Raw genomic sequence first — 111,504 nt, 5'->3', positions numbered from 1 at the left:
TTTTTACGTAAAATTGTTAAGATTTTATAAATCTGTAGAGAAAATTGTAAAAAAATTGAAATTAAAAAAATTACGGGCCGAAAACCCCCTTCACCAACCTAAATGGGACGCATATGATTTGCATGTCGAAAAACGGAGTAGTTCATGTTTTTTAACGTAAAAAGTTATGTAAGACCCATACATATTTTTCTATTTATTTGCGACCGTTTTGTCAATAACAGAAAAAAAACAGTTTAGTTTGAGCCCTTTTAAGGGCATATAACTTCCTAAGGGTGCGTTTCAGGGCACATGTTAATAGAAACTTTTTGGCTTATTTTAATGAGTTGTAAACGCAGCAGAAGTTTGGAACCCTATTTTAGAAACACCCTGTATATTAGTCACAAAAATGAAAGGACCCCAAATTTTTGGGTGATTTCCAAAAAGCTAACTGGTAGGGAAATGGTTGTAGAGAGAATGAAAAAAAGGAAAATTTTTTAGTGTCGACGGTTTTTGAGGAATCATAAGAAAACCAACGAAAAAAATGTTATAAAATTTTGCTTGTCTTTTGGTTACTCAAAAACCGCTGACACTAAAAAATTTTAAACTCCAGATCCGAAAGCTGGGAATGTAAAGCTTCAATTTCTTTTTTTCTTTATTCTCTCTACGACCATTTCCCTCTAAGTACTACCTGGAAACAAAAAATATGGTGATATAGGAAAAAAAAATTCTAAGAAAGATGGTGTTTTTTCTTGTGGCGCATAAACGGGTAAGTTAACCTAAAAAATTCATAAGTGAAAAAAACTTTTTTCACTAATAAAAAAAACTTGAACTCTAATCTAAAAAAGTTAAATGAGAAAGATTCGTATTTTTAAATATCGTCGAGCCATCCCAGATTAAGTACAAAATAATTTTTGTACGTGGGCCAGAAGTCGAGATAATGAAGATTTTGAAAGTAAGAGCGCTTTTGAACGCGCGAATTCAGTTTTCGGAGCGGCCGAATGCTTCGGTTTGACGCACAATTAAAAATGCAGAAGTGGCTAAAATGAACCACGGTATTTTTTTATTGAAAATATAAGTCTTCAACTTCAATCTCTGTAAGAATGGACGCTGTAGCACTTAAATAGCGGCCTGTGGAATTTTTTGAAAAAAAAAAAAAATTATCGGCTCCAGAAGGTTGTAGACCAACATTTAAAAAAAAAATCGCGTAAAAATGCCAGCAATCGATTCCTGTAATAGACATTATCGAGATATGGAAATTAAAAAAGATAGTCAAGAAAAACGCGACCAAAATTTTTTACTTTTTGTAAAGTAATTTTTGGACACTTGAAATGAATAAAATCGTTATTTTTTTTAACATGAAAGTAGGTACAACTCTTAAGGAAAATAATGAGCCCTAATTCGTTTTTCTACAACTATTCGTCGAGCAAGAATAACTTCAAAAATTTTTAATAATTTTTAATTTAAAAAAGGCACTTCTTTTGCTTGCCGAGGGCTACATTTACAGCAAGTAATAAGTTTCAAAACATTAATTTACAAGAGATACAGCAAAAACAAAAAAGTCGATTTTTGACAGTTTTTTCGATATGTCTCGAAAAGTAATAAACCAATCGATATATTTAAAAATACGAATCGATAGTTTTTTTTTTAATAGCTACAACTTTCTCATTTAACTTGTTTCGATTGGAGTTCAAGTTTTTTTAATTATTAGCGAAAAAACGATTTTTTTGACTTTTATGAATTTTTTAGATTAACTTCGCTGTTTATGCTCCACAGGAAAAAATTTTTCCTAGCATTTTTTTTCTATATCACCATATTTTTGTTTCCAGTTGGTGTTTTTTGTAAGTTCTATGTATTGATTGGACTAATACGAACAGCGTTGCCAAACGTCCCGATTTTGGCGGGACGTCCCGCTTTTTAACCCAAAATTGAATGTCACGGGGCACACTCAGTCCCGCTTTTCGCGCTCTTGTTTTGTTTTTTCTTTAGGCATCAATTATTTTTTCCAGGTCTGTTATTAAATATATATTTCCTGATTACGTCCCCCTTTTTTTTTTGAAGACAATTTGTTTCCCCTTTTTTTTAGGCACCAATTACAAACCCGCAGTATGTCCCGTTTTTGGACGTAAGAATCCCGCTTTTTTATTCAAAAAGTTTCAAAATCCCGCTTTGCCCGAAAACAAATCTGGCAACGCTGTGTACGAACGATATCCTCCAATATGTCCTCTTGACAGATTCTTGATTTTAGACGTCTTTGGCTTTCAACAAATAGACTTTTCTTCATACATGTTTTTAGTTTGAAAACTCAATGTCCTGTAAAACGTAAAACGTGGCGAAAAACTATATTTTCTTGTCGGACGTAAAAAAATGTTATTTTAAATTTTTACCTAAATATTTAAAATGTGACCTTAAACATAGCTTTTTGTTTTCGTTACAAAAAGGGCGTTACAAAAAAGTAGGTCTTTTTAGATGCCTCTATTTCAGGGAGGTATCAGAATTACAATAAAAAAATCACTTTTATTAATTAATTCGTTGCTTCTAAAGATATTTAATTCACATTTTGTATATACCTTTATCTTGTAAGGGGGCATAATTCTGATAAAACTACTAATCTACATTTTTGTAACACCCCGTACATGGAATTGTACGAAGATGAAAAACGTCGAGGAACTTCGCTTTCTCAAACTGGTGAACATTAATCATACGTTTTTTTTCGCTTAAAATGAGATTTTAATCAAGGTAAACGGGTTGCCCCGACATGAGATCGCCTTGAACAACCTATACAGCTCATTTGGAAGCCAACATTTTGAAGCAACCGTAACAAAATCCATATTTTCAGTTCAGTATCAAATCCTTATTCACGCCGACAAAATGTAAACTATTTGTCTCCCAATTTAGCACAGAATAGAGTTCGTTGCGCTTTTAGTTTTAAAATGTTGCTCGTATATTTACAGTTCGCGTCTGGTTAAAAGTAGAGACGGCTGAGCCAAAGATTTTATTAGTTATTATGCCGTGTTTAAGAACGACGGTCAAAATGTCTCTAATAATTGGCATAATTAGCAAAATATACACGCCATACATATATTTTACATATTATGTTCAGCATATTATTTACTAAATTAAAAAAGTATAATTGTTGGTATACTCTTTCCGAAGTCAGTTGAACATGTAAAAAAACGCCTGGCAATAAAATTTAATGACTTTCATAGGCGTCCCTAATAAAGTTTTCTGCTAAAGGTAAAAAATTATAATAATTTGTATATAATGTGCAGAAGATTTCTATTATATGTTCATTTGGCCAACAATATATTTTAATTATTTATCTCCTCAAACAATTTTATTATATTGATGGTAAATTTCGTTTTGTTCCGTTTCAAAAGGTTTTCAAAATGTCATGTTATAATATTATTTCTCCCTTTCGCAATTACAATAACAATGGTTAATAGAAGGTGCCTATAATAAATTAAAACTACCTGAATCACACCAAATTCCGCATTGATGCACTGCACTGCTGGGTAATTTGTCAACCACTTGTCAACCGCTGAGATTTATTGTCCAGTGGCCCAATGCAGCTGTGTTTGTATTTCGTTTGCCCGCGCTCGCATTCTTCAACTGGGCGTATTTCTACCACCTTCACGTTTAGTTCCACCATACTTGTCTGTATATGGGTATGACTAAATAAATATGGGAACAAGTTTTTCAAATATCTCAATGCCGAGTTGCTGCGTCAGCGACCGAACCTGGTACATACTGTCAACCTCTTAGTTCTTCAATTGATATCGGAAGACTATACATACGAGTATTTTTTAAAATGTATTTCAAATATCAGTAAAATGTTTTTATTTCCATGTATACTCAAAACTTTTTTATACAGGGTGTTTCAGAAAGACCTCCCATAAATACAGGGGCTGATAGTACGACAAAAATAAGAATTTTTTGTCTTACGAACTATACGTCTATATCCTCTTGTTTTCGAGATAAAATGACAAAGTACAATTTTTTAAATAGTTTTTACGAAAATTTCCAAACGGTGCGAACTATTTTTATGAAATTTGGTATTCCGAGGTTTTTAAGAATGCCAAATACCTACGCTGGTCTAATTATTTTTTGGATATTTCATAAAGGGCGCTAGTTATGCTACATTCCTATTACATTTTAAGTTTTAATTTTTTTAAGGCTAGGTTTTTTAAAATTCGGGCTCCAATTTCTACTGTACAATTATATTTTCTAAAAATATGTACTCTTGTTACAACTTTCTAATGTGGACGGTTTTCGACAAAAAAGGTAGTTAGTAGTGACTAATTACAGTCACTAAAATTTTGATATAAAGTTAATTAAACCCACAATACGCGATAAACTTTTTAAAATTTTCTTAATTAACAATCCTGTCAATCGAAAATCACGCGATCGATCGTTGCAAAATTTTTAGGGTAGAATTGACATATGTTTTACTATTTGTTTACAAAGTTTTATCAATATTTATATTTAAGTACGTATTTTAAAAATTGCTCCAAATATGCATAATTATGTTTTTCTACTATTTTTCGCCCATTGTTAATGCAAAATTCAACTTTTTTTATTCACAGTTGTAACCTTATAGAAAATCGTCAAATAAACAAAAAATAAAGAATGACATTTTTTTATTTAGGGCTTACTTTCAATGTTACAGGGAAAAATATGTCGAAAAACGAATAATTTTTCGTTCTTTCTGTATGTTTGTTATTTCCCTGAATTTAGCAATGGTTTTTTGGAATAGGCAAACTCGGATACTTATTCTGGATTCGGGATTTTTCTGTAGAACCAAATAAATGATTTCAAACACAAACGCCAAAGCCTACTTTTATTGCTCTGTCGCCTGGACTACTAGTGCGAATGCATACATTATAAAACATGGAAAGGGGCTATTTTGCAAAATTTCTGGATGCGTTGGAGGTGATCCAAGTTTAATTTTTCAGCCGGATTTTAAAAGTATAATATGTACTACAAAACATATATTCTAATTTTCCGCTAAAATGTTGCGGAATAGGTGAAAAATTGCACCAAACATGCCAAAAACGGCCGAGCGCGCATACGCAGCCGAGTAATGGGGGAAGATCAGGAGATGAGGGTCATCGAATACATCTAGATAGACTTTTTTACTATGCATTCTAAAAAAAAATTTTTGAAATTGGCAAAAAATAAAGAAATTACAGGCTTGTAACACATTTAAGCGCGACACCCTGTATATTGTAGATATACCGTTTAGATTGAACGTAATCCTTAAGCCGAAAATTTGTTATTCCTGTGTTATAAAAAGAATAAAATAAAACAAGTATTTAATTTTTTTTAAATCATACTACATACTACTATTTTACTTGAATACGACGATTTATTGCTTCCACATGAAACAATTACATCAAATCAATGTCCAGTAGCGTCAAGTAGAAGACCATTATTTGCAGACCACTCGTGGCGATGTAAATCAGTTTCACAAACATATGGGCATAAAAAGTTAGGCGCATTTGTACCACAATGAAGTTACGTAATGCCCTAATTGACTCGTCAAAAGCCTCTGTTATTCATTGAAGAGTTACTTCGAATTTTGTAAACAACGATACAATGTAGGAATTTCGACCTGACTGGCTTTCGAGTCATACAGGGTGATGCAAAAAAAAATAAGAAAATATTTAAAATTATTTTTTTTTGCGAGATTATTTCAAATATATAAGAAATACAGGATGGTTTAAACGTGCCCTGAATGGAATATTAAAGGGCAACAAACTTATTTCTATTAAACATTCAAGATATATCGACCCAAACTCGTAAATTTTACTATTTACGAGGCGTACGTCTCCTTTAGTTATTTTTGTCCGAGAACCTTTGCTATTCACTGCGGTTAAACAGTTGTAACCGTTTTAGTTATTTCGAATATAAACCGGCTTTTTCCAGATCGCAAAAAGCTTAGCGACCCGGATTAAAAAAATCCGCGAAACGGAATACCTGTATTATAAATAAATTCACCGAGGGACCACTAAATCGTGGTTTACCACAATTACCGTCCAAGCTTAATAGCGCAGTGTTAAATCTATAAATACATTGTATCTGTCGGGTTTTTACACCTTTATTCGCTTAAGGCGACCGCGCACGTCGCAGTTCGATCGAGCGTTTTGACGTTAGCAGCTGCCAAAGATGGCTAGAATAGTGCGGCTTTACATACGATTAAAACAGTGTATAATTAAACAAAAACATTTCTGGTATTAGAGCAATAATAATCAAAATACATCATATTTTTAATTTAGTTATATACGGGGTGTCTCTGAAATAAATGCATTCCTTGAAAAGGGTGATAGAGGACACGAAAATAAGCAACTTTTATTGAGTAAGTAATGATCTAAATCATTACATTTTAAATTGAAAAGAAATTCAGAAGGTTTAAACAAAAGCCGGTCCTGGTGCGGCAGTGATATCGAAGTCGCCGCGCGGCTCAGTGCTACAGCGACAGCGCATTGACGGTTTCAATTTTGTGTTCGAAATGATGAAATTTATTCAAATCTCGTTTAAAAGTAACACAAAAAATTGTTTCAAAGTTGTTTCCATGTGCTAATAAACATACTTCCAAACGCCGGTCAAAATTAGTCTGCAAATACTTCCGGCACTTGCTTGTAAAATCTGGATCTTGTGCTATTTGATGTCGAAACCACTGGCAAAATTCCACACGGGGTTGAAAATCATTGTTATTTAATACCTGAACCCTTTGTACACAATAGGGGTGTAATAGTTGTACTCGTAATACCACGCCACATGGTACTGTTAGATACACCCACCTCTTGGCCAATGTCGCGAGTACTGCGCCTCGGACCTTCCTCAACGAGGTTTATGTTTTCTTCGTTGTCGAAAACATGTTGCGGTCTTTCTCGTCTACTACCGACCGATGACATGCTGACCTACCAACAGATTTGTATGACTGTGGAAGTCACGTGGAACGTCAGCCAATTAGAGAAGCGCTTGATGCATGTAGCGAGTCCGAAGCATTCTGTCTGTGCACGAGCACAAGATGCACAGGGTCGTCTGACGTTTATGGTTAATGTTCTTAATTAATTTTCTCGATTACAGAAGTTGCTTAATAAAAGTTGTTCATTTTCGTGCCCTCTACTACCCTTTTCAAGGAACGCACTTATTTCAGAAACACCCTGTATACTTATTTTGTATTGAAAAACAAGTATTTCTTCCCCTAACCCACGTAATAGTGGTTATTACAAAACTTAGTTTAATATTAATAAAATAATGTTTATTATTATTTCGGTACCCGCAGCATTTTGTCTACATTCGCCGTGTATCAATAGCTTATCCACCAATTCGTGACTATTCTAATTATACGCCATTATAATAAAATCTAATCGATAACAATCAATAATTTGAATCAGTACCTATCTTCCATTCAAAATAAGTCTCAAGTTTTGAAACACCTTGTAGTGTTTGACTGTGTTCAAAACAGTGTTAGACTTACATGTGAAGAGCACGAAAATCTAGGAATAGTGAGGAAATAATAGTTTTGTACAGTAATTATCAAATGTATAGACCTACCTTCTCAGTAACCATTTTTTGCAATTTCACTCCCCACTTTAGTGTAATTTTTTCGTTTTTTGTCGTTGAAGAGCCTTCACCATCTACAAAACGCATTTTCCATCATTTCTATGCGAATAATTTGAACTGTATGTGTTCAGTGAATTTTTGACGGAAAATCGTACCGCGATTTTGGAACGTAAGTGGACGGTATGCCTTATATTACGTGAGAGCTACGTTAGCACTAATTCTGTTTTGCGTTACAGCTAAATACGAGAATTTCTACGCTTATATAGGGTGTTACTATGAAACTGTTCCTTTTAAATAAATATTACGATTGTACTGAGAAATAGGAACCTAATTGTAATATCTTTTATAATCTCTGTGTGGCGCCCCAATTTTTTTTACCCAGCTTACCATATCGGCTTAGGAGTGATTTACCGTTTCGGTATCTGGTCTTCATGGAAAGATTAACAACCAATTTTTTTTATCGCGATGTCTAGAGAATAATCTCGATAAAATTTCGTCTCATTTTTATAGACGGCAATAATTTTTAATGTACAGTAATGAGCATTTATCTATAATATAAGTGATGCTTTTACAGATAAGATTACACGGTGTTCCACTTTGCAATTTAACACAATAATCTCCAGTGGCGTGCGGGGTAAAGCAATTAAATTGTCAAAAGGAATATAATGTTATAATTATTTCTGTAACGTAATTTTTTTTAATGTATGTTATTTTTAAAATGCCTCGAATAGTACAAAACACGTACAGAAACCGAGACGACCGCTATACTTGGCAGGCTATGAATTGTTACTGTTGCTACAGGTAAATATTAGTTTTTTTGAAATAGCTATTTATACAGTGTAGGCTTCAAACCGAGTTACTTTTTTTTAACGTCAGATCTGAGTCACTCCGCACAACCGCTGCCAAACGAATCGAGGAAAGCACGTCTAAAGTCCAGTTATTATTATCTATCAAACGTCAAAGAATGCAAAGTACGAAATTTATGCTCTATTTGCAGCTTTAAGGAGGCTGAGTTTGGGGTTCGGAATTTTTGAATTCCTTAATTCTGAATTAAGTATTACCTACTTTTTGCTGTTTGAACTGTTATTAATTATTGTTATATTTAAAATATTTATAAAATTAAATCGAAGTATAATTTATTTGAATTACATAAAATAATATTAAAGATAGGGGATTGAAGAATCTTTACTGAAAGCTTAGGTATTCTTACTACAGGTTTTCCAGGTTGCTGTGTTGGCGGTGCCAACAACAATACCCAATAGTAGGGTTACTCCCTTAAATGGCTACAACATACGCAGCTTTAAAGCTCTGTTGACAAATATTGGAGTAAAGGTAGCTTAAAAATATGCATTATTTCTGAATAATTAGCAGAGCCTTGGATTTTCATAAAACCTTTTGCAATCGCCTTGAAATGGCTTATAAAATAAAGTTATAAACTTATATTTGTACGCTAATTATTATTTAATTGTTTAAACAATAAAAAATTGTTTTTCAAAGATTATTTTAAATAAATCAAGAAATTTCAAACCAATTTTAATCAAATTGATACTATAGGGGTTTTCGAAGTTGCTGAACAAGAATATTATATAAGAAAATAAAAATTCAAAATGGCTGACTTTAAAAAAAAATTATTTAAAAATTACATTTTCAAAGCAATTTTACTCATATTGATATTTTTAGGATTTTTCAGATCATTGAACAAATATAAAATTAAATCAACTCGTTAAATTTTAAAGAAATTTGGGTACGATGACTTCCGCAAAAAGTCAATATAATAACAAATTTATTAAATATGAAAAAGTATTTGCATATTAAAAATAGAAATATTCAATTTTCATTATCTTGAATCATTGTAAGTTCTGGCAATTGATCTGATTGTCGTTCTTCTTCGAAAAATGCTTGGCAATTGAGACAGTCTGTTAGGGAACAATTAGAGCATGCTATGGTACAAAGGGTAAAAAAGGGTAGACCCGCCTTCTCGCAACCGCAATTACTAGCAGAGCCATTTTTGCATCTGCAAAAAATTATTTTGAGAAGTTCACTTGATGCTGGATCTTGTCATAAAAGTTGGAGTCATACCCGAATCCTCTCGCGCCAGGTGAGCTCCATTCACCAAGCAGATGTTCTCTCTATTTTTTCTTGATATTCAAAAATATAATTCTCGAATTACGAGAATGAATTACATTACCAGATAAACTTCTACTACATAATTTCATGATGGAAAAATATAGGTAAAACTGAATCTCGCGACAATTTATTGAAAAACCGTATTTTTTGTTTTTCTTTAAATTTTATTATAAATTTAACGTTTTAAATAAAACAAAATGGACCATCTTAAAGTACAGTTTTCAAGCTTCAAAAAATGCTGCTGTAAACCTGCAATATCATATTTTGAACTAAAGTTGTTGGATTTTGAAACGTGACCCAAAAAATCAAATTTGCCTTTTTTTAAATTTTTGAATATTTAGAGCGTTATATTTTTCGAATTCAAATTTTAAGATTTTTTTATATCACTCACTATTTCAAATGCTATTTCAAGAGTAATTTCTGAAAGTTTTAGATTTTTATCTTAAAAATTAAAAAAATGGCAGATCTTTAATTAATTTTGTAGAAAATTTTACCGTTACGTAACTTTATTTACACACTATTCCTGTAAATATTACTTTTCGATTTTAAAATCATGATAGTTTGTTAGCTACAAGATTCCTCTTTCATTTAAATATTTGTTTACTTAATTTGATCAAATAGATCAAAAGTTATAACAAATTTAGTGGATAGCGCGCGAGGCCGCACGCTTCTCGAGTCCTGCGCGCAAGTGCCGACGCTTTACATTTTCGTATGATTTTAAAAAAAATTCTGCAACCTACAGTTTTCATTTTTGAAAATAAGTTTAAAAAAATTCTTCATGTAAAATTTCCCGTTCTTTCGATTGGTGCAATTAGTTTCTTTTTAATTGAATTTGCTAAGATATACAATAAACAATGGGATTTTGCAACCAATTTGTTAAATAAATAACCAAGCGTACACTCTACGGTTGGTAACTTTTTATTTGTTGTTCCTAACACCCTCACAAGTGTGTCCTCAAAAGTTACCCGATCTGCTAATTTTTCCAAAGTCAAAATCTTATTTTACTCCACTATTATTGCAATGACAGAAAATCAATTTGCTCCTTTTTTTAACAAAACTATCCAAATTTTACTTTATTGTAAAGATACTAAGCTAATTCAAACAAATTAATATTTTTTTTAATATCAAATGAAGTCAAATAATACTAGAAATCTTATAGGTATGTATCAAACCCTACCACATATTTACGAACAAGATTTGTAATTGTTATGTAGCGAAAAAATTTACATTAACCATACGAGGCCTGTTAAGAAAAAAACCGAATTTTTTTAATCACGCGCTAATGAAGATATTGTGATATGCGGTTCAAAATATAATTTTTTTTTCGTGTTTTTTGTATTTACATAATTTTGTCCTAATAATATTAATTTCATTTCCAAGGAGGTGACCTGATGAAATAATCCCAAGTAAAATGTGGAAACAAAAAGATCTTTTTGTAGTAGCTGTTTTGTAGGTGATTAGCCTTCGTCTTGGTCGATAATAAAACAGCAAGAAAGATACACAAAAAAGTATCAAAAATTCATTGCTAAATATTTTACACAAATATTTTGAAGAACCCAAAAAAAAATGGGAAGCGACCCTGATATTTTTTTCGACTATCTTTCCACAAGAAAATGTTTGCATTCATATTTTATCACCTTGGTTATTGGTAGTTACGAAATCATAAAATTTTGTCAATGACTGTTTTGATGTGATGATATTAGAAAACCGCAGGGTTTTCCGTTTAGATTATGAGAATATATTGTTTATATTTTCATTAAATCTAGGTTGATAAAGCACTGTAAATTTTAACTACGCACACTCTACAGTTTAGAAAAATCAAAGAACAAACTATTTTTTCGAATACGAGCTAGAGTTAGTTGGCCAGCACAATGTCATCTAGCAAATACATAATATAAGTCAATTAATGTAATTTGTAGTCATTCTGCAGTAATCTTAGTGGTTATACCTTTGTAACCTAACTGTTGATCCAGAACGTAATTACAATTTTAAGTGGGCTCGACTTTGTCGAAGAAAAAAATGGCGTGATATGGACGTTCACGCGTGACTCACGTATTCGATTTATTTCTCAAGTTTTCGTGACTTGACTCATCGTGACAAAATACAACGCGATGTAAAACATACCAGAAAAAAATTAGACCTAAACTGGTATAAACTTATTTTATTTTATTTAATACACTGTTCAACAGGTACTACCCAATTTTACAGACAATTAATGTGATACATCAAAGAAATATTTAAAAAAAAATCACCATTACAAATTTTTGACAAATCACTTGTACGCCACTGGAAAATTGGTCTAATTTACTCATATCCACGTGTTAAAAAAAATTTAACGAAGTGTGGCAATTCGTATTATCTAAATTTAATATGCAAAAAATTTTCGAAATAATCCAATTGTTTTTTTATTCTGATACCCGATATTTTACAAACAACATTAGAACTAGTACATATACAGGGTGTTCATTGAAGAATGGGCCAAACTTTACCACTAGATTCTACGACAAAAATTAATGGGGAAATGTCAAATACCATGTTGCTCATAAACGCTTAGGTTTCAAGATACAGGGTGTTGAAGTTGGAAAAATAAAAAAAAAATTCAGGCATATCTGTGAGATACGTTAAGGGATTTTTTTCTAATTTGATATGAGGAGTTCTAACGGGGACTTATCATTTGCTGCGATTTCACGTCAATACAAAAAAACAGTGGCGTGCAAATTATATTTTCGAGACCCTTCTCTAAAAAATAAATGTTATGCCACTGCGTAAAGCGGAAATAAATAACATTGTTCAAATTTTCAATGATTTTTCAGCATAAAAGGTATACAAAAGTGCAAGTTCGTAGAACGTAATTTCGAAAATAATCTTAAACCTAATTAATGTTTTTCGTAGTTCTTCCCGAGATATTTTATGAATTAATTAGGTATTTATGTTATAGTGTTTACGAAGATAGTTGAAACGGTATAAAAACTAAAAGTCGGCATCTCTTTATTGTGAAAGTCTTTATTAGAAATAAATGGACAAAAAATTGAAAGAATACGTTTCCTATGGAAAGATGTACATACAATTTTATAACATCTAATTTATGTTTTAATATGTAATTTTTTTCTCGGAAACTATAAGGATTTTACAAACAATTTTTTTAGCGATATTGACTCCATTTTTCATGGCATATCTATTCCCAAATTTGTGAATCACCCTGTATATTTTTGACTTCAGATACTGTTCAGAAATATGATTTTCTTTCAAGACAAATTTTGTGAATTTTCTGTAACGACAATAACTTAAAAAAAAATAAAACACCTACACGAACTGACTGACTAAGAAGTCGAAAACATCGGCACACAAGATAAAATGCTACATACTATACTTTAGGGTGGCCCAAAAAAAACGATTATTTTTTTTTTCGTGTCTCTTGGAAAATACGATAGTTTATCATGTTTTAAGAGCCCCAAAAAAATTTTTTTAGAGGTCGCTCAAGATTTTTAAAAATTTCCAGAACCATCAAAAATTTGATTTTTTTTTAAATTTTTTTCTCGTTATTTTATCATTACCTAGGTTGAAAAATATCTCGATTCTGAACATTTTAAATCGATATTTTAATTTCTAGAGGTCACTCATAATTATTTTAATTTTCAAAGTAGTGTACCTGTCGAGCGACCTCTAAAAAATAAATATCAACGAACTACATTTTTTTTTTATTAAATTCGATGAAGAAAATAATATAAATAAATTACACTTAAATTTTAAAAAATTAAAAAATTATAAATATTTGATACTGTGCGGTAGAAATGCTTCGAAAATTTTTTTTAAGTGTCTCGTGATTTATTTTTATTCTTTTGTTCATTAAATTCAATAAAAAAATTATTCGACTTGATATTTATATTTAGAGGTCGCTCGAAAACATTTTAGGTACACTACTTTTAAAGATAAAATAATTATGAGTGATCTATAGAACTTAAAATATCGATTTGAAATTTTCAGAATCGAGATTTATTTCAACCTAGAAAATGATAGAATAACGAGAAAAAAATTTTTTAAAAATTCAATTTTTGACAATTTTGAAAATTTCTAAAAATGTTGAGCGACCTCTAAAAAAATTTTTGAGGGGACTCTTTAAACATGATAAACTAACATATTTTCACAAGACACGAAAAAAAATCGTATTATTTGGGCCACCCTACTATACTTATTTATTATTTTTTTTATAAAGAATCATATCCCGCAAATTTTGTATTTAAATTGAAATAACGTCTTTTTTTATAAAGTTGCCCCCTTCGAGCCTACGCCGCTGGCGCCCGCTCGTTAAAAGAGCAGCCCAGCGCGTTATCTGGTTTATCAATTTACCGCGTAAAGAGCAATTCATTTACCTCGCTCGACGTCGCGCGCTGTGACGTCAAAAGGCGTAGCGCTCCGGCCCCCCCGACACACCGCCGCGGCGGGCGGCGGCTGCTATTATTAGAAAAACCGTAAAAGCATTTCCACCGGGAAAAGTGCGAGTCACCGACCCTGTGGCGCGGATGACTCTGCCTTCGATTACGCAAAGCGTTACGCGGTTTTCTCCATGACCACACATACCTTTGTGGAAGCGTTTCGGTTTTTTGGGGACTCGTCAGAAAAAACGGAAAATTTCACACGCAAACCGTCACATTTTCCGTGAAAAATGATAAATTATCTACATTTCGACATAAAACTTTGTATTTGTACAATTTTTTTTGTTACTGTTTTAATTTAATTTAATGTATTCATAAAACGCGCAGGGTTGCCGATCTGGATAATCTGAAATTATCGGAAAATTTCACCCATCTGGAAATGTCAGGGAAATATCAGAAATTTGCATGAGATGATCAATAAGAAACGATTAAAACTTTAGGTACCGAAAAAAATAGCACGAACGTTACTTAAATATTTTAATTAAAAAGTTAACAGATATGAAACGAATGGTCATAGAAGGCCAACAAAAACTAATACGTGTTCAATCATCACATAATAGTAACATATTAAGATGATAGAGCAAAGTTAATTTGTTCGAAAGATCTAATTTTCAAATTAAATAGAATTCGAAAAAATGTATTATTAGATTTATCAATACGTAGAAGATTTATTCATAAAACATTTCAAAATATTGTAAACGAAAATATGTATTTCTAGGCGTGAGTAGTCGTGGACATGCTGGCATAAACTTTAGACTTCAAAAAATGTCCAACGTCCTTCAACGGCATGATCTGGATTGCCAATTCTGATCACCAAAATGGGAAATTAAACGACCAGGAAATGACTCGTGCAGTAATTGAATTGTTTCTCGGGCTGTATGGCATGTGGGACCGTCTTGGTAAAATCACATGTCTTCTATAGTAGGATCATATTCGGTGCAAAGTAATAAATCATTGCCTGTCAAGGAATCCAGTGCAATGCGGTTTTAAGGGGTTCAGAAATTTAATAATTTCTTTATACATTATGAAGGGATCGGTTCACGTCTGGCACCCCTGTTCCTATAAAAATTCCTTTAATCTCATAAACTATTTATTTTAAATGTAATTTATTATAAATCCAATTTGTTTCAAAATTCCATATATGTACTACATTTTACCTCTTTGTTTTTTGGAGGCTGTTTCTGATTTACGACCAAGCTAGCCAGGTTAGTATTTGACATATAACCGACGACTTCGTACACTTGATGGACCTGGGCGACTACAGCTACTACCACAATGGGTATAATGCAGTATTTCAGATTTTACATTCAATTTCATTTTAATTATCTTACGAGTCCTAAAAATGAGGACACGATTTTCCTTTGATAAAAGACCGACAACTTTTTGCTCTACTTTGCATTGAATACGATCCTACTATACATCCATATCTTGCAATTTAGGCTCAAAAAACTGGATTATCATGTTGCGATGGCGATTAACTGGTATTGTCTGATCACCCGCATTTTCAAAGAAGAATGGTCCGATAATGCTAATGCCTCCAGCCCAAAATCCGCACCAAACAGTGACACGATCTGGATGCATTTGTTTCTCCACGATTTCATCAATTTTCTAAATCCAAGTGCGACAATATTGTCGATTTAACGAAGATGAAAGCCTCACTACTGAAGATGATTTTGTCCCAAAAATCAGCATCCACTTGTTCCATAACCCTTCACTCTACGTTGTCTTGAGTTAATTGAACTTTGTAAGTATGAAGATGCAAAACTTTCGTGAGAATACGCTGTAGAGAGCCTCTCGAAATTTTTTGCCACGGTGGACTCTCAGCAACACTCTCACGAATTGCTTCGATGTTTTGTGTTGAACGACTTGTTCAAGAGCGGCCAGAGTGTTTAAGGTCACTAATTGATCTAGTCCCCCTTAATTTTTCAATTATACACTTCACAGTTGATGAAATTAAATCACTATTCCGACCACATTTTGTAAAATTTCCGAACTGTAGCTGCCAAATCTTCATCATTTTTTAAAATATTGCTCAACAATGAAAACGTGATATTCTTTCGTGTAGCGCTCCATTTTTAATAACCCTGAACTGTTAGCAACTGCTGTCACGCTGTCTTTTTATTTGGCAACACTTTACTGCACAAATGGCGGCAAATTCAAATCTTGCGTGAACTTTGGGCTACTGAATAGAAAACAGAATTATGTAGCGCTATACTTCGCACTGATGTGTCAGGTTAAAAATAAAACCGTAAAGAAAAACAACACGAACTTGCGTATAATATTACTGGTTTAGCTGTTTTTTACGAGCAATTAGTCCGCTTTTGATAGATAATGTATGTGGGTGGGCTATTTAAAGGACTCTACAACCTGACATTTCTGGATCGAAAACAACGGACTATATCTTACAAATAGCACTGAAGGCGAAAAATAAAGTACATATACATCTGTTGTTACAAACTGATAAAATCAATACTGTCTAATTTTTTCCCTAATTTGCGGGGAAGTTTGTTTTTTTTGCTGCACAGGAGACCTGTACCTGTTAAAGGAATACGACAGGGTTTTTCCAAAATTCTATTATTATCGAATCACAAGCGTGTTCTTAATGTTTACGATATTTTATGTCTACGTCGCTTTTTCAATTAGTTTAGGAAAACGAAGTCTATATATAGATTTAAAAACACGTTTGTTTGCAAGTGTTTGGGAATGAAAACAGATTATTTTCGAAGACCTTTACCAGGCTTAAATCTCTTTTAAATTACGAATAAAATAGTGGTGTTTCACAGTGTCGTCACGGACATCCTTTCATATCTTTTGTCTATACGTAGGTTGTTACATGATAAACATACAGGACCTTCATAAATAATTACAGCCGCGTGACCGGTAATTTTGTTTGGGACAGTAATTTTATTTCCTTCGTGTCGGAAATTAAATTTCGGTATAATTAAAACAATAAGATCAAGGTTACATTAAAACATAACATTCTATTTCACCGGTTGTGATTGGTGTACTTAATTTTTTATTTCAACCAATCAGCGATCGCAATATCTAGAGCGTAGACGTAAAGGTTTGTCATTGTTCATTGAAAACGTATCGTTAATATCGGTGATTTAGTACCAGCCGGGCAATGTTGGTTGCCTAAGCTGAGAAATGAGAAATTAACTCATTATATTACTAATTTTCGTCATATTTTGAAAATAATTGTGGTTTAAACAATTTCAGAATATTTAAATAAATTTGTTTTTGATCTTTTATAAACAGTATATAAGTCTATGCACTTACCTTTGACACAATAGAAAAATAAAGTTGATAAGTAAAGGAAGTTTAAAGATAAATAATTATCGGACTGTTGAAAGACCAATAATTATTAATGTTAGGCACTTGAAAATACGCAAAAATTAAAAAAAAAATCATCAAAATCGGACCTCTAGAATATGATATATTAAAAATTTTTAAGCGCATCGCGGTTTTGAACTCGCCGATTCAATTTCGAGCAGGCCGAAGCGGCCGCGCTCTCTGCTTCCCCCACCACCACCACCTGTACGATTTTCTTGAATTTCTCGCTTACATAAATAACTTTAAACACGTTTTAAATAGGTTGCCAATGAAGAAAAGTATTGTAATTTTAGACCTGGTAAGTACTCGGAATACCAAAGGTATTTTTCGAAAAATTAGCCCGGATGTCCCAGTACATTTAGTGTAAATGACGGTTAACTTTGATCGGCTATAACTACGTAACTAATTGATCAATCGATCTGTTTTTTTTTAAAGAAGCGTCTTTCCAAGAACTTTTAAAACCTGCTTTAAAAAATTTGATTTGATTGAATATTCACAAAGTTCTAATTGTTTATAAGTACAAAAATTCGACCAATGTTTAAACAAGCGCCAGAGCTCTCCTAATTGACGGATTCGAATTTTTCAAAAAAAGTTTGAAAGCTTGAGAGCCCTTCTATATGTGATTAAATTTTCAAGTATCTAAGGGCCTTGGTTTTTGCTGTGCAAAATTTTGAAAATTTGCAATTTTTTTTTCAAAATCTGGATTGCAAAATTATTATGCAAAATCTATCGAACCGATTTTGATGAAATTTGGTGTGATGATTCTACATAACATGAAGTTTTCTTGAGCCAAGTATAAAGGTCCTACACCCAATTTAAATACACCAAAAAAATTCCCTAAAAAGTATTGTTTTTTAACCCCATTTTTGTGATTTTTTCGATTTTTACCATAATAATCATGATTCATTCGATTTGTAACTAGTCATGTTTTGTAAAAAATTTAATTACAAACATTTTTTTCCTCTTCCATTTTCGCCTAAAATCAACTCTTGAAAAGATACATAATTAAATAGGAAGAAAAATATGACATTTTTCGAATTTTTTTAACATATTGTGCCGCCAAAAGTTAAGCCCACGTTTTTTTATGCGCATAGAAAATTTTTCATTTCTAGTGATATTTGAGAGCCAAAAAGCCAAAAATCTCCGTGGATATACGATTCACCCAAACCAAAACAGATACCGCCTAGTCTAATATTGTTTCTCGTAAAACGATATAATTAATTATGATTTATAAGTACAGTACATTATCTATATTTATTTTCTTTTATACAATAACGAAAGCAAGAGACACACAACTTCAAAAAATCCTGTTCATGTCAGTCGATTTCTTGACAAAATAAATGTTGTCATATATACAAGGTGTTTCTTAAGTAGAGGTAAAAAATCCAGGGGTGTAAAAATAAGGGTTTTTTTGTTAATAAATGTGGGGTCTTAGGACAGCTACAAACATTAAAAAAAAAACAAAATTAGGTGTGCATATTTACAATGGCAGTAGGTACAAAACAGAAAATTACCAGCTTTAGAAACTTACCAGTGGCGGATGTGTGGGTGTGTCATGGATCATTATTTGCCAAAAAAATATATCGCCCTGTATAATATTACAAATAAAATATGTATATGCGTCTTTGTTTTATCTTCACTTTTTATTTTTTTACATTTTCCAAACCAATTAACAAAAAAATTGGTTTATTTGATCAAGTGCATTTTTAAATTAAAAAAGCCCCCAGATTACAGAAGCCCCCCCTTGCCCCCACGGGGGGCTCCAGGGGCTTCGGGCATACTTATCAGTGTCTGAATTGAAATCCCCGACCCCAAAAAACCCCGAGTGGAAATTTAGAAGGCAATTACTCAGCTATTCGGTGTTTTACAGAAGGCCCTCCTTGCCCCCTGGGGGACCCCAGGGGCGTTGGACATACGTTTCACTGTCAGATTCGGAATCCCCGACCCCGAAAACCTCCGAGTAGAAATTTAGAAGGCAATTACTCAGCTATTCGGAGTTTTACAGAAGGCCCCCCTTGCCCCTTGGGGGGGGGGGCTGGAGCGTCGGACATATGTTTCAGTGTCAGAATCGAAATCCCCGACCCCAAAAACCCCCGGGTGGGGATTTAGAAGGCAATTACTCAGCTATTCGATGTTTTACAGAAGACCTCCCGCTTGCCCCCCTAGGGGGCCCCAGGGCCGTTGGGTATATTTTTTAGGTTCAAAAAACCCGTGCACACAAATTTCTACAACTTTTAGTCAATTTTTACCATTTTTAGAAAATTTGGAAAAATTGATGCACTCTATGATGCACTTTATGCATCCGCAATGCAGTTTCGATCCAGCCCCAAAGTGTAATATATAGACTTTTTTCCTGATATTTTTCCGAAGACAATGCCGAAAACCGCAACTCAATCGGTTCATCAGAAAAAAATTACCGTATTCTGGGTGATTTTGGTCTAACTTGCCTGGACTATATGGTTTACATTTATGGCCTTGCAAATGGAAATGGACTGGGGCTAGACCTCCACCACTGGTAAGTTTCTAAAGCTGGTAATTTTTTGTTTCATACCTACTGTCATACTAAATATGCACACCGAATTTGGTTAAATTATCTCAGTTTAGAAATCAAAAATTAAAAACTGATTTTTTTTTTAAATTTTTGACACGCTGTAGGTGGACAATGGTTGTCTTAAGACACAACATTTATATAACAAGACACCTATTTTTACGCCCCTAAAATATCAGTTATATTTAAATCTAACTCCCTGACAAAAGCGTACAAACAGAATAATCTAATTGAAATTGGCGGAACTTGTTAATAAAATAAATTNCAAAAAATCCTGTTCATGTCAGTCGATTTCTTGACAAAATAAATGTTGTCATATATACAAGGTGTTTCTTAAGTAGAGGTAAAAAATCCAGGGGTGTAAAAATAAGGGTTTTTTGTAAATAAATGTGGGGTCTTAGGACAGCTACAAACATTAAAAAACAAAATTAGGTGTGCATATTTACAATGACAGTAGGTACAAAACAAAAAATTACCAGCTTTAGAAACTTACTAGTGACGGAAGTGTGGGTGTGTCATGGATCATTATTTGCCAAAAAAATATATCGCCCTGTATATTACAAATAAAATAGAGCATATGCGTCGTTTTATCTTCACTTTTTATTTTTTTACATTTTCCAAACCGATTAACAACAAAATTGGTTTATTTGATCAAGTGCATTTTTACCTCGATTTTACAGTTACTTAAATTATTTACAATTAAACATATCTTAGAGCCATACAAAACAATAATAATAAGCCATCATCTTATATAATATTGTGTATTGTCAAATTAAGCTCATTTTTTTTAAAAAGATTAAGTTTTATTAATGGCTTACGCATATTCAAATGCTTAATTTGCCAATATGGTTTTCATTTATGGCCTTGCAGATGGAAATGGACTGAGGCTAGACCTCCGCCACTGGTAAGTTTCTAAAGCTGGTAATTTTTTGTTTCATACCTACTGTCATACAAAATATGCACACCGAATTTGGTTAAATTATCTCAGTTTAGAAATCAAAAATTAAACTGATTTTTTTAAAAAAAATTTTGACACGCTGTAGGTGGACAATTGTTGTCTTAAGACACAACATTTATATAACATAAAACTATTTTTACGCCCCTGGATTTTTGACCCCTACTTAAGAAATAAGTACCTTGTATAATTTTGTATAAAAAATATCAGTTATATTTAAATCTAACTCCCTGACAAAAGCGTACAAACAGAATAATCTAATTGAAATTGGCGGAACTTGTTAATAAAATAAATTAAGACAAGATTTGTTTGTTAAAACAGACTACTAGGTACTATTTTTTATAATTACTATCTACTACTAGCCCGTTTATATTTATCTATTGAATCTGGCATTGGATGTATCCAAATCATTCACACTATTATTTGCAAATTCTTAGAACATATTAGTAACAAATTTACAAATATGTAAAAAGGGTAAATAGACACGAACAGTACGAGCACAACTCCAAGTTTTCCCTGATATTTGCGTTTTTTAGAACTACGCGTAGGTTTTAGAAATTCTCGTACACAAAATACATACATTAAAAAAATTCATAAATCACTTTGTGTGATATCTTTTATTTCTCTTATGACATTTCAATCATAGCCGGCCTGATTAGGTCCGCTGATTCAGGAATGGCCAAGTGGCCCGTTTCGAATGGTCTTTACCAGAGGCCTAAACTTTCCCAAAAAATTGTGAGAAAAATCAGAAAAATATGGAAAGTTAGGGTACTTTAGGAATTTTTATTACAATTCAATACAGTAAAGCGTTCTAGCCATTTTGTATGGCAATATACAGGGTGTCACAGGATATGTGGGCAATCTCTGGGATTTATACAGGGGACGTTAAAATAACATGACAAGTTCCTATAAAAAATTTCCCTAGACAGCTCCCCTACGGAGATACACGCCCCTGAAAACTTATTTTTTTTTTAATAACTTAAAATACTTTGTGCAATTTAATTATTTTTAAATACGATGGGCAACAGAGGATCCAACAATTTTCAATTCGCAGAGCTAGGGGATGCATAACATGGAAGGAGCTCATGTTGAATAGACGTACAAAATTATGTAATAAAAATCATATTAAACAAAAATATATATTATTAGTATCAACCAAGACTGCTTTTTTTAGTTTAGGGTTCAAGCTATCTAAAAATATTATTTTGATCTTTTATCGTAATGGGTGTAAAAAAAATTACATTATTGTGCTGCAGCTAGTCCGTCCCTGGTAAATCAAGTAAGACAAATCATGGGTCAATTTTTAAGTAATCTTTTAAACAAGCTTACGGAGATGATGCTCTGGGTCGTACGCAATGTTACGAATGGTTTTCATGATTTAAAAGTGGTCGTCATTCAATCGAAGATAATCCTTGACAGTGCCGATTTTACCATAAGAGCTGCGGAGCTGCAGAACACATACAATTTTATGTATTTAATCACATTAATATCAACAAAATATTTAAAGAATCCAAATGTACTCGCGCTAAAATAAATCTAGGAGCTTATATTATTATTTATTACGACGCGAGCTACGCTCCTTAATATATGCAACCTCATATACAAAATGTGTGCACAGCGAACAATTACGCCTCTTTCACACTGACGTTGTTTTGCCGGTCGGTAGCAGACCGTCAGACCTGACGGCGACGTTTCTGTGTATGAAGCTCTATTTAACTATGTGCAATTTAAAAGTTTAGTCGTTGTTTTGCCGATCGTTTTAAATAACGTCCGTGTGAAAGAGGCGTTAGATGCGTCCTTTTGTTTTTATTGGCTAATCAGGCACGTGACCCAGTACACTTTTATATGGGCTTTTGTGGCTGCAACAACGACAGCCACTGCTGCAGTAATATTTCGTACGTGGTATGTGGTGGTTTATTTCTGCGAGCGGCACGTGTGAATATTTTCGTTTAGGCGTCTACGGATATTATAGTTATTAAAATGAATAGCGTTTCGTTTTAAAAAAAAAATTTGGTTCTCTGCCTTATGAGGATAAACTAAAAATTAAGGAATTAGGTGGGCCAACACCACAATTAAATATTGAAGTTAGTGGAACAAGCCGAAGTAAAAGTTATAAAAGACAATTTAATAATAATGTATACACAAAAGCAGAGTGGGTGTGCGGGTGTGATTTAAAAAATACACTGTTTTGTTTTCCGTGCTTACTTTTCGGTGGGGATAAAGCATGGACAATATACAGTGTGAAAGATTTAAGTAATTTAAGTCATTAGGTAAAATCGAGTGTAAAATAAACATAAGAAGTCAGTTAGATTCTGCATATAGGAATTAATATCCGGAAACACAATGGACCGGTAACGAAAAATCGTTATATATTATCTAAAATCATAGATTGCATAAAATTTTGCGGAGCTTTCGAATTAGCACTTCGCGGACACAAGGACAACCCTGATGTGTTTCGTGGACTCGTAAATTTTAGTGCAGATCTTGACGACATATTAAAAGAACATCTAGCCACATGGGTATGACCGGGATTTTCTGTGATTGTACCGGTAATTAGCTGTATGGCCCCGGATTTCGGATTTGCACGTATGACTCCCGGAATATAATATAATGTACATATATATATATAAAGATAAAGAAAAAATCATAACACGGCGAGGAAAATTAAAATTCGTTGAATCGTTGGTAAATTTCCACAACGAATTTTTTGTTTATAAACAATATTCAATAATTTAATAAAATATATTTAGTTTATTCCAATTTATTTATACCGTCAGTAGGTAATTCGTGAATAGATATTTCAAAAAGGTATAAATTTCGAAAATCGTTCTTGTGAAAATCTGTATTTTTGTATAAATGGATTGTTCCTTGAAGTTCAAAAGTGCCAGGAAAACCCGTGACCTTGAAAATTTTAAAATTTGTCGGCGCCATTTAGAGACTCCGGAACACATTCAATCAATGTTCACGTGCCGCCACTGATCCTTGAGCAGGAAGGCCTTCGACATCAAATTGACGACTCCCACGTTCAGAAAGTCAAAGATCTGGTGCGTGCAAATCGCCGATTGACTGTCAGAGAAATTGCACCTTTAAACGCCTTTATTAACTATCACTACGTACTAATTGTCACTGAAATGTCTCAAGCGGTTTCGAAAATATTAATTTCCTTCTTTTTCCTAAACATCCCGTATTTTCGCTACGGAACATTTTTGTATCATAGTTTATAAAGCAAACTATCATTTATTTTCCATGTAGAATCACACCCTTAAATATTCGCGTATCAATAAGGAACTCCCTGTATATTTTATATACGATTTAACCTAAGGGAGGGGTCTTACTGGTGCATGAATTACAAAGCAGCTTACGGAGTTAAGTCGTTAGCCTTGCCGGCTTGTCCACATCGCAATATCGAATATGTTCGACTATTATCAAATTTCCGTTGATGCGGTTTGTTTTAAAATACAATAAAATATATTGTTATTGATTTTTTCTTCGGTGTCTCAAAAAGGAACCCTTCGCAAAATCAGCGAAGGATCCTAAGCATAGACCGACACTTATTTCAGTTAACTGTTTTGTAAAACAATTGATTTTTAAAATGCTCAGTAAGTACAAAAAAAACATTTTTCGAATATAAACCATAAATTTTGCTTGAGACAACTTTGGAACTTATATTTGTTAATATGCACTCTTCGTAATTTTTTTTGTAGTTACTCTTGGAAGGTACCATAATATTTGTCATAACTGTTTTTCCGTGAAGATAAACATGAAAAACTACAGAATTGGAACATGTTTTTTTTTGACAAGTTGCATCATTTTCCGGAAGATTTCCCAACATTTCTTAATGATACAACGAAATTAGTACGTCATTAGAGAGAATTAAAATTATCAAAACATACACCTAAGTTCCAGCTGATAAGAAATCTTTTTCATTTTTCGACGCAGTATTTGCTTCTGGTAATCTTTCCAGTTAAAAATATTAAAACGATTCCGTACCAATACAAACGCACGTATTTTATCATGCACAAGATGCGATAACGGTATCTTTTTTCAACAGAATACCTAAGCAAACAGTTTTGGGTACAATCTACAACTAACGATAGTTGTTCTTTTGTAAACTTATCGGTATCGGTACTACCTCAGCATTTCACACAACATACTAGACTCGTAGTCTCCATGCTCCTGTGGAATCGACAGCTAAAGCCTGTTAGAACTCAGGTATTGCGCCTGCTCGTTTTTTTCCTTTTCTTATCAATAAACACAGTTTGACGCTTGCGATTACAATGTAGATATCGGTGAAGGTCGCCTTAAAAAAATTTCACAACGCGACAAGTACCTACGTGAAGTGCACATGTATTTTAATATTTTTATGTCGCAAATATAGCTATCGAAAAATCATAAGACACCAAGATTTTAGGTTTTTTAAATTCTATTACAATAAAGTATACAGGATCAGTCAAAAAGTCATGACGAAACAAAGTTGCCTTTTCTTTGCTGGAACACCGTGTATATTATTCCATATTTCAACGAACGACAGAGAGTCCGAAGAAAATAACGATAATATTCATAGTCCTGCTGTTAAATAAGCGAAATTCGCTTGAAAATAATATATTTGACAGTCTGTAACTCCGTTGTTTTTCAATTTTTTGAACTTAAAGATCTTTTCATAAGATTTCCGAATATATAATAATATATAACTATATCACCCTCGTGCGTCGTATATTTGATTTTACAACTAAGGCTCAAAAATAAAAAAAAATTCTAGGTTGCAAATTTGAAATTAAAAACAAATTATAGATTTAATCTACCATGAAAAAAATCAGTGCGATTGTGGAAGATCCTCGGGATTGTCCAGACTAATAATTAGTTAATTTGTTTATAAGGCCATAACTTGTAAACTATTCAACTTACCGATTCCAGATTTCGTGTGAGTTATTAGACAGTGATAAGGAATGAGAGGATGCGATGCCAAAACGTTCTGATAATAATAACGGAGTTTATAAATGTTTAATTCAAGTCATAAATAAACTTCTTCTGTATATAACTTTTGATCTAATCAATATTTTTCGAGGGCTAGTTTTGTAGGTCTTTTGAAGGCGAAAAAAAAGTACTTTACTGTTTTCTCGTGGAACTGAACGGAAAAAAGTTAAAAGCGAAAAACCTGAATTTACGTAAAAATTATACAATTAACCAGCCTGTAAACAATCTTCCCCCTATTTTTATGACTGTGGAAACTAATATGTTGTTGTACATAATATTTAGCATCTATAGCGATAAATTCAGCTTGTCGAAACAAAAACTCGCGTCCAACTCTATATTTCCTGGCCTATTAACCGTTTTCGAGATATCGAACTTTGAAAATCATTTTCTTATAAATAGGTCAATCAATAGAGCATTAAATCGGTGATTTTGTGACAAAAATACTTGTAGCAAACGGACTGGCATATAAAAGACAGTCTGTAGATATATACCTATATGTTTTACCATTAATTTTTTTATAAACATTTTTATGCAAAAAAATCGCATTTTTTTAGTTTTTTTGCTTATAAAACCTAAACTAACTAGTCAATCTATTTGATAGATTTTAAAAAACCCCAACACATTTGTGTCATATGATTTTACGATATCTATCTTCCTTTAGGAGATAATCGACTGTTTCCGTACGTACCAACGACCATATATAAAAAAATACCCCGAACAGTATTAAGTTTTTCCGTTTTGATCGCATACATTTCGCTGCCTGGCCTGCCAGACATCCATATCTGCTGACCAAGAACTGATTTAGCTCATCAGCTCTGCAGAATCAAGTTATCCGGTTTCTTGATAATAACAGTAGCGGGCGATGCACACTAGATTACAGTGTATTCTCAAGGTCGCCCGATTCACTCTCCGTGCAACAAGCGGCAATGAGCCAAGGCACAGACTGATTCAGAAATAGACCAGTTGTATAATGACGAGCCTCAAAATCGACAGCATTGAGTAATATCCTAATTAAAACCCATTGTATCTGGCGCACAAGGTCATTTCTGAGCACGGCCACCAATTTTTTAAAGACGATTTAGAAAAGAAATTTGAACCTCGAATTTCGACGCTTCTTTTGTTTGTTGCCCGAATAGTAACTTTGTCCGGTGCCACCATTAGCAACATAGTAGTAAACGTGGGGAGAAAACAGGTGATTTGATTGGTCTATATTAGATTTCCACCCCTACCCAGGCAGGAAAAAATCGATAGAATTCTGTCCCGGCCCGGAATTTTCTTTGGTATTATACCTTTATTTAATCAAAGAAGCTTTGGAAAGTCTAGTTTTCTTCACCTCAGATACAACAATTTTGTTTGTTTACATATCCACCAATTTCAAACCGAGCTTCATCATCTTCTTCATTCATTCCAAGAGCCCAATTAACAAATCTACAACATAATCCATGATCAGTTGGTAACAATCTTGTGTTAATTGTATTTTGTTAGCCTTTAAGTGAAGATCCTTGTGCAACAGATTGAATAAAGTTGTTTGTTTAATGCCTTATTGCTGTGAACGATGACGAATTGATATGTTTGGTTCTGCAGTGACAATGTCATTGACAGCTGCAATATTTTCTTGTGAACGACCACTACGACTGTAAATTTTACTTCCTTGATGTTGAATTGAGCCAGATTCGTCAAATTTATTCACAATACTTCGAAAGGTGCTGTTTGTTGAACAATCTGTTTTTCCATATTTTGAACGATATTTTCTTCCAACTTCTGCATAACTTTCACCAAATATTTTTTGACAATAAAGACGTGTTGCTCAATCGTATACTTACTTCTCCATACTTATTAACCGTCACGTCTCTACTTAACAGGTGTCAAAAAACTAAAACCATCCTAGTACAAAAAACACAAATTGAGACAAATTTAAAAAGTTAACTCAAATTTGAACACCCTTTATTATTAATAGCTGTTAACTAGATATTGTGGTTCACAATTCAATACTCGTTGCTAAAATAGAGTGAAGAATGTGTGAGAATGTAATAAAATGTTTTTTAAATTAAATTTAATAAAATAGGCAACTATTTTTTAGAAAGAAAAATAATTATAATCGATCTACTTAATCATGTTTCAAAATGCCTATTTTTCTAATCCCAAGTAAAATTTGGAAACAAAAATATGTCTTTGTAGTAGCAGTTTTTTTACGTGATTAGTCATTGTCGGGAGGTGTTAATAGAACAGCAAGAATACAGGATATTTCCTTGAATGATTGTATTATTTGACATCACAATATCCGGTATGTATTTCTGTATTAATTATACAGGGTGTCTCATAATTAGCTGCCGACCCTGAACAGGCCGATTCTATGATCAAAACTAAGTAAAAAAGTTCATATGAACATGGGTCCGGAAATGCTTCCTAAGGGCACAGGGACCCATTGAAGAGGGAGGAACGGAAATCATTTTTTTGCAATATCTCTCAATCGCGTTGTGATAAATGAATGAAATTTGGTATACACAGCTAAATTTTGATGAGCAATTTGATGGACTAATCCATTTATTTCCACAAGGTCCATTGGGGTGGGTACGGGGGGCCCTTGGTACTTTGCGTGTGTAACTTTTTCATCTTTGACTTTTTCACAAACTGGACAGCAAATTCCGTTTTCTCGAACTGTTTTAAAAGGTACTCTTGTTTCAAATCGTTATCTTTAACGGTTTCTGAGAAAATCGCTCTTGAATTAATCCCACTTTGGTCAATTTCATAGTAATTTAAACAAAAAAAAATTTTTTGTTTAAATTTAATCTAATTTTAATAAAAAAATAATAATAAAAAATTAAATCAAATAAAAATTAATCCTTTAAATAGAAAAGAGAGGAAAGGAAAATTATATTATTTTTTGTTTAGGAAAGTTTTCGAGTAAACGACGATTGAATGTTAGAAAACGTAAATTTTATTCATTAAAAAAATAACAATTCCTATGTCAAGCAAATACAATTCATTAAGTTTTCTACCTAAATGAAGTGTTTGAATTGCCACCTACTGACTTCTTGACAATACGCAAGTCTGTGTAGAAATTCTTCTTGCACATTATGAATTATTTCTGGGATAACTCTGTGTATTTCATCTAATATAATTTTGAAGTTCTTCTAAATAATGTGGTCTATTAACGTACACTTTGGATTTTAAGTAGTTCTATAAGAAATAGTCCAGGGGTGTAAGATCTGGGGATCTCGCGGGCCATTCCGTCGGTCCTCGTCTGCCGATCCACCTCCTAGGAAAACAATTGTCCAGAAAACCTCGAACAGAGCGCGCATCGTGCGGAGGTGCACCGTCTTGCTGAAACCATATGGCGTCATCAGGAATATCAGGTCATTATCTTTAGGAAAAATTACTGCAAGCGCTGAAATAAGGTCATTTTGTAAAAACTAAAAATATGTTTCTCCTGTAAGGGTTCCTTCAAAGAAGAAATGCCCTACTATTCTGTTGTCAACTATTCTAGCCCAATGAGGATTTCCCGGACTCCAATACCTGCAAGTTTGACGGTTCACTGTACCATTGAGACAAAACGTGGCCTCGTCTGAAAAAAGTCTTTGCCGGTGTAAATCTCTATTTACTTGACATAAATCCATTATAATTTCACAAAAGTGTAAGCGGCGGTAGGGATCTTCTTCACTGAGTTCCGGCACAAGTTGAATTTTGTAGGGATGATATCTTTCCTTCTTCAGGATGCGTAGCACTGTGGTCTGACTAATTTCATTGTTTAATGCAACCAATCATGAAGTATTATGAGGATTATCTACAATACTTATCAAAATATTCTGTTTGTGATCTTCACTAACGCTTGGACGTCCAGGTTTTGGAATATCTACAACATTTCCAGTTTCTCTAAATTTAGATTATATCTTACTGACTGTTGATTGGCTGATACGGCGATCTGGATGTTTTTCATTAAATAAATCGCAAACTTCCTGCTGCGTTCTAGTCTTATCCCCGCATCTGATAAGAATTTAAATTTCAATTCTTTGTGTGACAGTTAAATGTGCCATAATACTTTAAATTCAACAATAATTTTTATATCGTTTACAATACTTAGAAAGTCGTTATGACAGTGACACTTTGTAAAGATTTACACCTACGTGATCCATAAAAAACTTCAGGTATTTTGAAAAACTAAATTTGATAACGTTTTTGCTTTATTTTAATTGATTTGGGTTTTCTAACATTCAATCGTCATTTACTCGAAAACTTTCCTATGTAAGATGGCAACATTTTAATACTGTCGGATCGACAATGAAACGATCTTTCAGAATCAAAAAAAAAAATATATATTTGATAAGATTATTTTTTTTTATCTATTTGAATTTGCAAATTTCCTTTAAAATAGAGTAAAAAATGCTAGAGCTAATAATACACATGTTAACAAAAGTAGAGTAATCATGTTTAATTTGAACAATAACAATAAAATAACTCAATGATTTGTCGTAATTTTAATAGACATCTTTACGGTCTTTGTGAATTCCCCAAAGTGGTCTACTGATGCCATACAATTGCGTCCTTCGAAATTAAATTATAGGTATTAACTTAACTACCGACGATGTAATAGCCACAATATCCCGCACGAGGAACAAAATTAAGCTTATTTTTGTCAGTATCGCGTTTTATATAAATGATTAATATACAGCGAGTCCTCACAACTCGACTTTAAACTTTTTTTCAGCTAAACAAACAACATTAAAATAAAATTTCAAGTATGTACATCCAAAATACGTAATAGACACACCCGTGATACGAATTTATCAATTGAAACCAATCCTCATTAAGAAATAAGCTATAACTGCAGTAGTCATTGAAGGTAAAATATAACGTTACTTTTCCCAAACAGCACCGATTTGCACCAAAATTTGGATTTAGGTTCTACTTACCCCTTACTTCAAAGTTGACCCTGTGCCGGGGGTTGCTTTTTATTTTTTTAAGAGTAAAAACTACCCCTATTCGAAAATAATTATAGAATTGTAGATTCGAGCGTGTAATAGATTGAAATCATTTTTTAATAAGTATGATGAATTGAAAATTGTCAATCCTTAAAAACCGCCCCCCTAAGACAGTTAAAAAATAATGTTGAAAAATATTATTCAGCAACTTGGAATAATTTAATCATTACAGTGATATTAAATTAAGATTTCTTTACTGTTTTAATTTTTTATTATTTATTTATAAGTTTCAACCCTTATAAAAACAACCCCTTGCAAAAAAAAATCGAACAATTTTAGTTCAAAATATAATACAATCTTTTTATTATTTAAAATGTAATGTATTTATTTTATCAAACCTTAAAAAAAACATACTGATTCAAAATAAATTTGACATCAAAAATAGGGAAAATAAGAATTTTATTTTTATATGAATTTTAATTTTTTTATTTTTATAACAAAATTTTTTTTTATTACAAATAACATAAATAATAAAAAATTCTTTTCACTCTCGTCATCCTTGTCTATTCTATTCCTAAAATTCCTATTTCTATTCCTAAAATATAGCTATAATGTGTAGGTATTCATCAATACTTCAATATACGTGTTTTGATATCTGCAAAAATATGTTATTGGTTCGTTACCTATAACTCGCTTAGTTTTTGTTTTTATGCTGTCAAGCCCTTCAAAAAACCATTTTGTAGGTTTTTTTCAAGGGCTATAAGATCAAATAAGTTAAATTTTCGTTCAGCCATTATTTTTGTAAGGGTTTAAGCTGAAAGGGCTTGAATAAGTTTACGGCCATATCTTAGGTACTTAATTTTTATCCTACAGAAAAAAAAACAAAATTTTCAAAAAAGCAAAACCTACAACTTTGTACTCTACAAAATTTTGCGTATCATTAATAGTTTTTGAGTTATTTGGAAGAAAAGACAATTTTTCCAAATATACAAAAATTCTCTTTTCACTTCAAGCTCTACTTTTTTCAAAACTAAGCACTTTAAACCGGTCAAACTTCAAAGAGCATATTACAATTACATAAATAAAGTAAATCGTAAAGTGGTAAAAAAATACGGACCAACTTTATTTTCGTCACAACTCGCTTAGGTTTGATGCTAGGGACTTTTATAAAAAATAAAAATAAAGGTTCTTTCAAGCACTTTAAAAAAGGTTCTATGAGTATTCCCTGAAAAATGTATTGGTTTTTGGTTATTTCACGTTTAAACTTTCACGTTTTTTTATAAGCTACATTTTTAATAAGAATGATTTTGTTGATAAAATACTTACTTTTTGAGTTATTCGCAAAAAAAATATGTTTTTTTTTTTGGTTAAAAAATTTACACATTCACTCGCGAATAAGTCGAAAAGTATTGACTTTCAGAAAAAACTTTATAGAACAAAAGTTGCTTAGAATTAGTCAATATATCCATTCCCCGAGTTATTTTCAATGAAACATTTTTCACCTCGAGAAGGGGTGGCATCCACCCCCAGGGTAAAAGGTCAACTTTGAAGAAGAGGGTAAGTAGCACCTAAATCCAAATTTTTATGAAAATCGGTGTTGTTTGGCAAAATTATACGGGAAAATGGTCATTCACTGGACTACAGCGCCTTCTTTGATACTGATTACCAGTCACCATGTGTTATCTTCCTTAAAAGATAAAACTGGACCAATCGCCTACGCAACGTCAGTTTATTGGTCTATTGTAAGTTTCATTTCATTAGTCTGCTTTAGTATCGGACCTGGTTCTTTTTTTTATAAGCGTAGGTCACGATGTATTAGCAATGCGACCTTGTATGAATGGACCAAACTCGTAGAACCGCGTCATCAGAGGTCAAAGTCAACTGGTGAACATTGGGATGTCTCAATGAAATTTCAATTAAACTGCGATAGTTTTGTTCCACAGAATGATTTTGTTTGATGATTGTTTGAGAACGCCTTTTTTGTATTTCGATGTAAATTAAAAGATAGACAAAAGCGATAAGCATAATAGGCGAGCGGTTCGCCCCTAAAAAAAAGGCATGGAACCGACTAAATTTTTGAAACAAAAACCTACAGCTTGAAACTTTTGTAATTTTATAAAGTGTATTTTTCCGATAATTTACATATATTTTTTATATTTTTCGGCGTGGTCAGTCAATTACAAACAAAAAAGTTGTAAAAAAAATACTCGCTAAATGGCTTTGAAAACAGTTTTTTTTTTTTTTTGTAAAATGGACCAAAATAACCGCATTTTGTTCTTTGGCAAAAAATCGAAAATGCTTCGTTTCCGAGATATTTACAATAAAGTGACGAAATTGACAAACTTTCGGAATTTTTTTCTCAAAAACTACTGAACAGTTTAATTCTAAAAAAAGCATAATAATCGGCAGATTTTCTACTTTAAGATATATATTTTTTTGGTATGGGTCAATCATTCTATTAAAGGTCTAAAGCGAGTTAAAAAAAATTTAAATTTTCTTTTTACAATATCTTGGATTAGATTATATTTACAATAAACATTATTATGATTTTTTTAAATCGATATATGTTAACAATACAAATGTACAAAAGATCAGTTTGTTTGGTTTTGTAGCCAGAGTAAGGTTTCTGTAAATAATTAGTAAAATTTAAATATTCGATTTTTGGTTTTATAAATGGCTAAAATTGACTTGAAAGTTATACCAAAACTAAACTAAATAAGCTTTTTAAATCGACAAATTAACCTAATAATAATAATTCACCTAGCGGTCTCGAAAAATAAAAAGTTATTGGATAATTTATTGGATAGGATCATTATTTTATTATTATTATTATTATTATTTTATTATTATTATATTTTACAAAAATATTAAGAGCAATAAAAGTATATTAATTTCTTTTTTATTTAATTTTTAAATAATAAGTTTTTCGTTATTTTCGACAAGTTCTAAAGTTGAAATAAGCGTTTCATCATCAATTTCGGATGGATCATTCTGACATTTCATCTGAGCACGCACAGACAGCACAACATTCCAGGTTCGATGACAAAGTTACAATTTTTGTAGAACATTTTCCACTACATGAACAAAAATATTGTTGAAGCATATCTAACGCAGTTTCTCCTTCGAAATAATTAAAATCCAAACAACCATTTTCGATTTTCCATCCATGTGTCAATGGATCAAGAGTTACAATTTCACTATTTGTAGACTGTTTTTTACTCGCTTTAGACCTTCAATAAAATAATTGACCTATACCAAAAAAATATATCTTAAAGTAAAAGATCTGCCGATTATTATGCTTTTTTTAGAATTAAACTGTTCAGTAGTTTCTGAGAAAAAAATTCCGAAAGTTTGTCGATTTCGTCACTTTTTTCACATTAAATTGTAAATATCTTGGAAACGAAGCATTTGTCGAATTTTTGTCAAAGAACAAAAAGTGTTTATTTTGGTTCATTAAAAACTGTTTTCAAAGCCATTCGGCGAGTGATTTTTCTTACAACTTTTTTGTTTAACAATTGACTGACCACACCGAAAAATATAAAAAAAATATGTAAATTATAAAATAAAGTCACGCTGCAGGTTTTTGTTTTAAAAATTTAGTCGGTTACTTCATTTAGAAGCATCTTTTTAGGGGTGAACCACTCGCCTATAAGTTGTTAGAAAAAGGCGAGGAAAAAGGTTTAGTTCATAGCCCACCGCAGGTGCAGGTATGAAGTTCGCGGCAAGGTACGTTTCCTGTCAGGTGATCTTCATGTAGAAATATTAAGGAGGTAGTTGATACAGTGTTTGAAAAACAATAGAAATAGGTACCTTTGAACACTTAAAATTTATTCTAGTACCTGCTACAATACATTCACATTTATTTTTAATAACGCTTTTCAATATGTTAGCACTAAAAAATTAGAAACCAGAAAACTCTAAGCTAGATAGTATATTTGAAATGAGACAGCCTGTACGGTTTTGTAAACAAACACAAATCTCTCGTTTATACAGGAAACACCCTGTATATCAAGTGAAAGCTCATTCTGCTTGGATGGTTCACAGAGTTATTCACTATTCTTTGCAAAGTCTAGTTGGCCGGCTTTTTAGATTCAAGCAATAACGAGACAAAAAAATACCGCATTCCAAGTAGTCTTGCTGACCAAGGTAAACGTGTCGACTGATGCTTAATGTTACATAGACAATTTTAAGCCGCAACTTGAAAAAACTGAAGATTTTTTCAGTGCACGTTAGATAACTCATCATTATTATTTTTCTTGTTCTAGTCTAAAATAAAGCCTCCGTATTAATATTACAAATTTATTTGTGAAAGAAGTGTGAATGGCACATTTTTTTTTTAATTTTATACCTGACGGCAATTGAACAAGAAATAGGGGCTACGGACTTACGGTTAATAAATATTATATTCCATTCCGAACAGTTAGAGATGAATGGGATATATTTTTTATCAAGGCACGCCGAGCTTCCTATTGTCTCTGTGTCAGCTCGAGTGAAATGTACCAGTCACAAAATAATCAACCTTATCTAAATATAACTTTATAGCCGACCAATTCTATATCTGTACCGCCGAATTTTTACAGCCCGGAATATCAATTTCAAGGTTAATTAGTGGTGACATTGCCATGAAAATTGGATTTTAATATAGAGTTTCTACATTATTATACGCATTGGACAAAATTAGAATTGCAAGTTCAAAGTAAATAACCATTTCAATATCGGGCAAATGCAAATTTTTTTTTAAATGGAAAAATTTTACAGCTCATAATTTCGTTTTTCTATAAAAAGTCCTTAAAATTTAGTAGTAGCCCTTTTATACAGGGTGTTCCACCTAAGAGGGATTCTTCTGTAACTCTGCAACTGTAAAATTTATAAAAAAAATGGTTTTAATAAAAGTTGCCTGTAACCTGTAATCATGTTGGGCCATGTAATGAAAATACATGGGCGCTACATAACTTTGTTATATTAAATTAAACACCCTGTATATTATTGTATTTTTGAATTCCTTGGTTAATATTAGGTACAGTTTATTAAATGTACATGGCACTTCAAACTTACGGTTTTCGAGACAATTAGTTGTTTTTGAAAAAAAAATCACGATTTCAGCTCTAACCTAAATGAGGCTAGATAGCGACTAAACCGTAAGAGTTAGAAACCTGCAGTTTTAACAGTTCGTTTTGGCATAAATTACTCTATCTTGTCATCTGTGAGCAAAACGTGTACATTATTAAGACTCGGAAATACTGAGACCTACATTTGATAATTTTTTTTAATGGAATGACCCATATTAATTGTCATAGGTGAATGTCAAATTGAATGCCCTTTCGACTGATATAAGGTTGTCCATACTTATCTTTAACAATTTTCCAGAAAAATCAGGTTCTTTTCTAAAGTCTGAAAAAGTAGCCATGTAATAGCGTCAAGAAGGCCTTGCAAAACCACTTTTCTCTCACATTTCATCAGGCCTGGGACTGACAGTGTCAATATTTACTGGCATGTTCAAAAAGTGGTTTGACATACAAAAGTAAACCACTAACAGCAACTAAAACGAAACAAACTGAACCTCGAAAAACAACAAGGAGAAGAATACTTAGACCGCTGATTTACATCAATTGCTCGAAATGTCCTCCATTTTGATTAATACACAAACGAATTCGGGTTTTAAAAGACTGTTCAACATTGGTCAGCATGTCTGGCGTAATTTTTTGAAATGCTACTGTAATGCGATGCCACATATCTTCCGCGGTTGTTGGTAGTGTAAGGTAAGCTTTACTTTTTATAAATCCCCATAAAAAGAAGTCGCAACTTGTCATATCTGAACACCTTGAAGGCCAACTCACTGGTCCCCCGCGCCCAATCCATCTGTTGGGAAAAATTTCGTGTAAAAACTGACGAACCGCAACGGTATTGTGAGGTGGAGCACCATCATGTTGCATCCACATTAGTCGAAGTGTAACTAAAGGAATGTCGCCTAACAAATCTTCTAGAGTGTTTGTTAAAGTTTAAATAAACTGCTCCAGTTAGATGCTGGTCAAAAAAGAATGGCTCAATGACATGCTGTCCTAAAATTGCTCCCCACCGGGAGTAATTGACCGGAATTGGTGAGGATTTGCCGTGTTATAATAATAATGGTAATTATGACTATTAACAAAACCATTTTTATTAAAAGTAGCCTCATCCGAGAACATGGCCCATTTCATTTAAATAAATCATCATCTTGATATAACATCTCAAGTATCCACTGACAAAACTCCATTCTCCGCTGAAAGTCTACTTTTAGTAACTCTTGGTGTAATTTGGATGCGATAATGATGTGCTGTGCTGTGCTTTTGTAAAATCCTATGTATCGACGTTGTACTAATACAATTGCAAGGCCTTCTTGACGCTGTTACATAGCTACTTTTTCGGATTTTAGAAAAGAACCCGATTTTTCTGGAAAACTGTTAGAGATAAGTATGGACAACCTTATATCAGTCGAAAGGACATTCAGTTTTGCATTCACCTGTAACAATTAATATGGGTCATTCCATGTAAAAAAAGATTTTCAACTCGTAAGATTATTAAATGTAGGTCTCAGTATTTCCGAGCCTGAATAACGTACATGTTTTGCTCATAAATGACAGAATAGAGTAATTCATGCCAAAACGAACTGTGAAAACTGCAGATTTCTAACTCTTACGGTTTAGACGCTATCTAACCTCATTTAAAGAGCTCAAATCGCGATTTTTTTCAAAAGCAACTAATTATCTCGAAAACCGTAAGTTTACACACCATGTACATTTAATAAACTCTACCTAATATTAACCAAGAAATTAAAAAATGCAATAATGTACAGGGTGTCCCATTTAAAATAACAAAGTTATGTAGCGCCCACGCGAAATGGAACACCCTGTAAAACTAAAAATATGGCTCACATGATTCCAGACAACTTTTATTAAAACTATTTTTTTTATAAATTTTACATTTACAGAGTTACAGAAGAATCCCTCTTAGGTGAAACACCCTGTATTGCGAATTCACCAAGAATGCATAATAATGCACCAAATAATTTCATCATAACATTCAGAATTACCAAACTGTGAGGTTAAAATTTAATTCCATATTTGTTTCAAATAAATTCACGTATTTGTAAATCCAAACCATTTATGAATAAATTGACGAATTAATACATGAATTTATTCATGAAAAATGTCAAGGAAAAAAACAGCCACATACAAAATGATTTATTTTATTTTAGTTTTCATAAAACATTTTATCAATTAAATATTAAAGTTGTCGATTAGCAATTAAAAATTCATAATATATTTTACTATTATTTAATAGGTACGTATTTATATAAAAAAAATGCTAAAATATTATTTTACATTACTGAGGACCACGTTAAATCATGTTAAGTAAGGTTATGTCAACAGCCTACGTAGTCACAGCCAACTAGAGAAATAATATTCAACGCGACGTATTTTTTTCAAGCGCGATCCATATCCTGCTGTATAAATTGCCCCAAAACCGAGTTATTCGTGTTGCCAACACTGCCCCTAAAAGCGGCGACCCAATTAGATTAAACCCACCCTGTATCCTATTATGCAACATCAAAGTTGCGCAGTTAGAAACGAAATATTTCAAAAACCAGGGGTTGCAAGCCGGGAACAGCATATTTAACGTTTAAAACATGAAATACACTTAGTAGAAGGTAATAAAGGCAAGTCAGTGTTAACATCTACGGCCTTAAAATCGATACAAGACGTTGCGGCCGCTGCCAACATCAAAAATGAAAAGGCCATTCGGACTAGATCAATTTTTACTGCATTTTTGCGTCCTGCTAGTCATTATACTTGGCTTTGACGATTGTACTGTTGCCTGTGGCCTTTCCAGAAGTTACCAGAGCGTAGAAAATGCATTAAAAATCAACTCCGAGCATTGCAGAACGAAACAACGCCTGTCTGATAAGTTAGGTAATGCGGCGGAGCGGTTTATATATATTTTTTTCAGATTATTTAAATTAATGTACGTACCTTCATATTATTCTGAACCAGGTATTCAAAAGAGCATAGAGCGTAGACCACGTAAGCTCTGATGAGCTCCAGATTGGTCTTGCTCTTAAAAGCCGCTTTGGCATCCTCGAAGGTAATGTCCAGGGGGTCCCTGGGTGGCTGCTGTACTGTCTTGGGGGAGGTTTGGACGATGTTCGCGGACGTAGCTGTCGTAGACTTCAGCAGGGCCCTGCAGACATGGAACTTGCTGGGGTGGTCTTGCAACAATCCGTATTTCTTGTACACACTACATCTGATCACAGTGCGGAGAAAAGCCATCACACACCTTTTAATCCGAGTTGTGTCGCGGGGGCAGCGTTCTACTACACCTTCCTTCTTCCTGGGCAACACTGAGAATGTGAATGTGACGAAATCGGATCGGAGTCGCGCGCACTACTTACGTCTTGCGGCTAGCAGCGGTACTGGGAGGCTCGGTTTTCGCAAGGTCTGTTCACAACACACGCGGTTCGGCTTTCGGCGGGGTCATGACGTCTGCCTCTCGGGAATTTGGCGTTTGACAGACCGGTGGAAGGAGAAAAGTCAGAGCGACGCGCGGTGTTTGTTTTCACAGGTCACTTAAGGTTGTCGTATTCTTAATTAGAAGGTCTACATACCTCAGCTGTGATCAGACAAAGATAGATAAACTGTCTTGGTGCTGATAATGCTGATATCTGGCGGAGAAAACGTACATAAATTGTAAAAATGTAAAACATAGAAGAAATAGAGTAAAGCAAATAAGGGGTGATGTGGCCGAATTGAAAGTCTAGATATTAGTTAGTTACAAGTTATAAGAAAACTCACTTGTGACATTTTGACTCAAGGTCGCTAAAGTACCTACGTGTAAGTTTGCCTACAAACTGCTGTTGCTTTTCGCGCCACTCCTGCCGTTTAACTGACGTTATTGGTAGATATTATAAATCAAATAGCGTCAACATATACAGGCTGTCCCACCACGAACATCATCGATGGATATCTGGGAAACCGCTAGAAGGATTTTTTTGAAATTGTGATGGTGTGATACGGTTCGTGGGACCTACCAAGCTAAAATATTTTTAAGGTCATCGACTTAGGATTGACCGTTTCCGAGATATTTTGATTTTTAAGCGAAAATTGACAGATGCGAACTGTCAGCAAAATTCAGTTTTCCCGGAAACATAGGTATATTTATTTTTTTATGCAAATTGGACATTTTGTATAGGAAGACCTAATTTAACGAATTTGACATGAAAATTTTCCAATCTTTATACAGGGTGGTCAAATTTTTTTTATCGAATATGAAGTTCAGAATATGTGGAAAACTCGAAATTTTTAAATGGAAACCCCTAATTTTTTTAACATATTCGCATTCTGCACTAAAAGTAAGTGTAACTTTGTTAAAGTTTACCTAAAACTAAACCCAGTGGTTTTCATTTTATTTACGAATAAACATTTCCCTTTTCTTAAAATGATGTTTCCATTTGTTTCGCACATTTTAGGTTGGCCATGACAGTTAAGTAACAATCAAAACTGTCACAGGTTTTTAATTGTCAAATTTATTTTAATAAATTAGGTTAAGCGCTGTTGTCACGTTGTGATGAAACTCCTCAATATTAATACTCGCTGTATTTTGAAAACTGTTGCTCTTACGCCCCTGTAATATAAAACTTTTTTATTCATTTATATTACTCTATCTATCCCGCGGCCGATAGACCGTAGAGTAGCTATGCTTGTACGGAGAATTGGCACCCTTTGTGCAGGTATGGTAGGGTGGAAGAATGTTGGCTTGGGTCAATGTGAGAGATTGACTCCGGTTGGCATTTGACCACCCCCTAATTAATGAGGTTTTCCAGGTTTCCCTCATTCCTGCACTGAATGGTGGTTAGGGCCTATCAACATAAGTTGTTCCTGGGCGCAAATGCGGCCTGCGTAATAATAATATGCCGCCTTCTCTCCCGCACAAGTCTCCGACTTCTGGGCTAATTCTCGTAGTTAGAATGAGGAGTAGAGATATNGACGCAAGTTATCACTGCGTGAAAAACTTTTACCACATACACTGCACAAATACATTTTTTTTATCAGTAAAGTCACTCCACCGATCAGAGTTTCAAACTGAAATGAAATCCGTTCTACTTACTCCATCCTTTTTATACATAGAATGGATAGCGCATGTGCAGTTGACTCGAAATGACATTAACATTCATGTACCCTTCAGTTAGAGGTAGTGACAGAGGACATTGAAGGTAATCCTATAGCACTCAATCAGCAGAGGTCAAATAAAAGTCACCAACTGATGTGACCTTCAATATCATTTACCAACTACAAATAATTTTTAACTTTGTATAGAGGACATATAAAGGTGACCAACTTATGTGACCTTCAATGTCGTTCACGGTCACCTCATACGTCACCACATATGTCATTTCAAGGGCGAAAGTGGAGGGGGGAGACTCACAGACGGTTAAAATACCCTACTCTCAGGAAATCCTTAAATACAGGGTTTAGTCAAAAAAGAAGAATAATCACATTTTGCGAATAAGAAGACGTAATTTTATCTATCTTACTTAAAGAAGACAAAAATTGTAAAAAATAAGTACTTAAACTTTTATTTTAAATTTAATATAACATAAAAATAGCTTGGTAGAACACTTTCCGGGTTGGTTGCCACGTCATCGGTTTAGGATTCCTGACAAATTATAACTGGAATTAACAACAACAACGAAGCAAGTCCTATTCAACGTAGCAACCGCTTCCTAAATTTTTTGCTTAAGTAAATCAATGTTATCGTCAAAATCGTTTGAATACACTTTTAGCTTTAAGTGTCCCCATAAGAAATAATTTAATGGGAACAATTCAGGTGCCCATGCAGGCCAAGTTATTGGTCCATCCATAGTGTCCGATCCATTTGTTCGAGAAGTGAACGTCAAGCCAGTTTCTCACTACAAGTGTGGAATGTGCAAGGCATCCGTCTTGTTGAAATATTAATTTCGTAAGATTTTTTTACTAAACCCCATATTAAAGCATTTCTTGAGTTCTCGTACAACTTTGTTAAATACAGTTTTAACGAAAACAGAAATTAAAGACTGCTTAATCACTGCCCATGGCTTGCCAAGATAAGTAAAACTTTTTATCAACAATAATTTTTTCTCGAAAAATCAACTGTAAAAAAGTTTACAAGAGTGCGATAGCTCAATCGGGGACACACTGTATAACTTATTAAACCAGATAAAAAGTTTTAGAAATTTTCTCTCATTTTGAATTCGAACAACGAGGAACTTTCCACTAGAAAATTTATTGAATAGAAAAAAACAAGATTTATTTATTTAGTAAAGTAAGTTTTTGTTACATATTAAATTAATATCAAGTCATTTTCGAATAAGGAAAGCNAATTATTAATATCTCATGCTGAAGTAATGGCAGTCAAACTTCTTACACCCTGTATAGTGTGTCCCCAGATGGAGTACCGCACTCTTGCAAACTTTTTTTATTGTTGATTTTTCGAGAACGTCATTCTTGATAAAATGTTTTGCTTACCTTGGGAGGCCATGGGCAGTAATCAAATATCTAATAAAACATACAGGGCGTCTAAAAAATTTAAAAATGTGAAATTCTCCCTAAGCAAATTGCCTTTAATTTGTGTTTTCGTTAAAAACTGTATTTCATAAAGTTGTTCGAGAATTCAAGAAATCCTTAAATACAGGGATTAGTAAAAAAAAGAAGAATAATCACATTTTGCGAATAAGAAGACGTAATTTTATCTATCTTACTTAAAGAAGACAAAAATTGTCAGAAATAAGTACTTAAACTTTTATTTTAAATTTAATATAACATAAAAATAGCTTAGTAGAACACTTTTCAGGTTGATTGCCACATCATCGGTTTAGGTTTCTTGACGTGTTCTCATGACATGTGTGGAATGTGCAGGGTATCGGTCTTGTTGAAATATTAGTTTTCTTCTGAAATCTAAATTTTCGCTATCTAGTTGTGCCAAAATAAAATTATTGGGAATTTCCAAATACGAATTTTTTTTCTTTCAAAAAGTAAGGACCAATTATTTTGATACATTATGCCACGTCAGACATTTACTTTTTAAAATTTTTGACAATTACGAATCAATGGAAAATTTGGATTATTTTTAGCCCAGTATCTACAATTTTGAGAGGAAACCACGCCATAAGTTGTGAATGTTGATTCGTCAGTAAATAAAATATTGTGATGAAATGATGTTTTCGATCATTTCTCGCTCATTGTTAAACAAAGTCCAAACGACGACCATCACCTCAATTAAGCAATTTATGATTAATGGAATAATAAAAATTATTCGGTGGGCAGTTAATAAAAATAAATATGTTGACTTTGACGTTGATAGGGAATTATCCATGCTAATATGGTACGTAATTTTTTTACTAAACCTCGTATTAAAGCATTTCTTGAGTTCTCGTACAACTTTGTTAAATACAGTTTTAACGAAAACAGAAATTAAAGACACTTCGCTTAGTCACTGCCCATGGCTTCCCAAGATAAGTAAAACTTTTTATCGACAATAATTTTTTCTCGAAAAATCAAAGTTTACAAGAGTGCGGTAGTTCAACCGAGGACACACTGTGTAACTTATTAAACCAGATAAATCGTTTTAGAAATTTTCTCTCATTTTGAATTCGAAAAACGAGGAACTTTCCACTAGAAAATTTATTGAATAGAAAAAAACAAGATTTATTTATTTAGTAAAGTAAGTTTTTGTTACATATTAAATTAATATCAAATCATTTTCGAATAAGGAAAGCAAATAAGGGTTTTGATTTTCTAAACCAACGTTTTGATTTTATTTAAAATCTTCAACGCAATAAATGATAATGAGAAGATAAATATGTAACACATAATTTAAAAAACCATAACTAAATACTAAACTACTAAATAAGGATGCCATAAATAATACACTTTAGGATACTTCATAATTTTATTTTGTCCATAATACGTAGTATACTTAAAACCAGTTTCCAAAATCCGTGACATTTTTCAAAAAATCATCGTCAAAATCTAAAAAAACCGGCAAAACGTTTATTTTATATCGATTACTACTTGGTATGATACTAATCTCCGCCCCTGTCCCTCACAAAAATACACTCGTTTTCAGCGTGTACATTTCACGAAAATACACAATTTCTATTATATTCAAGGAAGTACTCTGCTGTTAAAAAGGTTATCCTCTAGCTAAACACTTTACAAACAACAACAACAAACAATGTTTGATAAAAAACTTTCTCAAAACACTTGTAACATTGGAAGCACGGTTCTGATAATATTTGCACATAATTTGTAAGCAAATCGTTAAGTGTTGGTGCTGCTATAGCCGAGTGAGTGTCTTATTTACAAAACCAGGGAATGTCGTGTCAGGAGTGGGATAGACTAATGATATAGAAATATTATGTCGTTATTTACTGATAAAGCGAAGCTTTATCGTTCTTTTTGTATACATGGTGTTGCGGCAGTGAGTGCAATAAATTTAAAGAGAGAAGAGAATAATGTACTTTTTCCTATGGACGAAGATTTTATTAAATCAAATTTAAGCCACATTTTTCGAAAAAACAATGTATTGCATTGAAATTTGGTACGGGCAAGCTTGTTTAATACGCCAGTGTTGTTAGATTTTGACTATCTGCTAGAGAGCGCTCTTTCAGTTGCATTTTATGACAAAATTGTTTTGAAGTTAGGTTCTTGTAGTGTATGTTTTGTATTATAATGTAAAATTGAGAAATGGACTGTTCTACAGTCAATCGGTTTATATCTTTCATGTACAGTGTCCACAAAAGAGTGGGCGGTGCTTCAAGAGTAGTTTTTTAGATGAAAATGAATTAAAATTAAAAAAAAATGAATAACATTTTTTTATAAAGACATTTTCAGTTATTTTAACAAGAGTACTTTTTACATTATAATATACGAGTACAATATACACTTTAAGAACCCAACTTTAAAAAAATCTATGTTGTAAACTGTCATTGGGAGAAACAGCAACTAGCGACCTCTAGGAGATAGTCAAAAACTAATAATAAGACGTATTTAGTACCTCCAAAACTTTACGTGTACCAAATTTCAGTTTTCCACAACACCCTGTATTTATGCATACAATTCGTCAGTATCTCGTTTACAACTGCACATACGACACCAAAAATATTACTCATTTTATTCAATATATCGTTAAAATAAAATATGAAGCAAAACATTGATATAAATTGTAACTAAAAAGGCACTATCTGTAATTTTGTGTGATAGTTATTGCTTTTCAAATAATATTGACACATCTTCATGTAAAAACTGTCATAAAAATGGTACACTGCATTTAGGTGTTCAAAAATATTTGTCAATGCCTACCCTGTGCACACGTGTAACTAGACTGAGCGATTTTAACTGATTTTCGTTTGTTTTAACCGCGACGTCACGGCTTTAGACAGGACAGGCCTTGGAATTTTTGTGTGTCCGATAAATTAATTCTTTTCAAAATAGTTTTTCATTCTCAATTGTTATAAATCGAAATTAAACAGTTTTTACATGTTAATATGTGTATCCAAAGTCGTTGCTAATATCTTTAAAACAAATCGTAACCTCTTAATTAAGAAACTTCTTCATCTGCTTCCTCTGATGTTCCATACTGTATTGGGCGCTTTCAGCTTTTTCTATCATGCTGTCTAACGTACTTAGATCTTTATCCAGGGCTTTGGCCAGGTCGCTTTTTCTTTGCATTTCATTTTTCTCCGCGTCATTGTCGTTAGTGATGCTTTCAGTCGGGGCGCTCTCATTGGTCGGCACATCAGTGTTTCCAGTGGGTTCGGGTGTGGAATTGTCGGGAGTCGAAGACGAATCGGGCTTGCCTGCAACTTTTATTTTCAGCAGGTTCGTCAGGGAGCCGCAAGATGCCTGAAAAGGAGTTTGAAATGGTGTATAATCTATTCGCGATGTGGTTTTCATTGTATAGTCCTTTAACGAAGGTTAAACTGTCACATAAAGTGTCATTATTATATTATTCAGGAGATTATTTTTTAAATATTACACTTACTTATAATACAACATTTTTCTCATATCTATAGCAACTTGAAAACTGTCAAATTTATTTTTGTAATTAATGCTAAATTGATTTCATCAACCAGTATGGTGGTTTAACAAATATAAATAATACAAAAAACTGTTTCCAAGATAAGTTGCACTAAATCAAATTCTTCACATTTTATAATTATTTAAAATTGTACTAACTTTATTTTATTCAAACTGAACACTGTATATTATTTAATTTTTGAATTTCACGAATTTAAAGATTACGTTTATAGATAGTTAGTTTAAAATGTTTAATTTTAGTGTTATTTGATGTTTTAAAAATGGGCTCTTCTCGAAAATATCAAATATCTCCGATGTGGCATGATAACAAGATGCGGTTTTCACCATTCGTTGAAATATGAAATTGTTTAACGTAAAAGATTTCTAAACAAGTCATCATTTTTACGAAAATTTATCAGAGCATAGCTTTGAAAATTCCGTTTAATAATAAAATATATGAAAAAAACAAAATATACATAAAATTATTACAGAAACACTGATAACATTTACAATAACAATTATGCAAAATGTCGAAAATAAATTAAATTGTCAATCTGTCAAATTTAATATAGGGTTTACTTAAAACAATGTAAATGCTCAATGCTTCTAAATACATGAAATCGAACGAGAATTGAAAATTAAATATATTAATTATAAAAAAAATGAATGTCCATTAGAAATGGGACAATCTTCATAATGGAAAATAATTTTAAAATGTGTAGAAATTGGTTTGGTATAATTTCTATTTGCTGTGGAATAATCTCCGATTATAAATAGCAGACCATCAGAAGCGGGATATTGGTAGTATCAAATGACATCTTACCTTAAATCTATTGATTTTGACTTGTGTCTTTTGCAAAAGACTGTTCAACTCTTCCAGTCCCCCCATAATTCTTTTTTCAGACTCTTCTTGCAGATCAGCCTCCTGAAAAGTGTGTAATTATTTTTTCAAGAAAGACCAATAAGTACATATTTCTCTTTTTACGACAATTTTTCTCGGTAATAATGAAAATTAACTTGCATATAAAGTGAAACTCATAATTTTTTTTCTTGGCAGTTTTCAAAAATTGAGCTTTAAAAATTTTTGGTTTAGACTATTTCGACCCACTTAATTAATTTCAGACAAGGTTAGATTTTCCATGAAAATTATTTCTTAAAAAAATATGAAATATTTCAGGTAGACTATTTCGACCCTTCTAAATTAATTTCTAATACCTGTTTTTTGAACAAAGAGGGCAAAGAGTAAAATTATACAGTGAGTGTCCTATTAGATTTTTTCAGAACCTACTTCGATTTCAATTTTGAAAATTGGCACACTGTGCTCTTTTCAAATATAATAATTTTGTTCCTGTAACACTTTCTGTTATACCGGAAGTTGACGTCAATTTTGTTATTTTAAATGGGTCACCCTAAATATTATTGCATTTTTGGATTCTACGTGAAATTTGAGGGGCACTTTATTAAATATTCCCTATACCTAGGAGTTATAGAACTTGAGATATTAATTGTTAAAGAAAAAATTTGACAGATGCAAGATGCAAGTAACTTTTTTCAGGAGCGTGATATCAAGTGGATTTTTGATACCTGTAAAAGCCATAGGTAACACTAAATCGTGGTATACGAACTAATTAAAACATTTAATACTGGGTGTTTCATTTTTGCTGTTACATTTTGATAACGTCAAACAATGATGACTTTGTTAGCTTAAATGGACCACCCCGTATTTTTTTACTATGTCGATTGTAGATTGAAATTTCCTTTCAAGCCATTGTTAGGGTTGCAGTTACAAATTACTTTTGTGTCTGAATGTGCAAAGCAGCAAATTTTCTACATGTTCTTGAAATTTTGTCACATTTTCGATAAATAATAAACAAATTAAAATAATCCTCATTAGTATAATTTAAACGATCCCCAGGCATTTTTATTTAAATTTTCGGCAAAAACTATCCAGACAGAACAATATCTGACAACTAACTTGACAAATGTCAAGTTATTCTAATTGTTTTTGGATTATCTCTGATCATGGCCAATTTGACAACAGATCTGATACGATAAAAACTGTTCAAAAAATAGAAAATTGCAAATACCTCTAAAAGTAGTAACGATAACCCTAACAATGCTTATATGGCTCGAAAGGAAAATTTCAATCTGCATACGACAGAGTAAAAAATACATGGTGTTCCATTTAAGTTAACAAAGTTATAGCTGTTTGAAGTTATCAAAATGTAACAGCAAAAATGAAACACCTAGTATTAAATGTTTTAATTTGTTGGTATACTACGATTTAGTGTTACCTATGCCCTTTACAAGTATCAAAAATCCACTTGATATCACGCTCTTGAAAAGAGTTACTAGCATCTCCGCGGACCCTTGCATCTGTCAAATTGTTTCTTTAAAAATTAATATCTCAAAATCTATAACTCTATAGATATAGGGAATACTTAATAAAGTGACCCTCAAATTTTACGTAGAATCCGAAAATGCAATAATATATAGGGTGTCCGATTTAAAATAACAAAGTTGACGTCAACTTCCGGTATAACCGGGAGTGTTACAGGAACAAAATTATTATATTTGAAAAGAGCACACCCAAAAACCCTAGTGTGCCAATTTTCAAAATTAAAGTCGAAGTAGGTTCTGAAATAATCTAATAGGACATTCACTGGGAGCCACCCGGTATCTTTGGGCGATTATTCTCCACACCAACAGCAAAGTAAATGTTCCGACAAAGTAATTGTATATTTCGGGGTACCGCACTATTGTCAACTTTTTTTATTGTTGATTTTTCGAGAAAAAGTTATTCTTAATAAAAAGTTTTGATGATCTTAGGAAGCCATGGGTAGTAAGCAAAGTGCCTTTAATTTTTGTATTCGTTAAAAACTGTATTTAACAAAAAAATGCTTACGGAGTTTAGTCAAAAAATAAGAATCCGGGGACACACTGTATATTTGACCACTTTCATTTGAAATTTTTCTATATAAATTTTCCTGTCTAAAAAATTATTTCCATTTTTAATACCAAAATGATTATTCATAATTTTGAACATTAACTAAACAAAGTACAATTTCCTTAAGGTAATATGCATATCTAAACACTCACCTTTAAATTCTCCGTGTCCAAGTTCTCCTCTTCGACAGCCTTTCTCTCACCCTCAATCTTCTTCATGAACTCCTCATAGTCGGGTTTCTCGATTCCCAACAGTTCAGCCCTCATACATTCATATTCATACGTTCCTTCAGCCATACCTACGCTAATATTTTTCACCTACGGTGTCTACCTGTTACCTATTTACAAGGATTTTTGCGTTTCAACACTCAAAACATCACATGGTTGCGGGGTTGGCAGCACTGCTGCCGCATTATAGATTTTTCGTTGCCAACCGCGGGTAAACGTCCAAACTTTAAAATTGCTTTGGATCACAGCTAAATTACTCCGGTGCGAGAACGTAGATCTGGTGATTTCGTTGTCAGTGGTGTAATTGGAATTTTTTTAGTTTCTTTTAGGTGAGCTTAAGTATAAAAATAAAAGAGAATTTTCCTTATTCGGTAAGCCCGAATACTTATTATGTTGTAAGTATTTGAATGTGGCATATTTTTTTTAATACATCACTTTTATTCATGGTGTTTGCACTTCAAAGTTCAAAGCAAGACTGTCGTTCCGTTGATTGAGTCGACCCATACGAGGTCTGTTCAGAAAATAACCGAACTTTTTGATATACGCGCTAGTGGAGATATATATTTAGTGTAACCACATGTTCTTGAATTGTTGATATCTCATTTAGTTTTCGTGATAACTCCTTGAGCTATCTAATGTTGACGAAACAGGCATTCAACGGATTATAACGGGACGAAAACGGAATTTACAGCTACGACATTGGAATAAAAGTTTAATCATCACAATGAATGGGCACAAGTTCTCTACGTCCAAGAAGACACGTCAGTCTCGATCCAATGTCTAAGTGATGATCTCTGTTTTTTCCATATTAATGGAAATGTGCATTTTGAATTCTTGCCTCAAGGTGACACAGTGAACCATGTGTACTATAAAGGCGTTTTACAACGATTACATGAAAAAATCTGCAAAAAGAGACCAGAGTTGTGGCGGGACAGCTCATGGTTCTTGCACCACACACTCAGCTTTGTCTATTCGTCAGTTTTTGTGCCAATCAGATTGCTGTCCTCCTTCATCCTCCTTACTCGCCAGACCTGGCTCCTTGCGATTTTTTCTTATTTCCTAAATTAAAATTAGTGCTGAAAGAACGCCGTTTTCAGACAAAAGAAAATTCATCACAGACTTTAAAGGCCGTATGAAATGGAGCTATCCAGGACTGTTGCGCGAAATGCAATAATCGCTGGGAAAAGCGTGTGAATAGTGGAGGGGAGTACTTTGAAGGAGACAAGGGCCAAAATAATGTATAAGTTTAAAAAATAAAGTTCGGTTATTTTCTGAACAAACCTCGTATCTAATGAACCATGCGCGGTCAGTGTTGCCAACCCTTGGAAATACAATTTCTCACAAAAAACAAAGTATTCCTCGAATTTCCCATTAAATTTTGTTTTTAATTCACTCAAAATTTTCCACAATATATTAGTCATACTTTTTTTTTGGAGGATACTAAAAGATCAATAATAAGTACAAAAATAGGAATTTATTTTATGTTCATTTATTATGAAAAAGTCGTTTCAGGTGTGTAGATTCTAAATGTGAATGTAACCTTAAATATTTAATCACATTTGGAGTTTGAAGGAACGTTACACGTTTTGCATAATAAAATGAGTGATGCGAAGATGGTTAGGCCACAGCCTCCCTGAATTATTAGAAAAACGACAGAAAGTTACATTTACATGCCAATACATGCCATGATTTCGTTAACCTTTCTCTCAAGTGACGTCATCACATGCTCGTAGGCATTCCTTGTTAGAAAACCTTAGAGCACAAAGTTTAAATTATAGAGAGCGGTAATTTGATTACAGTATACGATGTAGAATTTGTTCCCTACACGAACATACTAATAGCGCCGCACAATGGGGGGGGACTCATCCCTACAAGTCTCCCCAATGTCCCAATGTATGACGCTGTTGTTAAAGGGGTAAGGGGATTAGTATTATGCTAATAGTGACTGTTATGAAAATTTAGTATTTCGTCTCCTATTAATAGACCAGGCAATAAAGAACGATTTTCCCCAAAATATCTAGATTTTCGCGGCCCGGTCCGATTTTAATGCGGTTTTTTGTATTTTTTTCAGAAAGACCGTCGGAAAAAAGTCCCGCCTTTTTTATTATCCGGAAGTGGCGGAAATGCATCGCGGGTGCATAAAGTGCATCTAGAAGTGCATCGCATCCNAGACCGTCGGAAAAAAGTCCCGCCTTTTTTATTATCCGGAAGTGGCGGAAATGCATCGCGGGTGTATAAAGTGCATCTAGAAGTGCATCGCATCCGAGAAACTTGCCAAAGTGCACAAAATACCGCAAAAATTGGTACACGGGGGTTTTGGGGGGCGCAGAATTCGATTATGCATATATCCAGTCCACCCGACCCCCCGGGGGGCGACTTTCGGCCGCCTGGGGGGCGCGGGGGACACGTGGATTGCAAGGTTCTCCGAATGACTGGAAAAATAAATCTCGGGGGTTTTCTCGGGTGCTGATTCCGAATTCGAGGGTGAAAAATATCCCCTGGGCTCGTGGAGGTAGGGGGGGGGTATGAAATCTAAAGTTCTCGAAATGACTGAAAAAATGAATCTCGGGGGTTTTTGCCGGTGCTGATTCCGAATTTGACCCTGCCAAATGCGTCCGATGACTATTTCTGATTATTTTGGAGAAGGGCGTTAATCTTCTAAGAAGGATTATATTCATCCTTCATTAATGGAAAATCATGGGGCGAAACTCAATTTAAAAAGTTCGGTTGGTAAAAGAAAGGATAAGCCTGATTATTTTTTTAAATATATTCATTGTTCTAAAGTATAAAAGTATATTTATTGTTTTAAAATATATATTGTCTTTAAATATATTCAATGCATATTCCTTCTGTATTAATTGTCACACGGGCTCATTTATCAAATAACTATAATAAACAACTATAAATACCAATCAAAATTATCTTCCTCATCTTCCTCTTCCTTGTTCTCTTCCTCGTTCTCTTCCTCCTCCTCCTCCTTCTCCTCCTCCTCCCCCTCCTCCTCCCCCTTCTCCTCTTCCTCCTCTTCCTCGAGCTCTTCGGCGTTTTCACTTCACTTACTGCGTATACAATATACATGTATGCGCGCGTCCTCGCTTCATCTGTCTCTTCCACTTTTCTGGGATCCCTCCTCAAAAATTCCACTGTTATATATAGGTACCGCCAGACAGCTGCGCGCATCCGTATACCTGAGATTCGAGAGCGTATACCTACAGCGGGAATTTCGAAAAGCAGCATCTCAGAATATTATCGAATTTCGTGCTCTTCTCATTTTTCCCCCGGAGCCTGATTGTCCTATAATTTATATAATCCTATAATCCGTTATAATTTTCTATCCACAAAATACTCATTATTCCATGTTACCAGTTCATGAATATTATAACCCCCCTCCCCCCATCGCCCTCTCCACGAGCACAGGGGAAATTTTTCACCCTCAGATTCGGAATCAGCACCCGCGAAAACCCCCGAAATACATTTTCCCAGTCATTTCGAGAACTTTAGATTTCATACCCCCCCACCTCCACGAGCACAGGGGATATTTTTCACCCTCGAATTCGGAATCAGCACCCGCGAAAACCCCCGAGATCCATTTTTCCAGTCATTTCGAGAACTTTAGATTTCATAACCCCCCCCACTTCCACGAGCACAGGGGATATTTTTCACCCTTGAATTCGGAATCAGCACCTGCGAAAACCCCCGAGATCCATTTTTCCAGTCATTCGGAGAACCTTACAATCCACGTGCCCCCCGCGCCCCCCAGGCGGCCGGAAGTCGCTCACCGGGGGGTCGGGTACCAATTTTTGCGGTATTTCGTGCACTTTGGCAAGTTTCTCGGATGCGATGCACTTCTAGATGCACTTTATGCACCCACGATGCATTTCCGCCACTTCCGGATAATAAAAAAGGCGGGACTTTTTTCCGACGGTCTTTCTGAACAAAATGCAAAAAACCGCATTAAAATCGGACCGGGCCGCGAAAATCTAGATATTTTTCTCTTTATTGCCTGGTCTATAAGCAGCAATCGTTGTGAAGAGTAGTTTACACAATATTTTACACGCGGCTGAAAATCATAACACACGCCACACAAATATGAAACACTCATTTCATGTGCAATATCGCAAGTACTGCGACTCGGGTTTTCCTCTGCCAAGTATATAATGTCGTCTTCCCTATTTAAGACGTATTGCAATCTTTCTCGTATTAGAAAACAGTTGATCAGTTGATTAAGTGGGCAATGCAGAGTCGGCCTAAGTTTCGCGTAATAATTCTTGATTAATTTTCTGAAATCATGACACTTAAACTGTGAAGAAAGCATGGTAATTGTTTACTCTCACATTCTATTAACTCCCCCTCCCCCCAAAGAAATGCACTTATATCAGAAAAAATTTTCAAAAATGAAAATTTAGATAAAAATGACTGAAATCTATAATAGTATTGGTTTTTCTCAACGTTCCATACGTTTTCATATCCAACACACTGACGTGACGCACTATGTCACGCCGTACGCAGCCTACAGCGTATACGTCACCAACTACTTACGGTTAAATCTTATAGTGTCGCATGATGGTTCTTGCACGTAGAGAAATATGAAACGTCGAATTTCAGACGTCCTGTATACTCATCTTTCTTCTTTCAGGACATCCCTTATTGCTAGTTTTTCCAAGGAGCAACGTTCGAAGATGTATGTTCCTAGCACCCAGGTGTTATATTTGATCGCCTGGGGCTAGGAGTATATTTTTGTCGTTGCTCTCATCAACGCAGAAACGTCTCCTATAAGTAGCCGAATTGTTGTATTTAAATAAAAAAAGTAGAACAATGTGTCATTAATGACTCCGCTTGGCTTGTGTTTTAATCCTAATATTTTATAGAAATGTAGAAAAACGTGTGTAAAATGTAATAAATTTGTCTCTAAAGTTTAAATTTTAAGGCAGCAAACTGTAGTACAAATTTACAGCAACAGATGGCGCCACCACGATTTTCGGGGTATCTCACCGACACATGATGAACAGGAAGTTGTCTTAAGTAAGGTACCCACAAGGGTGGGGAAGGGTTGGTATCTACCGCGCGTCTCCGTACCCAACTAGATTAATGGGAGATAGTTCCATCACAGTTTTAATCACTAATATTTTATAGAAATGTAGAAAAACTTGTGTGAAATGTAATGAATTTCTCCGTAAAGTTTAAATTTGAAAATCTCAAAATGTAGTATAAATTTATAGCAACAGATGGCGCCACCACGATTTTCGGAGTATCTCACCGACACAGGATGAACAGGAAGTTGTCTTAAGTAAGATACCCACAAGGGTGAGGAAGGGTTGGGATCTACCGCGCGTTTCGACTACCCAACTAGATTAATGGGAGACGGTTCCATCCCAGATCTCACAAGAATCATGACATGACTGAGATTGAGTGTCTATATTTCTGTTTGGTTTGTTAGTTTAGATGACAGATATTACTTTTATGTTGGTTGAACAAAATATGAAACATACCCTCCTAATAGCAAAGGAGTTACTGAAGGATAAAATTCTAAATCGTGGGTCCTATGGTTTCAGGTTCAACTAGTACCGACGAGATATATGTGGCGCCACCTGTCGGATAATCGAAAACTAATAACTATTACTGAGAACGAGTGATTTTCTGTGTTTGGGTGTCTGGTTTTGATGACTGATATGGAAAATCAGTAACAAGATTGTTACTTTTAATCCTAATATTTTATAGAAATGTAGAAAAACGTGTGCAAAATGTAATGAATTTGTCCGTAAAGTTTAAATTTCAAAGCAGCAAAATGTAGTCCAAATTTACAGCAACAGATGGCGCCACCACGATTTTTGGAGTATCTCACCGACACAAGATGAACACGAAGTTGTCTTAAGTAAGGTACCCACAAAGGTGAGGAAGGGTTGGGATCTACCGCACGTCTCGACTACCCAACTAGATTAATGGGACACAGTTCCATCCCAGGTCTCACAAGAATCATGACATGACTGAGATAGAGTGTCTATATTTCTGTTTGGTTTGTTAGTATAGACGACAGAAATTACTTTATGTTGGTTGAATAGAATATGAAACATACCCTCTAATAGCAAAGGAGTTACTGAAGGATAAAATTCTAAATCGTGGGTCCTATGGTTTCAGGTTCAACTAGTACCGACGAGATATATGTGGCGCCACCTGTCGGATAATCGAAAACTAATAACTATTACTGAGAACGAGTGATTTTCTGTGTTTGGGTGTCTGGTTTTGATGACTGATATGGAAAATCAGTAACAAGATTGTTACTTTTAATCCTAATATTTTATAGAAATGTAGAAAAACGTGTGCAAAATGTAATGAATTTGTCCGTAAAGTTTAAATTTCAAAGCAGCAAAATGTAGTCCAAATTTACAGCAACAGATGGCGCCACCACGATTTTTGGAGTATCTCACCGACACAAGATGAACACGAAGTTGTCTTAAGTAAGGTACCCACAAAGGTGAGGAAGGGTTGGGATCTACCGCACGTCTCGACTACCCAACTAGATTAATGGGACACAGTTCCATCCCAGGTCTCACAAGAATCATGACATGACTGAGATCGAGTGTCTATATTTCTGTTTGGTTTGTTAGTATAGACGACAGAAATTACTTTATGTTGGTTGAATAGAATATGAAACATACCCTCTAATAGCAAAGGAGTTACTGAAGGATAAAATTCTAAATCGTGGGTCCTATGGTTTCAGGTTCAACTAGTACCGACGAGATATATGTGGCGCCACCTGTCGGATAATCGAAAACTAATAACTATTACTGAGAACGAGTGATTTTCTGTGTTTGTGTGTCTGGTTTTGATGACTGATATGGATAAAGAGTGACAAGATTGTTTATTTTACATTGGTTTAAAATAAAAGAAATCACACCCCCCTCATAGCAAAGAAGTCACTTAAGAAAACTTTTTTAAATCGCAAGTCCTAAAGGTGCATGATAAACTAGTATTCTATATTTAACACAATTTGAGGAATCGTCTTGATTTCATTTATTCACAGCGCATACTTTTTACAGTTTCCTGTAATCATTGACGACATCAGTTGGACCGCTCTCTAATAGATGGCAGCACTCGTGTGTAACCTGCAGCTTGCAGTTCTCACTTTCTGCTTCGTCTTGGGGTCGGGAGGAGGTGAACGGATAAAGGAGACATAATTTATTAAATTAAATACGTTTATTTTCACTAATTAATACTTCTACAATATTGAGGTTACTATCATCTAACATATATTTACATACATTTAAATTATTCTTGTATTAACATTCAATGATGTTTACACTTAACATATATCTTTAAAATTACATTAGCAACATGTTTCATATAAAATATAAATCAAACTTAATATACAAATATGATCCTTATTTTTTTGGCTCAAATCAGCTAGTCAGGATAGCTAGGTCGGCCTTGGGGCGAAACACACACGACGAAAATTCGAGGGTTAAGAGAAATTTGAAAAAAAAAATATTTTTTAAAAAACGCCATCAGACGACGGTGTTGTGTTTCTGAAAAATATACGCCAATGAAGGGAATTGTCTTTATTTTAATAAACTTTCATGTTCCTCCCTTTTATTTTTCGACTGTGTGATTTACCCCGTATGGACATAGCCTTTCGAGGCAGCTTACCGCCATTTTGTAACAACGCAGTTCCCTGTCAATATCTAGCGTAAAATGGCGGCCGCGACTTCCAAGACCGCCCCGCTACCTATGACCTAACCTAACTTTACCATTAAAAGGGGCGCTTTATAAATCCTACGCTTTTCCCATCAAAAATACACCAAACTACGGATAACGGGCTTTTAACTAGACAACTAAACTTAACACGTCCTGCAGCTTGTATAAATTTTGCACACAAAAATAAAATCCTCACCCAAACGAACCCTCAAAAGACTTAGGTACTCGCAAATAACGATACGTTTAAATTCAGGCACTACAGTTATGTTTCTTCCTTATCTTTAGAACTAGGTTTTCTAAACCTCCTCGTCTGGTAGGTTACTTTTCGGAAAAATCTCAAATTTGACAAGTCGAACCACGAATCTGTCAAAAAAACAAGTTGTCACTTTTTGTTGCAAACTTGTTCCTATTTTTGATGACTTGTTTGGAAAGCTCCGTATTCTTCCGAAAACTAACCAAAAACCACCCTTTTATTAAAATCTGAGAAAGTTATAGTACAACAGATATTATTAAAACACCAAATCTTATATTGGCCTCACATTAACAGTATCAACGTTTAACTAATGAGATTTTTCTCAAAATCGTAGCGTCGACGTTCCTAGACGGCCAAAAAAAATGCCAGCGCTTCCCTCTACCGTCGAAATAAGGAAATGTGGTAAAACCAAAAAGGTACAATACATTTTTTTAAAGACGGGTACCAAAAACCAGTTCCTCTTAAGAAGCCAACAAGTTATCAAAATCCCCTTAAGACCCATACGATTTTTTTTTCGTGGATATGTTTCTCTTACGTTCTGAGCCTTAGAAACTGGACGTCGAGCAACGTTAACAATGTACAGCGTGATCGCGAAATTGAGAATTCGTAATTTTTCAAATATTTGGCGATCTAGTTGCATCAAATAAAAAATACAGAATATAACGAAAAAATACAATTTAATGATCACTCAATATCCTTATACAGGGTGTTTTTAATAGGTCCCTACTTCTTTTTTAGGTCGAAATTTCGGTTCTCAGTTTCGCGACTACCCGTTAGAATATGGGATCTACTCTCCGATATGAAGTTACAAGTATACCGAACCTATCGCTATTTTACAAAAAGCACACATAAAAATCTTTGCAAAAACACGTAGATCACAATCCCTTTTCTCCTTAGTGGTAAGTGTGCAATTTTTTCCTTTGCTCACCGCGACGCGTGCGTCCCTCTTTGACCCGCTCGAAAAATTAACTATACAGACAAGGAAAGCGTGTCCCTCGTACAACTTGTAGATATTTTAGACTACAATTATTCAAATAAATAGGTACTAAAATTATTTGTGTGGCCGGTCCCCCAGCTCAAGTACTGTATGTAATTAAAATAAAAAGGAATGGCAATTATGTTGGGAATGCTTAAAATTTCGGTTATTTGGAGAACTGTTTATTCCAAATGCATTTTTTTAAATTACGTTTAACAAGCAACAGGATGATGAGAATAAGTATTTCATTATTTCGGTGAATTATTTAAAAAATTATTGAAGACCATTAAATTTATTTTGGTTAAGGTAACTCTTTTTTGTAGAAAAAAAAAATAGTAACATGTTTTTATAAATAACCTTGTGTATAAAATAAAAAACAACAAAAAAAAATGAAATTTAGTATTATCGGTGGCTAGCATTTGAGGCTTTGTCGTTTCGATGGAAATGTTCCTTTTTTTAAGATACAGGGTGAACAAAAAAAGTACCTGATTATAACCTAATAATTATTATTAAACAAATTTGTTAAGCTAATTTTAAAAGAATTTTAATGAATGCAAATTAATCCTCTACTTTTCTTTGCCATTTTATTAACAAAAAATATTTTAGACCCCCTTATATATAAAATAAGAACTTTAAAAAACTGAAATTTAATATTTAATAATTCATTAGAGGCAATAATTTGAGATTTTATCATTTTGATGGAAATGTTATACATATTTGTTTAAACTACAGGGTGAGCAAAAAAATAATCGTAAAATTTAATTTTGTTTGCTTATTTATTTTAAAAGAATTTTGATAAATGCAAAATATTTTGACCCATCTTGTATATAAAGGAAAGAAGAACTTTAAAAAACTGAAATGTTCCTTTTTTGTAAGATATAGGGTGAACAAAAAAAAATGCCTTAAATAACTTAAAATAAAATAATTAAATTTTGTTGGGCTAATTTTAAAAGAATTTTAATAAATGCAAAATAATCTTCTACTTTTCTTTGTAGGAAAAAAAAATTAATGAAAAATTGTTTTGAATCATCCTGTAATAAACTTTAAAAAACTGAAATTTAATATTTATTAATTGATGGCCGGCTATAAGTTGAGATTTTATCTCTTTGATGAGAATGTTTCCTTTTTAAGATACAGGGTGAGCAAAAAGTAAAGTAATTAAATTAAATTAAATATGTGAAGCTACTTTTTGAAGAATTTTAATAAATTCCAAATAATTTCGTCCTTAATTTTGTTTAAAAAATGCAATAGTCATTTTAATAAAACAATATTTTGCTCCACCTTGTACATGAAGTAATGAACTTAAAACAAAAAACTAAAATTGATTTTAATTGATTGACTATTATTTAAGATTTTATCGTTTCGATAGAAATATTTACTATACAGGGTGAACAAAAAAAGTGCGTCAAACAACCGTAAAAATAATTACATTTTTTTTAAAGCTAATTCTAAAAGAATTTTCATAAATGCAAAATAATGTTCTACTTCTTTCTGTAGAAAAAATATTATATTTTTTTTGATAAAACAATATTTTGATCCACCTTGTATATAAAGTAAAGAACTTTAAAGAACTGAAATTTAATAGCTATTAGTAGATCAGCGGCTCTTATTCAAGATGTTATCGTTTTGATGGAAATATATTTTTTAAGATACAGGGTGAGCAAAAAAGTGCCTCAAATAACCGTAAAAATAAACAAATTTATTTTTTTTTAAGACAAGTTTAAAATAATTTTTACAAATGCAAAATAATTCTGTAGAAAAAATATTACGGATTTTTTTTTGATAAAACAATATTTTGATTCACCCTGTACATAAAGCAAAGAAGAACTTCATGAAAACAGAAATTTAATATTTTTTATTAGTTGATCAGCGACCATCATTTGAGATTTTATCGTTTCCATGGAAACGTTAATTTTCCGAGATACAGGGTGAGCAAAAAAAGTGCCTCAAAAAGCCACGAAAATATTTAAATTTAATTCTGTTCGGCTAATTTTAAAAGAATTTTAATAAAAGCAAAGTAATCTTCCAATTTTGGTTATAGAAAAAACATAATAGAATATTTTAATAAAAAATTATTGTGACCCACCCGGTATATAAGTTAAAGAAGAACGAAAAAGAAATTGAAATTTAATATTTATTAATTGATCAACGGCTATCATTTGAAATTTTATCGTTTCGATGGAAACGTTCATTTTCCGAGATACAGGGTAAGCAAAAAAAGTGCCTCAAAAGCCGCGAAAATAATTAAATTTAATTCTGTTCAACTAATTTTAAAAGAATTTTAATAAAGCAAAATAATCTTCTACTTTTCGTCGTAGAAAAAATATAACAGAATATTTTAATAAAAAATTATTGTGATCCACCCTGTACATAAAGTAAAGAAGAACGAAAAATAAATTGAAATTCAATATTTATTAATTGATCAATGGCTATAATTTGAGATTTTATTGTTTTGATGGAACTGTTCCTTTTTTAAGATACAGGGTGAACAAAAAAAGTGCTTCAAATAACCGTAAAAAAAATCAAAAATTTTGCTCATCTTCCTTGTTCGTGCGCAATTGCCAATACTTTTTTATAATCCTGTAGTTGAACGGGGGGGCCGTTTCTTTTTTTTTTTGTTTGTTAATATGTAATAATGTATTATTTTCACCTTAAGCCTAGTCTAATAATATTCACATATATAATAACAATATTTTAACATTACTAAGGTATCACAAAAAATACTTCTCATTTATAGAGATATTTTCGCAGTTCTTTTTTGAAAATTTTATGGTACTTAGACATTTTTTTTGTATATATAATATTATTTATATAAATCCTTAATTAAACATTTTTTGTGCTCGAAAATACCGATAAACAAAGATATATAGCAACACGATTTGATCCTTTACTAGTTTTAAGAAAATACTTCACTTTATAATTGAAAAATAGATTCTTAAATTAGAAAATATATATGTTATGTATTCACTTTTTTTTAGTTAACATATCGGTAAGATAGAATTCAAAGGAAAACTCAACTACGGGGCGCCTGAAAAAAGGTTTCTGTATGGCAAATTACACACTTAAACACCATGTTTTACTAAATTTGTGACCTTGAAAATAAAGATCTCTGGGTATGTCGAACTATTCCCAGTTATAAGTGTGAATGTCTTGAATAAACAAATTTTTCACAAGAAAATTATAGTTTAAGGCTATGTTAAGGCCAGCGACCTTAAGGACCATCTTTGCGCTGAGAACAGATTTAAAGATGCAGGTGTCAAGAGTAACGAAAAAAAACATTAAAGGTTTATAAATCAAGAAGTTAACGAGAGTGTATAAAGGCTATAGGACTATAAGCAGCACACCAAGTAAGCCTTGAATTAAGGTCACACATATTTAATATATTCTGAAGGCCTTTGATTGGAAAAATAAAGTGGCAAAGGTCAGATTGTAGACCCAAGGCCTTAGAACCATTTTAAAGATGATAAGATGAAATTAGCCTTTATATCCGTGAAGGTCTCTATATTAAGAACAGATTCAAGGATGCAAATGTCAAGATTAAAGAAAAAACACAGATTTTTTAAAAGTTTTTAAATGTTAAAGGCTGGAATAAAGGCCAGCAAGCTAACCAGGCTTGGCTATCAAAGGCTACCACATTTTCAAGAAGGTCGAAAAGTTTAAGGTCTAATATCAGATTGGAGATATATTCGATAATTTTGGTGGGCCTTAAAAAAACTTCAATGTAAAGGACGAAGATGTTCATAAAAGGGCATTTTTATATTGAGAGTCGATGCAAGGTTATAGGTATCAAGATCAACGAAGGAAAAGGGGGGGAACGAAGGAGGTGTTTTTGAATGTTAAAAGACTAGAAAATGATAATCAGAGTATAACTAAAGGCTGTCAGACTTACAAGAAGTACATCAGGTAAATCTGGAATTAAGGCCAGAAAAATTGAAAGTCTCAGATTAAGCCTGACACAAATTCGATATATCTTGGAAATAAAGTGAGAAAACTGTCAGATTCAAGGTTTTAGAACAAGGACGAAGATGACCTTTTCATTGAAACGCTAAGATGGAAGAAAAATAAAGGCTTTTTAAAGGCTCTTGAACATTAAGAGGTTGAAATAAAGGTAGTGAAACTAACCAGAGTCAGCTTAAAGGCTACCAGATTCATAAGAGGCACATCAAGTAAGTTTTAAATTAAGGTCAGTTAAGGTCGGAAAAATTGAAGCTTATATCTTGAAGGCTTCTCAGTGGAAAAATAATGTAGCAAAGGTCAGGATGCGAGACCGAAGTCTTTAAACAACCTTAATGCCAAGAAAGGTTTTGACTACAATTTTCAAGGTCACAGATTAATTGCAAGATCATTTAAAGGCTTTTTGAGGGCCGAAGTGATTTAATTTAAGATTGTGGAACGCAGGGTTTAAAATTGAGACAAATATAAAAGTCAATGGTGGAAACGTTGCTGTGGTGTTTAAATGCATAATTTTGTTGAGTTTTTGTGCGATATTTTCCTAATCAGTTTGAAAGGGAATATTAAAGATTTACTTTATTATAAGCATAGAAAATTGGGAAGCAAACAGCAGCAGTTCTCAGAAAAGTGGAAAATTTTTAGGAAGGTCGGATCCGTCTCCGTTCGCGACATCCGAAATAGAAAAGTTTTTGTGGGCTTAGAACAGACCCTTGTGGGACCCTATTTCGATTGTGCGGACCGGAGACGGACCTGGGCCAAAGCAAATTATTGTCGTTATTTTTTTAAATTTTCAGAAGGATTTTTCGATGATAAATCATACGGTTAGTTACAAAGACGAGAAAACAGTTGAAGGTGTTGTTGTAGTCAAAAGTGCTTTCGAAAAAGACATTACCAGTGTGTGCTACCTCCCCACCTTCTATTCTATTCGGGCTTCAGCCTGTGCCACTGCACTATGGTCTGCCTCGGTTTCGTTATCATGTCCTGCCAGTGCTTGGTCTCAGACGCCCCTGATCCGTTCTTACCTGAAAAATAAAAAAAATTATATGATGAACAAAGGTGGACACTTCTCTGAAGGTTAGGAGAAGTCTAAGTAAAAAAAGAACGAGATATTTGCGTCGTCGATTGAACCCAATGCGTCGTTGGTTTAACTTCAGCGACAAGACGCTACTATTGGCTGTTGTTGGCGCTGCCTCAGCAACATAAGATGACACGAAAGAATTGAGTGATTGTGAGGTTAGGATTGCGATCTGTCAGAATTTACAAGAAACGCAATGGACAACCTGCGTATATTTCCCAGAAATCTCTTAGACGTTAATTAATAATTGATTATTAAAATTTGGCGGGTAAAATAAACGTTTTAAACGAGTGTTTGCTGCCGCACTAATTCGTGACGTCATTTCGTGCGATTTATAATCGAGAAGATGAATGACAGGAATAGGACGACCCAATAGCATGAGCATAGTAAGTAACAATTTTAAAACAGCCGATTCCACTTTGCTTCGAGGCTTTTCTGCGTGCGCGTTTCTTTAGATAAGGTTCCGTCTCGTCAGCATGAGAATTGTAGACTATAAGGTTGAGAAGCAGGCTGTGTTCTCATTCGCACTGAATGACGTCACAATGTGTTCCTGCTCATGCGATAAATTTTTAATTTTTAGATTATCTCAAATATCTATAATTAACATGTAGCATTAAAAAAATAATTTCTAAGGTGGGCGCCGCCCCAGAGCCCCCCACAAATTGAGCCGTCACTGTGTAAAATTCAATTAAGAAGTTTGTGGAAATATTCTTTTCAAATTTGAATAAAGTGGGCGCTTGTGTATCGAGCGCGGCTGTGAACGATAACCCTCGATGGAACCGGGAGAGAGAGGCTAGCCTAGTCGACAGCAAGGAACAAGTAACGAGATGAAAGGACAGTTAGTCCAAGAGAATTAAGCTCAAAACCTTCGAGATATGGCTGTTGTTTGAGCTAGATTAGATATTAGTAAAAAATCGGTCGAAAATAATATACAGGGTGGGCCACCAGTAACGCCTCGGTCGCTAGTGACCAAACGGCAAATGTTACAGAAACCTGTTTAGGTGGGTATGTGTAGGTTGATTACGGCTACATTTTAAAAATATTTTGAAATATACAGGGTGTCCAGGAAAAGCGTACCATATCAAAGTTATGTTTTTTTAAATGGAACACCCTGTATTTTACTGCATTTTTGAAAGCACCGTAAAAAAATAGGTGAACTTTATTAAAGGTTCTGCATACCTAGGACTTACAGTTTGTGAGATATTTCAATTTTAGTGAAAATGCAGGCATAGCGTAGAAATTTAATATTAGCAATAAAAAAATAATTTTAAGGAAGCAGCTTTGGAGGGTCTATTTTAGATCCTTGAAGTTATAAATTGTTATATTTGTCGTCACTTAGTATTATACAGGGTGTTCAAAAAACTGCTGAATACTTCTCTCAACTTTAAACAGCAATAACTTGGTTATTTTAAATGGAACACCCAGTATATTTTTACTTTGGGAGTTGGGAAATTTAAAACTCTTTCAAACTGTGTATAGGTTCCCTATACCTATCTCTAACGGTATTGGAGATATTTGTGCCGTTTCGTTTTTTATCGATTTTTTTTTTGTAAGATGTATCCACGTGTCTTTATCGAGGTCTTTACTGAATTGGTTTGAGTTCTTCTTGATGACGTCTCTTTAAATATAAGGAGAAAAATGTGAATGCAATTAGATGGCGCACCTGCACATTTTTCATATTCAGTGAGGAATTATATAAATCGATAAATAAGTAATAAATGAGTAGGTAAGAATGGTCCATGTCAGTGGCTACCACAGGTGTCCAAACCTCTCGTAATAGACTTCTTTGTTTCGGGCTGTATAAATATATATCTTGTACACAGTGTTCCACCTACTACTTGCGATGATATGAAGAAAAGGATTAGATATATCACCCCAAATAACTATTCTAAGGAATGTGAGAATATCATTTGAAGATAGAATAAGATGCTGTATTCAAGAGAAAGGTTATCAATTCGAACATCTATTAAAATTTTTCTTTGTTTCTTCTAAAAGTAAAATTTTCTTTAATAAATATTTTTCTTGTTCATAAATAATTCAGTTACTTACTACAAACATATTTATACAAAATTAATAACTTTTTATAATCATTCTGCTTATAAAATAATATTTTTTATTAGAAAACTTTTTTGAATATTTTCATGATAATGATAAAAGGAACTTTTACTTTTAGAAAAAACAAAGAAAAATTTTAATTGATGTTCGAATTGATAACCATTCTCCTGAATACAGCATCTTATTCTATCTTCAAATGATATTCTCACGCAAATGCATCTCTAATCCTTCCCTCCAATATCATCGCAAGTAATAGGTGGAACATTGTATACAAGATTTTTTATATAGCTCGCAACAAAGAAGTCCATTACGGTGAGGTCTGGACACCTACGTGGCCACTGACATGCACCATTCCTACTTATCCATTTATTACTAAATTTTCGATTTAAATAATTTCTCACTGAATATGAAAAATTTGCAGGTGCGCCATCTAATTGCATCCTCATTTTTCTCAATATATTTAAAGAGACGTCATCAAGAAGAACCCAAACCAATTCAGTAAAGACCTCGATAAAGACACGTGGATACATCATAAAAAAAAAATCGATAAAAAACGAAACGGCACAAATATCTCCAATACCGTTAGAGATAGGTATAGGGAACCTATACACAGTTTGAAAGAGTTTTAAATTTCCCAACTCCCAAAGTAAAAATATACTGGGTGTTCCATTTAAAATAACCAAGTTATTGCTGTTTAAAGTTGAGAGAAGTATTCAGCAGTTTTTTGAACACCCTGTATAATACTAAGTGACGACAAATATAACAATTTATAACTTCAAGGATCTAAAATAGACCCTCCAAAGCTGCTTCCTTAAAATTATTTTTTTATTGCTAATATTAAATTTCTACGCTATGCCTGCATTTTCACTAAAATTGAAATATCTCACAAACTGTAAGTCCTAGGTATGCAGAACCTTTAATAAAGTTCACCTATTTTTTTACGGTGCTTTCAAAAATGCAGTAAAATACAGGGTGTTCCATTAAAAAAAACATAACTTTGATATGGTACGCTTTTCCTGGACAACCTGTATATTTCAAAATATTTTTAAAATGTAGCCGTAATCAACCTACACATGCCCACCTATACAGGTTTCTCTAACATTTGCCGTTTGGTCACTAGCGACCGAGGCGTTACTGGTGGCCCACCCTGTATACAATTAAAATATAAGTTTGCGCAAAAGAAAAAAAAGTGTGCTATTTGCAGGAAAAATTAAAAACTGCAAAAATACTCAAAAACGAATAACGAACAATTTCATCAGTGGTATTTTTTTCTGTAAACTGCATATTTATAAACTTGTATTGGAAAATGTAAGAAAAAACACGTAATTTTTGAGTATTTTTGCAGTTTATAATTTTTCCTGCAAATAGCACAACTTTTTTCGTGACGCAAACTTATATTTTCATTGTACATATATATTTTCAACCGATTTTTAGCAATATCTAAACTATGTCAAGCCATAGCCATGCCAATATGTAATTCTCCTGGACTAAATCGCTAAAAATAGATTCTGAGAGAAATTGATCTACATATCGTAACTTGTATTACTGAGAATTCTCAATATATCTTGTGAGTTTAGGAGGACTGATATTTCTTTTGAATTCAATTTCGTAATTTATAAGTAAATATTTGCTTTATAACCTTGAGTGCTTAGATATTATTATATGAATGACAACGCCCATTGAAGTTGGGACAGGAAGGCTAGCCTAGTCGACGGCAAGGAGCAGGGGACGAGGTGAAAGGTTTGTCCAAAGCAGACGGTAGTCATTCTGAGAGAAAGTGATCTGCACATTTTACATATCGTGACCTATAATACTGGGAACTCTAAATATGTACATATATGTATATCTCGTGAGTTTACAAGGACTGATATATTCCTTTCGAATTCAATTTCGTAATCTATAAGCAAATGCTTGCTGTTTAATCAATCTTGAGTGCTTAGATGTTATTATATGAACAACAACGCATATTGGAGTTGGGTAAGGGAGGCTAGCCTAGTCGACAGCAAGGAGCGGGAGACAATGTGAAAGGTTCGTCCATGACGGTAATTATAATTTTTTAGAGAAAACGATCTGCAGATTTTATTTGACAGATATTGAGAGCTTTGGATATATAATCTTGTGAGTTTACGGGGACTGATCAGTGGCGCCCTAAATCTAAAGGAGAGATTCATTCATTCTATCCATTTTAAGTATTTGTTAAATTAAAGGTAAGGGATTCTATAGAAAAATTCATTCTGTACTTTATTCCAAATTGACCAAATCCAGTCAGCGGCAAAAGACGGTTTTCCGTTACATGTTACACGGAATACAAACTTTTTCGTCGCACCACTCGAAATCCTCCAACAGCAGTAAATAATCCCTCGACATAATAAGCCCCCTACAACCCTGTCCGTTCACTCTGACCCCAAGGCAAAGACCTAGAACTGAAATTTACTCCGCCAAATCCGATAAGCCTATCAGGTAACCCCGCCCGGAACGCAGAGGGCGTTGGTCGGTGGCTTAAGAACCTAGGGATGCCGATCGCACTCTGATGCGCCCGCCGGGAATGTAAAGGGATCTCTCTTACCGGCCAGGAGGATCCTCCCAATGAGCTCGTTCCTGCCGATGTTGTCGAAGTCCATGACCATGACGTCGAGCGAGCACTCCCTGATCTTCTCCCAGGGCACGTTGAAGGAGAAGGTGTCGTTGAAGACGGGGTTCAGGGTGCACTTGAAGATGGCCGTCTTGCGCTTCTCTATGCGCTTGTCGCCGAACTGAAGCCACACCTTCACATAGGGATCTGAAAACAACAAAATGGAGTCTCAGAAAGAAAACGGGTTTGTGGAACAACAACAAAATTCATCGTGATCCAAAATGCTGAGAATGAACAATGAATAAGTTTCCTGGCATTTAGTGATAAGAATAATTAATCTTTTAATTTATAGCTTAGCGTAGGATGTTTTCAACTGTTTGTTTAATCTGGAAGAGGAAAGAGAGAAGAAAAGAAAACGCAATATTTTATAGAATTAAAAGTCAAGCGATGATCACGTCTGTAATTTGAACTTTTATTAACATTTGGCACTTTAATGTAAGTTAAGGAGAGCTGGGGTTCCAGAACTGATCCTTGTGGCATTCCAAATTCAAATCCAACTAGAAACGGACCTTTTTACGTACAGAGATAAAGGAAACGGTACATAAAAATTCACAGGGCTTGCAAGTTACCAGCGATCGCAACCCACATCCTTCCAACGATTTATCCCACATGTCGAACTGTTTCCTGCCACAATGCGAATTATCATCCAACCATATGCACATGAATCAGACGAATTTGACGGCTACACGTCCGTGTATTATGCGGAGATATTATCGTACCGAGTAATGTCCTGGACATCCTCTACTGGACGTTGTCGGTATTAGCTGGGGTTATTGCAACGAATATAGAGTGGATATCTTTACTACACCAAGTATTTCATTAAGAAAATTATATTGAAGAGCAGTATAAATAAGGTGAAGACCAAGAAATAAACTTCAAAGATTCCTTACAAGTTAAAGACCTATTGAAATTGGTAGCGACAGCATACGTCACTCTATACTTCTTTTAATAATTAATACAAGACTCGAATAAACAATATATTCCAGAATTAAAGAAGAACTGATGATCACATCTGCAATTTAAACTGTTTCAGACGGTTGACAAGACATTCATGTAAGTTAACGGAAGTTGTGGCCCCAGAACTGATCCTTGAGGCATTCCAAATACAAATCCGACTAAAAATAAACTTTTTCACGTACTGAGAAGGAAAGGGTGCAGAAACATTTCGAAAAACTCACCTGATTTGCCGTTGATGTCTTTGGCCTTGAGGTTTCTGGCTTTGAGCAAGGTTAGCGTTAGGATGCTGTTGCTGGGGTGGTAGCAGAGGGAGGTTAGGAGTTCTCCGCACTTGTCCTTCGCCGGCGGCTTCAGGGCCTTCCAGAATGAGGGTTTCTCGCTCAGGTCCACCTAGAGATAAAGAAAATCTGTTCGATAATAGTTACAGTACACATAAAAAAATTGTACATTCCTAAATATTTTCTGAATAAATGAAAATAATGGGACGAAATTTTGTGTGGACGGTATATTGATAAAATTCCGTTCAAAGTGTAAAATCTAGGCCCCTTGTTAAATCAGTGGCGTAGATATGATGTTAATTATTCTTATGACACACCACTGGAGAAGAATGTTTATACAATAAAATATTAATTTGGATGAGGAAATAACTTCTTCATTTTTGGCACGTTTTTATGACACCCTGTATAATTCTAAATTTATCTAAACGCATTATTTTACAAATTGTCAACTTGTATCAAAATGGAACCTATGCAAAAAAATCATTTCAATTTCAAATAAAAAATATTACAAAAAAAATTCTAGTGGAATGCCATAATTTTTGAGGTAAATACAGGGTGATTCAGAAATTATCCAAAAAAAAATTGGATATACAGGGGACTTACAAATACAATTTTGTAAAGAAAAAATCAAAAAGGGCAGTTCGAAAATGATTTAAAAATACACCTCTGCACGGTACTGGAAACTGGTCCACTGTAAAACGTAACCTCGCACAATGCAACCGGCATGGCAGCAAAGTGTGATAAAAACGGACAAAAACTTTCGCAAGGAAAGAAATAAATAGAATTTATAGCACCTATTTTATATCAGCAAATTCAACTGCTTTTGCCGTTATCGTTATTATTAATTAAAAAAAATTAGTTTGTGATTTTAAATAATAAAATAATTTGACATACCTAATGTTACAACAACTGTTCAAAATTTTATCTATAGGCGTGTAAACTCATTTGGGTCCGTCTTACTCAGTTTCTACGAACTAACACAAATGTTGTCTTGCTTTACCATAACACAACTGCTTCATCATAATACAAAATGTTGTCTTAATTAATTAAAATGATATCCATCAACTTCGAGTTGCTATACACGCAAGCCATTTTTGACAATAACTACTAAAAAAACATGCTCTGTGACAGATAACAGGTAAACACTAACGCAACGATGGTTGTAAAATCGGATTTCAGTATTCGTTGTCGCTGAGGCCACGTGGCTCTCCACGCGTATCGAGAATGACGCTAGATACAGTTGGCCAGCTATGTAATGGTTGAATGTACTACAACTTCAATAATTTTTTTCTCGGAAACTATAAGGATTTTACAAATTTTTTTAAGATATTGACTCCATTTCTAATGCCGCATCTATTCCCAAATTTTTTTGGATAAGTTGTGAATCACTCTTTATAATGAGCATCTTTATGTCCTTGTCATTGGTTTGAACTAAGATTTAATGTTCTCACATTGAAATATAGTTATCTTCTTTTAAGAAGATAGGTATTTGAGTTATAATACCTGCTATTTAAAATTTTATAGAAAAGAGTTCAAGGACAAATGTACGAATTGAAGAAATTTCACCTATTTTAGAAGCGTAGAGGGGTAAAATGACCCCCTTCGTCCCACCGGCGGCGGCGCCTATGCTAACAGAGAAATTAAATTAAATGAAAGTAAATACACCTCACAAGTTAAATTAATGTGAAATTAACGCCCCAAACCACAGGTTGATCATATCGCCTCTTAAACAAATTGCTGCCGCGGAGGGGGGTGGGTAGTAAATAATTGATCGCGTGAGTCCTGCTCTTTTTTTCGCTCCTTTTTTACGGCCGACCTTATCGCCAGGTGCGGTGTAATTTGGTGGAACGGCGCGCTTTTATTAAAACAATAGACGCCCCGGTACACACGGGGGATGAGGGTTTATGCGTGCCGAATTCAATTTGAGTCATTGCCGCGTTCAGGGGGCGCAAACGAGGGATCGGTTGTCGGCCTTCCAGGTTCGAAAACCCCCATAAAATAATAGACCAAACCACAATTTCTACCACTTCTTAATATGATAAACTAATTTCCTGTTATTCTCTGTATATAAATTGTAATGTGCTGGTCATTTCGCATAGTATTCCGGTATGTTTAATCTAAGGACTGATTCCTCGAAATAATCCCGTTATGTCAGTTCGCAGCTGATGTGCGTCAGTGCGTGCCATAAGCGTAGAAATGCTAAACTTTTATTGTTTTCACATTTTAGTTATTCCAACAAGTGTATATCAGAAGTGTTTATCGTGTGTTAAACAGTTTTGAAAGTGTAAAAAAATGAAATTGACAATTACACAGGCTGTCTTGCGGTGACGGCACATTTCAGAGATACTGTGATTTCAATTTTGAAAATTCAGGTTAAGGCTTTCCGGGATGCTTTCTTTAAATAAAATTATGCCATTGTTGTAGCGCTTCCGGTAATACCGTAAACATATGAGACGTCACTGCTTTTTCTTAGGTGTCATTTTTTTTTCTAATTATACGATTAAAAATACAACTTTTTTCTCTCTTTACTTTTTTTGATATCTTGCTTTCATATGCACGATTTTAAGGGAAGTACAAAAACAAAAATAGAAATTCAATGTTTTAGTTATTTACTAATCAACTTTAACAATACATTTGGAGGAAAAACAATGTAACAAGGAAGAATAACTCACTAAATAATATTTTTTTTAATAATTAATATTAACAGAAACATAAGAAAAAATATTTTACAAACAATAATAATATGAAATATACTTTACATACACAGACGTTCCAACAGTTGTTGAAAATGTGCACCTTCAACTCAAATACAGGCATCTATCCTACGACACATTGATTGGCGAACCCGTTCAAATATTCCGGCTGTATGTCTAATTGTTTCACAGGATGCGACATTGCGGTTTCTTAATTCGTCTATGGTTTGCACTAAAGTCGTATAAATCAAATGTTTGAGGTCACCCCAAAGGGAAAAATCCAACGAATTTAAGTCGGGAGACCTCGGGGGCCAGGGTTGAGTGCCTCCTCGACTTATCCAGCGATTTGGGTAGATATTGTTCAAATATTCACGTGCAGCTAAACTGAAATGGGGTGGAGCACCATCGTGCATAAAATACATTTGCAACCTTAATGGCAATGGGATGTCTTCCAAAAGTACGGGCAATTCATCCTCAAGAAAACGGCGATAAACATCTCCACTAAGCCTCGGTGGTAAAAAAATGGGCCTATTACGTGGACTCCCACAACTCCGACCTATACATTAAGTCAACACTGGTGTTGATGACGGCCTTCTAATATTGCATTTGGGTTCTCGTCCGCCCATACATGATTATTATGGAAGTTCATTATGGCTTTTCTAGAAAAATTCGCTTTATCTGTGAATAGTACTTCTGCTAAAAATTGAGGATTTTCCCCAATTTTTTGTCGTATCCATCGACATAAATCTAATCTTAACGGAAAATCAGTCGGTAAAAGTAGAGAAGATTATTTTTTTAAATCCTGAAAATTGTAGAACCACTTGCATTTAAGTTTCTAGCAATCTGTCTGGTACTTGTTATTAGAGTGTCTTCAATTTCATGAAGTACCTACATCTTTCTCCAATTATAGGGTTATTGCTGTGCGGGGTTGCCCGTTTCCTGCGATAAGTTTTCGAAAACTTTCAGTTTCACTAAGACGTTGATGAAGACGGGTGAAGATAGTATGATGAGGAATTATACAATTAGAAAATTCAAATTGCACATTTCACTATTTGTATAATTCATTTTGACAAGCAGGAATTGATAACTACACAGTTCAAGTACTTATTAAAATCACATACTTAATCTATTAATTTTTCGCTCGAAAACCAAGCAAGATATCAAAAAAGTAAAGAGACAAAAAAGTTGTATTTTTTATCGCATAATTAGAACATATGACACCTAAGAAACAGCAGAGACTTCTCATATGTTTACCTACTTATTAATATCAACAGGAGTGAGTCCTCGGACGCCGCTGCAATAGATAAATCAAATTACGCCAGAAGACGTCTACCGTTTTTATAAACAAATATATCAAATTTCAAAAAAATCGGAATTAGAATTCTCCCGATATTAGTAAAAACCTTGTATATTCTCTAAATTTCAACACCCTGTATCTTCGAAACGAAGCATTTTCGGACATGGGTTTATAGGAACTTTCTTTCTTATTTTTGGTCAAGGAAACTCCCCTTGGATTTTTTCGCAATATTAATGGGACACCCTGTATATTATTGCAATATCGACAAGATAAATTAATAATAAGTCAAAAGTGTTCCAACTTTCTACCTAAAACTAATCGTTTTCGAAATAATCGACATTTTATAGAAATTTTTGAAGTTTTCAAATCCAGAACGAAGAAACATAATATAAGGAATTTTAGAAACGCTTGCATATGTCAAAACTTTTATAAAATGTCGATTGTCTCGGAACCATCTATCTTGTCGATAATGCAATAATATACATTTAAAATAAGCAGCAATGGCATTATTTTATTTAAAGAGAGCACCCTCGAAAACCCTAACGCCTAAATTTTCAAAATTGAAATCGAAGAAGTCTCTAAAATATACTAATAGACCGTCACGGTAAGACAACCTGTATAAAGTATACTGTACGTATGAAGATTCCCGGATTATATTTTAAAAATGAACTTCCAACACTGTAGAATTATTTATATGTGTTTAAGTCACGACTTACAGGAGATTGCAATGAAGATGTGGACAGTGGGATATTTGAAAAACGGGCCGCTGATAATGCGCCTCACCAATGAACTTCCAACAATGAAGAATAGTTTACATTATTTGTTTGAGTCGCGACGAACAGGAGATTTCCATGAGGATATTAATAGTCAACGAATAGAAAATTTTCCGACATGGAGAAACGGAGATATTACAGAATTGAATCGAAATCACAATATTAAGCGTTAAATCATTAATAATAATTGCACAAAAGGAATTAAATGCGTGAAATATGTAATGGATGAAACGACTAAAGCTTGCGGTGTTACACTTGATGCCACTAGACGGAAATTGATAGTAAAAAAGTAATATTACCTACATGTCATTTATGATTGGAGACTAACTAAACCACTGCTAGTGACGTCATTCACCGATGACGCGTCAGATGTGAGGTTTCATATTACCGGTAATTTTGTTCAGCTTGTAGCTATGAATTTCCACTTTTTAACCCCCTTCCCCCTAGTCCCCGTCGAATAACTAGCGCGTTTCGCCGCAAAGCGAGCGCAAGTCTGACGGACCATTCGAGATGTAAGCCGTTTAATAATTCAAACAAACCGGCCGAACTCCCTCGCGAGCGTTACGTAGCGCTGCCGCAACAAATGGCCGCCAAACATCAACGCGGCCGGGAATTCCCCTTAGCGAACTTTTGTCGGTGTAATTAATTTTCTTTATATGATTAACAGGAGTCCCCGCTCGAATTAATATGCCTCTAATTAAATTCTGTACAGCTGTTGCCGCCTTTGAGTTGGAAGGGGCTTCCGTACGCGTGGCAACAACGTGGCGGTATTACAGTTAAATGCCTTACGAATCGGCGATCACAGGAAGTTATGCAACTACATAATGGTAAGAGGTCGATGATGCAACATCCCTTATTAATACGTGAGCGATGTCGTATATTATATAATAAGGGTGGTAATTAGGTTTTTACCGCACGATATTGAAGACTGCAAAACGAGCCGTAGGCGAACTTTATTAGGTTATACGCATACACTGCAAAGACCTCGTAACCGTGATGACGTATTTCGTCGGTCATTTCCGTTTCGCCGAATAACGTGGCAGTTTGTTTTTTACCCATTTTACCCATCCTGTCATATCATACCAGGTGCGAAGTCAGCTAGCAGTAGCAACTTTTCAGAGGTCGTTATCCTTCATAAGCGTTCAAAACAGGATATGATTCTGCTTAAATTTAAACTGTTCACGGTTTAATGTTGCAATAAATCGAATGCTATAAAATCCCAGTTACCACGGTATTATATACAATAAGTTATCAACAATCGTGCATTTTTTATAATGTTAAATTTTTAAAAAATTATCTATTAAAAACTTTACCCACTGCAGTCTGTTTTGTTGTCCAACATTTAATAGATGTTACATATTCTTCGTTACTACTGTAACATAAACAATACAGCGTGGTTCAAGTCGCCATATTGTTTGTATCTGTTACTGGATCTTACGCTAAATCTTGAAATTAAAAAAAAATGGAATCGAGTAAGAGAAGATTTACTGCCCCGATGGTGTATCGCAAAAAAGGCACAAGTATTCATGAAAATACTCTATTCGCTTATTTGGTTGACAAATTTAAAACCAAAAATCTTTGGCTGTGAAAGAGAACGTGAATATTGAAAAAGATTCTAGACTAATAATAACATTTTTTAAGAAGAAACCAATTGGATCTATTGCTAAAAAAATCATGAAGGATTAGTAGAAAAGGGTGGGTAAATTCTTTATCATCCAACGGCGATTTTTTTATGATGATGATTTGTTTTTTGAGAAGAATTGCAAGCAACTGTTGGTTTAAATGCTCCTGTTTTTGAGAAAATTAATTAAGAAAATTAACCATAAATGTAAGCCGACCCCTGCATCTTGTGCACGTGCGTTGTGTGTTGCAGTATTTTTTTTCAATTTAAGATGTTTTAGTCCGCTATCACACTTTTCAAGGAATTCTTATTTCAGAAACACCCTGTATATAAAGATTAGTGAACGAAAATTATTAATTCAATAATAGTAATATAGTATAGTAATAAGTGATTTGCTGTGCACATGTCAGGGAATACTGCACTGTCAATTTTTTGTTAGCTTTTTAAAGAGTGAAAGAGTGCACCAGGTCTCTCCTGCGCCAGGAAGCTTAGAATTTGAAGACTTTTCTGTGCTCTAACTCTCGCGACATTAAATAAAACTAATATTTTTGTAAATTTCATCTCAATTTTAAGTAATTTCTTTGTTTCTTATTAAAAAAACGTAGCAGGTCATGACACCCAGGAAATTACTGTATGTGTGGACAAATCACTTTTAAGTAATAATCTTCTCTACGTCAACTAAATTGTCGGAAAAAGAAAGGATGGGTACACATCACTTGTTTGTCAGCTTAAAGCTGCTTATAGCTTTGCATCAAGGAAAATCCTGCTCAGTTGTGACAGCCACACAGAAAAAAAAAGTTGGGTATACTTTTTATGCGACATATATTTTTCGTAGTAATTTGGCCTCCTTAACACGAATCTGGGGTCAGAATTGGCCCATCACGTCACAATTTTTTCCTAACCTCAAAAAACTGGTGAAAAATAGTGAAAATTGATGAAAATCTACTGGGAAAATTTGGAAAAAAATTTATTTCCACATCAAATAGTACATTTTTATGTAAAACACTCTGTTGAATTCAAATCCACTGTCAGAATTGAGCTAGAACGTGTGGTTTTTTTTCTAACCTCAAAAAGCCAAGCAGGAATCGCTATTTTCAAATTCTGAGCGGATTTTGACCAGATTTTGTATAAAGGGGTGTTTTGGGTCGCTGATTATGAATATGAATTCACATTGTAAAAATTCAAGACGGCTGATCCAATATGGCGGGTGTACTTTTTTTAAATCCACCGGTTTCAGTAAAATTTGGCATCATAGGGATTGCTGGTTGATCTCACCTTCATTAATCACACATCTGGAGCCAGATTTTCATAAATCAAGGTAAAAGATTCCACTCCGTCTAAAAATGTGACTTCGCTTAAAAAAATTACTTAAGGACTCTACACATGTAATGATGTGTAGTGTGATGTGCTTATTTCCATGGGACAAGACAAAAAAGTTTCTACTTTATTCTTTCATTTATTTAGTCGTGCATGGGCTTATGGTTTTCCAGTCAGATTTTTTTAACTACTATGCAGTTTTCCTATGGCATTTAGATGCTTTTATTTCTTAATAATGTTAAAGTTCAAGGAAAAGGACACATTATTGCCACACAGCACATCACTGCATCTGCTTATGCCTTCAATCTAAAAATGTGACTTTGCCGAAAAAATGCCGCCTACTCGGCCTAAAATTATGACTCTGCCTACAAATTTTACCTTGATTTATGAAAATCTGGTTCCAGATGTGTGATTAATGAAGGTGAGATCAACCAGCAATCTTTATGAAGCCAAATTTTACTGAAATGGGTGGATTTCAAAAAAGTACACCCGCCATATTGGATCAGCCATCTTGAATTTTTACAATGTGAATTCATATTCGTAATCAGCGACCCAAAAGACCCCTTTATACAAAATCTGATCAAAATCCGCTCAGAATTTGAAAATAGCGATTCCTGCTCGGTTTTTTGAGGTTAGAAAAAAAACCACACGTTCTAGCTCAATTCTGACAGTGGATTTGAATTGAGCAGAGTGTTTTACATAAAAGTGTACTATTTGATGTGGAAATAAATTTTTTTCCAAATTTTCCCAGTAAATTTTCATCAATTTTCACTATTTTTCACAAGTTTTTTGAGGTTAGGAAAAAATTGTGAAGTGATGGGCCAATTCTGACCCCAGATTCGTGTTCAGGAGGCCAAATTACTACGAAAAATATATGTCGCATAAAAAGTATACCCAACTTTTTTTTTCTGTGTGGCTGTGATTAAAAGTATGACGGAAAATTGAGAATGTCGCGTCAGATCAAATCATAGTGACCCAGATGAAACATAATAACTGATGACGACTCCATCATGGGGGTAGTATCGTATAAATAGAAGCAACTACCTGTCTTTGACAATAATATTATTTTTTCTTACAAACTTATTAAGGCAAATGAGGTCTCATTTCTTTTCCTGGGGTGATTACATAAATTAAACTATGACTTAGTGATAAATATGTTTCGGTTTGTCACTCACCTGGCACAAGGGCAGGAACACCTCGCCGATGGAATCGTCCCTGCTGAACCTGTCGTAGTCGAAGACGTGCAAGTGCAACACCCTGGACTGCAGCTTCTGTATGGGGAAGCCCTCGAAGTAGAAGGTCTCGTTCCACCGCGGATTCAGCGTCCGTCGCTTGATCTTCGTCTCCAGCCGGTGCTTCTTGTCGGGCAACAAGGTCACGCGGACGTAGGGGTCGCTGGTGCCCGAAAGGTCCTTAGCCGGCAGGTCTTTACCCTGAAAACGCAAACGTGTAGTTTTTGGCGCCCAACGTGGGGAACCGCACAAAATCGGAGTCGGAAAGGTATCGGTAGAACCCTCGGGGACGTATGTTATACATTCTGTTAGGTAAGCGGATCGATTGTGGCGCGGGATGGGGTCCACGGACGCGTCAAATGCGATAAATCGGTCACGTGTGGAAAAAAGCGGCGGGAGGGCACCGCGGCGCCACACCTGATTGCTCGGCGATCGGTTTGCCTGCGACACAGGTCGCCCTTTCTCGGAGAGGGATAGATTATCGTCGGAATGACGTCGATACAAACGAGATTCAATTTCTGGAGATGTTATCGGGGCGATCTACTTAAGGGAAGGGAAATTACCAACGCAAGGGAAACACGTGGCGCATAAAAAGGGGATAGTTTAACGTTTAATTTAAATTTGTTGAATATATTTACGTGAGAGAGTTCTTTGTCGCTTTTTCCGGATAATGTACTGTATAGGAATTTGGATTTTACAATTCTATTATTTTGGAATTTGATTTCCCCCCACGTCGGGCGCCAAAATTTGTACGTGTTGAAGAATTCTTGTTTGCCTTTACTATACGATTAGAATTTTTTTACTTTTAATTTTGATTTTAAATTTTGACTGCCCTCACGTTGGCGCCATAAATTTTGTGCGATGGAATTCTACATGTAAATAAAAAAATTTTACACTGAATCTTTTATTTTGAATTGTTTGGAGACTATCTGTATATCAGAACCAAGTTGTATTCCTGCAGATAAACTATTTTTTTTATTTCCTCTTGAAGTTACTAAAGTAATATTTGTTTTTTTCGTCTTGTTTTCACCATCAGAATTTATAGTTATTATTTTTATTTTCGTAAACCTGTTTCTCAAAAGTATTGTATTTTAATAAAAGAACAATTAGCAAATCTAGAATTTTTCGTTTCATAATGTGGTCTTACTTTTACAAAAATTGATTCCTTAAACTAATTTGCTATATACAGGGTGAGTCAGAAAGAATGGGTCAACAGTAAACTGGAGATACTAGACACCAAAATATTATGTTAGAACTCATAATGCATTATACGAATGTCGCTGGTTTAAGAAATACAGGGTGTTAAAAGTTTAAATTTTATTCTGAAATTTCCCAATAATTCAGAAGATTTTGATAGCATGACTCTGAAAATTGGTAGTGTTGGGTTTTTTGGTGTGAGAATTACGATTTTGAAGCATATTTTGACGTTGCTCCTAGAGGGCGGTAGTTTCACCATTATTATTTAGGTTAATCAGAACATATTTTTTTATCTGTTGAGCTATGCTTAAAAAGAACTAAAAATCTAAAGGAACGTTCAATTCTACATAAAAAATGTACTCTTGTTTAAGTCGTCTAACTTTATCGGTTCCTGAGTTATTTGCATTTAAAAGCTTCAATGTATTTTGTGGTAATTTTTTGTTCTCAAAAGATGAAAATAACAATAACAGTTATTGATAACAGTAATTTCACAAATGATTGGTCTTCCAATTGAAAACTCCTCGTCTAGTAAATGTCGCCTCATAAGTAAATAAAATCTTATTGAGGAAATCTGGTTTTTCCGTTTGCAAATTGTGTATAAACTGAGCAAATTGTAGGCGAGCTGGTAAATCTTGAGGCAATAACTGCTGAACCTGAGTATAATGACATGGATGGAGCATTTATTTTTTCAAAATTCTACAAATGGACGATTGGCTTACCCCCGTTGCCGCACTTAACCGACGAGTACGAGTGCTCTTCTTCATCGACTGTGATAGATTTTGGGAGTACCATGGTTACTTTTTGGTCGAAAAGATCCAGATCCGCCTAAGCGATTGAAACGATTTCTGAATAGTTTATAATTAGGTAATCTGTTTGGGTACAATTTTCGCATGTTCATTAAAATTAGCCTGAGCAAGAACTCAAATCATACCATGCATCTCACTGTTGGAAAAATTATTATGTCATGGCATTTTTAGCTGATAATTTTGCATGAATAATAAATTACACGCACGCAAAATACGTTAATATTTATTAACATGAAAATTTGACACAAGTCTCCTTAGAAAAGAAATAGCAATATCAGCGCCTGAAAGAAAATCACCACAAAATACATTGAAACTTTTAACTGCAAATAACTCAGAAGCCGATAAAGTTAGGCGACCTAAACAAGAGTGCATTTTTTATGCAGAATTGAACGTTCTTTTAGATTTTAACTTTTTTAAAGAATAACTCAACAGATAATAAAAATATGTTCTGATTTACCTAAAAAATACGGTGAAACTAGCGCCCTCTTGGAACAACGTCAAAATAAGCTTCAAATTCGTAATTTTCACACCAAAAAGTCCAATACTACTAAGTTTCAGAGTCATGCTATCAAAACTTTCTTAGTTATTGAGAAATTTCAGAAAAAAATTGAAACCTTGAACACCCTGTATTTCCTAAACCAGCGACGTTCGAATAAGGCATGATGAGCTCAAACATAATATTTTGGTGTCTAGTACCTCCAGTTTAGTGTTGACCCAATCTTTCTGACTCACCCTGTATATTCACTTTTGAGGTCCCCTTCCTTCCTTAAGGTTTTACGACCACTGTGTCCTTAAATTTATTATTAGTTCCTTTTTATGTATTTTTAAGCTTTTTTTAATATAAAGGGTGCTCCAAAAGAACCCGAATCTCCCGATAACGTTTTAGGATTGAGTCGTATCAAAAGAAAGTTTCAGATAAATGTTGTAGGATATCAAGAAGCCAATATGCTGGTGACCTTGCATTTGACCTTGACTTAAGTTTCAAGTTCAAACCAAGATCAACTATCAAATTAAAAAAGGTTGTTCAATTTAATATTTTCAAGTTGATCTCCGTTCTACCTAATCCAATATTGGTTTCTTGATGTCCTATAAGTTTTATCTGAGGCTTTTTTTGATAACTCTCTTCTCTTTTATGTAATTTTATTTAAACAAAAAGTGATAATCGCTGCACTCTGCAGTAAATAATAATGGCTTACTCATAAGAAAAATGATTCTAGAAAATAATTAACAGTCCTAAGTGTTATTGTCTCCGGTGATCGGTAAATACCCATTTCAAAAACGAAAATGACAGTTCAACATTTACCGAGGTCACAATAGCACATCTAAAATAGTCGAAGTTTTTAATAGATGCTATTCTTATTAATGGTGGCGACGCATCAACTACTTCACATCTTAGTAATCTCGCTATTCGCGTCATTATACAATACTTCACATCGATCAATTTATTCGATACGTATCTAGCGGCACCCTAATACCTACTCTGTCGGTCATGCATTTCATTGTCGTTTGTGCGTGTGTGAGTGAATTTGAAGCTTTGCTTGGTCGAGTGTATGGTAAGTGTTTTTATGGCAGACAGTATCATTGTGTGTTGTTAGTATACAGTGGCACACAGTTTGACCACAAATTTAGCCTATTTCTGCTACTACAACACGTATTGCCGCTTACTAGCATACCTAATATAGATTACAACTGTTTATTTATTTGATTGTCACCAGTTTTCGGTGTCTAGATATTTACTGATGTGTCAGTTAAATCTTTTTGACATGTTTATTGTTGTTATATGCTGTTTTGGGAGTTTTGGAAAATTCTAATAACGAGAGTTCAGTGACATGGTTTTTGCTCAAATTCATTTATTTGTTTTTTTATTCAACTTAAGTACGTTTTGTCTATTAATTTAACTGTTGTACGTTCTAATGCGACACAAATTTAACTAACTCCTTAAATCCTCGGGCACAGATTTACTCTTATAAATCCCGACAAAGATAGCAAAATGCCGACTAAGTTGCTCCGGTGAAAACTGCACACATGCACACGGATTTAATTAAATCCCACCCGGATTCCCTAATCTGACGGTTTTACTGGGGCGAAGTGTTGAATAAAGTGAGGACTGTTTACGATGCCGCCGCGATTTTAACTGAGAATTTGAATCATTTAGTTTCTCCGCCTATAAACTATGAAGTCGTAGCGCTGTTTGGGGTCCGTTTATGCGAGTTTTACGCGATAGACGGAGATCCTTCGGCAGTCGGGAGACGATAAAATAATTATTTGCGCGACGGAAAAGCCAGAGCACCACACGAACAATCGACACTGAAAGTTTATACTCCAGCGCCCAAATAGGAGGCAACATAGTCAGGATTTTTACTATTCATTAATCCGATAAAATAACTTTGTATTCTTTCAATGGAAATTGTAATGTGCCATTCATTTCGCATAGTGTTCCGATATGTACAACCTGCGCGCGCACACTTGGAATGTCCTTTTTTTTGTTACCAGCGCCTCTTCTCGATATAGCGTCATGTCTCCGCTTCTAGCTGAGGCGTGTCAGTGCGTGTCTTAGGCGTACAAGTGGGGGTATAAGTGTTAAAATACTAGTGAGATCATTAATCATAATATGCCTGAGAGAAATCGGTGATCATTTTGAACAATTTCTATAACTTATCAATGCAAATTGTATGTTATTTCTGTTTAAGTTGTTTATTTTTCTATTAAATTATTCTCATTGCAACTTTTTCCTGATCGTCACTACTATTTCTACTTCTAGTGGTTGGTCCTAATAGTCCCATAGTACTGCGGCCTGATTAGGCCTATTTTGCGTCCCACTACTAGTCCTATTCAGCAAGTAGATTTGTCCTTTTTACAAAGTCCAAAAGCTTCCTTGCTGACACTTCTATCAGTTCCTTGGGTTCCAAATAGGGTCTCCCAAGGAGCGCCATTCTGCTACGTGCAAATCTCGGGCACTCGCCCAGGATATGCAGAGAAGTTTCATCCGCCAATTCACATCTTCGGCAGACCGGACTGTCTACAAGCTTTAGCTTATGTAGATGTTTCCTAAAGTGACAGTGTCCCGTTATGAGTCCTGTCACTCTCCTGAGCCGGATTCTGTTCAAGCTCAGTAAATCATTCGCTCTTTCCTTCGAAGGATACTCCATGAGCTCCTTAGAATGGCTATGTCCTGGCCTTGAAGTCCAGAATTTCCTATGTTCTGTCTCAGTCCATTTGCCCAGAGCCCGCCTGACCACACTGGGAGATGTGCCACAGAAGGGCTCCGGGCCAATGAACTCTATTTCGGATCCCTTCCTAGCAAGTTCATCCGCTTTCTCATTTCCACAAATGCCTTTATGACCTAGCACCCAACACAGTCTGACTGTATTGTTGGTGGCCAGTTCGGTCAGCATTTGTAAACAATCCCACGCCAGTTTTGAACTTATCTTGTGTGCGCCCAAAGCTTTAATTGCAGCTTGACTATCAGAGAATATATATGAGTTTACGTTTATAACCTCTACGTACATTCTGTGCCAGACACGCCATTATCACTAAAATTTCTGCTTGGAATACGGTAGGGAACTCCCACAGACTGTAGCTTGCAATCCATCTGGGTCTGAATCCATATATTCCTGCACCCGTCCCTCTGGTCATTTTGGAGCCATCTGTATACTAGGCTCCACCTTTCCAGGGTATTAAACCTTTCCTTCCATTTGCTTTGATCCTCTATTCGAGTCTCAAAAGGCCTGTGGAAGTGAAACCTTGGAACCATCTTGTCAGATACCATCGCAAAAGTTGGTTCCGACATAGATGTGTCTATAATCCTGGAATAGGAACTACCCCTCCAATCGTTGTTATTCCTGAGTCGATATGCTGCTAGCCGCACTTCTCTTTCCACCACTATATGCAGCGGTGGTAGATTTAGCATGACTTCTATGCAGCTGTCGGGGTCGATGCCATCGCCCCCGTTATACCTAAACAGGCCAATCTCTGAATTCTATTCAGTTTTTCCCTCGCTGTGGTCTGTTGTGTTTTTTGCCACCATACCACAGCGCCGTAGAGAATCCTAGGTCTTACTATGGATGTATATAACCAGTATGACATCTTTGGTTTCAGTCCCTAGGTGCTCCCAATAAGGCGACGGCATACACACAATGTCTACTTCGCCTTACTCACCACTTTTTCCAAGTGCACATTCCAGGTAAGTTTATCGTCCTGATCGTCAAGTTTGATCTTTAAATTTATAGCCAGCTTCTGAATTTTCGATGATTTTAAATAACACAGCTACTATATGTATTGCTAGTTATTCGTGTTTTTGTTGAAAACGACAAAATTTTTTGAAAACTAACAAGAGTAAAAAAGTTTTATAATTAATTTTTTCTAAGTCCGCCAACGGGTTAAAAAAAGATGTGTATGATAAGATGAGTGTAAATTTGTAAGCATTATCTAGTTTTACCAAAATCGACATATATTGGTTTTGTGCTAAACAATTTTTGTGTCCTCTAAAATGATACGCCCATGGAATTGGATTCCGTATTGAGAATGATTCACTGGCTACTATTTTGGCATTGGAGTGTAAGTACATAGAACGTAAAAATTGTCAGATTTCGAGTCAGTTATGACCATTTTAATGATCTGTAAAACTATTCAGTTCCTTCAAAGCGACCTATTAGCCAAGTAACGTTCGCTCTGGACCATACGCCTTATTAAATTTTTTGTATCCGATTTTCCGGTGCTGCGAACCTCGGATAACCGTACATCAGCGTAATGGCGACATAAAGAGGGCGCTTCAATCTAACTGCCGGCCGTTCCTGTTTTGTATTTAAAATGAGACGGCCCCAAACTCAATAACAGCTATGTAATGCCGTTCGTCCATCCGTAAAATCGAGTTTAAACGTACTTTTATGCGAGATGCACCGTGCGAGTCGCCGGCGTAATGTGGTTATAAGTTTTAAATGGTCCTTCGAGCCGGATGGCGATAATGCATAACGGCTATGGAAGCGAGAATGAATATAGTTTAGCCGAACGGCGCTGTGTTTTATCTCAGCTTGATAAAAAAGAAGGTTCCGAATAGATGAATAGGTCGTTTCGTTGCTACAAAATCGAAAATTATTTCTCATTATTTCCGAATCGTTTAGGCGGTGTCTAGATGAATGGGAAACAAATCGAAACAAACAAAAACGAAAATTAAATCATTTGTTACGACGGGCCAATCTTTTCTCATCCTTAAAAACGACAGAAAGGTTGCACCCTCGTCACTACCGTGAAAGTGGATTATCGGGGTGGATTAGAACGCGAACGCGTGTGGAATAAATGCAAAAAGTGGCGCGTACCCAAAAAAAATCCCTCCGAACTGCGGAGCTATCGAATGGACGCGATTATTTAGAAGCGAGTTGATTTTATTCCCGAAACAAGCCGGACAAAAAGGGGAGTCGATTGGGGGGAAATAATGAATAATTTAAGAGATCGTCGGATACACATTTGCCGGAAAATTACCATGTCGACTGCGGTCTGAGGTTTTTTCGGTTCCACAGAGAGCAGCTACATTTTATGTTAATTAATAGTTATTTATGTATCAAGGGCGTAAAGTAGGTTTCTGTCGGAGGCTATTGCATGCTTAAGGCAGTAGAACGAGATGAATACAAAATTTTATACACGAAATATTTTTGTCCTTAATTACATTAATTTAATTTTAAAACAAACTAACTTTGAGTAGATGACGTCCACAGCGACCGCCAAAGAACGTCACGAATGGCCCAAATTTTGACGCATGTTTAAATTTTTCTGGAAAAACAATCCGAAACCTATGTTGAACGTTGAACCTCGCGAAGTGCAGTTCACCAACTGGACAACGCTCTAGGGCAGGGCTCGGCAAGTAACTTTAGGTGCGGTCCGAATACTTTTAAAAATTTTTAACGAGGTCCAGAAAAAAAATTCATATTACTAATTTTTTATTTTAATTTGCACTCTAATCAGTCACACAATTGTAAAATACTAGAAAAAACTATAAGGGTGGCAGTCAAACGTAAATAAATATTTTTTAAATAATTTATTTGAGTAATTTATACTTTCAAAAAATTTTTGGCAGTCCAGTATTTTACCTTCCGCGGTCCGCCAATTGCCGACCGCTGCTTTAGGAAGCTAAGATTGCGTTTTATGCCTTGTAATCATGTTATTAAATGAACTTTAAACGTCCGATCGCGTATAAAGTTTGTTATTAGCAAACGAAATAAAACTTTACCGACCTAGGGAATTAAAGTCGTATTTTACGCCCCGATAAGGTGTACTTTAACGCCCAGTCATGTATAAAGTAGCAAATATACAATTACTTTTTCGTTCTATGGCGTTAATGTTGTGTTTTGCGCCCGGTAAGTAGGATATCGCAAACATGTAATACCTACATCCTAAATCGCGTAAAATAATAATTTCTTGCAAATGTAATAATATCCTCATTCTTGTCATTTCATACTATAGGGCGATAAAATTATTTTAAAGTCCTAAGGCATTGAAGTTGTATTTTACAACAGGTAAGCAGATTATTAAATACGCTTTATACAATAAGACTTATTTTAAACCCATATGGCGATACGATTACTTTACCGCCTTAGGGCGTTAAAGTGGTGTTTTGTGCCCGGTAGGTATATCATTCAATGTACTTTAACAATCGCGTATAAAATTAATTACTTGCAAACGTAATAACATCTACATTCTTATTATTTCATACAATAAAATTACTTTATCACCCTACGGCGTTAAAGCTGTGTTTTATGTTTGTAAGCAGGTTTTAAATGTACTTTAACGCCCCATAATGCAAAATGAATTATTTGCAAATGTATTAAGACTTACTTTGCCGCCCTAGTGCGAAAAAATTACTTTATCATCCTGGGGCGTTAAAGTTGTGTTTTATGTCCAGTAAGCAGGCCATAAAAAGTCTGCTGACTTATAGATAAAATTATTTGCAAACGCAATAAAATGTACTTTACTGCTTCAGAGCAATAAAATTACTTTACCACCTCGGGGCGTTAAAGTTATGTCAAACGCCCAAATAGGAGATCGTTAAACTGTACTTTAACGCCCGATCGCGTATAAACGCAATAAAATTTACTTTACCGCTCCAGAGCGATAAAATTACTTTACCACACTGGGGCGTTAAAGTCATGTGTTACGCCCAAATAGGAGATCATTAAAGTGTACTTGAACGCTCGATAGCGTATAAAATTAATTATTTGCAAACATAATAAAATTTACTTTATCGTTCCAGAGCGATAAAATTACTTTACCATTCCGGAACATTAAAGTTATGTCTTACGCCCAAATAGAAGATCGTTAAAGTGTTACTTTAACTCCCGATCGCGTATAAAATTAATTAATTGCAAACGCGTTTACTTTATCACTCCAGAGCGATTAAGTTACTTTACCACTCCGGGATGTTAAAGTTATGTCTTACGCCCAAACAGGAGATCGTTAAAGTGTACTTTAACGCCCGATCGCGTATAAAATTAATTATTTGCAAACGCGATAATACCCACACGTTGGTACGTGAGATATTGCGGTCTATTTCCCATAGATTTAGTTTTAATAAAGCAGCGACATTGACTATCCGGGCGGAACGACGAGAAAAACGAACGACGCTCATTAGAATAATAAAATTGCATCCCACACACGAGCGAATCGGGCGCTTTTATTAAAATTAACCGGGCGGCGGTGCTAACTTCGTCACTGACTCCGCAACGCTTTGATGTCTACTCACGGCTTCATATTGAAATTTTATTATGCCCTATTTCCATTTCCGCTGCAGCTAGACTTTATTACATTAGAGAAAATACGGTTTGCGCGGATTTTTATGAAGAAAACTAAAAATAGTTACTGCCCGAGTGGGGGTCCCTCAAGGTTCAAGTTTTGGCCCCCTACAAGTTTTAATAGTATAATAAATACACTGATCCAGCAGAATATCGAAATATGTATGATGGTTTTACACTTACCTGTATGATTCTAAGTATGAGCGTCGTGTTCTGAAAGTCGTACTCCAACGAGAAGTGGATTTGTCCAACGTTTTCCGACGGTTCCGAGTTATCAATGTACATATCCACCAGAGATATTGAGCGGTTTTGCAGGAAAGCCATCTGAAACAACAACAAACGGATGCTAAAAGAATAAAAGCATAATTTCTATTGCCTTTTCAATAATTCATTCCCGGCACGATTGGTTATTCTTTTATTCTTTTATCCATACCCATACAGTAAAATTCTTTCTATTGAAACATTTCCTGACGACCGAACATTACGCTGTAATATTAGTTAATATTATAATGGCATTACCTTTAAATTATTCATAGCGCCTAACGACAACAACTCTATATAATACACGATGGGGTAGGGACACGAAATACTACACGCCACGAAAAAACAAACAGTACTGAGGACAAAATCAAGCTTCTCTCGCAGTTTCGCAACAACCTATTATATATTACTTTGTAATTAGTACCCAGTTCAATTAGTTTACTGAAAATTCTAATTCGAAACGCTTTTCTGCATTCATTAAGAACTGTTCTAAAGGGAAATTGAAAAAGCTAACGGGTCTAATCTCGGGATAAAAATAAAAGAAGCGGCGACCGCTTTGAACTTGTATCGGGTTTCGTTGGTAGTCCTTAATTGACACAGCTCTTTTGAAGGGATTTGCGAGCGGATTTTTCACACTGTACAGGATGGATGTTAAATACTTTCGTATATTTTAACTGTCACTTTCGACATGTCCATGATTCCAGTGTGTCGTTTTTCAAAATCACAATATTTTATGAAGACATTATTGAAAAAACCAATACACATGAAAAGCTATCATTTTTTCTTGCGCAGCAACGAATTGCGAGCCTGCCAAGTCATACGTCAAGAAAATTATTCAGAATAAGATCTTTTAGTGCAAGTTAAATCTAACTCCAATTACTGCAATAAAGTTTAACATTGCACTATTTAAAAAGCAAATATGTTGAATTAATAGTTAATTGTTTAGTCAACATCTGTCAAGTTGAAACGTCATAATCTTCCTATTCACATGTACACAACTCATACTTATAGTGCGCTACAAGTAATTAATTTAAATCAGTAAACTGACGCCTTATTGGACTTCATAATAACAACAACCTCTAAGTGTAGCTTCCAAAATGAATTTAAAAAGTAGATTGCAAAAAGAAATAACGAATATTAAATGTGAATTAAGAAATACTTACTTTCATCTTGCGTTCAATAAAATATGGTGGAGAATGGAGAGAATAAAAGAAAGGAATTTGAAGCTTCAAATGTCTAGTTTTCGGATCTGAAGTTTAGAATTTTTTAGCGTCAGCGGTTTTTGAGTAAAAAATGATGATTTGTCGTCTAGTTATCGTAGAAATCATCATCGAAAGAGAATAAAATTGTGTATCAGAATATAGAAAAACATATAGGGTATTCAATTTAAAAAAAAACCGACTTACGAAGGTTTGAAGATAACTAAACTCGGCATTAAATTTTTAGCACCTTGTATGCAATTAAGCCACTTTGAAAGTATGGATGGGAAGCTTAGGGGTCTAGCTATTCCTCCTATAAATATTGTTGCTTTATCTTTCTTACTATAAAATACACATGGTTTGAAGCTAGTCACTGTTTCTCTCAATTTTTTTGAAAAAAATTAAATATCTCGGAAACGGTTAATTTTAGGAATAGGGAAACTTCATAAAAGTCCACCTAAAATAACACGTAGAATCCAAAATTGCAATAATATATAGGGTGTTCCATTTAAAATAAGCAAGCTGATGACGACTTCCGGTATAACCGGAAGTGGTACCTGGACGCCATATTTTAGTTGAGAAGGGCATGCCCGAAAACCCGGTATCCCAAATTTTCAAAAGACACCCTGTATATTTGCAAACGATTTATCAGGAAAACACATTGGTTATCACCAGGCATGATATTTTGATGAATCAATAAAAAAAAATTGAAACAAACTGAAAACTATATTTTTCCAAACTGAATTAAATTTTGAATAGAGCATAATAGTCTCTTGTACTAAGTACTGCATAATTTTATTAGTATTTTCTCTGGCATGTATTAACGTTGACAAATTGACGTACTTGCGTCGATTTGTTATTTTCACAAACGGTGTTTTCTTGCTTTCAAATGTACGAGTATTTAATTAATATATTTAGTAAATTAGCATATTCAAATATTGAGACATGAATGTAGAATGAAGTGACAAATTACAGATTTACTATATACATGAGGAAAATCTTTTTAACACTGTAGTATTTCAAAATGAAACCACGAATCATCAGACAAAAACAACACTTCTAAGGTATATAATATCCCACAAAATTGATACATATAACATTTAACATTAAGACAACACCCAACAACAACTATTTTATATGTACACAGGTTAATACAACATATATACAGTACGCAGGCAAGTTTTAGTACAATTTTACACATAGAGAAGATGTAACGTTAACATCAATAAAAAAAATGGTACGATTGATAGGCACAACATTCAACTCACATATTATAGCTTTGGTGTCTTAATCGTAATTAATTATAACCCGACAATAAGGGTATGCGTTGTTCTTGTATGCAACCAGTTAAACTACAAATCAGTTACACCCACCTTCCCCTTGTAAATCATAAACAGCTACCGGTTATATTAACATCTATTACCAATTAACCACCATGACACTAACCTATGTTACCAATTTACGAACAATCTGAGGCCATGTACAGACATACGCTTACACGAAGAGTAGAAGGAGCAACAATCGAGCAGTTTAGGTTCAGTTTTACGAGAAGATAGTTTTGTAGAACCTCCAAAATGTCTCTGAAAACTTTAATCTCTTTTGTGTGATATTACGTGAGTATAAACGCGAAAAAAAGAACCGTTATATTTTTCACAAGTATTAGCCCTGAAGCAGAAGATTGTGTGGAAGTAGGGACGGTATATTATTATTCTCAGAGACGTTTTGGCGCCGCCACAGCCTTAAGGTCTATAAAATAGTAATAAACAGATCATGCTTACATCCTGGCTTACCGATGGGTGGTCCCCCTTGACATTCTGCAGCGCCTTGTTGGCAGGAGCAGTCGGAGTCCGTGCTTCTGCGGGGATGTTCCCCTGACTGCTGCCTGCTGGGGACTTCGCCTGGGGGCTCCCGGTCGTCCTGCAAGAGAAACCCTTAATTATTTCCTGCTGAGAACATTTATTGGAATGACATCCGCACCGACGTTTTCGCCTATAGTCACTTATACAGGGTGTTTTTAAGAGAAGTAGCACAAATGGTACCGGTGAATCAACAGCTAAAAATAACGCGTTTTGTATAAAAATGACCTTAGTAAACCAACTTTGAACCTTTACATCCTCTTTGTTTATTAACGAAAACAACGTATTTATATCAAAACTGGGATAAAAATTTCCGAGAAATTGATTGATGTACCTAATTAGATTTGAAAAAAAAATAATAATTTTTTAATAAGAAATGCGATTAAATTCGTATTTTTTTATGAACTTACGTCAAAAATTTAAAGGGGTGAAAAAGGAGCAAAAACTGAGTTAACTGATATCACAAACTTGTATCGAAAGTTTGAGGTCATAGAGAAAAAAGCTAATTAAAAATGTGTATAAAACAGTTTTGGAACTGCTGAAATACATGTATTTTATCGCGGTGAATACTTACAAAAAAATCTGTAACCTCTTTACGAGTTTGTAGGTTTCTTATGAAACAGGACTGTATTCGAAAGTCATTTTGTAATACACTGTTGTAGTGATTGCTGTGCTGTTTTTCGAGAGTCCATATAATAGCTGTATTTCCAAGTTTTCTTTTGAAAATGGCGCAATTTATTTAGCAATCGCGAATATTATGATATGCTCATAATTTATAGCGAAACATACGAAAATGCCCACAGAGCTTGTCAAGTGTAGGTACCGTGCACAATTTTATATCGTCCCATACTTCAAATATAATTATCCCTGAACAGTACGGGTTCATACAAGGACGGTTAACAATTTCAAACTTACCGTGTAAGACATCATTTATACGAATTTTTCTAAAGCGTTCGATAAACTCGATCACTCCAAACTTAGCAAGGTAGGTCTATGTAATGGTTTAATAAAATTATTTCATTCATATCTTCGTAACCGATCCCAATATGTGCAATATCGTGGGTTCAAATCAGATACATTTCTTCAGACATCAGGTGTACCTCAAGAGTCCATACTTGGACCTCTTCTGTTTGATATTTTTATTAATGATATTGCGTAAGATCTAAACATTCATTATTTATTATACACTTATGATGTAAAAATATTTGGTCAGATCAACTCTGTTTTGGACTGTGAGAATCTTCAGAGTAATCTTGCTTTCCGTAATGATTGGTGTATTAAAAACACGTTGACTCTTAATATTAGCAAGTGTAATGTTATGTCTTTTCATAGGAAAAATGTGCCTATTACGTTCGATTATGTATTGCAAGGCAGTGTTCTCAAGAGGCCTGATTGTATTAAAGACCTAGGTATTATTTTTGACGCACAGTTGAGTTTCTTGCGGCACATCCACGGTTCCTTAGCCGCTGCGTATAGGAGTCTCGCATTTGTTTTGAGAAACTCTCCAGTCTTCAGAAACCAGTCCATTCTGAGATTATTGTATACAACTTTTGTAAGATCTAAATTAGAATATGGTTCAGTTATATGGAATCGAATTTACGTTACATATAGATACCTTCTTATTAAAACGGGTAAAAGGAAGATTTTTTAAATCTGCCGCATTTCTGTTGGATGGGGTTTATCCTGCTCGAGGTACTCCACAAGAATTAATTATTCTGTACTCGGTTTAACCTACAGAGTCTTACTAGCAGACGTACCATGCACAGTTTAAAATTTTTATATAAAATTAAGTGCGAGTCCATTAATGAGCAGTTGTCGTATAGAGTTCCCAGAGTGAATTCTAGGAACTATCCTCTATTTATGTTACCCTTTGCCCGTACCAATTTATTATTAAAGTCGCCTTTATATCAAATTGCCTTTCAGCAAGAGTTTCCAGTGTACATGTGGCCCGGTATCGTTAATGACACTTTAATAGGACCTTTTGAATTGCCTAGACACTTAGACGGTGCTTCATATCTAGATCTTTTGCAAAGTGGCTTGCCAGAGTTATTGGAAGACGTGTCATTAAATATTTGGTAAAATATGTGGCTACTGCATGACGGAGCCCCCGCCCACTTTTTTCACAGAGTGCTTGATTTTCTAAACATTACTTTTCCCGATCGCTAGATAGGCCGCGGTAGTCTAGTTAGATGGCCCCCGGTCCCCGGACCTCACCTCTTTAGACTTCTTTTTGTGGGGATATGTGAAAAGTGTTGTGTATTCCACGGAAGTTCGTGACAACTGCGACATCGTATTGACAAAGCTTGTAATACGATTCGAGAGGACGTGGCAATGTTGCAACGCGTGCGAGCGAATTGGGTACGTCGAGCTGAAGCTTGTGTGCAAGTAAATGGTGGGTACATCGAACATCTTCTATGAAAATCAGCAGTTCTCAAAAGGTGGCATTTTACAATGTTCAGGTAAGTCAGATTTTAAAATTACATTTTACTCAACATAGATCCGTGTATTTACCTCATTTTGACATAACGCACATGTGGCAAAAATATTTGACATAAGTTCATTAACGCCATGTATGGCTAGAGAAAAAATAAAAAACGGATTTTGAAGTTCAAAGTCTATATTTTTAAGAAAACAAATATCCCATATTGATAAAATGATATTATCGATTTTCTCTGGTATCTCGAATATAGGCATTTTTTGAAGTTGTGTTTTCTGTGGCTCCATTTCTATAAATTGATGTTTATTTTGCACTTTTTTTGTATACGAATATTAATTTAAACAATATTATCCATAAATATCGACAAATACATGTTACAATTAAATTATTAATGAAAAAAAAATGATCGACAAATTATTAGCAATAACTAGATAAACAATGTTCTAGTCTGTTCGACACGAAAAATGAAGTAAAAAAATTCGTAAATTTGCATTTCAATTCATTTTATTTCTAGATTATTTGATATAAATTTAGCCACACTTTTGCCCACACTAAAGTCACACTAGTGCGAATTCGCACAGATCGGATTTTGCAACTCTCTAGTTTTGCCCACAATAACAGACTGATTCCAGCTGTGGTACGGCTCTACTGTTTGGGCTATAGAATGAATTATCTTGGTGGGGGGAGAAATGTCAGCTGTTTAAAGAAAACGGTGGTGTGAATTCGCACTAGTGTGACCTTGAGGGTTAAGGAACGAAATCCGTTGCACATCTCGCGGATAAACTGACTTTGGTCGAACAATACAGGGCGAATAATTCTTTTACAATTGTTCCTCCACTGCACATTCTATGTATAGATATGCTAATTTTAGTGACCCACAAACTTAAGGCTATTAGGGTATAGTTTAATTAAACATTGTACTAATTTCTCTGGGACATCGGGCAACTTTAGAGGGCCCTTATCTTTATAACAAATTTAATTTCGTCGCCGCTGAATGTCGGCGCTTCTGGAATTTAATAAATGCTTTAGCGTTCGAGGAGGCACGAGGTGAAACTGAAAAGTGTTGTAAAAATGAAGTCAAATAATGACTGAGTTCATTTGATAGGCTTTTTGAAAAAACAGATTTCATAATAATACGTTGAAATCATTCACTTTTTTTTAATTTCAAAGCAATCTGGAATTTTTTTTTATTTTTTAGCCTTAGTTGCAAAATGAAATATACGACACACGAGTGTGATATAGTTATATATTATTACATATTCGGAAATCTTATGAAAAGAGTTTTACGTTAAAAAAAATCGTCAAGATTTGTTGAAAAACAACGGAGTTACAGACTGTCAAAGTTGAAGGCATATTGTTAAACAAATTAGGTTGGTAGCAGCAAAAAAATACTGTCAAAACCGGCAACCCGAGTACTTTCCCAGCTAAAAATATTTTATTTGTGGAAGTATGTTAAGTGCATAAGAAATATTGTCAAAAGTCAGTGGGTCGCTTGATTTTCGGCGAGCCGTGGTGCGGCGGAAGGGTGGGGGAAGCGAACGACAGCGAATCCGAAGAAAATGTCGATAATATTCATAGTCCTGCCGTTAAATAAGGGAAATTCGCTTGAAAATAATATATTTGACAGTCTCCATTGTTTTTCAACGAATCTTGACGATTTTTTTTTTAACTTAAAGCTCTTTTCGTAAGCTATCCGAATATGTAATAATATATAACTATATCACGCTCATGGTCGTATATTTCATTTTGCAACTAAGGCTAAAAAATAAAAAATTATCCAGGTTGCAAATTTGAAATTAACAAAAAAAAATTATAGATTTCGATATATTATTATGAAATCTACCATGAAAAAAATCTATGCGATTGTGGAAGATCCTCGGGATCGTCCAAACTAATAATTAGTTAATTTGTTTATAAGGCCATAAATTGTAAACTATTCAGCTTACCGATTCCAGATTTCGTGTGAGTTATTAGACATTGATAAGGAATGAAAGGATGCGACGCCAAAACGTTCTGGTAATAATAACACAGTTTATAAATATTTAATTCAAAAGTCATAAATAAACTTCTTCTGTTTATAACTTGTGATCTAATCAATATTTTTTGACGCTCGAGGGCTCGTTTTGTAGGTCTTTTGAAGACGAAAAAAAGTACTTTACTGTTTTCTCGTGGAAATGAACGAAAAATAGTTATAAGCGAAAAACCTGAATTTACGTAAAAATTATACAATTAACCGCCCTGTAAACAATCTTCCCCCCATTTTTATTACTGTGGAAACTAGTATGTTATTGTACATAATGTTTAGCATCTATAAATTCAGCTTGCTGAAACAAAAAGTCGCGTCCAACTCTATATTTCTAAAGTAGATGAAGGACCAGTCAGAGAAAAGTTTCATTATGCGTCGTTAGAGGGCATTTACCTAGAACTTAAAATTTGTTTTGTTCAATACTTTTTTCTCTTGAGCGAAACAATATCAGAAAAAATTATGTATTCTTTTTCAAGCCGCCAAATGTAACCGTTTACCAGGAAATCGCTATTAATGTGTTATTAAACATTAAATTTTTGATAATTCTGTAACTAATCAATCAATCAATTACTTGTGGGGTACACTCAAACAAATTATGTAGAGCAGACCTTTGGACAATAACACCGACCAGGTAAAACAGCGTATTTGGGAACCTGGTTAGACGAAACTATAATGAATTCTTTGCTCGTCTTTAAATTTGGTGGAGTCTTCGAATAATGTTTTATTAAACGTTTTATTTTCTAAATTTATTAAGTTATAAAAAAATCAAATCAGTTTTATGTACGAATTGTTTGATTTAAAAACTAAAGTAACCTTTTGGTATTGCCTCTTGCATTTTGGAATAGTAAAAATTTTCACATCAAAGAAAGTTTACGAGGCCCCCGTTTCTTAAAAATGAACTCCATCATACTTTTACGCCTACTTTTACGGCCCATTTAGAAATTTTAGGTGTTCTCTTACGCCCGGATTGTGTTGCGACTTAAGTCTAATCTGTATAAGATTGTCGGTAATAAAATTTTATCGCCATCCCCGAGCCTCGGGGCTGTGCGTTGTCGAACCGAAAACGCGGAGGTCGTTCCTTAATTTCAACAAGAGTCGGAGCTCTACTTCAATTACCGGAGACACTTTGTGCTAGATGTCGTTATTTAGTGCTCGAGGATTTATTCTATTTCACGGGGCATTCGCTACAGCTTTAGCAAAGGATGAAAGGTTAACGAAGGCAAATTTTTTTACAGTGGTTTGTACTAAAATAATGAGTAATAATGTATAGGGTGTTGGCAAACTTTGAAAGGTTTGTTCAAGTTATCTAATTTTTAGGTGGAACTATATACAGGGTAATTCAGTCATAATGCCACTAATTTTAAGGAAAGATAGGAAACATGAGTAGTATACGAGTACGTTAATAAAAAAAATTTAAAATGCATATTTAGGTTGAAAAAAAAATGTTTCAAATCGTTATTTCGGACTGCTCCTGACCGCTGGCGGCCGGCATTGATACATTTACAGCTCCCAAGTCGGCCTGAAGCGACGCTGCCAAATTTAAACATTTTCCTTGTATTAGACATAATAAATAAACGGTTGTATTTCAGAAACTCTTATTTTTTCTCCAGACCTTGCTTTGGGATGTCCTCAAACGCCTTTAAATGGTTCTTGTCGAAATATTAGGTTGCTTCTCAACTACTCGTTGCGGTGTCAAAGACCCGGTATCGCGAAGACGTTGCAAAACTCGCACGAAGATTCGTGGACTTGAAAAACGTCTATGAGTGAAACGCCTCCGATATTCGGTTGCAGCAGCATTCTTAGTCATTACGACTGACACGCGAAACAATCCGAAATAAACTGCGGGTTGTATTGCATTCTGCATACTTTCTACATATCCCCTCTCTATACGTATCTCCAAATTTGCCAGAAAATAATCCGGAAGATACTATTAACGGTGGTAGATTTGAATATTTTATTATTATTTATATGGTTCTGATCTGGCAATGCTGTTTCACTTCAATATTCGAATGTTTTGTATTCCGCCAACACGGGTCGTCCTGGTCAGAAAATGTGAGGGCACTGAATTAGCGGTAGTTACAGGGTAATTTGCTTATTTTTTAAAAGGTCGAGAAAAAACATTTTTTTTTGATTTTCTGTCTTTATTACACCTTCCAAGTACGTGGTTAAAATTAATGACATTATTACTGAATCACCCTGTATTGTTGGCTGTTTTAGACCAATATTCTCAGACATTCAGAAATTCCAGGACCGGTCTTAAAATATTTAATTAGAAAAGTTCATCAACAAATTCACCCCTAACGGAAGCTGCGTATGACGTTTTTGTCAACCCTTTTGTTGAATTTTTTATAAATAATAAATTTTTACTAAACTGACAAGTCAGAGATTTGAGACCATGTTTTATTAATGCATAACTGAACTGCGGTTTTCAAAATTTGTAATGGACGATTAAAGTACATTTCTAAGAATGTTTCGACACGCTCTTATTATGCGCTCTATCATATTTTTTCTCGTAGCAGGTCCTTCAGCGTACATGGTATTTTTAGATTACCCCGGATCGAATCGATCTTGCCTTGACTGACCGTGTCGAAGCGATTTTGCCTTGACTAGCCTGGTCGAAGCCATCTTGCCTTGACTGGCCGGGTTATAGCGATCTTGCCTTGACTGGGATTTGACCCTGACCTTCAAATAACCTTTAAGCTTGACCTCCAGGTCATGGTCAAGGTCATTATCGTATGATCCCATCAAGCTAGATTCCTTCGTCACAAAAGCTTTCTCAGAACACTAATTTACCTTAAAATAACCTGTTAGTCACTTTGACCCATAACATAAAGACATATATGCATGTAAAATATTCCACCTTATCCATTTCCGGTCTCTAATGACCTCTACGATTGACCTTTGGGTCAAGGTCACCATTTAATTTCCCCCTCAGAACTCTACAACTTTTATCTAAAAAGTTTTTCACCAAAGTGCTTTCATAAGAAGATATTGTAGTGCGTTATTTAAAATAGAACACCCTGCATACTGGAAATAAAATATTTTTAGCTTTACAGGGTGTTCCCTTTCGCATGCACGCTACATAAATTTATTATATTATTGCATTTTTGAATTCCTTGGTTAATATTAGGTATAGTTTATTAAATGCTCATGGTGTTTAAAACCTTTTCGAGATATCAGTTGTTTTGGTAAAAATCACGTTCGTTTTGGCATAAATTACTCTATCTTGTCATCTGTGAGCAAAACGTGTACCCTATTCTGACTCGGAAATATTGAGACCTACATTTAATAATCTCACTAGTTGAAAAACTTTTTTCTTCAAATGGAATGACCCATGTTAATTGTCATGTAAATGCAAAATTGAATGCTCTTTCGACTGGTATAAGGTTGTCCATACCTATCTTTCAGTTTTCCAGAAAAATCAGTTCTTTTCTAAAGTCCGAAAAAGTATGTAACAGCGTCAAGAAGGCCATGCAAAACCACTTTTCTCTCACATTTTATCAGACCTTGGACTGATGGTGTCAATATTTACTAGCATGTTTAAAAAGTGGTTTGACAAACAAAAGAAAATCACTAACAACAACTAAAACAAAACGCAAAACGAAACAAACTGAAACTGGAACACAATAAGGAGAAGAATATTTAGACCGCTGATTTACATCAATTGCTCGAAGTGTCCTCCATTGTGATTAATACACAAACGAATTCGGTTTTTAAAAGACTGTTCAACATTGGTCAGCATGTCTGGCGTAATTTCTTGAAATGCTACTGTAATGCGCTGCCACCTATCTTCCGCGATAGTTGGTGGTGTAACGTAAACTTTGCCTTTTATAAATCCCCATAAAACGAAGTCGCAACTTGTCATATCTGGATACCTTGAAGGCCAACTCACTGGTCCCCCGCGTTCAATTCATCTGTTGGGATAAATTTCGTGTAAAAACTGATGAACCGAAACGGTATTGTGAGGTGGAGCACCATCATGATGCATGCACATTCTTCGAAGTATAGCTAAAGGAATGTCGCTTAACAAATCTTCTAGAGTGTTTGTTAAAAGTTTAAATAAACTGCTCCAGTTAGATGCTGGTCAAAAAAGAATGGCCCTATGACATGCGGTCCCAAAATTGCTCCCCACACGTTCAAAGACCATCTTTGGCTATGAGTTGACCGGAATTGGTGAGTGTGTTATAATAATGGTAATTATGACTATTAACGAAACCATTTTTATTAAAAGTAGCCTCATCCGAGAACATGACCATTTCATTTAAATAAATCATCATCTTGATTTAACATCTCAAGTGCCCACTACAAAGCTCCAGTCTCCGTTGAAAGTCTACTTTTAGTAACTCTTGGTGTAATTGGATGCGATAAGGATGTGCTGCGCTGTGCTTTTGTAAAATCCTATGTGTCGACGTTGTACTAATACAATTGCAAGGCCTTCTTGATGCTGTTACATAGCTACTTTTTCGGACTTTGGAAAAGAACCTGATTTTTCTGGAAAACTATTGGAGATAAGTATGGACAACCTGATATCAGTCGAAAGGGCATTCAATTTTGTATTCACGCATTACAATTAATATGGGTTATTCGATTTGAAAAAAAAGTTTTTCAACACGTAAGATTATTAAATGTAGTTCTCAGTATTTCCGAGTCTGAATAACGTACACGTTTTGTTTACACATGACAAGAGTAATTTATGCCAAAACAAACTGTGAAAACTGCAGGTTTCTAATTCTTACCGTTTAGACGCTATCTAGCCTCATTTAGAGGGCTGAAATCGAGATTTTTTTCAAAAACAACTGATTATCTCGAAAACGGTAAGTTTTACGCACCATGTACATGTAATAAACTGTAATATTAACTAAGGAAGTGAAAAACGCAATTTTATATACATGGTGTTCCATTTAAAATAACAAACTTATGTAGCGCCCACGCGAAATGGAACGCCCTGTAAAGCTAAAAATATTTTCTTTACATGGTCTACAAGATTCCAGACAACTTTTATTAAAACCATTTCTATTATAAATTTTACAGTTACAGTGTTACAGAAGAATCCCTTTTGGTGAAACATCCTGTATACAGAAAAAAATAAGTGTTTTTCATGTACCTATATTTGTTTTGAATTTCGGAAAATATGTAAACAGTATCTTCCATTTTTCAGTTTGTTTTTTCAGAATCATTACATCTCTAATCTAAAAATGAATTGCGAGGTTCGTGGTCACCCCATGTCTTTATCCTAAAAGCAAATTCAAACAAAAAAATGGTCTTAAGTTGTAACTTTACCGCGTCAGACAATTCTTCCTCGACAGTTCACACATCACCACCGTACCGGGGGTTGCGTCACCTCGTAATTACACTCGATCCCAACTTCATCCCTCTAACCGCTTCATAAGTCAATTTTCCGGCTTCGTACCCCAATAATTCCACGACTCACCTTCGCCACTTCAACGTGGGCAAAATTCATTAATAAAATTAATCCCCCTTTATTAGAACCCATCCAGCGGATCGCCTCTTTACTTAGTAACCGAGTTATCGATCGGATGCCACCTGTTTATTCTTTTACTCCGGCAATAAATCCTCGATCCCGGCCACCGACCACCCCGGCTCATCCCAGATTTATATGGCAGCGAGTAAAAACCGCACTGGCGGGGAAGATAAAGCATTCACAACCGCTCATATTCCCCGGCAAGGTATATTATCGGGTTTAATGGAAAAATGTCTATAATTTTTGGGGAACCCTTGCGAATCCCGCTTCTGACCGGGGACGGCCAGAGCTGGGTACGATTACAGAAGAACTTTTGAATCTATGAATACTGAATACTCCGTTGAAGGAATATCTAAGATTACTTGAATCCTGGATACAATACTCAAAGGGTACTCGAATCGGAATACTTGTATTCGAGTACTCATATTTGTTGAATAAAAGTATTGTTGTATTAAAGACGAAGTACGATGTTTCTGAGGTTAAACACAAAAATTAAATAATGATACTTCGAACTGGAATAAGTATAAATATGAAATAAGACATTTTGTTAGGTTAGAATATTATATGTCAAAATATCGCCGAGAGGAATAAGTTTGCGGGTGAGAAACAGGACTAGTTGTGTTAATGTGGAAAATTTCCCTCTCCCCTTTGAGACGCTCTCGTTCCAATGTCAAATGTGCATGTCTAACTCACCCGCAAACTTAATCCTGTTCAAGACTACCTGTATATTTTTAAATTGACTATCAATTTTTTGATAAATTTAGTACCTACTGCAGTTAAAAAAGTATCAAAATATGGCGGATTATATTTAATGTTATCTAAAAAGTTATGCATCATATGGAAATGTTTTTCTTAGAAAAATTAGAGCAATTCGGATTAAGAAAATTTTTATATTTCTCCCCCAAAACCTTAAAAGGTTATTAAAAAAATTATTATTTTACTTTTTACGGCATAATACAGGTCATTGAATAATGTTTTGCAGTTGCGAAGGCGTGTTTCTTCGTAAGTGTATCGTCCTGTGAATTTTCAGTGTAATTTCTCATTAAAATAAATCAATGAATGAGAAAAATAAACGAAAGGAATTTCATTCCCAGTCCAAGGGTATCGTGTTTAACGGGTATAATTATTTTACTTTCAGTACAACTAACATAATAAAAGTGTAGATCTCTAGATCTGGGCGAGATCCGGAACATTTTCAAAATTGCAAAAATGTTTAAAAATTTTAAAAACTACCTATTTTATCTGAGTTTTTTACTTATATCTTCGAACCTATGCATTTTGGAAGAATATCGAAGAGAAAAAAGTTTTAGAATTGAATTTTGCACAATATATTGTAAGTTAAAAATGTTTAAATTTATTACCGATGTTGCAAAATAGCAATAATTGATGAAAAAAAAGTTTTTTGGATAATTTTTTAAAATATTTTAATTGCTCCTAGGGCATTCTAATTTTGACAAAAAAAACTTTAGTGTATAATAAAATAACACCAAATTTCATTAAAATCAATTACTTATATAGTTTTCGTAAAATAATTTTTTGAAAAAAATTTTGAAAATTTTTTTTGAATTTTCAAATTGTCGCGCAGTCTCAAATAAAGCATCTAGATACTTGAAATTTTTTTCACATAGCTCAACCTCAAATGGTTTTTGAAAAATTGAAATGACGACCACAGTAAATTTTTAAAGTTGCAATTTAGTTTTTTTCAAAAATTATAATTTTAAAGTACTCGGAAAGACGCTTCTTTAAAAAAAAAGTTAAATTCCGTTCATTGGTTCTCGAGATATAATCGGTCAAAGTTTATCGACATTTACCATTATTTTATAAACAATTTAGCAATAATCTTCGTTTTTCTCAGTTCTAAACTGGAAAAAATTTTCATATCCATAAGTTATCGGCAACATAGATAAATCAGCGGAAAAGCTGTCGCTCGCACGCGCGGAAAGTGACTCGAAACACGAAAAGTGGGGGAGGGGGCTGTTATAAACAAAGTTTATTATTTATGCATTAAATATACATACTGTATATTTTACCCCATGCTATTGCATTTTTCTCAATGAAAAAAATTCTTTACGTATATACATATTTCAACAGTCTGAATNTGATGGTGTCAATATTTACTAGCATGTTTAAAAAGTGGTTTGACAAACAAAAGAAAATCACTAACAACAACTAAAACAAAACGCAAAACGAAACAAACTGAAACTGGAACACAATAAGGAGAAGAATATTTAGACCGCTGATTTACATCAATTGCTCGAAGTGTCCTCCATTGTGATTAATACACAAACGAATTCGGTTTTTAAAAGACTGTTCAACATTGGTCAGCATGTCTGGCGTAATTTCTTGAAATGCTACTGTAATGCGCTGCCACCTATCTTCCGCGATAGTTGGTGGTGTAACGTAAACTTTGCTTTTTATAAATCCCCATAAAACGAAGTCGCAACTTGTCATATCTGGATACCTTGAAGGCCAACTCACTGGTCCCCCGCGTTCAATTCATCTGTTGGGATAAATTTCGTGTAAAAACTGATGAACCGAAACGGTATTGTGAGGTGGAGCACCATCATGATGCATGCACATTCTTCGAAGTATAGCTAAAGGAATGTCGCTTAACAAATCTTCTAGAGTGTTTGTTAAAAGTTTAAATAAACTGCTCCAGTTAGATGCTGGTCAAAAAAGAATGGCCCTATGACATGCGGTCCCAAAATTGCTCCCCACACGTTCAAAGACCATCTTTGGCTATGAGTTGACCGGAATTGGTGAGTGTGTTATAATAATGGTAATTATGACTATTAACGAAACCATTTTTATTAAAAGTAGCCTCATCCGAGAACATGACCCATTTCATTTAAATAAATCATCATCTTGATTTAACATCTCAAGTGCCCACTACAAAGCTCCAGTCTCCGTTGAAAGTCTACTTTTAGTAACTCTTGGTGTAATTGGATGCGATAAGGATGTGCTGCGCTGTGCTTTTGTAAAATCCTATGTGTCGACGTTGTACTAATACAATTGCAAGGCCTTCTTGATGCTGTTACATAGCTACTTTTTCGGACTTTGGAAAAGAACCTGATTTTTCTGGAAAACTGTTGGAGATAAGTATGGACAACCTGATATCAGTCGAAAGGGCATTCAATTTTGTATTCACGCATTACAATTAATATGGGTTATTCGATTTGAAAAAAAAGTTTTTCAACACGTAAGATTATTAAATGTAGTTCTCAGTATTTCCGAGTCTGAATAACGTACACGTTTTGTTTACACATGACAAGAGTAATTTATGCCAAAACAAACTGTGAAAACTGCAGGTTTCTAATTCTTACCGTTTAGACGCTATCTAGCCTCATTTAGAGGGCTGAAATCGAGATTTTTTTCAAAAACAACTGATTATCTCGAAAACGGTAAGTTTTACGCACCATGTACATGTAATAAACTGTAATATTAACTAAGGAAGTGAAAAACGCAATTTTATATACATGGTGTTCCATTTAAAATAACAAACTTATGTAGCGCCCACGCGAAATGGAACGCCCTGTAAAGCTAAAAATATTTTCTTTACATGGTCTACAAGATTCCAGACAACTTTTATTAAAACCATTTCTATTATAAATTTTACAGTTACAGTGTTACAGAAGAATCCCTTTTGGTGAAACATCCTGTATACAGAAAAAAATAAGTGTTTTTCATGTACCTATATTTGTTTTGAATTTCGGAAAATATGTAAACAGTATCTTCCATTTTTCAGTTTGTTTTTTCAGAATCATTACATCTCTAATCTAAAAATGAATTGCGAGGTTCGTGGTCACCCCATGTCTTTATCCTAAAAGCAAATTCAAACAAAAAAATGGTCTTAAGTTGTAACTTTACCGCGTCAGACAATTCTTCCTCGACAGTTCACACATCACCACCGTACCGGGGGTTGCGTCACCTCGTAATTACACTCGATCCCAACTTCATCCCTCTAACCGCTTCATAAGTCAATTTTCCGGCTTCGTACCCCAATAATTCCACGACTCACCTTCGCCACTTCAACGTGGGCAAAATTCATTAATAAAATTAATCCCCCTTTATTAGAACCCATCCAGCGGATCGCCTCTTTACTTAGTAACCGAGTTATCGATCGGATGCCACCTGTTTATTCTTTTACTCCGGCAATAAATCCTCGATCCCGGCCACCGACCACCCCGGCTCATCCCAGATTTATATGGCAGCGAGTAAAAACCGCACTGGCGGGGAAGATAAAGCATTCACAACCGCTCATATTCCCCGGCAAGGTATATTATCGGGTTTAATGGAAAAATGTCTATAATTTTTGGGGAACCCTTGCGAATCCCGCTTCTGACCGGGGACGGCCAGAGCTGGGTACGATTACAGAAGAACTTTTGAGTCTATGAATACTGAATACTCCGTTGAAGGAATATCTAAGATTACTTGAATCCTGGATACAATACTCAAAGGGTACTCGAATCGGAATACTTGTATTCGAGTACTCATATTTGTTGAATAAAAGTATTGTTGTATTAAAGACGAAGTACGATGTTTCTGAGGTTAAACACAAAAATTAAATAATGATACTTCGAACTGGAATAAGTATAAATATGAAATAAGACATTTTGTTAGGTTAGAATATTATATATCAAATTATCGTCGAGAGGAATAAGTTTGCGGGTGAGAAACAGGGCTATACTCCGCGGTCGAGAGAGAGTGACTAAGACATAATATAAATACACTATTACTATAATGCGCATAAAATATAAAATGATTTTTATAACGGTTCAATATTATTTATCTTTGTGCCGCTCACTACGCACATCGATAGAATCTATAATCGTCTATAGACTGAATTACACTGAACGTCGATCTATATTCTATCTCTGTCTTTTGCAGACTTGATTTATCCGTCCTGAGAAACGTCATAGCATAAGCGTAGACTAGAGGTCTAATTCAATGGCTATAATAAATTTATAAATTAAAAAAACACATTGGGACGTTTTAAAAAGCTGTAATAATTAAAATGGATCAAAGTGCCGGTTATAGCAACCCGTAAAAAAATATTAGATGTTATGTTTTATTATCTTTTTTCAATATTATCTATATTTTGTTGCCTTTTACGCAGACACACCGATGGATTTTCGTTCCCGGCACGCTTCATCTCCATTACTAGTCCAAAAGCTAGCGATGAGTCACTCTCTATAATTTCTACCGCGGAGTATAGATACTTGAAATTTTTTTCACATAGAAAAGACCGCTCAACCTTACATGGTTTTTGAAAAATTGAAATGACGACCACAGTAAATTTTTAAAGTTAACACTTTTTTTATTTTTAAACAATTAAATTACATTTATCAATTTGCAATTTAGTTTTTTTCAAAAATTATAATTTTAAAGTACTCGGAAAGACACTTCTTTAAAAAAAAAAGTTAAATTCCGTTCTTCATTGGTTCTCGAGATATAAGCGGTCAAAGTTTATCGGCATTTACCATTAATTTATAAACAATTTAGCAATAATCTTCGTTTTTCCGAGATCTAAGCTGGAAAAAATTTTCATATCCATATGTTATCGGCAACATAGATAAACCAGCGGAAAAGCTGTCGCTGGCACGCGCGGAATGTGACTCGAAACACGAAAAGTGGGGGAGGGGGCTTTCGCTCCGAGGCTGAATTTGGAGGTTCATATCTCGGCTTCTAATGGACCAATTTCGATCTTTTTTTTAATCCGATGTCTCACGAGCCAAGGAATTCGAATATCGTAATGCCAACTGTCTAATTTGCACATATTTTGTTATAAACAAAGTTTATTATTTATGCATTAAATATACATACTGTATATTTTACCCTATGCTATTGAATTTTTCTCAATGAATAAATTTCTTTACGTATATATTTCAACAGTTTGAATATGAATGTATTTAGTTATAGTATTACAATTATTTAAATACCTTTTTTTTATTTTGATATAGCAAAATGAGAGGAGTACGAATAGGTCATCAAAAATCAATAAATATGTAAATAATTTTTACACGAATTTTGAGTTTAAAGAATTTTGCCACTTTTCTATGCTTTTAAAATATATTTATAACGAGCGTTCAAATAAAAACGTGGTCAAGTTGGTTCTGAAAATTTGGACGTAGGGCGTAGCGTATAGCAAATGAACTTAAACGTCATCTGTCAAAGCGCTATATCGCCGCTATCAATTTGAATATTTTCGTTTCAAAAAGCGTTTAAAATGGTGTTTTCTCAAGAACAAAAAGTGTTTATCATAGAGTCCTACTTTAGAAATGGACGCAAGATTGANTAATAAAAAGTTTTTTGGATAATTTTTTAAAATATTTTAATTGCTCCTAGGGCATTCTAATTTTGACAAAAAAAACTTTAGTGTATAATAAAATAACACCAAATTTCATTAAAATCAATTACTTATATAGTTTTCGTAAAATAATTTTTTGAAAAAAATTTTGAAAATTTTTTTTGAATTTTCAAATTGTCGCGCAGTCTCAAATAAAGCATCTAGATACTTGAAATTTTTTTCACATAGCTCAACCTCAAATGGTTTTTGAAAAATTGAAATGACGACCACAGTAAATTTTTAAAGTTGCAATTTAGTTTTTTTCAAAAATTATAATTTTAAAGTACTCGGAAAGACGCTTCTTTAAAAAAAAAGTTAAATTCCGTTCATTGGTTCTCGAGATATAATCGGTCAAAGTTTATCGACATTTACCATTATTTTATAAACAATTTAGCAATAATCTTCGTTTTTCTCAGTTCTAAACTGGAAAAAATTTTCATATCCATAAGTTATCGGCAACATAGATAAATCAGCGGAAAAGCTGTCGCTCGCACGCGCGGAAAGTGACTCGAAACACGAAAAGTGGGGGAGGGGGCTGTTATAAACAAAGTTTATTATTTATGCATTAAATATACATACTGTATATTTTACCCCATGCTATTGCATTTTTCTCAATGAAAAAAATTCTTTACGTATATACATATTTCAACAGTCTGAATATGATATTTAAATATATATATTATTTTATTTTGATATAGCAAGATTAGAGGAGTACGAATATGTCATCAAAAATCAATAAAATAAATAATTTTTACACGAATTTTGAGTTTAAAGAATTTGGCCACTTTTCTATGCTTTTAAAATATAGTTATATTATGGTAATCAAGTTTTATTAGTTTGTGTGCATCAATTGCATTTCACGAAATTCACGTTTTAATTATTAAATTAAAAAAATACATATTTCCTGATTTTAATGATCTCTGTGTTAATTCATTGAAGTATAACAAAATTTTCTTCTATATCTCAGAATCTACACAGTAGAATGCTGTCGTATTTGGCTAAAAAGCAAGGGGTTATGACGTAGTTTTTATGTGTGCAAGATTTTCTCAATTGTATAGAAAATTTCTTGGGCAATAAATAATTGTTTATAAAGTAAAATGCTGAAAAATTAAAAAAAAATCTAAACGGTTATAGAAGTGTAAAAATAGGTATTTTTAGTATTGATCGTTGTTTATTATGACAAGTATCCCTAAAAAATTGTGTGCCCTTTCTAAACCTTAATTTAAATCCATGCTACGCGAACTTTTTGAAATTTTCTTAATTAACAATTCTGACAATCGAAAACCACGCTATCGATCGTTGCAAAATTTTTAGGGTAGAATTGACATGTTTTACTATTTGTTCACAAAGTTTCATCGGTATTTATAAATATTTACTTATTTTAAAAATTATTCCAAGTGTACGTATGATTTTCTACTATTTTTCGCCCAATGTTAATGCAAAATTTAACTTTTTTGATTCGCAGATGTCGTAACTTTATAGAAAATCGTCAAATAAACAAAAAATAAATCATGACTTTTTTATTTAGGGCTTACTTTCAATGTTACACGAAAAAATATGTCGAAAAACTGGTCAATTTTCGTTCTTTTTGTATGTTTGCTGTTCCCCCGAATTTAGCAATGTTTTTTTGGAATAGGCAAACTCGGATACTTATTCTACATAATATTTGGGATTTTTCTGTACAACAAAACAGATTACTTTTGAAGTCAAACGCATCGAATGTTCTACCGCTTGGACTAAATTAAAAAATCTTGTTGTAGCTGCTACAGGAGTATCTTTAGCCACTACAGGGAGAATTTTCAATGAAAGTGTTGAGTTGCAAGTTCTAATTTTTTTAACATGTCAATTATCTGGAAAACGGTTAGATTTAGGCACAGCGAAGCTTCAACATTTATGTCGTATTTTAATTCAATTTGGTCGATAGTGCAATAATATATGGGGTGTTCTATTTAAAATAACAAAGTTGACAGCTACTTCCGGTATAACCGGAAGTGCTATGTTGATGGCATTATTTTCATTGAAGAGGGCATATCTTATAACCCCCGTAAACACAATTTCAGAGTCATACTATTTTTGGTTTCTCTGAAACGTTTAATAGTCCACTTACCGTGAAGAACCCTGTATACTATACATATATTTTAATATTCTGAAAATAACGCGATAACATAACTTTATTGATTCATTCTTTTCATTGAATTCTATCTCGACAAATATTGTACGGACTGTACTGAATTCTGAATATCTAAGAGTGATAAATACGAATACTAAAAACTGTCAAAATAAAAGTATTCAGTACTTGAATGATGATTATACAAATATTATACCGAGTACTGTTCATGAATACATCGTACTCGAGTACATAAAAGTATTCAGTACTTGAATGAATACACAAATATTGTACCGAATACTGTTCATGAATCATCATACTCGAGTACACAAAAGTATTCAGTACTTGAATGAATGCACAAATATTGTATCGAATACTGTTCATGAATACATCATACTCGAATACAGAAAAGTATTCAGTACTTGAATGATGATTAAACAAATATTGTACCGAATACATTGTACTCAAGTACGCCCCAGTTCTGGGGACAGCACAGACGATTTTAACCGATCGTTCACGTAACAAAACTAAAGCACTAATTACACATCTGGAATGTGGATACTTACTCTAACTGCGCTCTGTAGTCCAGGAATAGTCCACGGCAAGGAGAGACGGCACATGAAAAGAAAAAAAAAACATATTTAGCAAAGGACAAATTACAACTTTCACATGACTACAAATTGACTCTGTCAGGTAGGAAAATTTCAGGGATCTGTAATTTTGAGGTACGCCACACACATAGAATACAAAGCAGCAAAGACAAACAGTGCCTGCGTGTCCCCATGGTTATATGTTTGGAATTATGTGGTTATGTAGGTATACATTTTTCAAATGAAACACAGACGATTGATTGTATTTATTTACGTTTATGTCAAATATGGCAGTTGTTTTACATAATTTGCAGTGTAAATAATTCGCTTATTAAGAACGTACGCAGTAACAGTATATTAAGTATTAAGCTCAATAAGTGTTCTTTACTGGTTTAGGATATGTTTGGAGATTGAGTTTTTTCAAAATGTTTCGTTTCGAATCAAATGCGCCTTAGTCTGACCACTGGAAATTGTTTCTAATACATCATACATGGTACATCACCAACACTCAGGCCCTTAGTACAACAAAGAATAACGCTTTACACTTGTGTTATATTTTAGAAACATATTCGATGTTTTCGGTGCCATAACCTAAAAAAACTTTCACAGTTCGCATGGGCGCAGCTAGGATTTTAGCTTGGGGTGGGCCCAGGGCTGCTGCAAGGTCTATGGAGGCCTCTAATAAAAAAAATCCAAGTTTGGACAGGACTTACCTAATACAATGCGAAACGTCGCCTGTTAAAATGTTAAAATTGTTGTCACCGCCGTTCTTGGTGGTGAATACTCGAAATATTTAGAATTATTCAAATTTCGTGGCTGAAAACATACATAGGTGTAGTATTTTCGAAACCGTTCACTAACCAAAGAGCGACCGAAATTTTCGCCCCTTTGTGAGACCTCATAAATTTACTCCAAATGTGTGCCAAAAGATAGTCTATGATGAGACTTGAATCGTCTATAAGTTTTAGCTTGAGGCTGCATTTTGTTTTCAAGTTACGGTTGATTAAAGTTGTCATTTTTACATGGATTGTTATAGGGTTTTCAAAGTCGCTGATTTAAAATCAAAGGTTCGTTAATCTCTATGACTTCAGATTCTGGGAAAGGTCTTCAGAAACCTTTCCCAGAAAGGTTGACGAAATCATTGATTTAAAATCAAAGGTTCGTTAATCTCTATGACTACAGGTCATTTGGAAGTCAAAGAATTAATCTTGGATTCTTCGAAATTCTTCATTTTTCTGAAGCTTTTCAGTCATTTCATGAAGACCGAAGGGTGATGAAGCAATTCTAATAGCAAATTCGTGCTCAGCGCGAAAAAGTACTTCGGAATACATATGCCACATGTGAAGTACAAGCGATTTTTTTTTAGCGGTGTAACCTCGATCCAACAATCCATGTAAAAATGACAACTTTAATCAACCGAAACTCGAAAACGAAATGTAGCCTCAAGCTAAAACTTATAGACGATTCAAGTCTCATCATAGACTATCTTTTGGCACACATTTGGAGTAAATTTA

The 111,504-nt window shown here is 34.2% G+C and overlaps 3 protein-coding genes across 3 annotated transcripts in view; all 3 read right to left on the bottom strand.

The window, feature by feature from the left end:
* LOC108910615 (proline dehydrogenase 1, mitochondrial) overlaps positions 1-39,292 on the bottom strand; it is a 55,196-nt gene extending 15,904 nt beyond the window's left edge. The window contains exon 1 of the mRNA XM_018715296.1: positions 38,847-39,292. Within this exon, the coding sequence (XP_018570812.1) occupies positions 38,847-39,143 (297 nt within the window). The 5' untranslated portion in view covers positions 39,144-39,292. The remainder of the gene's footprint in view (positions 1-38,846) is intronic.
* A 5,868-nt stretch (positions 39,293-45,160) lies between these two features.
* Positions 45,161-49,215, bottom strand: LOC108910570. Its single transcript, XM_018715219.1, has 3 exons — positions 49,026-49,215; positions 46,750-46,851; positions 45,161-45,752 (listed from the first exon to the last, which is right to left on the bottom strand). Exons 1-3 carry the CDS (start codon positions 49,167-49,169, stop codon positions 45,444-45,446), a joined length of 555 nt encoding a protein of 184 aa, XP_018570735.1. The 5' UTR covers positions 49,170-49,215; the 3' UTR covers positions 45,161-45,443.
* An 11,192-nt stretch (positions 49,216-60,407) lies between these two features.
* LOC108910639 (synaptotagmin-7) lies at positions 60,408-109,974 on the bottom strand. The gene is made up of 7 exons (XM_023456887.1): positions 109,967-109,974; positions 90,925-91,063; positions 87,870-88,010; positions 77,846-78,103; positions 68,913-69,081; positions 67,669-67,881; positions 60,408-62,994 (listed from the first exon to the last, which is right to left on the bottom strand). Exons 3-7 carry the CDS (start codon positions 88,008-88,010, stop codon positions 62,894-62,896), a joined length of 882 nt encoding a protein of 293 aa, XP_023312655.1. The 5' UTR covers positions 90,925-91,063; positions 109,967-109,974; the 3' UTR covers positions 60,408-62,893.
* Between the last annotated feature and the right edge of the window lie 1,530 nt (positions 109,975-111,504).

Source organism: Anoplophora glabripennis, unplaced genomic scaffold (assembly GCF_000390285.2).
Source record: "Anoplophora glabripennis isolate ALB-LARVAE unplaced genomic scaffold, Agla_2.0 scaffold7, whole genome shotgun sequence".
Lineage (NCBI taxonomy): Eukaryota > Metazoa > Arthropoda > Insecta > Coleoptera > Cerambycidae > Anoplophora > Anoplophora glabripennis.
This window is presented reverse-complemented; position numbering and strand designations above follow the sequence as displayed.

Bases quoted from the DNA above. Each gene is read 5' to 3' on its own strand.
- LOC108910639 (XM_023456887.1), bottom strand. From the start codon at position 88,010: ATGGCTTTCCTGCAAAACCGCTCAATATCTCTGGTGGATATGTACATT. The intron at 69,082-77,845 runs GTGAGTGACAAA...CTTTATCTCTAG, and splicing joins TGTTCCTGCCCTTGTGCCAG to GTGGACCTGAGCGAGAAACC. The intron at 67,882-68,912 runs GTGAGTTTTTCG...TGTTGTTTTCAG, and splicing joins AGACATCAACGGCAAATCAG to ATCCCTATGTGAAGGTGTGG.
- LOC108910570 (XM_018715219.1), bottom strand. From the start codon at position 49,169: ATGGCTGAAGGAACGTATGAATATGAATGTATGAGGGCTGAACTGTTG. The intron at 46,852-49,025 runs GTGAGTGTTTAG...CACACTTTTCAG, and splicing joins TGGACACGGAGAATTTAAAG to GAGGCTGATCTGCAAGAAGA. The intron at 45,753-46,749 runs GTAAGATGTCAT...ACTCCTTTTCAG, and splicing joins TCAAAATCAATAGATTTAAG to GCATCTTGCGGCTCCCTGAC.